Here is a 112,235-nt window from a genome sequence, read left to right on the forward strand (position 1 = left end):
AATAGATACAAACAACACAGAATCAAATCTTTCGGGTGATACATTCAAGTTCTGTATAAAAGTATATGAGACAAATGAATGTTAAGTATAAGTATCAATCAAAACATGTGTCAGGTGATTATAGATAGTGTACATACCATGTATCATGTCCGGGTTAGCTTCAGCATCTTGTTGAGTGAGGTTGTAAGCTCTGCCCTGAATAGGAGGTCTGGTCTGGTTCTGATTTCACGAACACTCTCTCGCGTAGTGTTGGGCAGTTCCACATATGCGGCAGTTATTGTTGAGATGATAGCAAGGTCGGTCCCCATGATCATTGCCACAGTGTTGGCAAGTCTTACCGCATCCTGCTACCAAAGCCTAAGGAGGAGCCTGAGTCACCGGCCTAAATCTCTTGTTCTGCTGAACCGATACAGTGGGTGCTAGTCTGTAGTGTGAAACTGGGGGTATGAAATTCCCCACTACTAGAGGAAAGATGTGAAGGTTCCTCTCCACTAGCTGTGCCATGGCCAGAACAGCTGAGTAGGTGCTAAGCTTAAATACGTACAATGTCTAATCTCATGATGGAGGCCCCACTCGAACTTCTTTGCCTTCCTGCCTTCATCCATCATGATTTTTAGAGAATACGGACCCAACTCTAAGAACCTTCGGGCATACTCCGACACAGTCATATCACACTGGATTAAGTGTGAAAAATCTATTTCCTTCAAATGACAGATGTGCTATGAGAGGTACTCAGCATTGAAGACCATCAAAAACTGTTCCCAAGTGATTGGAACGGGTGGGGTGGCTTGCTTGAGCTGCCACCAGTGACCTGCCTCTCCCACAAATATGTAGGTGGCAAATACAACTTTCTGTTCGGAAATCACCCCAAGAGTTGCAAAAGTCTTCTCTATCTCAACTAACCAATACTCGACCTTTTCGAAAGAGGATGCCCCTGAAAAAGTAGATAGGTTTAGTCTTTTGTACCTTTCAATATAGTCTAGGTTCATCATGGGTGGAACTGGGTCCCGTAGAAGAGGGATTGTATTGTGCTGTGGAGGGACCTAGTGGCCCTATGGTGGTGTCAGATGATACAGTAGAGGCACCGAATTGTATTTTGGTGATGCTGGATGATACGGTGGAGGAGCAGGGTTGTACCGGGGTGGCTCCCTATCTTCTCGTTGTAAGGGTGGCTCAAATTATGATAACAGATGAGGGTAAGGCAACTCCCTCCTTTCCTTCCAGGCTTGCTGAGCAGAGATGAGTCTCTCCAACATCTCAAAGAGTCAGTCAACAGCCTCTCAAAGCGAACCATCCCGGTCTGCTCAATTTAGTGAGGGTCTTCCTCTCCTCATATCCTTATACCTATATTTCATAAAGAATGGTTGAGCGATAGTTTGTATTTGGTATTTTTAAGTCTATATAAGGAATAGTTCAGAGGAACGTGGCTCTGATATCAACTGTAAAGACCCAGAACCTTAAAGAAAATAAATTTATAATTTAAATGCAGAATTGAATAATAGAGTTAAATTTTACATTTCTTATATAACAATTTAGAATACCCAATAAGACTACGGAAATATCCCTTCTAAAATATAAACGATAATTAAAGAAAAACAAATAAATAAGCATCTTATAACAACTTTCACTAGCACTTGAAGGAAGTCCAGGTGGTGAACTACTCACAACGTTCTTATTGATCGGGATCTAGATCTTAGTTTTCTTGATCTGAAATAGTGAGCTACACTATCTCAACAAGAATATCATATTAATTACAGATACAAAAAACTAAAGATTGGTAAAAATAAAAAAAAAACAACTAATGGAGCTCTTACTTTAATTAAATATATTTAACTTAAAGACATTTGTTTAATACTTACTGTTACGAGTTTTTTAAAAAATAACCTATGAAGACCCATATCTATACCACTTTTTATTTTCACGCATAAGAGAACAAGAGAAGATAATTTTCCTTTCTTATTTACTTATTGGTACCCCTTTGGGTCCACATGGATGTCCCCCTACTCGTGAACCCAATATTCAATTTTAACAATTAACTGGCCGTCCCCATACCCAGTCCAGTAATAGGTGTCAAACATTCAATTGCTTTGATACGCCGTCCAGTATGAGGGTGAACTATATTTCTTGAACCTTTCCGATAAAGGACTTTCCAGCCCTGTCCGGCTGAGGTAATATTTACAGTAGATTTTCCTATGTACCAGGCTCATCTGCTCTTTTCTTGGGTACCCAGTATGTCTTTCACATAAAGATTCTCATCAATAAGACAACCAAAAAACGAATACCAATATCTCATATTATATTTACAGATCAATTAGACGACATTTATGCAGATGATATAACTTATCATAATAATGGATCGAGTAATTAGATAATTGAATACACCAGAAAAATCGATAAGACCATAAAAAGTATAAATTAAGAACATGCACAATATGATAACAAACAAGTAGGACAGTACAAGAAAATAAACAATAAATATGACAATTGTGAACTAATCGATATCGCCTCTATTAGTAACCTATAATTATTTTTTAAATTTTTTAAATTTTTACAAAAGCATAAAATTATACATCGTTAAGTTTCAATTTACCGTAACGGATAATAGGGTGAGGAATCCTTATCCGAATCGGTATTTTGAGACGTCGCGCTATATACTACGCCTCCTAACGGGTACAAAATTTCTTAAATTTTTTCTACACAATCCAAAACATTCGTCACGTACCTAAAAATACCTTAAAAATCTAAAATTGGTATTTAAAACGCTTTTCGACCAATTTTAGGGTTCCAACACTGCAGTGCCGCCGTGCTTCAGTGCTGGCTCCACCGCCCACAAAGATGGTTTGCCTCGACCTAACCGGTTTTGGCCGATTGTACATGTATCCCTGCAAAAAATACGTTAGGGGACCTCAGTTGGCTGAAAAATCACAAAAAATCGAACATACTGGCTGGGGGGTCTCCGGGTGCAGTAGCTCCGCCACTCCTCCTTCGTGGTTAGGGTTCTTTCTTTAACTAACCTGTAAAGAAAATGACGGCGAATACAATGATCGAAAAATCATGCGAAACAGGAAGCGAAAAGGGGCTCATCGGAGGAATTTTTAGTTTTAGGCGGTGACAGCTCCGCTGAGCTTTACACGTGATTTTTGGCTCACCCGCTATCCCTCTTTCTCCAATATGGGCATAGGGAGGCTCGAAATCAAATTATGAGCGGATAAGAAAAAATTTTTACATTTTTTGGGGAATTAAATCCCCAAATTCCAAGCGGCGGCAGTCGGCCTTCTTCTCTGGTGCATGGTTCTTCTTCTCTGGCGGGAGCTGGCAGCTAGGCTTTGGGTTTTCCTGCGACTTGAGGTATTTATATCCATCTCGTGTTGATATGGACCGTCCATTCGCGTCAACGTAGAGCGAGGAAGGCCATCCGATCTTTTCCTGTTTATGCTGATTACATGGACGAATCTGAACCGTTCATTCCGATTGATCTCATTGGTCTGCCATTCACACGCGCGGTATCAAACATGGATCTTCAGATCACTGGGCACGCGGATTGCCCACATGACACTGACGTCAGCTTGTTTTGACACGCGGCGTACTCCGATTCATCAGGATTGCTGACGTTGCCTTTTTTTTTTGCACTTTGACTCCCTGTTTTTAATTTTTCTTTCAAAAACACCCATTAAACTCCAATGTTTATCACTTTCTCCCAAAATTGCTTTCAATTACATCCCTACCTATTTTTTTCAATAATTTAACAAAATTAAATTATAATTAATTCTTTATTTATTTTTTAAAATACTGAAATTGATCCCAGACCAAAATTCGAACTCAAGTATTACAACTCTGCCCCTTTTAAGAAGAAATTTGGTCCCTTACATTTGTCACCCTCTCACTTAGTCAAACAGTTGAGGATACTGTCTCTAAAGTCCGATTCTAGCTCCCATGTGGCCTCTTTCTGTGTGTGATTCTGTGATAGGACCTTGACAAAGGAAATTTCTCTGTTGCAGAGTACTCTACTTTTTCGGTCTATAATCCCCACTAGTACCTCCTCATATGATAGATCCTCCTGGAGTGAAGGGCGCTTATGGGACAATATGTGTGAGGAGTCCAAGTTGTACTTGCGTAGCATGGACACATGAAACACATTATGAATCCTGGATAGATCTGGAGGTAGTGCCAGCCTATAGGTGGCCGTACCAATTCTGTCTAATATCTCAAATGGCCTAATGAACTGGAGATTTAATTTTTTCCTCTTGCCAAACATATTGATTCTTTTGAAAGGATTGACATTGAGGAATACTCGATCACCTTTCTCAAATTTCAAATCCCTTCTTCGTGTGCCTGCATAACTCTTTTGCTTGCTCTGAGTCGTTTGAATGTTCTTCTTGATCTTAATTATCTTGGTTGTAGTCTCCTCCACACGATCTGAGCCGAACAATTTTCTAACACTCACCTATTCTCAACAGATCGGCGATCTATATTAGCAGTCATACAATGTCTCGTACGGAGCTATATCGATACTTGCCTGGTAGCTGTTATTATAGGTAAACTCTATTAAAGATAAATGATCATCCCAATGGCCCTTGAAGTTTAAAACACAAGCTCAGAGCATATTTTCCAGTATGTAAATCATCCTTTCTGATTGTCCATCGGTCTGAGGCTGGAATGCAGTACTAAGAGACAATTTCGTTCTCATGACTTACTGAAAACTAGACCAAAATCGAGAAATAAACCTGGAGTCTCTGTCAGATACTATTGTCACTGGCACTCCATGTAACCTGACTATCTCCCGAATATACATTCTTACTAGCTTGTCCAAGAGGTCAGTCATCTTGAATGCTAAGAAGTGAGAATACTTGATAAACTGGTCGACAATTACCCAAATAGCATCATGTCATAAGCGTTCCATAGGCAATCCTGTCACGAAATCTATTATGATATGTTCCCACTTCTACTCCGGGATCGGTAATTGTTAAAGTAGTCCATTTGAGTGTTGATGCTCTACCTTGACATGTTGACATACTAGACACTTAGAAATAAAGTTAGTTACCTCTCTTTTCATCATGTTCTACTAAAATTGGGGTCATATACTTTGATATATTTAATACTTTCGAGATGCATGATGAACTTTGAGTTATGAACCTCTGTCATGATATTCTTTTTTAATTTACTGTCACCTGAAATACACACCCTGTCCTGAAATCTGAGTAACCCATTGGTAGAGACTCGGAATTCTGAATTTACTCCCTATTATGCATTCTTTCTGAGAGCTGTTAGGATGAAATTGGCGGATTGGACTTCCTTTATTCTCTAGATCAATTCATGTTGAAAAGTTAGGTGGGCCAAACATGTAACTCTCTTCAAGTTCTAAAGTTGTATCTGTTGTGTGACCCCTATTACTCTGCATTTCGAAACTATTATGTGAGCTAACATACCTGCACTTTTTCTGTTGAGCACGTCGGCTACCACATTGTCCTTGCTTGAGTGAAATAAAATATTACAATCATAGTCCTTGAGGAGCTCTATCCAACGTCTATGATGCATGTTGAGATCTTTCTGAGTGAATATGTACTTCAAGTTCTTATGGTCGGCATAAATCTCAAAACTCTCTCTATATAAGTAGTGGTGCCAGGTCTTCAAGATGTGGATAATAGCAGCAAGTTCTAAGTCGTTGGTGGGGTAGTTTTTCTCGTGATTCTTCAACAGCCTGGACCCATAAATTTATGACCTTCCCATGCTACATCAGAATACAACACAACCCCAAGTAGGAGGCATCACTATAAATTGCATATTCACTTGTCCCACTTGGTAAAGCCAACACAGGTGTAGTAGTCAACTGCTTCTTGAGTTCTAAAAAGCTCCTTTCATAGTCCTCGTTCAGTTCAAACTTAACGTTTTTCTTCGTGAGCTGGATCAAAGGAGCAGCTAGGTTAGAAAATCCTTCCATAAACTTACGAAAATAACCTACCATTCCTAGAAAACTATGAATCTCCTTGACCGATGTCAATTTCTCTCAACCAAGCACTACCTAAACTTTTTTGGAGTTCACTGACACTTCATTCCTTGATATAATGTGCCCTAAAAAGGTAGTCTGCTCGAGGTAGAATCCACACTTACTCAACTTTGCATGCAACTTCTTTTCTCTAAGAACCTACAAAACTTGAGTCAGGTGGTGAGCGTGTTCCTCCCTACTTTTTGAATAGAATAGGATATCATCGATAAATACAATAACAAACTGATTCAGAAATTGTCTGAAAATTCTATTCATCAAGTCCATAAAAATACCTAGTGCATTGATTAGTCCAAATGGCATGACCAGGAACTCATAGTATCCGTACCTGGTTCTGAAGGCTGTCTTGAGAATGTTCTCTGCTTTGATCTTTACCTGATAGTAACCTGAATACAAGTCTATTTTGGAGAAGACCTGAGCACCCTGCAACTAGTCAAAAAGATCATCGATCTTGGAGAACGGGTACTTGTTCTTGATCGTGACCTTATTCAATCCCTTGTAGTCAATACATAACCTTAACATTCCATTATTTTTTCTTATAAATGTGACTCCAGCACCCCAAGGGATACACTATATCGGATGAACCTACTATTCTGTAATTTATTGATCTATTTTCTCAACTCTTCCATCTCAACACGACTCATGCGGTAAGGGGCAACTAAGATAGGCTGGGTATCTAGTTGAAGATCTATGGTGAACTCAACTTATATGTCCACTGATTGTCCAGGTAGTTCATCAAGAAACACATTCGAGAAGTTTCGAACTACTGAAATCTCTTAAATACAAATTTTTTTCTTAGATTTTCCTAGTGTAGAGAAAATAACCAAGTTAAAGCACTTTATAATTAGAAAATTGCCATGAGGGAATAATATTTAAAATTTTTATTAACTTGTAAATGACTCTTTATTAGGAGGGTTGAATACAAATTTTTTGTGAAAAAAATTTACGGTAGCGTGATACATCATTAACCAATTCATTCTTAAAATTACATCAAAGTCTTCCGTGTCAATCTCTATTAAGTCCACACTCAATTTCTTATCTGTTATGTCTATAATACAAGCTTTGTATAAAACCTCCCTTAGTAGTGTCCTACTACCAAGAGTAGACACAAACAACATATAATCAAGTCTTTTAGGTAATACATTCAAGTTTGGTATAAAAACATGTGAGACAAATGAATGTAAAGCACCAGTATCAATTAAAATATGTGCAAGGTGATTACAGATAGTGTACGTACCATGTATCATATATGGGTTGGCTTCAGCATCCTTATGAGTGAGGTTGTAAGCTTTACCCTAGATAGGAGGTCTGGTTTGGTTCTGATTTCACGGGCACTCTCTCGCATAGTATTGGGTAATCCCACATATGCGGCAAATATTGTTGAGGTGATAGCAGGGTTGGTCCCCATGATCTTTGCCACAATGTTGATAAGTCATACCGCGTCCTGTTACCGGAGCCTGAGTTACTGGCATAGGTCTCTTGTTCTGCTGAACTGGTGCAGTGGGTGTTGGTTTGCGGTGTGAAACTGGGGGTCTGGGATTCTCCACTACTAGAGGAAATATGTGAAAGTTCCTCTTTACTAGCTATGACTTGGCTAGAATAGCTGAGTAAGTACTGAGCTCAAATACGTACAGCTGCTATCTAATCTCAGGACAAAGGCCCCACTCGAACTTCCTTGCCTTCTTGTCTTTATCCATCGTGCTCTCAGGGGAATACCGACCCAACTTTAGGAACCTTCAGGCATACTCCGATATAGTCATATCACCATGGACTATATGTGCAAACTCCATTTCTTTCAGATGTCGGAAGTGCTCTGGGAGATACTCTATATTGAAGGCCATCAGAAACTGTTTCTAAGTGACTTGAACGGGCAGGGTGGCCTGCTTGAGCTGTCACCAGCTACCTATCTCTCCCATAAGCATGTAGGTGGTAAGTACAATTTTATGTTCGGGAACCACCCCAAGAGTCGCAAAAGCCTTCTCTGTCTCAGCTAATCAGTACTCGGCTTCTTCAAAAGGATGCTCATGCAAAAGTATATGAGTTTAGTCTTTTGTATCTTTCAATGTAGCTTGGGTCCATCATGGGTAGAACTGGGTCCCGTGGAAGATGGACTAAATTTGCACTGGGGAGGGATTAGGTGGCCCTGTAGTGGTGTCGGATGATATGGTGGAGGCACCAGATTGTATTGTGCGGTATTGGATGATGAGGTGGAGGCACCAGATTGTACTGTGGTGGTGTCGGATGGTACAGTGGAGGAGTAGGGTTTTACCAGGATAGCTCTGGATCTTCCCACTACAAGGGTGGCTCAAACTATGGCAGCGGGGGATGGTCAGGTAGCTCCCTCCTTTCCTCCCGAGCCTGCTGGGTAGCGACGAGTCTCTCCAACATCTCAAAGAGCTGGTCAACATCTTTTCGAAGTGAACCCTCCTAGGGTGCTCAGTTTAGTGGGGGCCTTCATCTCCTCATCTATTTGTACATGCATTTCATAATGAAGGGTTGAGCGATAATTCGTATTTGATATTTTTTTTAAGTCTTTGTGTAAAGAATAGTTCTGAGGAACGCGGCTCTTATACCAACTGTAGAGGTCCAGAACCTTAAATAGAAATGAATTTAAAGTTTTAAATGTGAAAGTGAATAACAGAGTTTAAGATTTATATTCCTTATACAATAGTTTAGAATAGCCAATAGGGCTATGGGAATGTCCCTATTAAAAGATAACGTTAATTAAAGAAAAGCGAATAAATAAATATCTTAGGATAACTTTCAGTAGTACTTGAAAGGAGTATGGGTGGTGAACTACTCACAACCCTTTTGTTGATCGAGATCTAGATCTTGGTCATCTTAATATGAAATTGTTAATGAAATGGTGAGCTACACTAACTCAGTAAGAATATCACATATACGAAAAACTGAAGATTGGTAAAAATTAAAAAAATAACTAATAGAATCCTTAATTTGATGTAAATCATTTATTCTGTATTTATGTAATGAGTTTTTCTAAAAATAACCTATGGAGACCCATATTCATACCACTTTTTATTTTCACGCATATAATACCAAGGAACGATAACCTTCTATTTTTACCTGCTTATCGGTACCCCTGTAAGTCCATAGGGATGTCCCCCTACTCATAAACTCAATATCCAATTTAACTGGTCGTCCCCATTCCCCATCCGATAATGGATGTCAAACATTCTATCGCCTAGATATCCCGTTCGGTATAAGGGTGAATCATTTATCCTAAACCTTTTTGGTAAGGGACTTTCTAGTCTCGTTCACCTAAGGTAACATTCACGGTAGAGTTACCTATGTACCAGACCCGTCCACCCTTTCCCTGGGTACCCAGTAAGTCTTTCACATAGAGATTTCTATCAACAAAACAATTAACTACGCAAACCACTATCTCATATTTCATTTATAGATCTATTAAACCATGTTCATGCTGATGCAATACAACAAAATAAACCAGATAAATCGATAAGGCTATAGAAAATATAAATTTAGAACATGCACCATATAATAATAAACAAATAGAGCAATATAAGAATATAAACTGGAAATCAGAACAATTGTGAACTAACTGGTTCTGTCTCCACTAGTGACCTGTAATTTTTAGGGTTCTCTAATTTTTCATAAAAATATGAAATTATGCAACATTAAGCCTCAATTTACCGTAATGGAGAATAGTGTGAGGGATCCTTAGCTAGATCGGTGTTTCGGAACATCACACTATCTTTTACGCCTCTTAATAAGTACTGAATTTTCTGAATTTTTTATGCAGAATCCAAAATATTTGTCACGCACCTAAAAATACCCCACAAATCCAAAATCAGTGCCCAAAACTCTTTTTGACCAATTTTGGAGTTCTGGCACGGTGCCGGCTTTGCCGCCCATGATGGCGGTTTGCCTTGCCCTGACCAGTTTTGGCTGGTTTTGGTCAATTTTGGCTGTATTTCTCCAGAAAAATATTTTAGGAGCCTCGGTTGATCATAAAATTACAAAAAATCGAACCTACCAGCGGGGAGAACTTCTAGGTGCGGCGGCTCCGCCGGTCCTCCTTCGTGACTGAGGTTCTTTATTCAGCTAACCTGCACAGAAAATGACGATGAACACAATGATTAAAAAATCACGTAAAACAGGAATCAGGAAGGGGTTCATTGGAGGATTTTGGGGTTTTGGCCGCGGCGGCTCCATCGGGCTTTGCCCGCAATTTTCGGCTCACTTACCGTCCCTCTTGCTATGATTTAGCCACATGGGTGTTCGAAATCGAATTCCGAGCAGGTAGGGAGAATTTTTACATTTTTTGGCGGCCGATGGTGACTTCGATGTGGCAAAAGTCAGCAGTCGATTTCCTTCTTCGGTGCCTAGTTCTTCTTCTCCTGCGGGGTTGACAGCTAGGGTTTGGGCTCCCATGTAACGCGAAGTATTTATACTCATCCTACGTCGATCTTGGTCGTTCATCGCAATTGATCTCGTCCGTCCAATCCCGTGTAAGAAGAAAACGAATCTGGAGCGTTCATCGCAATTTGATCTTGTCTGTCCGATTGCGCCTAAGAGGGAAACAAATCCAGGCTATCCATGCGCGCGAGATCGATTTTGGGTCATCCGATCACAGGGCACACAGATCGCCCGTATGGCCTCCCGCATGTCACCGATGTCAGCGTACCTTGCCAAGCAATGTGCTCCAATTCGTCGGGGCTGCTGACTGGGCGGTTTTACGTGGTCGAACTTTTTCTATTTATATTTTGACCTCCTATTTCTAATTTTTCTTTAAAAAATACCTTTCGAATCCAAATTTTTACCCATTTCTCTCAAAATTATTTTCAATTACATCATTACCTATTTTTTTTCAATAATTTAATGAAATTAAATTATAAATAATTCTTTATTTATTTTTTTTAAAATACTGAAATTGATCCCGGGTCAAAATTCGGGCCTGGGTATTACATTAAAATTCTATTAAGGTAAATAATGAGTATAAATTAAAAAAAAGATATAACAATATTTTGTTTATCAAAGAAAAAAACCTTCTTCTTTCAGAATATTTGTTATTATAATTTTATTAATATTATAATCTACATGGTTTTAGGTTTATTTTTTTATTTGTTGTTACAAATTTTTAAATTTAATCATAAATTTTTTATTTTGACTTTGGATTTTTGAGTGATGAATTAAATGAGTCTTAAGCTACTCGGACTATTTTTCCTGGCCTTTTAGTACCTTGTGACTCTGAAAACACCTCCACTTCCAGCACTCATGTGCTGTGTGTATTGAGGATTGAAAAGAGCTAGCAATGAGCAATGAGGATCAGGGAGAGTTGCATAGAGAGAGGTGAGATAACTACGAGAGTGATAAACTTAGGCTATGGCATTTTATCTTTCTTGTCAGCCTATATCAGGATTAGATTAGAATTAGATCGGTTTGTACTCATATACTGAAGACTAAATCATATTATTTTGGTATGATCTAGTCTAGACCGAATACCTTACTCTAGTATAATTTTTTTGATCGAAGTGAGAGTAGTACACCCTTATAAACTCTTTTTTTTTTTTGTCGATCCGAGCTCATTCATATCCAGAGCTGTCTTGAACGAAAAAAATAGATCAAATTAGATATGAAAAGTTGAATTAAACAAATTAAAAAATACTATCCCTGTTTTATTGAGTATGTTATTTTATTTTTTTAGAAAAGATTATGAATTTGATTCAATTAGCGCATTTTTATGTATTTTTATTTAAAAATTACCTTAAAAATATTTTTTTATTAAAAGATTATATTGTGTGTCATCTAATCAATATACCCACAAAAAATGAGATGACTATGCCCTATGAGCATGAAGACAAACACAGGACACAGCCTTAACATTGGCAACTTATGAAAAACACCCTTGATATTCATTATTTACAATAGGCAAATTTTAAAACTAGAAGACTAAAAAGCTTCCCAAAAAGGGTTCAGAAAAAATGAAACAGGAAAGATTTTTCAAAAACTAACCACTTACATTATATCTCTATTCTTAGGCGGAGGACCCATTAGACTATAGTATAATCTCTCTGTTCCATTCCCTCTTCCAATAACTCTCCACCTCTTTTCCCCCAAGTACTGTTTCGTCTTCTTCTTCCCCATTTTCTCAAACAAGGCAAGAGCTACAACATAATATCAGTCGTTATTGTTGTTCTATTTTAGAATTAGGGAGTTTAAAGCTCGCTCTTCACTGCATTGCCTTGTCTAGCTATACTGTTCTACTGCAATCTCTCATGACAATATCACTGTTTTCGATCAAAATGATGCGGGCGTAAGCTATGGATCTTACAAGTCCCAACTACTTTCAGTCTCCTTCTCTGTTTTCATCTAATGGGGTAAGTAAAGATAATAACTTTTAGTAAAGATAAGAACTTTTAGTTTGATTCTTTTCTGCTCGCAGTTTTCCCCAATTGGGTTCTGGTTCATTTTTGTTGTTAAGGATATACAAGCACCGCCATTCTTGTTGCAGGGTAGTCCGAGCTTCTATGGGAGAAGTGAAGGAAACCCATTTGCTGCAGAAAACTTCCCTGACCCGCTTTGCAAGCTGAATCTTAAAGAGACTTCTGAGTTTGTGAAGTCACTGCCTATGCCGGCGGTTTCAAATGCGGTTCCTGCTCAGAGGAGGAGAGATGGAAACTCAGTTACGCAGAGGAGAATGGAGGCTCCATCTACACCTGGTAGACCAGTTTTCAGTTTTAATGCAGGGAATTTATCCAGAAAAAGTTTCCCTTCAAAGTGGGATGATGCAGAGAAATGGGTAATAAGCAATTCTTGTCATGATTCTCCTGCTCATTCCATCAAACCACCGCCTCAATCATACAAACAATATGATAGCTTTAAGCATAGAATGGAGGTGGTGGTGGCAGAGAAATCACGGGTGACGGAGGAAAAAGTCTCCAAGATTGTCTCAACTTTCCGAGGATCTGTAACTTTGGACCACCGCCATCACAATCCTGCAAGCACTTTTAATGGGGTCTCAGCCTCAAGTGATGTACTTTTAAAAGGTAAAATCTTTATTTGAACTATAATTATCTCACCCCTTTTGACTTTTCTCTCTTCTCCTCAAGTTTGTCTCTTTCTTTTCTCTTCCTGCCTTTTGAAACCCTAATAAAGCATTGAACTTCGCTACCCAGATGTTATTATTCACTGGCTTTTCTTTCTTCTACTCAAACTTTTTCTCTTTCCTCTTTCTTCCTGCCTTTTGAAACCCTAATAAAAACATTGAACTTTTCTATACCCAGATGTTATTATTCACTACTATATATGCTCAAGAACTCTGCTTTTCCTTTCAAGAAGATTCAACTCATATTGAAAATTAGTCTTTCAAGCTAGTTATTTAACTTTGTTAATGGCTGTAGATAAGTTCACAGACGAAGTAGAACCAGTTTTACCCGATTATCAATACTCAGAGCCATCAAAAGAAGGGTTTCTTTTCCGAAACTCAGCCCGGGGAGCCATGAAAGATGCAGGCACTGAGGTACAACACAGAGATATTGGAACAGAGATGACACCTCTTGGCAGCTCCACCACTTCAAGATGCCACACCCCTTTCAAGAGTTCATCGCCTGCACGTCATAACACGCCGGCAAATAGATCTGGTCCATTGGCATTAACTCACCCAACTAGCCCCAACAGCACCATTGACATTGCTCATTTTCAAGAATGCCATTTAGCCAAGCTACAAGTTGGCACTCAGTATGATTCTATCACATCAAATTGGAGCTCAAGGGAAGAGGAAGAAGAAGAAATATCAAAGAGTCTCAGACATTTTGAAACAGGAAGTGGGCGCAGAACAAGTGTTTCAGATTCAAGACTTTCTACTTGGGTTGATGAGGAGAAGACTAAGTGTTGCCTGAGGTATGGTAAATTCTTAAAGGGTACATTTTAATCATGTAAAAATTTTGAGGGTTTAGGCTGTTTTTCTCAGATACCAGAGAGAAGAAGCAAAGATCCAAGCTTGGTTAAATCTTCAAACTGCAAAAGCAGAAGCTCAATCAAGAAAGCTTGAGGTACTCTCTCCGTTTCTCCTTCGCTTGTTTTGTTCCAAGCATTATTAGTTGCAGTTGTTTAAGATTTGTTCATGTTAATGTGGATTGATTTTGGGTGCATCATCGGGAATATTATGTACATATTCTGTAGAATATTATGGGGTGAGAAACCTTATATCGGGTTTACAATTCTATGGGTGATGTAATATCATTTTCCATCATAGTCTAGAGTTGTTAAATTTTTGTTTTTTTTTATTTTGCTCTTTATTTTGTGTAATTTAGTGTTAATTGGAGATTTATTTTCTCTGTCTTTTAACATGGAATTCAATGAAAATTAAAACACTTTTTAGTCAAATTATTTACCAAATCATGTTATAAGTTTCCTTCAATGAGTATCTGGTAGTTGAATCAGCAAGTTATTATGAGTTTCTATTGGTTTGATGTGGACATATGAACAAGGTATATATATAAATATATGTAAATATATGTATATGTATGAAGTGTATATATTATTAGTGTTGACCGTAAATAGATGAAAGATGGATTATTATCGCGCTGGTTGAGCTTTCTCCTCGAGCCACCCGCAGAGGTTGAAGACAGCCTGACCCTTTTGTTTTCTTGACTGGTCCACCATAATTCAATATGTACATATACTTGCATGCTTCAAAAGTGATGATGGTTTCAGTATTTTATGCTACATTCCCACGTGAAAATGATCAGGCGTTTGGAAATTTGTGGGAAATTGGAATATTCACTTCCCTCTGAATTTAATAAAGAAATAAATATAATAATAATTTTTAGGTGAAGATACAGAAGATGAGATCAAACCTAGAAGAGAAGTTGATGAAGAGGATGGCAAATGTTCATAGAAAAGCAGAAGAATGGAGAGCAGCAGCTTGGCAACAACACAAAGCTGGTGATGAACAAGCTCACAAGATGATTCACAGACATAATTATATTATTTCTGGTCACACCTCCTGCGGTTGCTTCCCTTGACAATATATATATATATATATTATATCCCCATTTCTGTATCTCTTTCGGATTACGCATAAAATTGACTTTCTCTGGCTTGATCTCCATTTCCCAATTCAATTTTGCTATTAAAAATTAATCTAAAACTAAAAATTTTATGTGGGTTTTTAGAATCATGTTAAGAAAATATAGAAGAGATAATGGATTATGTAAGTGGGTTTTGGAAAGTAATCAAAATATATTGGCTATGGAGGAGTGTGGCAGCTTTTATGGTGGTGTATAAGTGTTCATCAGAGGAGATTGTTGACTGGCAAAGGATCTAAAGCTAAGATACTGTCTGTGTCTTTATGTCTCTGTTTACCAGTTTAGCTTTGAACTTTTTCTTGCACCATTTTCTGTGTCTCGTCTTTCTGATTCTTCACATCAATACTGCTACTACCTAGTCTTCCCCAGTATCATGTCCTGCATTTTTCTCAGTCTACACTATTGTAATTTATGTTAAAAATTGTTGTTAAAACATGTATTTGATTAAAAATATTTTTAATTAAAAATTATTTAGTGTTATATAGAAATAATTATAACAATTATGTTAATTTAATAAAAAGTAGAAGCTGCATTATATTTATTACTGTGAGTTTTTAAATTATTGTTAAAATTGTTATTGATTAAATTTTTTTTTTAATAAAAAATTATTTTGTATTTAATAAAAATAATTATAGAAATATTATTAATTTAAAAATATAGAAATTGTATATTTAGGCAAAATGATTTTTGAAATTTTAATTATAATTTTTAGTAAAAACTAAAATCATATTATAAAAGTTATACACTAACTTTTGTATCTAAATATACTAAAAGTAAATAATTTATGTTTAATGTTGAATAATCTGATATAATGAAAATATTTTTAATATGTTTAATGTGGTAATTTGTAAAAATTATTTAATATATTTTGCATTTAAATTTTAATGTAATTTAATTTAATTTTTAATTGATTAATTTGTTTAATTTTTAATTTTTTTTGGACTGAAGTTAGATAAATAAGATTAATTTTTTTGAGTTGGGTAAAAAAATGAATATTTACATGTAATTAAGAGAGAGAGAGAGAGAGAGAGAGCAAGTAAAGGATCATGCCATGGCTCTATTAGGCCCATTCAGCTCATTACGTCTAAAGGAAGTCCAGCATAAAGGCCCATTTTCAGCCCATTATGTCTAAAGGAAGTCCAGTGCAAAGGCCCATTTTCACCCCATTATGTCTAAAGAAAACCCAGCGTTTAGGCCCATTTTCACCCCATTATGTCTAAGTTTGACCCATTTGCAGCTCATTATGTCTAAAGGAAGCCTATAGGCCCATTTTCATCCCATTACGTCTACAAGAAGTCCATCGTGCAGCCCAAAACGACCGGGGTTTCACCAAAAAAAAAACGAAACGTACTGTTACCGGCTTTAACATCAACGAAACGTTTCTTTACTTGGCTCGTCTCCCAAGAAAAGAAGCTTGTCGAGAAAAGCAAAAGAGAGAAACTCTAGCAGAGAGTTAGATTACTTGTCTCTTACACACGCACGAAGGTGAATTCTTCATCTTCCCTTTGCTCCTCCAATTAATAGATTTCGTTTTTGTTTCAATTACTGATATTTCTATTTATTTAGGGTTTTATATTCGACATTCAAGACAATAACGATGTTTCTCACCAGGTAAATTAATCTACATTCTCAATTCTCCGCTTCGATTCATCTCCTCTGCTGTACTTATTCATTTCCTTTTCAAATGAACTATATTACTTTTCTGGAGCTCGTAATCCTTTTATTTGCTTTCTGTTGTGATTGATCCGTTAAGGACCGAGTATGACAGAGGTGTCAACACCTTTTCTCCCGAAGGAAGATTATTTCAGGTTGAGTATGCCATTGAGGCCATCAAGGTAACCTAGTCCTTCCCCATTTTCTTCCGAAAATCATGATTTTTTAAGCGTGCTTAACTAACTTGTGAATTTAAACTTGGTTAATTGGTTTTTTTTCTTTTGATTGAATATCTCAGTTGGGTTCAACTGCAATTGGGTTGAAGACAAAAGATGGCGTTGTTCTGGCTGTTGAGAAGCGTATTACTTCACCACTACTGGTTGATTCTCTTGCTTCTATCTCTCTTTTTTATATGTTATTGCGTCATTTGTTAGCAATGCCTTTTAAATTTGTTTGATCACTTGGCTAAGCTAGTATGTAGGTATCTTAGCTATTTTTAGTGCTAAGTTTCTGTTACTTGATAATTTGTTTGGCCTCAACTTATGTAGTTGTATACTGTTTACAGTCGTAGTGATGCAGAGAGGTTTGATTAGCTATGTTGTTTTTCATATATTTGGAAATATGTATTTTTCAAATTTAGAATTGCAGGTCTTATTTCATTAAGATTACGTTCCAGTACTTTTCTTGTATTTTGGACTTTTGATATTTTTATTTTTTGTGATTAAATTTTGGACTTTTGATAATAGTGTGGACAGGAGTCTATTATTTAAAATTTATAATAATATTGAGATTTTATGCAGCATTTAAGAGTTCCGATTAGGTTTCAAGTCCTATAGATTTGTCTGTGATGCATTTGTTTTTACATATGATATCTACCTTTAAAGTCTTATTTCTAAAGGAGGTAGACTATTCCTAATTTGTCTTAGGCCATTTAGCTCTTGCTTCTTACTGCAGCACGACTTACAGTAGAAGTAGTAAACTTTTGGCTACATTGAATAGAAAGTTATTGTATTTGTTCAGCTAGTATTTTCTTCGGCTTTAAGTAAAATCCAGCCAAAAAGTCCAAACAAACATAGCCAGAATTTAATATCAAACAATTTTTAGAATGTTATCTTATGCTATATATATGACGCATGCAATGACATAAGAAGTCTCTATGAAGATTGGACAATGTAGCAGTCTTTGCTTCTGTTTCTGCCCCTAGTAAATATTTACTTATCAGGTTCCCCTTTCCTTGTATGTACGTTAATAGTCAGACATAGTGATGTTGATAAAGCTTATTTTGATGAGCTTTTAGTGTATATATGTTAAAGAACGCGAATTGTATTGTAACAACTCCGGAAACATTTAGGGGAAATAGATAATGATTTAAGTGCGGAAACGAAATAAAAGGTTAAAGTTTGCATCCCTTACATAATAATTTAAAAGTAGTAAACAGTATTACGGAATTCATTTTTTGAAAGAAACATAAGAAATAAGGAAACAAACGGAAAATAACAAATATGTAGCATCTATTCGCAATTTTCTTGCGGATCAGGCTCTGGAACCTAGTTTTCTTGATCTGAAATGGTTAATAAATGATGAGTTATAGTAGCGCAGTAAGGATATCACACTATATCACTGACACAGAAGTAAAAATTGATATAAAATCGAAAACCACTAATGGAGCATTAAATTTAGCAAATTCATTTCTCAATCATAAAATCATTTCTCGTTCACTTACTATAGTGGAATTTATGAAAACAACCTGTAAGAACAATAATATCATATAGATCAACATTTTATACATGATCAGCTATCATAGTACATATTATAAATCCATATCCATTATCAATAAACCCAACAATAATTACCATTCTTTCCACCAGCCTGCTGGTATCCATGGGGGTTCATAGGGATGCCCTCGTTACATATGAACCCTTTCATTTATCATTCTCAATTATGGGCCGTCCCCATACCTCATTCGATATGAGTGCCAATTTACTAAACTTCAATACCTCGTCTGGTATGAGCACCAAATTATCAAGTTTTCATACCCCATCCGGTATGAAACAACGTTTACGGTAGGGTTCCTTATGTACCTGATCTGTCCACCATCTTACAGGATATCCAGTAAAACTGTCGTTTCATCTAATTATTTAATCACATAATTTCTTTACTGTTTAAACCTCATTTTTCCCGATTCAGCAATAAACACGTAAAATAAACCATACATGCGTTTGAAAGCATAAAAGAAATAAATAAGATACCATCATGTAGGTAAACTGTAAAAACAATCAACAACAGTAATAGATAATTTCCGGTTCTTGCTCCATTAGTAATCCGTAATTAATTATGCATGTTTGCTAAAATCGCACAAAATACCATATTATTATTTATTTAAACGTCAGTTCTATGATAGAGAATAGGGTGATGGATCCTTACTCGATTTGACAGCCGAAAAGTTAAACTGTTTACTGCGCTTACGGGCGGTTCTTGGGTTTCTTAAATTTTTTTCTGAGAATCGAAACACATTAATAGTACCTACAAATATTCCAAATAAACCCAAAATCAGTACCAGGGCCTACTCGGTCAATTTTGGAATTCCGGCACGGCGCCGCCGCTGCCCGCAGCGACAATCTGCCTCAGGTTGGCCCGATTTTGTATCGATCCTTGTGAGAAAACACGTTAAAGGGTCTCGGTTGACCGTTAAAAACACGAAAAATCAAAACTCACCGGCGGCAGGGCTCTCCAGTGCGGCGGCTCCTCCGGATCACGTTGCGGTTGGGTGTTTTATTTCGGTCAATCTGTAGACAAGAAAACAGTGATCACAACAGTGGAAACATTACGCAAAACAGGAATCGAGAAGGGTCTCATTAGAGGCGTTTTGTGAAATTACCTACAGCGGTGCCGCCGGGCTCCGCCGGTATTTTTCGGCCAATTGGCCGGTCTTTTTGCTCCGATTTGGCCATGCGTGAGCTTAAAATTTAATTTCGTGCAAAATGGGAAGTTTTTACCTTTTTTGGCGGTTGGAAAGGATTCCGGTGCAGCGGCGGGTGGCGGCAGTCGGCTCCTCAGCGACTAGATTGTCTTCTCCGACGAGGGGTTCTGGCGACTAGGATTAGGGTTTGGTGCGGATGAAGATTATTTATATCCATCGCGTTCGATCTGAACCGTCTGATCGCGATTAAATAGGCAGTGAATTTGGACCATTAATCGCGATCCAATCTGGGCTGTCCATCGCGATTCACTCTGGGTCAGCCGATCGTATTTAAATTTGGCCGTTTGATCACGTTTGGGAGTGAGCACATCCAAGCCGTTCGTGCGTGCGGGAAGGAACTCAGCCGTTCGTTCGCAGGCACGCGGATCGTCCACGTGGTCTCCCACGTCAACATCTTTGCCACTTGGCGCGTCCTGGTTGGTCAAGGCTGCTGACCGGGCGTTTGACGTGGCGAAACTTCTCTAAATTGTATTTTAACTCGTGTTTTTCGATTTTTCTTTCAAAAATACTCCTAAAATTCAATTTTTTACCATTTTTTTCCAAAATTATTTTCAATTTAATCCTCTATCAATTTTATTTATTAATTATATTTATTAATTATTTAATTAAAACAAAAATAAATAAATTTGTGGGTGTTACAACTCTTCCCCCCTTAAAAGAAATTTGGTCTCTCAAATTTGTCTCTCACTCTCAATCAAACAGCTGGGATATTGGACTCTAAAGTGTGATTATAGCTCTCATGTAGCCTCCCTCGGTGTGTGGTTCTGCCATATGACCTTTATAAAAGAAATTTTTCAGTTGCAGAGTAATCTGCTCTTTCGATCCACAATGTCGACTGGTACTTCCTCGTATGACAGATTCTCCCGAAGTGGAAGAGACTCGTGGGCCAAGACATAAGAGGGGTCCGGGTTGTACTTGCGTAGCATGAACACATGAAACAGATTATGAACTTTGGAAAGTTCTGGAGGCAGTGCTAGTTTGTAGGCGGCGGTATCAATTCTGTTTAAGACTTCAAATGATTCAATAAATCGGAGGTTCAGTTTTCCCCTCTTACCGAACCTATTAATTTCTTTGAAATGAGTGACCTTAAGGAACACCCGATCGTCTTTCTCAAATTCCAAATCTCTCCTTCGGGTGTCCGCATAACTTTTCTTCCTACTCTGAGTCATCTGAATGTTCTTCTTGATCTTAACTATTTTGGATGTAGTCTCTTCTACCAGATTTAGACCGAACAGTTTTCTATCGCCTATTTCTTCCCAACAAATTGGCGATCTGCATGGGCGCCCATATAACGTCTCATACGGAGCTATGTCAATACTCGCTTGGTAGCTGTTGTTGTACGCGAACTCTATCAGGGGTAGATGGTCATCTCAATGACCCCCGGAGTCAAGAACACAAGCTTGGAGCATATCCTCAAGTGTACGGATTGTCCTTTCTGACTGTCCATCGGTCTGAGAGTGGAATGCAGTACTAAGCGATAGGTTCGTTCTCATGACTTGCTAAAAGTTATTCCAAAACCGAGAAGTGAACCTGGGGTCCCTGTCGGACACTACTGTCACTGGTACTTCATATAATCTGACTATTTTCCGAATATACATTTTTGCTAATTTGTTCAAGGGATCGGTCATGCTGATGGTCAAGAAGTTGGAAGACTTGGCGAGCCGGTCAACAACTACCCAGATGGCATCATGTCCTAAGCGTGCCTTAGATAATCCTGTCACGAAGTTCATTGTGATATGTTCCCACTTCCATTTCGGGATCGGTAATGGCTGAAGTAGCCCGCCTAGGCCTTGATGTTCTGTCTTGACCTGCTGACATACCAAATACTTAGAAACAATGTCAGCTATATCTCTTTTCATTCTGTTCCACCAAAATCGGGATCGCATACTTTGGTACATTTTAGTGCTTCCGGGATGCATGGCAAACTTTGAGCTATAGGCCTCTGTCATGATGTACCTCTTTAACTCACTGTCATCTGGAATACATACCCTGTCTTGGAATCTGAGCAACCTATCGGCGGAGACTCGAAATTCTGAGCTAACTCTCTGTTCTACATCTCTCTTAAGGGCTACTAGGGTGGAATCGACGGACTGAGCTTCCTTTATTCTCTGGATTAACTCAGGCTGAACGGTCAGGTGACCCAAACATGTGACTCTCCTCAAGTCTTGAAGTTGTACCTATTGCGTGGCCCCAATCTGCCTGCATTCTGAAATCATCAAATGGGTTAATGTACCTGCACTTTTTCTGCTGAGTGCATCAGCTACTACGTTGTCCTTACTTGGATGATACAAGATGTCGCAATCATAGTTCTTAAGAAGTTCTATCCACCTTCTCTGACGCATGTTGAGATCCTTTTGAGTGACTATATGTTTTAAACTCTTGTGATCGGTATAGATCTGAAAGGTTTCCCCATACAAATTTGGTGTCAAGTCTTCAAGGCGTATATAATTGCGGTAAGCTTTAAGTCATTTGTGGGATAGTTTTTCTCATGACTCTTCAACTGTCTGGACCCATAGGCTATGATCTTCTCATACTGCATCAAAATACAACCCAGGTCTAGGTAGGAGGCATCACTGTAAACTGTATATCCTCCCGATCCGCTTGACAGGACCAATATAGATGCAGTAGTGAGCCGCTTCTTTAGCTTTGAAAAACTTTTTTCATAATTCTCGTTCTACTCAAACTTGATATTCTCTTTGTGAGCCGAGTCAGGGGAGCAGCTAAACTAGAAAATTTTTCCACAAACCTATAGTAATAACCCGCCATCCCCAGAAAGTTACGGATCTCCTTAACTGATGTAAATTTTTCCCAGCCGAGCACCGCTTCAACCTTTTCAGGGTTCACTGACACTCCATCCTTTGATATGATGTGTTCCAGGAAGGTGGTCTGCTCAAGTCAGAATTCACACTTACTCAACATTGCATACAACTTCTTTTCTCTGAGAACCTGCAAAACTTGATTTAAGTGGTGAACATGTTCCTCTCTGCTTTTTGAATAAACCAAGATGTCATCGATGAACACAATAACAAAATGATTCAAGAATTGTCTGAAGACCCTATTCATCAAGTCCATGAAGATGGCTGGGGCGTTGGTTAGTCCAAACGACATGACCAAAAACTCGTAGTGTCCGCACTTGGTTCGAAAGGCTATCTTGGGGATGTCTTCTGTCATGATTTTCACCTGATGATAATCTGAACGCATGTCTATTTGGAGAAGACCTGGGCACCCTGCAACTGATCGAAAAGGTCATCAATCTTGGGGAGATGATACTTGTTCTTGATTGTGACTCTGTTCAACCATCTGTAATCAATACATAACCTCAATGTCCCATCTCCCTTTCTAGCAAAGGTGATTTCGGCACCCCAATGGGACACACTATGCCGGATAAACCTACTGTTCTGCAATTCAGTGATCTGTTTCCTCAGTTCCTCCATCTCAATACGGCTCATGTGGTAAGGAGTAACTGAAATTGGTTGGGTGTCTGGCTGGAGGTCTATGGTGAATTCGACTTCCCTGTCCACTGGCAATCTGGGTAATTCATCCGAAAACACATCTGGAAAGTCTCGAATTACCGGAATCTCTTGAATACGAATCTCTTTTTTGGGTTTGCCTAGTTAGAGAAAACAGCAGGGTTAAAGTACTCGACGAATAAGAAAATTTACCATGAAGGAATAAATGTTAAACGATTTTATTAATTTGTAAATGGCTCCTCATTAGGATGATTGAATACAACTTTCTTGCTAAAACAATCTACAGTGGCGTGATACGCCGCTAGTCAATTCATTCCTAAAATTACATCAAAATCCCCCGTGTCTAATTCTACTAGGTTCACACTCAATTTCCTAGATGCTATATTTATGACACAGACCCTGTAGACAACTTCTTCCAATAGTGTCATTCTCCCAGCAGTAGACACAAATAATATAAAATCAAGTTTATCATATAACACATTAAATTTTGATGCAAAAATAGGTGAAACAAATAAATGCGATGCACCAGTATCAATCAAAACATGAGCAAGATAGTTACAGATAGTGTACATATCCTGTACCACGTCCGGGTTGGCTTCCACATCCTGCTGGGTGAGATTGTAAGTTCTATCCTAAATAGGAGGTCTGTCCTGATTCTGGTTCCTTGGACACTTTCTCGCATAATGTTGGGCACTACCACATATGTGACAGGTGTTGTTAGAGCGATAGCAGGGTCTGTTCCCATTATCTCTGCCACAATGTTGACAGATCTTACCGCGTCCTGCCACTAGAGCTTGAGGGGGAGCCTGGATCACTGGCCTGCGCCTCTTGTTTTGTTAAACAGACACAGTAGGTGCTGGTCTGCGGGGTGAAGCTAAGGGTCTGAGGTTCCCTGCTGCCTGAGAGAGGGTGCGGAAATTCCTCTCCACTAGCTGTGCCTTGGCCAGAACGGCCGAATAAGTCTTGAACTCCAGTACAAACAAATATTGTCTGATCTCTGAGCGGAGGCTCCACTTGAACCTTCTAGCCTTCCTACCTTAATTCAACAATGTCTCGGGGAATATCGGTCCAACTCTTAAAACTTGCGGGCATATTCTGATACAGTCATGTTCCCTGAACCAGCTGTACAAACTCCATTTCCTTTAGATGTCGAAGATACTCTAGAATGTATTCTGCACGAAAAGCCGTCAGGAACTGTTCTCAAGTAACTGGAACAGGTAGGGTGGTCTGTTTGAGTTCCCACCAGCGGTTTGCTTCTCCCACTAGCATGTAGGTATCAAGGGTGATTTTCTGTTCGGGAGTCACTCCCAAGGTCTTGAAGACCTTCTCTGTCTCTGTCAAACAGTACTCGGCATCTTCAAAAGAGGATTCCCCCGCAAAAATATATGGGTTTAATCTCTTGTACCTCTCTATGTAGTTTGGGTCAATCATGGGAGGAACTGGGTCCCGTGAAAGAGGGACTGGGCCATGCTGAGGATAGACTGGGGGGCCTTGCGGTGGTACTTGCTGATATGGTGGGGGTACTGGATTGTACTGTGGCGGTGCCGGGTGATACTGTGGTTGGAGCACCTGATCACACTGTGGTGGTGTCGGGTGGTACTGTAGATGAGCAGGGTCATACCGGGGTGGCTCGGGATCCTCTCGCTGCAGGGGTGGCTCAACCTGTGGCAGTGGGGGAGGTCAGGTAGCTCCCTCCTCTCCTCTCGGCCCTGCTGGGCAGCAAGAGTCTCTCCAGCATCTCAAATATCCGGTCAACATTTTTTCTAAGCGAATCATCCCGGACTACTCGGTATAATGGGAGTCTTCATCTCCTCATCTCTCTATACTTGCATTTCACAAGGAATGGTTGAGTGATAATTCATTGTTTTGGTCTCCCTGCGGATTATTGTGTAAGGAATGGGTCCGAGAAACGCGGCTCTGATACTAACTGTAACAACTCCGGAAATATCTAAGGGAAATAGATTATGACTTAAATGCGGAAGCGAAATAAAATGTTAAGGTTTATATTCCTTACACAATAATTTAAAAGTATTAAATAACATTGCGGAATTCATTTTTTGAAAAAAACACAAAAAATAAGGAAACAAACGGAAAATAACAAATATGTAGCATTTACTCGCAATCTTCTTGCGGATCGGGTTTTGGAACCTGATCCTCTTGATCTGAAATGGTTAAATAAATGATGAGCTACATTATCCCAGTAAGGATATCACACTATATCATCGACACCGAAGTAAAGATTTGTATAAAATCGAAAACCACTAATGGAGCATTAAATTTAGTAAATTCATTTATTAATTATAAAATCATTTCTCGTTCACTTATCATAGTGAAATTTATGAAAACAACTTGTAAGAACAATAATATCATACAAACCAATATTTCATACATGATCAGCCATCATAGTACATGGTGAGACAACGTTTACGGTAGGGTTTCCTATGTACTCGGTCTGTCCACCATTTCCTAAGATATCCAGTAAGACTACCGTTTCATCTAATCATTTAATCACACAATTTCTTTATTGTTTAAACTTTATTTTGCTCGATTCAGCAGTAAACACGTAAAATAAACCATACATGCATTCAAATGTATAAAATAAATAAATAAAATACTATCATGCAGGTAAACTGTAAAAACAATCAACAATCGTAGTAGATAATTTCCGGTTCCGGCTCCATTAGCAATCCATAATTAATTATGCATGTTTGCTATTATTTATTTAAACTTTAGTTCTATGATAGAGAATAGGGTGGGGGATCCTTACTCGATTTGACACCTGAAAAGGTAAACTGTTTACTGCGCTTACGGGCGGTTCTTGGGTTCCCTGAATTTTTCTACGGGAATCGAAACACGCTAATAATACCAACAAATGTTCTAAATAAACCCAAAATTAGTCCCATGGCCCACTCGGCCAATTTCAGAATTCCAGCATGGCGACTCTGCCGTGCTCTGGCGACGACACTGCCGCCCGCAGCGGGGATCCACCTCGGGTCGACCGTTTTCGGCCGATTTTGTATCGATCCCTGCGAAAAAACACGTTAAAGGGTTTCGGTTGGCCCAAAAAAATACGAAAAACCGAAATTTACCGGCGGCGGGGCTTTCCGGTACGGTGGCTCCTCCTGCTCACGTTGCGATTAGGTGTTTTGCTTTGATTAACTTGTAAAGAAGAAAACGGTGATCACAACGGTAAAAAAATTACGCGAAACGAGAATCGGGAAGGGACTCATCGATAGTCTTTTGTGAAATTTTCCGCCACCGCGGCGCCGGATTTCACTGGTGTTTTCCGGCCAATTAACCGATCTTTTTGCTCTTATTTGACCATGAATGAGCTTAAAATTGAATTTTGTGCAAAATAAGAAGTTTTTACCTTTTTTGGCAGTTGGAAAGGGTTCCGGTGCGGCGATGGGTGGCGGTGGTTGACTCCCCGACGGCTGGGTCATCTTCTCTGGCGAGGGTTTCTAGCGGCTAGGGTTAGGATTTGGTGCGGATGAGGGTTATTTATATCCATCCGCTTTTGATCTGGGCTGTCCATTGTATTCGATCTGTACCGTCCGATCGCAATTAAATAGGGAGTGAATTTGGGTCGTTCATCGCGATCCAATCTGGGTCGTCCATCGCGATTCACTCTGAACCGTCCAATCGCGTTTGAATCTAGCCATTCGATCGCATTTGGGATGAAGCGCATCCAGGCTGTCCATGCACGCGGGAACGGACCTCAGCCGTTCGATCGCGGGCACGCGGATCGCCCACATGGCCTCCCGCGTCAGAGTCTCTGCCACTTGACGCGTCCTGGTTTGTTAGAGCTGCTGACCGGGTGTCTGATGTGGCGAAACTTCTCTAAATTGCATTTTGACCCCTGTTTTCTAATTTTTCTTTCAAAAATACCTCTAAAACTCAAATTTTCACCTATTTTCTCTAAAATTATTTTCAATTTAATCCTACATCAATTTTATTTTATTTTTATTTTAAATTAAATAAAATAAAATACAATAAAATAAAATAAATTAATAAAAATTATATTTATTAATTATTTAATTAAAACAAAACAAAAAAAAAATTTGTGGGTGTTACACGTATTGTATCTGATAACTTACAGGAATTTATAAATATTAGAACTGTCAAAGAAAAATCTTCCTGGTGTGCAGAGTTGGTCTTCTGCTTGAATCCCGCTTGAGGAACACTGAACTTACTGAAACGAATCTTAATCAAGGACTTGATATCTTACATATACTAGTATATATATGAACAAATTTACGGAGGTGGGCAAGTGCTGTAATAATTAACCTCCTATGCTGCTACTGTGGGAGCAATTTTTGTCCAATCTACCGATACATGGAAGGATAACTAATGAAAATATGCATGGTCGATTTCAGCTTTTTTAGTTGGTTAGATATTTTTTTCCTTTGTTTTTGATATGTTCACTTAACCTCTAGGACCTTTGCAACTTTCTAGGCATCATCTTTTTGGACTCCCTTTCAGGAACCTAGCAGTGTGGAGAAGATCATGGAGATTGACGAGCATATAGGATGTGCTATGAGTGGTCTGATTGCTGATGCACGTACACTCGTGGAACATGCACGAGTTGAGACTCAGGTATACAGTAGCTTCTCTTCTTGCTATTCTTTGACTGGGAGCTACTTTATTGACCTGAAATTTAATTTCATAGAACCATAGATTCTCATATGGTGAGCCAATGAGTGTGGAATCTACAACTCAAGCACTTTGTGATCTTGCTTTGCGATTTGGTGAAGGTGATGAAGAATCCATGGTAATAGCTGCTTACTATTAGATGTTTCTACTGCAACTAAAGCTCAGTTGGCTGAAAGTATATTTCTGCTTGACTCTTCTCTTATTTGAAATTTTTTGTCTTTCTGACTAGTGAATGACATCATTTACTAACCTAAAAGGATACACAAGATGCAAATAACTCGTTCACTAAGAGCCAGCAACAACCTCACTCAAATACAGCTAATCTAGTTGACAGGGCCATATTGTACAGAGACCGTACTATCAATTTCTCTGCAAGGATGATGTCATTTTTGTTTGAAAAGCAGGACAATATAATATTTACTTGGGTTCTCTAAATTACCAGTGTTATATTGTAGTTTCTTTTCCTTTTCTCATGTGCAGTCTCGACCATTTGGAGTGTCTCTTCTCATTGCCGGTCACGATGAGAATGGCCCAAGCCTGTAAGTAGTGCACTTTACATGTTTCTTAACTGGAATTTTCTTTTTTTTAACCAAGGATATGTTAGATAAGAATTTGATTCAAGTTTCTTAGCCATGGTCTGCTCCCAACCAAAAGAACTAGAGGGAAACTGGAAAAGGGTTAGCGTATGTTGTCCCGGGAGGTCTACTGGTTCAAAATAAAATCATTTATGGTCTAACATCCATATAACTGCCTACACTGTTTTGATGCATTTACCAATGTGTAAGCTTTGTTAACTGCAGATAATTTTTTTATTTAGTTAAAATCAATACTTCTGTTATTATATGCTGGTGATTTCTTGCTCCTTAGATCCAAAAATAACTATTGTGCAGATACTACACTGACCCATCTGGTACATTTTGGCAATGCAATGCCAAGGCTATTGGCTCAGGTTCCGAAGGTGCTGATAGCTCTCTGCAAGAGCAATATAACAAGGTATATTTTTATTTCAGAATTCTTCTTTGAACTAGGGCCCGAACATATATTTTACTCTGGGAATGCTCGTTAATCTTGTTAGACTTGAATCTGGAACTGATGAATTTCCACCCCAACAGAGATAATCAACCTATACTCAACCCAGCGCACAGGATTAGAGTTTTTTTTTGTTGAAATTCATTTGGTTATTGCAGGACTTAACTCTTCAAGAAGCTGAGACAATTGCATTGTCCATTTTGAAACAAGTAATGGAAGAAAAGGTGAAAGCTTTTAGCAATATACCATAAGGACTCCATTTGCATGGTATCTTACATGATGTTTTTATTTGACTGTCATCAAATACTCTTGATTCAGGTCACACCCAATAATGTTGATATCGCGAAAGTGGCTCCAAGATACCACCTTTATACTCCTTCAGAAGTGGAGACCGTCATCAACCGACTATGAGAAAGCACTATCATTTCTAGTCGTCTCCGGTTTTGCCTGCATTTGACGGGGAAGGTTACTTTTTTGTTTCTGCTTGTGACTTTTCTTTTATGGAGTTTACTACAATCTGATGTTTGTTGGATAATTTTACATCACTTCATCAATATGAAAAAAATATATTTTGTGCTTCGACTTGATTGCTTGTTAATTTTTTATTACAACTTATATTTGACTTATGAATCTAGTTAGTTTATGACAAGTAGAATATCATTAAGTTGATGACTATCTCGGACAACAAGATTCATTTTCTTGCAACCACCATCTTATTGACGAAAAATGTGCATTCAATATTTTACCTTTACAATGTCAAGTTTTCATGTGTTCTAATTTATGAATTAAGGTAACTCGTTTAGTAGATGAATGTCGAAAAAAAAAACTATTTTTCAAAATGAAAATGTTCTGTTAGTTATATTCGTTTCTTTGGAACTTAGGTAAATGCCCTATCAGTCAGTAAATTCAGATAGAAACAAGAGGCTTCCATACAATATATGAGCCAATTATATAATCTAAGAATTTAATTAATTTTTTTTTTTTTTTAAAAGAGAACGAGGACTGTCTTAAACTAATAACATTTCCAAACATTAAGCTAAAAGTAGAGTAGTCCTTCAAATTATTTAATCAAACTTGAAATTTTATTGTTCACTTCTTTCCACCACAATACAAATAGGAACCCTTTGAGGTAGCCACCTCTTAATCATATATCAATATCAATTATTTCTGATTGTTATACTAAAATAAGTCTAAGAATTTTTATCCATGCAAAAGTCACTCTAAAAATCTGTATTGAATTTATAAACTCCCAAGAGATGATGGAGCCAAAGAATAGAGTTTGGGTTATTCTAGCCCCACAAACAACCCAGAGCACAATCATATGCAATAGGAGATTCTGAAAAGAGAACAGGCATTCGTTAACCTTTAATTATTATTGTCACCATTTCTAAACTTCTATGAACACCAATCAAAGGAACTGCACGAAAATATGCCATCTGTATAAAAAGCATAAATGACTAAACAAAATAGCACAAGCAAAGATTCAGTTTTCAGCATCATGTCCGCATAATAAGGATATTATCTCATCTTCAGCTCTTTCTCAAGATGAGTTTATATGACATCCGGTATAGGCATGATTTATTATATGGGGTTCGACAGAACTTCTGAGCTCTGCTTCTTTGACTAAAGCTAAAAAACAACTGACGAAAATCCTACGCTACACAAGGATTTAACTTTAACTACTTAAAACGTGAACACTTCACGTTTCTGCAAACAATCTTGAGCTCCTTCATCACTCAGCCACGGAACTCATCCATGAAACTCTTGTGGAAGTCTGTCAGACGTGACACAACAGCAGGAATCTTGTCTTCTTGTGGCAGTATGGTGCACCTAAAATGCAAAGTTCCAGGAACCTATGGGAAAACAAATATAAATCAGTAGAACCCCACAATAGTTTTATATCCTCTTTTCTGCCTAATTCTCTCTTCTTCCTTTTGCAATAACAGCATTTAGGATAGTTTACCCAATAAAAGCAGTCTGCAGTTTCGACCCATATAGGTTAACAGACATGCAGGAAGTAGAAAATGGATGATGAATTACCTGCCCAAAGCCAGAGCCAGGAACAACAACGATTCCAGTGGCATTGAGAAGTCGGCGGCAGTAGAATGCGTCTGGGGATGTTTTGGCAGCTTCTGCAGCTTTAATTGCCTTTTCTGGTAGATGAATACGGGGAAAGAGGTACATTGCCCCTTCTGCTTTGTTGCATGTTACACCCTCTAAACTGTTGAATGCGTCTTCCAATGTCTACATCCACGATAGGCGGTTTTTTAATTGTTTCTCATACAAAAAGGAAACGGAGATTTTATAATAATATCATTCAGGTCGTGTTAACATATCTTAGATAAAATTGGAAAAAATGACATTACAAACTATTACATTTTCAATTCATAGAATTTGATACAAGTTGCTCTTTGAAATCCAATTAGCCTGTATTTCTGCTATACTATCCTCCGATAATTATGCATACGCTTTGGAAAAGTACAAATGTAACTATGTAATTTATCATCCCCTGTAAGTCGTGATAACTTGAATTCTCATACCTGGTCTTTTTAATTTATGTTCATCATATATTTTAATTTTTCAGTTTATGATATATGTAAATTGAAAAAAGAAAGCGGAACGTGTGGAACAAACCTTCGCACGCCTTGCCAAGGATGAGAGGATTCCATCCCTCTCTGCACGATATGATTCATATGATTCATCTCCAACCTGCATAAGTATTCATTAATTTAGTTTCTTACCAACTTTAACCAAAAATAACGAGTAAATTTGTCAACTTCTCAAAATAAAAAGTTGTTAAAGCATAACCCAGAAGGCTTGAACACTTGATCATGATTCATTATCCTCTCAGTTCAAAGCCTCGCTGAACACTTCTAAATGCTTAACAAACTGTTGCAAATTATGATTTATTTCTAATTTACCGACAAATACAATTCCAGTTTGCCAAACTTGACTCAAACTAATTATCGGCCATATATCCAAGTCAGAGGAAGAAAATAAACAAAATGTATTTGTTAGACAAAGAAATCTTTACCTTAGGAGGGCTCATTACAAGACTGGCAAGAATTTGGCCAGAAATATTAGAGCATAGATTAACCGATGCCACCTTGTATATTTGTTCCCTTATATCAGGGGTAAACCCGGTGACCTCCATGTAACCTCCTCTTTTTCCGCATTCTCCATAGTAACCTGGAGACAGTGAAAAGATTGCATCAGTGTCATAAAGTTTCTTACTTTTGTGAATAGCACCTTACCATGACAAGTCAAAGTGATAAATATAAAAACCGATTTACCTTTTGAGACCGACTGGAAAGATACTAAGGAAATATCCTTCTCTCCGTATCCCATGGACCGAGCAATCTTCTTAAATGAATGAAATTTCTTCTCAGGAACATAAACATTCTCTTGATAGACCTGTATAGATCATCAGATATTCTTCAAGGTGATCCAGATAACTGACTACTGAGGCTTGAGTTCACAAGCTTATTAAAGTCCAAAACCACCCGAATTCACCTACCTCATCTGCCAAAAGAACAAGACCTTCTTGCCTACAGAACTCCACAATTTCCCGTTGGTTATCTTCTGCAAGAACCTGCAGGCGCAACTCATCAAAAAAAAAAAGATGGAAGTTGAAAAAATGATTAAGATGCTTCTTCTGATTTTTCCACCAACCTGCCCCGTTGGGTTGCCTGGATTTATTACTACCAAAGCCCTAACAGTAACACCCTTTGACCTTGCTGCCTCTAATTGCCTTTTAACCTCGGAAAGTTCCAATCCCCATCCTGTTGCTTCATCAAGATAATAAGGAACCTATAGAAACCCAAAAAAGGAGGGGACTCAATTCTTGAGGATGTTATGAGTAAGTGTGTAATCAATTATATAGATTTTCTGAAGCTTAATGACGTCAAAGTTATCTTGTTAATGCTCTTTTTTGACACACCAGAGTTCCACCATGGAGGGCAATCGAAGCCGAATACAGAGGATACTGAGGAATGGGACAAAGAATTCCATCCGCCTCTGAACTTATCAGCAATTGCATCATCATATGGACCTAAAAGTATTACAAGAGAAAGTAAAACACCCAGTAAGTACTACAAGCCTTGAAGCTCACATTGCATAATCCAGGCTATTCATTAGGATCTGAAGAGCGTGATGCTAAAAGTTACCGCAGGGCTTGCTCCATCAGTTAAGAAAATATCATTAGGATCACAATGAAAACCATCACGAACTTCAATTCCAGCCGCAATTGTGTCCCTTAATCCCTTGATACCCTGAGATACAAAGACAGATCATGAGTCACACAAGTTCTTTCAAGTGTTCCATTAAAATATTTTTTTTTAAAAAAAAAAAAGTGAAAACTGATCATAACCTGGCTGTGACTATAAGCACCAGTTGCTCTTCCAGGAATCTGATCCAGGATTTTCCAAGCTCGTTCAATAGCATCCGCACTGCAACAGATTAAAGAGTGAATTACAAAAGGAGTTTAAATAATCCAAAAATTCTACAAGGAAATACTTTGCACTAAAACAATAAAGCAAGATTCAAAATTTAAGCTTAGGAGTCTCCATAGCATAAAACTTAAACAGACTTTTAATCCAATACCTGAACAAACCCTGGGTTTCACTTCTGTCCAAGATGGCTGGATGGTCACATAGTGCAAGAACCTAAAATAAAGAAAACCAAATTAGACTGCTTCCAATTAACCACTTCCATGACACTCTCTTGAAAGCTAACCTACCTCTCGGAAAAATGTTATTGGCTGCTGACCAAGAGACTGCGGGTTTCCAATGTTGCAGTATAGAATCTGCATAATGTTATCAGAAAACACATTGGATTATAAAAATGACCTTCAAAGTAGCAGGCAGACTTAGAATCATTGAAAGCAAATGAATATGTGAAAGCTATTTAATTTCAACTAACGAGATATACTTGTTCTCACATATTTGCTAATTCATCCAGGATATTTGGTTTCAAAAGACTTTGTTTTTAATTCAAGGGCCATCACATCAATTCAGCAGAAGATTTAGGGAACCATACACACCTTAACTAGCTTGTAAATTCAACATTTTCTATACACAATACACATATATATGTTAAATTGGGTAGAAAACCCTTTGTGCCCTTTGAAGAATTCTTCTTTTCCTCATCAAAAACAAACAATATACATTTGCTAAATCAACAGATAAGGCCATACCTCATCAAAGGGAAGAGCACCTTTCTTAGTCATTAATTCTTCTTGCAACCGCTGTGATAGGAAAATTTATTAAAGTGGAAAACAAAGAATCATCGCTTCCAAATTTAGAACAAAGCCTGTATTATATCACTTTACCTGGGCAATAGAAACAATCTCTCCACGGACAGCATACTCACATTTCAGAACCTGGGAAAAGAAAAAACTAAGCGGTCAGCCAAACGATCTCTGGTCAAAACTGTAAGTAAAGAAGATTGATGAATAAGAAATCAAAACCATAAGAGAAAAGCAAAAGTTTTGATCATCAATGTCAAAGAGAAGAAATAGTCAACTCCTACATTTCAATGGGGTTAAACATCAAGGATTGGATTGATCAAACCAGACATGTTAGCAAATTGAACTCGGCATCCAGTAAAACAACAGTTCAACTATTAGATTTTTTTTAAAAAAAAAAAAACCCATCATTATCATACCCACACGACAAACAAAAAAAAAAAGATTTTTCTTTTGAAAACTTACAAAGATGAAAAAGAAAACCCAAATAAAAAACAAATTGAATAGGGAAATGAGAGTCAAAACAATCTAAAAAGACCCAGCACAAGAAATGAAAAGAAAAATCGATCGAAGCAATATACCTTAGGATTGAGGGAGTCAAGGGTGACGGGAAGAGAGAAATCTGAAGAATCAGATGAATCCATGGATGGCTCGGAAGAGAAGAAACGTGAAGAAGATGAAGAGAGAAAGTAAGTGGGGTTGTTTGGTTGCTGATATCGAGAAGAGGAACGTTCCAAGAGTGTTCTGGCTCTGCCTATCACGAATCTCCGCATGGTTTCGGTGGTCTAAAAGGCTCTATATATATATGTGGGTGTGTATAGATAGATAAATACAGCGACAAAGATGGGTGGTGGGTGTCGTTTTTCCAGGAATTAAAAGCGCTTTCTGACGCAACTCGGAACCGCCTTAGCTCTCTGCCTCTCTAGTTTTCTCAGCACACAGTTTGGGAAATTTTGCTGCGCGTGTTCTGACGAACAATTCAATACTACCACTTCACTTGTCCTTTACCATTCTCCTCTTTATATTTACCTTTTCAAGTGGAATGTTCAAACAGGAAACCCCCAGATCAGATTAAAACGCCAACTAACCACCAGGTGGCTACAAGTATAAAACAGCTTCTCTGCGTAATTATTTGTTTTTTTTATTAATTTTTAAGAAATTATAGAATATTGAATGTTAAATACATTGTTTATTTTTAATAAATTTAATATGTAAATGAATTTGGAAATTTATTCTTCAAGTGTTGTAATATAAATTAATTATTTTAAAATGCATAAAAGTAAATTTAAGGCACGCCAAAGTATTTTTTTTTTATATATAAAAAAAAAAAAGAATTGACCAGGAAATGAAGGAATAATAAAATAAATGAATTTATAATATAATATTCAGTTATGAAATATGTACTCTAATTGTGCCATTTTTCTGGCTTTGTGGTTGACTTCTTCTAACTTAATTTGCTTATATATAATATTCAGTTATTAATGTGCTATTGGCTCCTCACTCTCACTTTTTTTTTTTTTTAATAGTTATATTTTTATATAAATTTTATTAATTCATGTTCGTGTATCATATATTTTTAAATATACTATTTTTTTTTTTTTAATATGATTGGTTTTTAATGGGGAAACCTTTAATATGTTTGTATTTTTTTTTTTAGTGGGATTTATTACCATTTATAACAGATTTGGTAGGTGTAGTGATTATTTTCTTACTATTTTTTACAGTTTGTTTCCTGTGCAAATTTCTCTCTTTAACCTCATGACACCATAATTTATATAATATAAGTTTAAATTCTTTTCTCCATGTCAAAAAAAAAATGAAAAGACTAATTTATAATTAAATAAAAGAAATATATTAGTATTGTGTACCTTTAATTTAATTGCTTCAATAAAAAATTTTTAAAAAAAAAAATTGATTAAAAATGTTTTGTTTTATAATTTGATTAAATGGGCTTCGGCCTTGGCCCGAGCCCAATGGGTCGTCATACCTAAGAATTTTAATGACGTTCAGAAATAAATTTCAGTAAAAATCTTAATTATGAATTGTATTGTCATTTAATTTTTTAAACTTTTTAGTTCTTATTTCTGAAAATTTTTATATACCAATTGTGATTCTATAGAAGTGAAGTTGGGTGGAGTACTTTTATAACTATTCTGAAGAATACTACAAGATCATGGTCAAAACAAAGGACCATAGAAATACAACCCAATTCGATTTTACTGTAAAATACCAAGAAAAGAGAGAACCCCCCCCCAAAAAAAAGAAAAGTTTTCAGATGATTTGGATGCTTTGTATCTTCAAATCAATGTTGCGTCATACAAAACATTAGTTTCCGGCAACCAATCCGCACCCTGGATGAACGTTCCCACAGTGAATTTCCCGGCCTCATTATCCGTTAGAGCAGGCTTATAACCCGCCCATTTAACCCTTTTCTCGACAGCCGAACCCAGGCCAGTGTTTCGGTACTCACCATAGAGGATAGTGCTGGGTGGATCAACATTGGCAACCCATGACATCCACCCAACTGGGTTCAAGATTGATCCGATCTCAGTCTGCATAACAACAGTCGTTGAAAAATCTTTCCAGGGCCTACCAAGATATGTTGGAGCTGTTACTGTATCTAAAGCAGATATTATACACTTGTGAATTGAAATTCCAGTGTTTTGGTTAGGGTCCTTCTTGCCCTGAGCTGTGATGGTGTTGAATTGTCGAGGCATAGGTTGTCGAGGTTGAATGTTGCAGTTCTGGAACACAACGGCTGCATTGCCAAAAATGAAGTCGATAGTGCCAGTAATATCACATTCGCGGTAGAACTGTCTGTTGGAATGTGCATAGAGGGTGTCCTGGAACCCATCAAACGAGCAACGGTGGAACACAGAGAGATCAGAACCTGACCGGAATGCCACTGCTTGGTGTTTGGCTGCACCTGCTTCGTTTATGAATTTTATGTCTCTTGCTATGAATCCTTTTCCTTGCACAGCTGAAAGTAACATAGAAACTATAATTAGAACTTGCTTTATCGTTCTAGCATTTCGGAATTGAAAAAACAATTTAAACTACATGTTTCATTTGCCTTCATGCCTCAGAGACATTCGAAACCAGTTCTATCAGTCGAAAAGTAAAAGAATTGAATAGTTTCTACAAAACTTAAAACAGGTAGCAGGATTCATCTAATGTTTGAAGCGTCTTCATCTTCATGTATATTATCTATCCAACACAGAGATTACAAAGATTAAGCAAACAAGGCAGAGCATATTTCATAAATCACTTATCTATCATACAAAGAACACAGCATTTTCGTAAAATACCCCAAAATATCAATCTAAATTGGTGTTAGATGCTTCATAATGGTTTTAGCACTGCATTTTTTTTAATGGAGTTGTCCTTCCAAATATGCATGCAACACTCGATAAATTACCCACATTTTAAATGGATTGATAAACCACCATTATCTTATAGTTATTGATTTGATTCCATCCGATGGATGAGACAAAAACAGCAATTTGTTCTTATTTAATCCACACCACAACCAGACAAGCCAATCCATAAATGGGTTACAGGCATCTTCGTGAATTATTAAAGGAATGGGACCTCGTGAAAAGGTTGATAAAAAACGAGAGGCTCACACGGTAAAGTTATTACCATATGCCATCATAAAAACAAACATCAGAGTCAATACCCATGCCGAGTAAAGAGCAAAAACTTGATATTTTAGGTAAGATCTATCCTGTCAGGTTCACATGGGGACGCCTTGATGGCGTCTTAATCTCCATTCATTGCACATTACACATCCTTGCTGCCCATGATCTCCTCCTTCTTTCAAGGATGCACATGGCACATGGCACATAGGTGTATCTTGCTGGTATCATATCAAGTGTAAGAAGTTTCTTAATATGATCTTCTTGTTTATTCAGGAGGTTATACCAGTTCCCAGTAGAATTAAAATTCAAAAACAAGATTATTCAAGCTAGATAACTAACATTTCATTGAAAGCAATGCCACCGAAAATCTAAGAAAAATATTCAGTCTTAATATGATCATGAACAAGAATCAAGCTAAACCCAGATGAATAATCCCATAAATGGTCAAAATTAGTAATTAAAAATTAAAACTTTAATTAGAAATTAAAGGACTCACCAACAGTAGCAGTGGCATATGTAGGAGTTCCATCCATGAAATTCAAGCTGCCGGAGATAATAGTCTTGCTGCTACCATCTCCATACATCATCACATGCCACTTATTCTTGTCCAAAATCACATTCTCCACATACTTACCTGCTTTCACATATATCACAAATCTTGATACACTCTTCTTTGGCACGGCGTTTACAGCCTCCTTTACGGTCGTGAAGTTACCAGAACCGTCTTGAGCCACCGTCACATTAGGAACCGGGTTACTTTCCTGCAGCAGCCTCCTATCGCCGTGGCTAACCCAGCTTGGGAATCCTGAATCAGATGACACCTCAAGCCCCATTAACCTCCTATGAATCGGGATGTTGAAATCAGCCAACAAACCCATGATTTTTGAAGCAATTGCCAAACTATTGCTGGAAAATTCAGTGGAGTTTTTCATAATGGACTTGAGTTGTTTGATTTCCTCAGAGTTCTCGTACTTGGAGGAGTTCTGCTTTAGCTCCTCTAATGCGTCTAAACAAGCTTCTTGGTCGGTGACTGAAGTGCTCAACCAAGTCCTGATTCCATCAACCTTTAATGGAGATAACAGCTTCTCTCCTTCATCAACTTTCATGGAAGATATAGAATCATTTAGATGATCTAAAGCATCTTCAAACAGGGTTTCGCATACGTCTAAAGCAGCTCCAAGCCGGGGATCCTTGGCTGCATCCTTGAGCTTAGATGGCAACCCAGTAAGCTTAGATAGTTCATCTAGGGCTACTTGTATAGAGTATCTGAAAATGATTTCTGGGTCGGTTGAGTTTGATGATTCAAGAGAGGAGATGCTGGAGTAGCAGGAATCAGGGTACAGAGTGGCGCTACAAACTGTTTTTAGTGAGGCGGCGGGGGTAAATCCAGAGGACGGTTTTGATTCATTATTTCGCTTATGTACCAGAACTCCTACAACAGCACCGATTATAACAGCTACAAGAACAATGGAGGAGACGATGAGGATGATGAGACGCTTACGCGTTTTTCGGTGGAAGGCTTGTTCTTCAGCTGGATCTACCTTACCGTAGCCTTTAAATGAATTGATGGTATCCATACTTGGGTTTTTAATGGAGCTCGGTTGGTGTTTGGGTGATGGGAAAGTGGAAAAGAAAAGAGATTTAAATGGGGAGGGGAAGAGAGAATCTGGGTTTGGTTTCTTGGGTGCTTCTGCTTACATTTTTATATGATCATGAGATGGGGATGTGAACGCGGAATACGCCAATTGGAAGACGTTTAGTTGAAGTTTTGATGGGTAAATAGATGATAGAATTCTGTGTTTTTGAGTTTTTCTTTTTTTCCTGCAAAACAGCATTATTATTTCTCGCTGTGTTAGCAACTAGCGTGCGTACCCCACCTGCCAACTTTCACTTTCACACACCAGTATCCAATATAAAATGTTTTTTTAAAACATGAAATTTTGTTATAAAAGAAGACCAAGTGTTTCTAAATTTCAATTTAAATATGTAATTCCATCTCTCACATCATCCCATATGGCGGCATGTCCACCCACAATCACTACTTTAATTTTAATTAAATAAATCAGTTTTAAGTAAGATTTTTATTTTATTTTATTTTATAATTTTCGGTCTCATATTATGATTAATTTGGAAGGAGCATCGTTTGGTTCTCTTCCACTTTAGATTTGTTCTGTATGCATCATGATTAAATCCAACCATGTGACAGACAATAAATAAAAAAATGACAAAAATCTCCTCCGCTTTGCCGTTAATTACGCCAATAATCTCTCATTTGACATTTTCAAGTCAAATATTTTTGTATAAAATATTTATTTAAAAAAAACAAAAATTAATTTCATTATACGAAAAATATTACACATTGGTAACAAAAGTTAAAACTCAAACCCATAAGTTATTTCTTCCCCTAAATAGGCCTATGCCGACAATAATTAAAAGCCCATTAAGGCTTTTATTCAGTTTAATTTTGCATAAATATATAAAATTAAACTTAAAATTTACAAACATTTATAGGCCCAGAGAGAATGGGAAACCCGTTGACCCCAACCAACCGGCTCCCCCGATGAACCTTCCCGCCGTGAATGGCTGCGCCTCGCTCGCACTCGTTAGCACCCTGAACCCTTTCCACTTCACCCTCCCGGACGTATTCGCTCCGGCGCCGGTGTTCAAATACTCCGCGTAAAACAACGTGTTCAGCGCGAAATTCCCGCTCCACTCGTGCCACCCCGCAGGTCTAATCACGTTCGTGATCGACGTCTGCATCACCACCGTCCTCGAGTACTGCTTCCACGGCCGACCTAGATATGTGGGGAAGCTGCTTATCACCGGCGCCAGATCCTTCGTGGCGGCGATCCTGCATTTCTGGATAACGATTCCGGTGTTCTGGTTGGGGTCTGTTCGGCCCTGCGCCGTCACCATGTTTTTCTGGCCGGAGTTGGGTTTCCGGGCGTGGATGTCGCAGTCCTGGAAGACGACGGCGGCGTTGCCGAAGATGAAATCGACGGTTCCGGCGACGAGACAATTGACGTAGAACTGGCGGTTGGAGTGGACGTAGAGGGTGTCTTGGTAGGCGAGGAAGTCGCACTGGTAGAAGGCAGAGAAATCAGAGCCGCTGCGGAATGCGACGGCTTGGTGTTTCGACGGACCGGCCGTGTTCTCGAAGGTTATGTCGCGTGCCAGGAAACGTTCGCCGACGGCAGCTGCAATTTTGCCACGTGTTAAACTTAATTTCGAGCAATGCTATTTATTTTCTCAATAAATTTTTAATTTAAGATTGTAACAAATAAATAATAATTTAATTTAATTATTTATCTAAAAATATAATAAATTTAATAAAATTCAACCTAAACTTAATCATTATATTCTCAACTAAAATTAATATTTATTTATTAAATAATGAGTTTGGCGTCGAATACAAGTTCAAGCATACTGACTGACAAGCTAATTAGGTGGGCCATGCCACGTTGAAAAATATGAGGTGGATGAGAAAAATTAAGATTTAAGGAGACAATCAAATAAAAGTACGCGAGAACATGTGCCATTTTTAATATATTTTTTTGGTGGAGTATAAATTAATATGTTTTAATAATTAAATAAGATTTTTTACGTAAGAATAATATAATTAATGAAAAATAAAAATATACAAAACACATACTTACTTAGAAGCTTATAGAAAGGAACAAAAAATGCCCACTTTCTTTACGTATTACCACTGAAAAGTCCATGTCTTGCCATTTCAAGCTAAGAAAAAAGCTTGATTTATAAATAAATATTATCAATAAATAATTAAATAAACTTAATTCTTAGAAGAACTGATGAACATGTATGGACAAAGAGTCTATAAACAGCCATGTGCTCGGTGGCCATTAGAAATCATGTCACTCCAATAATATGCCACAAAGTTTTAATTAATTTAATTCACCTTATTTTCCAGTTATCTTCTTCTTCTCTACTATTTTTTCTAAAGAATCTTTTGCTTTTTTCTTTCCCTTCAAAAAAAAAAAAAAACCGATTGCCCACTTAATATTCTGATTAATATGCAACACAACAAGAAACATCACCACCAAATCATGTAGCCTATATGTATAGATTATGTACGTATATGTATATATATGTGTCTATATTAAGCGAGCTTACCGACGGTGGCAGAGTGGAAAGTGGTGCTGCCATCTTTGACGTTTCTGCTTCCAGTGATGATGGTGCTAGTCCTGCCATCGCCCATGAACATTATATTCGTCTTCTTCTTCGAAACATCCACATTTTCCCTATAAACACCCGCCTTGATTCTTATCACGTACCGGCTCTTACTTTTATCCGGCGCGGCAGCCACCGCAGCTGAGACTGTCTTAAAATCTCCACTTCCATCAGCGGCAACCACCGCGTTCGGAGTCACCGAAGACGACTGCAACAGCCTCCGGTCACCCGCGGATAACCACTCCGGCCACCCTTCTTCGTCCACACCACCCTCCTTCAGCTTCCTGTTCGTACTACCTTGTCTTTTAAGCTCCTCGTTAGCTATGTCAGTGTCCGTCATGTTTTTTATCATGGCAAGAGCGTTACTACACATTTTCTCGACATGAACTTGACCAGCCAGCAACGCTTTGCGGATACGCTTGTCGGCCTCGTCGTGTGAAAACCCGTCGAGGCATGTTTCTTGGTTGGTTATGGCGGAGCTGATTAGGGTTTTTAAGTCATCAGCGTGTTGGGATAATGATTTCTTGTCAGGGTATTCCTCGAGGTCCTCCACTGCTTCATGGAGCTCGTCGAGAGTCTCGTCTATGGTCTCGAGACAGTCATGAAGAGCAGTCTTCTCACGCTCGGTGATATTATCAAGTTCCGAGAGCTTCTTGACTGCGAAGTAGTTGTGTTCGACGGCGGTGGTGGTGAGGTTTAAGGAAGCCTCAATGACATCCTTCTGACTAGTTACTTTCCTTTTGGACTCAGCAATGGCGGAGTAGCATAAATCGGGGTAGAGTGTGGAGGTACAGGCGGATTTGAGTACGGCGTGAGAGTGGGAGTCGAGGACATGACGGGGGGTTTCGGAAGAGTGAAGTCCGGCGACAATGCCGATGACGGCGGAAACGATTAAGAGAGATCCAAAAATGGTGATGAAGAGTTTTTTCTTGCTTGGGTTGGAGGAATAATCCGACATTCTGGCTAAGGTATTTCGGATGCGTGACATGATGAGGAAAGAAAAGTATAAAAGTGAAGAGAAATGAGGAGGCTTGATGGGTGGGAGTGAGGTGTATAATGGGATTTATACATGTCCGGAGCCAGAGGACAGGGGCCCTCCCACGTGGAGATTTTTTTTAACAAATGGTTCGTTGTATTTTGCATTCAATATCATTTGTATAATTATTATAAAGGTTATAGAAAAAGTTTTCTAGGGTAAATAAATTTAATACTATGGGTTCAAATGGGGGGTTCTGTAATAAGTTAAACGTAAATTTTTATCTTAAACTATAAATAGTTATTGCGAACAAATAATTGTTGGATTTAGTTAATGGATTATTTAATAATTAAAAATAAAATTATTTGTCGTGATTTCTGAATATCTTATACTTTATTAAGACAAACCTAATAATATCATTGTTTTGATATTATTATTTGCTAATTCCGTTACGCATTAAAATTTGAAAGGAGTGTCATCACACGTAATTCGAGTGGAGGGAATAATTTGTTATTAAAAATTATTGATATTATTTTCTAGTTATTAATAGTTAATTTTGTTTTTGTTTTATATTTTAAAGTTATAAATTTAAATTTAATTAAAAAATACTTTTTTTTTTTTTTTTTGTTTTTTACAGTATCCAAAACAGTGAAAAAGAAAAAGTACGTTTCTTGATTCTCGAGTGACCATTTGTTACTTTTACTGTTTACGATATTATTAAAAACCACGTGCTTTTATCCACCGTATAATATATATATATATATATATTAGAAAAAGGTAAAATCTCCGATTCTGGAGCACCCACATTACCGCTGGCATGCATATATAAAAATTGAATGTGTGATTAGTCAGGACCCGAACAATGACCGCCAGAAGTATTTAAAAATGGATTAATTAATATTTAATAATGAGTATTTAATTTAATGAATTAATTTAAGTATTTGTTTATTTGGTTGGTATTCAGTTTAGAAAAAAGCATTGGATGCCAACCAGGAGGGCGGGAATGAACTTTTATCTTGCCAAAAGACAGAGAAGAAAAAAATAAAAATAAAGTAGAAAAGTAATCTATATATATATATATGCGAAAGAGCAATGGAGACGCCACTACGTACGACAAAAGGTATCTCAATTTCCAGCCATGCACTTTTAAATTCGTCACCTTTATATTTTTATTTGTTTAAAAAAAAAAAAAGGGAATAAATAGATAATAAAAGGTGCTAAAATTTTGAATAGCCAATCGAGGAAAGTTATTGGTTAGGTGAGTATTATAAATTTACTAATACATAATTAAATTTCAACGAATTGTTTTTTATAATTTATGAAAAGAAAAAGGAAGAATAACTATTTAAGGCTGCTCAACTTTACGCAGAAGAGTTTGGTTGTGGCATATGGCCTGATCTATTAAAAACTATTAATTACGATAGTTAGTTATAATTAAAATTAGGTGGCACAGAAGATTTTTACAACTCAAAAAAAATAAAATAATCCAACCAAAAAAATATTTATATATACTATACTGTATTTAAAAAAAAAAATAAAAAAAAAAATCAGTAATTATTTAAAATATTTTTGAATATATTTTTTTATAAAAATAAAATTGAAAACGCGGTTGTCTAGTACAGCCCATAGAGAATCAAGACAAAACAACATAATGTACGTAGGGTGTAAGTGTCGGATTAAATTAATATTTTATATATATTATACGTAACCGTTGAAAGAAAGGTATAATTGTAAACTTTGCTAATTTTTAATTACGAACAACCTGGCACGTTGAAAATCAATATTATTTTATTAATTACTATATATTTTTATATAAAAATTTATAAATTTAAATTAATATGTGATATCCTCAACTAAATTTTCATACTGCAAGAGATTAGTAGTAAAAATTTGTTGATTTGGAGTAGTTAAAAATTGCTGATGGTTGGTGATTTCCGTGGATAGAGGAAACAAAAGAAAAAGACAATTAGAACTCGAGGAGAAAATACCTGTATGTATACGTGTGTGTACTTATATTTTATGTTTAAATATGTCCACCTCCTACTTAAAACACCTAATTTCTTTTCGTTTCAGTTGGATTTTTAGTTCGACTTCGTCAAGAGTTTCTAGTCATCGTCAATTGGTAGCGTCCATTTGCATCACACATGTCCGTCCCTGTGAATACTAAACTCGAATACAATATGAGTTTAAATATTATATATTTATATTTATAAAAAATAAAAAATATATATATATATATAGTACGTTAAATTTAGATGAATCTAAAAAAATCATAATCCCTTTCGTTTCGTTTCAGTTGGATTTTTAGTTCGACTTCGTCAAGAGTTTCTAGTCATCGTCAATTGGTAGCGGACATTTGCATCACACATGTACTAAACTCTGTTAAATTTAGATGAATCTAAGGCAAATCATATTTATCTAGTAAACTTAAACTCCGTTAGATCTAAAATCATATTTTAACAAAAAACAAATAAAATAAAAATCTTATTAAATGAGATTTGAAGAGATAAAATTAAAGGGGTTCGGCTGCAAAATATTTATTGCTACAAGTGAAAGTTGTAGCAATCAATATTGAGGAGGTAGCTTATGTAGAGATGTTGGTGCCTTCACATTCAATTTTAGTTTCAAGTTTCAACTATCTATTCTTCATCCTCCAACTCATACATATACACAATAAATAGTAGAATTATCTATCGCAAATCATGCTTTAATTTAATACAATTTTCAATCAATCAATCAATTAAAATATAATTATTTGACCAAATTTCGTTTCATGCCTAATGGGTCCATATTTATCATTCTTTTTTTTTTTTTTTTCTCTTTTTCAAAAGAAAAAAGTGTGGTAGCGGTATTCTTTTCTCCTTTTCTTTTTAGGTAATAATGACCCAAACTTTTATGTGTGTATATATATATATGTGTACTATAGAAAAGTAAATACTTTATTTTAAATTTAACAATGTTTTGACATACCCATATCTAATGTAGGGGTTTTACCATACCCATACACTTTAACTTAACCCTAAATTAAAAAAAAAAAAAAAAAAAAAAAAAAAAAGAAAAAGAAGCCACGTCAAGTGGGTAACTTGTTTTATGAACAATCTTGATAATGTTAGGACTCACTTAATCAAGCTTTATGGTGTTCTATAGAATGTCTAAAACTTACTTGACATATTTTACGATTAATCAAATTAAAAAGATGTCTCATCTTAATTTCGAGATACGAGAGAATCATTCGACCTCTTTTCGTATTGACCGCAAGAACAATACTTGTGATGATCGTTGTTGGGCCCATGACATCCTCCTAATAGGCAATTCTATATTCCTCTTGAGTTCCTATATCAAACTCGGGTCTGACCTTAATGGGCCGGCCCACATCAAACATGTCTTCTCCATGCCCAATGAAATTCCCACCAATCCTCTTAAATTCCTTTTATTAAAAAAAAAAAAAAAAAAAAAAGAAAAAGAAAAACGTCCAGTCGGTTAGGCAACGGGTCGGGTTATTTTCGGTTTTTTGTTTTTCCTCCCTTCCAGTTACTAACCCTTTTTTCTTCCTCTGTTACAGGGTTCTTCTCTTTGTGCTTGCGGTTCTCAGTAAGGACTTCAACACGGAAATAAGTACCCAAACAGGAGTAAGTTTATTCTCATAATTTTTTTCTTGTTTGATTTGTTTCAGTTGCTACTTCATCTAGAGTATGCATCTTTAAAGTAATTCTCTTCCCTTCTCTAGTGGAAGAAAAATCGATTTGCTATTATATTTTTTGTGGAGAATTAGAAAAACAGGACTCTCGCAAGTTATTTATTCTTATCATTATTGTTCTTGTTGTTGTTTATGTGTGTTTTTCATAGTTTCATGCAAGCTGAGGCCAAATAGAAGGTGCTACCTGAGCTCCCCTTATGTTTTTATTTTCAATTTCTTTATTAGGACTAACGGTGCAATTTTTTTTAATGGTTTGGTTATTATATATATGTTTTTTTGTATTTAATGCATTGTACTATGTTAACAACCCATGAAAAGTTTTCCCTTGAATTTTAAATTACTTTCTTATTTGGTATCGTATTGCATATCATCTTTTTAGTTTACTTAGTTTGATGGTTTTGCTTTTCTAGATGAAGGATTGATGAACTTAATGTTTGCAGATTTTTTGATGTTTTGTTTCATAAGCAGACAAATTGAAAAGGGTTTCAATGTTAAACTTCTAACTTTATTGACGAATAGACATCACAATGTAGGTGGAATACGGGGGAGGCATATTTGGTGAAGTGCTGGGCTGTGCATGGTTTCTGTTGGTTCGAGAGCTTTACAATCTAACCGGGGATAGCTTAATGGGTGAGGAGGATCATCAATCTTATAATCATGGTGGAAGGAAAAGGGGCAAGGGAAGGAAGGCCAACAGAGAAGGTTTTGGTTTTGATAAGGATAATTCTAACAAAACTGTGTCAGGGCATTCTACCAATGCAACTGTGAAAGGTAAAAATTCCTCCAAATATCATCGCGCTTCAGAGTCACAAACAACCTTTATCAGGTAATGAATTGTTACCCCAGATTTCTAATGATTTTTTGTTAGCCTTGTTTACTTGTCCTGGTTAAAAATTCAAATAGAGCTTACCAGTGTTAGTTGATAATAAATGTTCATTTCAAATGGGTTCGAAAATTGGTTTGTTAATGACTTGGGTTAATTGTGTGTAGAAAGCAGATTGATCCAGAAACTACAAAATACTTTTCTGAAATTGCAAATCTTTTTGAAAGTAATGAGGTTGACTTGGAGGAGCGATCCTTTATGTGTGGCAATGCTCTTGAAGAAGCGAGAGGGAAAGAGCTAGAACTTGCAACTGATTATATCTTAAGCCACACTTTGCAAACTCTGCTTGAGGGTTGTGATGTGGACCACCTTTGTGGTTTCATTAAAAGTTGTGCAAAGGTCTTTCCTACCATTGTTATGGACAGATCTGGTTCTCATGTATCAGAAACAGCTTTGAAGTCATTAGCCATGCATCTGCAGGACTCAGAGGCTTATTCTGTTATTGAAGAGACTGTATCTCTGATATGCAAGGTATCAAATATTTGATGATAGTTAGATTATCTCTCTGGCCCCAGATATATGTGGGAACCAGTCATTTATGCCCTTGTTTATGCTGTGTTAACCAATGGAAACAATCTCTCTGGATTTTTCTTTTTAAGATTTTGATGAATATTACCAATTCTTTTGAGGACTTCTATAATGAAGAATCTAATTATCTACGACGGTTGATCATTTCCAGGTGATTGTAGCCAATCCTGTTGATGTAATGTGTAACTGCTATGGGTCTCATGTTCTTCGGACGCTTCTTTGTCTTTGTAAAGGAGTACCTTTGGATTCCTCCGAACTTCATGGGGCAAAGTCATCAAAAGTACTAGCGACACGGTTGAATCTCAATGTTTCTAGATTGGAGGGGAATGACTCACAACAGTCTCATAAAGGGTTTCCACATTTATTGAGTTTCCTTGTATCAGGGATATTACAATCTGCAAGAAAAGACATTAAGGCTCTACAAGTTGATCAGTATAGCAGTTTGGTTTTGCAGGCATGTTTACCATATGCCATCTAATAAGATTTTGTTTTATCAGCACAGTATAGCATTCGTAACCATGTTACTTAATTATTGATTACTAGTCTGGGCAGATGAAGCTCAAGTCAAAAGCTCATTTCTCAAGTTGAGAACTTAGTAGGAGTTTCTACTTTTATACCTATGTGTATGTAGTTGGACTCTCTCTTAAGTAGTAAGCTATTGATATGAAGCTAAGAAATTTACCCTGCGTGGGGTTTTTTTTATTAGAAAAATTTCTTCGTAGTTGCATTTTCTTTCCTCACTGACTTAGGGACTCGTTCTCTCACACTATCTTTAAAAATAACCATCCCTTGTTAGAGGGAGCTTCTTTGCCTTTCAGTTTTATGATACATATTTATATTTTTTTGTTCATTCTCTCAGTGAGGTACCGGTTTTGAAACGATGTTGCTAAATTATTAGATGGTTAACAATTTATCTTGACAGACAGCGTTGAGGTCATTAGTGGGGCAAGAACACGAGCTATTGCAAATCATTCCGATTCTTCTTGGCTGCAAGAAGGAAACTATGGTGGAGAGCAGCTATATAGAAACAGATGCGGCAGGTGGCATTTTGGACTTGATTAAAGAAAGTGCTTTTAGTCATCTAATGGAGGTAAGTAACTCATCAATGTAGTTGATTTGTCATGTATTTTAATTCTCTTGCTCTCAGTTACAATATAATTTTCCTAACCTGATAATATCTAATTGCATCAGAGTATTCCTTAGTCATGTGCATTTTTTGTGTGAGACATTTTCCTTGGTAACTATTTTTTGATGTGGAAGTCAGAAAACATCGCAAATTATTAGCTCAACAAAAAAATTGTTTGTGTTTTTTGGTTTGTATTTTTCCTGTTACTATAAGGTCAAGTTGCTATAACTTTTTCATTTTTTTGCTGGAAGAAGGAAAAGAAATGCGGACAGGTAATATTGTCAGTGTCACCTTCCATTATCCATTGTAATCCTTTCTGTGCTGTCAATGTCATTGCAGTTGTAAAATTGTTTATTCTCTGGACGTTTATGTTTACCAGAAAATGTGTTGGGTGCTAGGACGAATCTATTTGGTTTTGTGGTGGAATTTCTTCTGCTGCTGTCTTACTTCTCTTGGATAGAATTTTTCTGACTTCTCCTAATTTGCAGGTAATTTTGGAAGTGGCTCCTGAAATCTTGTATGATGACATCTTTAATAAAGTCTTCAAGAATTCATTGTTTGAGCTTTCATCTCATCATTGCGGAAACTTTGTTGTTCAAGCATTAGCTTCGCGAGCAAGAAATCAAGATCAAGTAAGCTTGATATATAGACATGATCCTTTCTATGATTTAGAATGTCTGCCTTCACCCTTGTTTTGCAATGACTGGAATATTTCTCATCTTATCTAATAGATGGAGTTGATATGGAAGGAACTGGGTACAAGATTTAAAGATCTTCTTGAAATGGGGAAATCGGGAGTTATTGCTTCTCTTATTGCTGCTAGCCAAAGACTTAATTCCCATGAGCATAAGGTTTATTTACTCAAATAAGTGCTATATCATCTTCCCTTCTTTTATTTTAAGCTAGTCTAGTGGAATTTACGAACCTTAACCTGAAAATATATGTAGTTCCTGTTCTTTAATCTAATCTTTGTCATTTCCTTTCTTGCTTGTTTGGCAGTGTTGTCAGGCTCTCGCTGCTGCAGTTTGTTCAACAAACGAGCCTCCTAAATGCATTGTTCCTCGAATATTATTTCTTGATAGTTATTTTTGTTCTGAAGACAAGTCTGAGTGGAATTGGTCGAGTGGGCTTAAGATGCATGTCATGGGTTCTCTGATTCTGCAGGAGATTTTTAAATTCCATCGAGTATGCTGCATTTCTTCTATTTTTGTTCGTGGTAGCTCAATTTTTAATATATTTCATCCTTCTAAGAGGATAGATTTTCCTGGTTTTATGTTTGGAAGATTTATTTATTGATTTATTTTGGTTTCTTCAGAGAGAGAAAGAATGAAGTTGCTTCTGACCTACAATGTTCTAAACGAGTTCTCATTCCAATAATAAAATCATTTTCCGGTTTTGTTATCTCCAGACCATTGTCAAGAAAGGATTTCCATTTGATAACCCTAGCTGAATAGGGATGAAGTGTAAAGCCTCATAGAATAATAAAATGATTTATCTGTGAGCTCTATATCTTAACACCTCGACCATCAACTTGTTCATCTAAGTAACCTGTAGGGTAGTACAAGCAATGCAACTTATTCATCCTTTTTTATGGTTTTCTCCATTGTCATTGTACCAATCTATTCTGTAGAGTCCATACAGCTGTCATCTGTGTAAATACTTCTTTTCCGTTGGATAATGTCAGAGGCTCCAAATTTTCAACAAAGTTGATCCATTAAATTATGGTGGCAGAAAATGGAAATATTTAAAATCCGTTTATGATTTGCTGCATAAATGGCAGAAGTGGATTTTTTTCCTGTATCTGCTTTCCTTAAATATCTTGCCAGCTTCAAAAGATAGAAAAGGCCACCTTAATAATTTAAGTACATGGGTTGTGGATTCATGTTGGGAACTTTTCATGTGTTACAACTTAATCTCTATATATACTCGCACCTTCATCAAGGTCTTCAAATTAGATCTACCTGAGGAACTGACATGTTGATGAAACGGGGACAGATTTGGGTGAACAGGTGTTACTTATGCTTGAATGCGAAGAATCCTGCATCCATATCCTTTTGTGGTGTCCTATTGCCTATGAGTTGTGGCGCATGATTTATGTCCTTTTGGGAATTAATTGGGTTATTGCGGTCGGTTAAAGAGAAAATTTGGGCTTGGGAAAGTTTATGTAAAAAGAGAGAATTTGTAAAGCTGATTCCATTGACCATTTTCTGGTTCGTTTGGAAAGAGAGAAATTGTAGGGTTTTTGAGTGTAAAAAGTAGAAAGTTTTAGATTGAGAGATAGATGATTTCACTACTTTGAATTTATTTTGTTAGGGTATGACATTATTAGGGATGAAGATTTTGGGAATGTCATTGACATACTAAAACAGTTGTAAATCTTTTGTATATGAGTGGTGTTTCCTTGGTATCTTATTAATATATTTTCACACTTTTTATTTCAAAAAAAAAAAGGAAAAAAGATCTACCTGAGGAACACAATTTGTTAATTTTGGAATGTTAAAGTCTGAAAAGTTTCCGATTGACCATAATCACTGTTATGTGATTTCTACCATAATTTCAATGTTGTAATATTCTTGGTTGTCTGTTTGACAGGATCATATACAGCCTTACATTACAAGTATTACATCTATGGAAGCTGAACATGTCTATGAAGCAGCAAAAGATGCTGGTGGAGCACGTGTTCTAGAAGCTTTTCTTGGTTCAAACGCTTCTGTAAAACAGAAATGCAGATTAGTTATGAAGTATGTCATGTTATCATATCTTAGTGGTTACTTTTTTTTCATGGATGCTCTTTTCTATGCTTAGATTCATTGGTATTGTTTAGATGGTGGCATTAGTCTTTTCTGTTTCTATTAACTTTTATAAATATGCTAATGAATTTTTAGAAGTTATCTAGGTAATTTGATGTCAATATTACTCTCTGTTTGGTTCATTTCCTATTCAATTTCTAGTAAATTCCTAGTTCTAATTCATATACTATTCTTCATATCTTCATATGCATACTTACGGCGTAACTACTTATGTACGAGTTATCACGAAAGCCAGTCGAATTTTTTGATGTTAGAATTCAACCTTCCACCTTGGAAATAGGAATTGAATTCCTACCATTGAAGAATTCAAAGTAGTAGTGATAGCTTAAACACAACGGATTTTTGTTTAATTATGTGTTTTAAGTCTAATATGAAAATTTGAATTAGGAATTAAATGTTAAACAAACCAAATAAAACCTTCGAGTAACAAACATGCTAAAATTGTCCAAAGGGTTTAGTATTTTGGGTTTATCATTCTGATATGACGATATCATAGGCATTGATGCTATTTTCTTTACCTATGTTATATTGTCTAATAGAATTGATTGTAAATGATTTATTTTACTTGCATCCTATTTTCTTTAACTAGTATTAGATATGATGCACGTACAGAGGGTAACAATAGTGAACTCTCAATAATGAGAAATCTAAGTTACACTTTTTGCTATTTATATGATTCAGGGCTGTACCAGGACTGTAAAATAGTACAGGATTAGTATGTTCCATGTGATACTTCTGTTTTGCTACGGACTGTACCAAATCCTACCAATTATCCACAGTTTCTTCATTCTATTTGAAAATCTTATGTCTTCTTTTTCTGTGATAATTTTTTAGGCTGCGTTCACATTTTGGGGAGCTTTCGCTACACCCTTCTGGTTCATTTACTGTTGAAAGATGCTTCACTGCTAGTAACATTTCACTAAGAGAAGCTATAGCATCTGAATTATTAGCCATCAGAACTGAGCTCTTGAAGACAAAACAAGGCCCTCATCTCCTAAGGAAATTGGATATCGAGGGGTAGGCCATTTGCTTTATACATTGGAATATTGTTTAGTATTCATATGTCTTTGTATCCTTGGATAAATTGTGATATATACACATGTACACATGCGAGGATCTCATATTCATTTTTAATTCTTGTTCTTTCTGCATAAAAAAAACTGTGGAAATATTCATTGGCTTTCTTGCATTTCAATTTAGTTTACACATTCTATTACCTTTTTATGGAGTTTTAGCTTCCTGCATGCTGAGTATGACAAGGTAGATAATATGTGAATCATTTCCTAGTTGGCATTTTGACATGTTACCATTGTTGTCAGTTGTTTCACATTGACAAATTTTGGTTAAATTCTAACAGACTGGCGGCCAAACCTGATCAATGGAGATCAAGACAGGCGGCAAAACAATCAATGTATAAAGAATTTTATGCTGCATTTGGCTCTAGTGAAGCAAAATCATCCAAAAAGGACAGCTTCCTTTCTGATACATCAAAGCAGACGTCACATCAAAATGAATTGAAGAACATGAGATCTGAGATTGATCATGACCTGGGTTTAGTTAACAATCAGAGACCATTCCTGTCTCATGAAAAAATGGGAAAAAAACGACATAGAAAGGATGGGCTGGTAAAAACTTCGAAAAATAAGTTGAAAGTATGAAGGTGTTGATTCTTTCCTTCTCAATTTTGTTATATCTACTACAGCTGCATTAAGCCATAGATTATGACTGGATAGACACGTCTTATGTTGTTTTATTGTGTTTCTTTAGTTTATAAGAAGTTACTGGCATAATTGAATACCTTGGTTGGGGTCGAATATATACATTCCTTGTAGTTCTACAGAAAATCATCATGTATTCTTTTTACATAAAAAGTAACATGTAAGCTTACATTAAGCATAACTCAACAGTTTATGGTGGCAAAATTCATAAACATAATACATGTACTGCAGTGTGTTTGGCCTTTGAAGTAATGCTAGTATGCTACCCTACATTAACAGACAAGTGCTAACAAGAAGGAGAAAAAAAAATAAATTCAGTGTTGCTGGGATCTTGTTATCTTCTGTTTCCTATTTCTTTCACCTCCTAAGGGTGGAGTGTACCTGCCAGGAAACATGGTACTGAAATCAATTACGGGAAAGCAGCTACCGGTGTAGAAATGCATGAAATTGTTGGTGTGAGGAATTACTTGTTCTGGATAGGATTTGAACCACTTGGAGGTATTCTCCTGAAGCTTGAATCAACCTTCTTGAATGGATTCTTGTTGGTTGTCTGTAAATCTCTGATGTGGTGAGAAGATGAATCCATGCTTGGCATTGAAAAAGACGATAACTTCGTTATCGAATGAGCTTCTGCTTGAGCTTTGTTAAGCCATGCTGCTGAAATTATTAATAGTAGCAGAGTGAGGGCAGCCGGTGATAATGAGTATCCTCCCATGGTTATCTGTCTTTAACTGCTGAAATGGAAGGTGTTAATGAGAGATGAATCTTGGGTTATGGCTAGTTTATAGAAACTTGTTGAAAAAATCTGGTTTTGGGATCTCAACCTAGTGTGATCATGTGCTAAACTTTGACTATTACATGTTGTATGTCTGACCTCAAAAGATTTGTTAAGAGTGTGGATAATTTCTTTTGAAGTAGTCATGTGATGAGGCACGCGAGGCTGATATAATTTCTTTTTGGGGGACTAAATGAGGCCAATATTATATTGGTAGGAGGCAGGACAATGTTGGATCTATGAGTTAATCAAGTGCAGATAACAGCTGTTGGTTTAGCAGCTGATAAAGATGACATGTATACACTAAACAGAATGTTGAGTGAAAAACTACAGTAAAATTAGTTTTTATTTTTGTTTAATTAAATATAAAATTTTTATCTTTAAAAAATCTGTCTTTTTATCTTGTGGATTTAGCAAAATCTTACATTTAACAGTTGCTAATCATGGAGTTACTGTGTATCTCGGATATCCTGACTCTTTTATCTCCAGTAAAAGATGTTTTTAGTAAAAAATTATATATTTTACTGATATTTTTAAATACAATAATAATAATAGGTATAATATAATTTATTAACAAATATATAATATAAAATGTAAATTACATAATTTAAATTTATAATCTAATAAAAAATGAAAATACCATTATATAACTAAATAATAATTAAATGGTGTATCTTGTGGGTCTCAAGCTGACCATTGTTTACTGAATATAAACATGTGGGTGATGCTGATTATTGACCACAAGATACTTCAAAGTTTGACCATATGATAGAAATTGAAAGGTTCAAAAATTTTATTAATCATATAATCGGAATCATTACCAATTAACCAAAACATAATTAAACTAGGATTTTAGTTAATATTTTTTAATTTATTTAAAATTTTGATGTAAATATAACGGATTAAAAATTTAATATATATATATATATTTATATAAAACACAATCCCTTCTACTACTACACCCCAAAAAAAGATCCAATCTTTATCAAGAAAAACCTACTATTAATTATTTTTTATACATTTAAAATACCAACCTAATCCCATCCAGGAGAAATAGAAAATATATATTTTTTTCTTTCTTTTCTTTCTTTTTGCCTCTTCCCATCAAATAACCATCACTCTCTCCAATTGGGTTCTTCTGATCTTAATCTTTCTCTTGTTTTTAACGACCAAAAGTAAACGGAAAGGCAGCTGAAGAAGAAGAAGAAGAAGAAGAAGAAGAAGGGAAGAACCCATACAGAGACCAGTAAACCCAGATACAGGTACCCCAATTATTTCACTTTCCTATGTCTTCAAAGATCTGTTTCACTTCAATTTGATCTCTTTGCTATATTTTTTTTTTCTGGGTTTTCTTTATTTTTTGGAACCCGATTGAATCTTTTCATCTTTCTTTTATTCGAGGGATTAGTTCATTGCTTCTACAGTTTTCAATTGATGCAATTAAACTTGAGATGATGTTTAGAGAGAACGATGATGCCCGTCTGGTTGTTCACCGTCTCGGATCGTCTTTTCCGTACAGAAACCTTTAGATTCTTCTCTTAATCAGGAAGATTGCTTAGACCCATAAGAAGTACTGCAGATCAAACGAAAAACATGATGGATATTCCCTTTTATCATAACTATTCGACATATAAATGCATATAATCTCTGAATTAAAACATTTTGGAGTTCCTTTTGAAAGTAGTAGTAGTTTTCATGGACTATATATATTTTTTTTTTGTCAGCCAAGGATTGTAATTTGGAGGTGAAAGAAGTAAGGAAACAGTGAGGGCTCTGAAGTTGTGAGATGGCAGACAAAGGTTGTATCCTGCGCCTTCAGAAGGAATACAAAGCTATCTGCAAAGTATATCTTCTCCTTCTGGAGCTTCTTATTTGTCTTCCATGCATATGTTAATATTCCATTTGTTCATTTGCTAAACTTTCTTCTAAAGCAGAAGCCAGAATTTTTCCATTCTTGTTAGGACAGATATTCTTGGCAAATGTAACTAGTAGTATAGAGCATTTTTAGGTTTTGTTCTGGGCTGTCAGATTATATTCTGAACATATAATATACAGGTTATGTTGATAATTTTTCAATGGATTTGTAGGAACCAGTATCCCAAGTTGTTGCCCGTCCTTTACCAAATGACATTCTCGAATGGCGTAAGTTAATCTTGATCTTTTATATTTTTTTTGGGTGAGATTTTGAAGTATTTATACTATTTGGATAGGATTGAAGTTGGTGAGAAAATGTTTTTCTATTATTTGGAGAATTTGCGGCCATAAAAGTTAGTTCTTTGCTGCTGTGAGAGTCATGGGTTAGCTCCTGAGTCTGATAAAGGTTTATGTAAAAGTTTATAATAAACAATAAACAAAATTTCCTTAATTAACTGTATCGTATGGAGGGTTGCGCCATTATTCAGAGTGGCATTTGTTTGTTGCAAATCTTGTTTACTTGGTTCCTTTAGGTGATATCTGTTACTTCGTATTAGTTGAATGTTTTTCAAATTCATAGAATTCACAAACTTTAGATTTACAGATTATGTGTTGGAGGGAAGTGAAGGAACACCTTTTGCAGGTATATAATTGAGTCTTTTGCTAGCTCGTATAATTATCTGGCCATTTGCGTAACCAATATATCTAATTCTGTTATTTGGAAATTTTATTTCTACTTCTGAAAAGGTGGATTTTACCATGGGAAGATTAAGTTTCCTCCAGAGTATCCGTTTAAACCTCCTGGAATCACGTATGTGCTTTCTTGCTACTTTAACCTTTCATAAAATATTCTGGTTTTGGTGGATTTCTTTTAGTTTCCCATTTTTGTAATCTTAAATGTGATCCTGATGATGAATTAATTTTTTCCTGTAGCATGATCACTCCTAATGGACGATTCATGACTCAGAAGAAGATCTGCTTATCTATGAGTGATTGTAAGATCTTTGAACTATAGTTCATAGAGTACAATTCTTTGCTTTTATCTGATGAATAATGACTGACTGTGGATTTAAATTAATCTTTTAATCTGCAGTTCATCCAGAAAGTTGGAATCCTATGTGGTCTGTATCAAGGTAAGGCAATTTCAAGGTTTAACTTCTCTTGTGATGTTGTTTTCATGTTGCCATTATACATTATGCCTTTGTATAGTAGAAAATGGGCAAAAGAAACCACTGCTGACATTTTCTGTTTTTTTACAAGTGCAGCATACTGACAGGGCTTCTTTCATTTATGGTAAGTCCACTATGGCCCTCCATAACCTTATATCCTCTATCAGTGGTCCAGTTCAGCATACTATTTTTCTGCTTGCTTTGGAAAAATATATAATGATTTTGTGTCTATGAATGCCCCTGTGCTGGCAGAAGAATCTGTGTTGTAATAATTGTTAATTTTCTGACACTTTTTTAGGGTGTCAATGTTGTTCACCTTAAACTCTAGCCTGTTAGCTATTCTGTGACATCTATGCGTTGTTTTGCATCTGTTGATTAGCAGGAGACAACATTTCCTACTTATTTTCGCCCGAGAGGCTGTTTGGTGGGGCTTTTCCAGCTAGGCAGTCTGGTGTTTAAGTAGAAGCCCAATGGCTTCTGGGCTTCTGGATGATGGCCCTGTTAAAGCCAAAATTAGTACCTTTATGAAACAGTCAATAACTGTTCTGGTCTTTATACCAGAACCACAGAGTCTCCAAGGAATAGCACTCCCTTGACAGGAACAGCTACTTTCCACATCTACAATAAACTAACTTCATTCTTATCCTAAACTGTTTAATAATTTCTTAGAAAACCACCCAAATGGTTAATAGCTTAATTGTTTTTATTGCATAAAGCCGTTACCCCAATAATTAAATAAGAACTAAACATAAGTAACCCCAAACTAAAAACCTTAGTGTCACCATTCCCTTGAATATCCCCTTTCTTCTTTTGGCACCAATAAACCAACCCAAATCTCCCTTCTAGTTTCATAAAGGTACTTCCTTCCTCCGAGGGTGCTTGTCCTCAAGCACAAATGTCGGTTGGTGAGAAGACATATAACAATAATTGGCTGCAATTTATGTTGCCCTCTTAGTGGTTGCGATTTCACACTGTGGAATCTCTAGTAAGTGACTCTAACTAAATTGGTGTTTAGTTCCCTGAGCAGTGCTATCATGATACCATTTGGACCTATACTAATTTGGTTCCATTCTACGTGTAGCCTGATCCTCTTGGTACAATTTGTGGAAGGACTCAAATTGATCTTTAGAGGGAACATGATTTGCATTTAACAAATGGCTTTCTTTTCAAATTTTGTGATCCTTGAGATTGGTCTCTCATTATTGCTCTCTGCAGAGAAAAGTTTAAGGAAAAACTTACATTCTTACTGTTTTAGAGATTGTCAGTATAGGCTCACCAGAGAAAACCCTAGAATTTCATAAAGTAAAGAAGTAAACCATATGAAATTTTCCTTGATAAAATAGTCAACTACCATTCCAGTATTATACCAGAGCTACAAAACCTCCTAGCCGTTGACAGGAATAACTACCTCCCGCATTTACAATAAACTACTTCATTTTTACATAGACAACCACCCCAAACAGTTAATAGCTTTACTGTTTTTATTACATGAAACCAGTACGACAATTTAACTAAGAACTAAGCTTAGATAATCGTAAACTAAATAGTAGTGTAATCATTCCCTTGAATCCTCCCTCTTCACGAATAAACCAGCCAAAATCTCCCTTTTGGACTTGTACCAGGTCCTTCTCTGTAACTGTATCCGAGATCTGATTGGCTTGATGCAGAGAGAAGTTATTGCTTGAGCTACCACTTTCTCATCTGGCAGCAAATCTAGCACACCACATTGGCCAGTCATGTAATGTCCACATGCTATGTACCGTGTGGTGGCTGCTAGCTGTGTGCTGGGTGTGTGATGGCCTCTCACATGGTCTTATGCCTGCTAATGATGTGCCAAATGCATTATCTAGGAATTTGAGAGGATATTCATTTAGCATCTTAGAACCATTTTGTAAAAATTAATGATCAAGATATGTTTACATAACACATATCCTATTTTAGAGGATCCAATTCTCCTAACATCGACTAAATTGGTGACTGGAAGCTGATCGAGAAATTGGAAAGAAAAGGTGAAAGATTCTGTGTTGCCTTCTCATTTTTCTACAATCTTAAATTTTCTAAAAATTTATAATTTTTAAAGTTCTTATTCAAATCATGCAATCTTGGTGTCTATGAAAAGGTTAGCATCTGTAGATTATAAATAAAATAGATTGGCAAGAGAAAGTTGACCAAAAAGAAAAAAAGAAGTGGCCAAAACGCTACTACCACACAACACTTATTTGCATGTACTAGGTTTTTCTTTTAGTTTTTATGTCTAAATGTTATACAATAGAGTTCTTTTACCTTCTTGTTATAGGTCTCATTTTTTCCTCTCCTCTCTTCATTCTCTTCTCCACTATTCCAAGACTGTGAATAACTTAATGGCTCTGTATAGCTATAGAAAAATCCTATTCTTCTCTTTATTATAATTTAACCAACTTCTTTTTAAAATAATAATTCTTGCCCAAAATAATACTTATATATATTAGTGTAGGACCGGGTTTTACAGGCATGCCTGGAAAATCATCAGCCTTTGTCATTATTTTATTTCTATATCACTTTTTAAATTTTTTTATTGAATCCTTTTTGGCAGTTTTATATCTAAGTTTTACCATAAAACCAAAAGCTCATTTTACCTATGCATCTGTATTTTTACCAAAACTCATGCTACAATAATTTCTCCAACAGATGCATGCGATAAGAAGTTATATTGCAGAAACAAGTAGGCGTAGAATTTGCTTTAGGTTTTTCTGAAACTTTTAGTAGTAATAATGTGTTTGCCATGCGTCTTTAGAATTTCTTTTCTGATTTTGTTCTTTCCCATAATCTGTGGCCTTTTTAATTGTTAGCTATAAATTTTGTTTGTTTTACATAAGATTATCACATACGTCCCTGGATATGTTAATACTGAACTTAGCAACTTTTCATGGTATTTATTTCTTGTAAGTTAGAGCTTCAGTCATGAGATGTTACTTTCTCTAGAATCCTGAGTGTAGTTGTTGGTCAAACAGGAAAGAGTTAACTATCCCATCCGTAACACCCTTTTATTGTTATCTATGGAACATTTACGAATTCCAATACTGACTTCATATATGTATTTTCTTATGCAGATGGAAAGAAGTCCTACTACTGGCAGTGTGAACACTACTGCCGCAGAGAAGCAGCGTCTGGCAAAGGTGTCGCTTGCCTTCAATTGTAAGAAGTAAGTTCATTGCGTTGTATACATATAATGTTTTTTTTTTGTATATAGGGCTTATTGGGTAATTATTTGCTGCCTTTTCATCAATAACTAGTCAACATGTGGATCAATAGACGTGAGCCCTGAGTTTGTGCATCTTAATTTTATGTATTTATACACAGTTCATCTGGGGTTGTATATGCTGTGAGCTGGTTTTTGATAAAGTTTTGTCTTTTGAGAATATCCCCAACAATTTTTGCAGCGAATTGACTCAACTAGTGTCTGGCTCCTGTTATTTTATTAGTAGAGAAGTAATTATGTAGTAGAGGTCTTGAGTTCAAATCCCTTTCAACTATGGTTTTTTATCTCAAAGAAAAAAGTGGAGAAGTAATTATGACACAGAATCTTGCACTGTTTCTTCTCTTCTCGGTCTAAGTTCTTGCCAAATGAATCTCATTTTTTCTTTTGATGGCAGCCCAACATTTAGAAAATTGTTTCCTGAGTATGTTGAGAAGTATAACCAGCAGCAGCAGCTTTCCGAGCAGTCTGTGCCAGAGCAGTTGCCACCAAAGTTATCTAAAAATGAAAATTCCAGACTGAAGATGGAAAAACTCGGTCACTCGTCAAGCGAAGATATGAAAGGTGTAAATACTTTGAAGGACACAAAAGGAAACAGGAAACACTCATTCCCAGCCTGGATGATGTTGTTGCTGGTTTCCATCTTTGGCATTGTAATGGCATTGCCTTTGCTTCAACTTTGATGTGTAGGTCAGAGAAGAGACAGTGTATGTAGGATTTAGATGAAATACGGGCTTATGCTGATTGAAAGTAAGGTTCAAAACACTCATTTTCTCGCGGACGCGAAGGTAATTTGTATAGAAAGTTGGTGAGAAGTTGGATCTCTTAGCCGATGTTCTGTGGTTAATGTTGATCATGATAGGTAGCTGTTGAACAATAATTATTTTTGTGATAATGAGTTTGTTTTCTGTCTGGCACAGCTTGTGGCTATAGTTTTTTCTTGTCTTTTTTAATCTCCATGACAAGGAAAGTGGAGACACTGGAGAATATAAATGTAGCTTTATCTGTTCTCTCTAGATTGGCAGAGCAATGCTATACTTGTTAGATTAATGTTAGTTTAAGGTAAACTTTTGGGTTATGTAGGCATATTAAAAACATAAAGAGAACTGAAACAGGTAATTTTCCTTTTGTTTAATTATTAAAAAGCACTTAGTCCCGTGATTTTTACCTTTTTTTTTTCCTAATAAATAGGTTAATAGTAATTATTGTAATTATTGAAATATATAAATTTTAACTATAAAATATATTTAAAAGTAGAATTTAAAATATTTATTTATTAAATTTAATGGTTTAAAATATGAAATCATTCTTGTTTATCATTTGAAAGGATTCCCTCGGCTCTCCAACCCTGTTTCTGTATGTGATTTATATTATCATAATAATTAGCTATTTTAAGTTTGTTTATTTGAATAGTTATTAAAATATAGTTTTTATTTAAACATTTTTTTTATAGAAATTTTTATATTTTAATAATTAAGTGTTATTTATATCAAATAGTAATACAATCAACTTTCTAATAAGAAAATAATACAATTAATCAGTTTAAAATGCTTTTCATTTCTTGATATTGATGTCTTTTCACTTCAATTTCAACAAAATCTTTTTTCTTTTTTTGTGTGTGGAAAGAATGGTTAAGTTTTAAGAAAGCATGGGGTCAAGCTTTTGACTTCATTTTTAGAGATAAAGAACATCATGATGCTTTTTCTCCATTGATGTTTCCTGTTTTCTCTTTCAAAGCCTTTTTCTTTTTGGGTTAGAATTTACATACACTCAATCTTTTGGTTCTTGACAACCTCTCTCTTTCTGTATACTAGTAATGTATGAATTACTACTATAATTTTAGAATTAAGTCATTAAGAACTTCACTTCACCAACTACCAAGATGATTTTATTTCTAAAATTCATAGAGTTTCAGTCTGATGGGTTTTCTGTTTGGTAGTTGTCTTATGCCTTTTTTGTGGTATTAGATGAAATTATTGAGATGGGTACAGCCTATAATACTTTTTCCTTTTACCCCTCTTTAACCCACCTATATTTACATATATATAATGAATGTATTGCCAATGAGCCTTCTAAGATGTAACACCCCTGCCCTCTGTAACCTTCAGGAAGCAATGGGGAAGTCTCCATTACACTCCAAACATGAGGAAATTGATTATGGGGGTTCTCCATTTGATCCCCAAATGGATTTTTCACAGGTATGTAATCTCCTGTTACGTACAATTCATGTTTTGTATAGGATAATTTCAGCTGCTGCTCTTTTTTTCTGGTTTGATCAGTTCTTGAAAGAAGCAAGACAACATGGGAGAGAAGTAAATCTCAAAGCAACAACTTCAGGTGCAGAAGAAGTTAAAAAAAGTAAGAAATCATGGAAAACTTCTCTTTTCTTCTGGTGGAAAGCTGAGAAAAAGATCAAGACTAGCATGGAACCTGCAAATAGTAGTCATCACAGTTCAAAATTGACAGGTCATCGTCATGTTTCTGGTCCAGTTTTTGAAAGTGAAAGAGCTGTGCATCTCCAACGACAAACATCTGGGCCGCTGACCAATCTTTTCAACAACAATAGAGGAACAGAAAATCAGATACCATATATGTCTCTTCACCACCTTAACAACCACAGTCCTGTCAAGGTCTATGGACCTGTTTATTTGGTAACCTAGTTTATCAGTCACCAAAACTTTACAGCGTCTCGGATGCATTATTTTTCCAGTAATACTACGTAGTAATTCAGTAATATTGTGTAATTATATGTCATTGTCGTATACAGTATCATTTGCTTGCTTCATTCTATTATGAGATTCTTATGTTATTTTCAAAATCAAAACTTTATTCCCAAAGATGTTGGAGTTACCATAATAGCAGTAGGCAATTTCATACTTGATTGGAAAACATGGACAGCAGCTTGATACCAGAACCCATCTCTGAAATTGTGTAGTTTAAAGATCTTTTGGAAGTTAATGTAAGCAGTCTGTCATCTTTCAGGGTCTGAATCTGAAAAAAATGATATTAGAATTCTCCGTTTCTTTTATGACAAAATGTTCTGCCCAGTGAAATGAACTAAGAATCCTCAGCAATGATGATCAAGGTTTCCACAATAATGATCAAGGTTTTAATCAGTGGATGATTTTTTTTATTTGAGTAAAAAATATATATCTCTTAATTAAATAATACATATACACTAATTATAATACAATATAAATAAATTTTAAATAAAAATATATACGAAAGTACAATCTGACTCAAATAAACAACTTCGTATAGAAGAAAAATCTGACATACAACGAAGAACAGACAACTTGAGCATTTGGCAAAAGAAAACAAAAAAGAATATCTCAATCTGGTCATTACAAAAAAATGCACGGATTGAAACTATCCTCACTGCCATTGGTTATATTTAGATAATCACTATCTTTATCAAAAGAATTATTAAATAAGATCAGAGGAATCTGAACATATAATGAAAGGAGTATTAATAACATCCTCCAAAATGCATGATCTTTTCATGGAAATTCAATCTTGACATGATAGATGTGCTTCATCCATTTCAAAGCAGCATCTTCAATGACGCAATCTTCAGTATCTATTTCTTGTAGAATCCCACATAAAAGCAAATTAATTTCCAAAGTACCAGAAAACAGAAATTTAATCATCAAAAAGAGAATATCACTATAGTTGATGGCATGTCAATAAGATCTTCGGAACGGGATCAGCATTACTTCAAAAAAGACGTTAAAGAAAAAAACACCAATAGCAACCTTAGAGAGATAGCTCTAAAAGTTAAGTATTCTAAATGTGTGCTCTTTTCACTTTCTTTCGTTTCTGCTCCAACAGACATAACTTCCATAAAATAAGGACCGGAGATTCAGGTGATTAGAAAGGTAGCTAATGTAAGAGCACCATAATTTTAAAGAAAGCAAGAACATGGGTTGAAATTTAAGATAATGCCAAGGCTGATATATTTTCCTTGTGGGTGCTTCCGAGAATTGTTAGTATGATGATGATTTTTTCTGTTGCTAAATTTTCTGATAAGTAAGATTTGAAACACAAGAAAAAAATTAAAGAACAGGACAATTTGTAAGCAGTTGGATTAGTAATTCTGCAAAACATGAACTATCATTGGATCAAGAATGTCACAAATTACATCTTTGGAGAGGAAGATGAACTGATCTATCTATCCCATTGAGACAGAGAAGCCTATTTCTTCTGAACTCAAGTATATACCCAATTTCAGCAATGGTAAATAATCTGTTCACATTAAGAGAGTTACAGTACCTTGTGCATTAGACTGTATTCATCACATCCCAACTCTCTCATCTCCACTAAGCAAAAGAGAGGAAGCAAGGTCCTATCCATTTCCAGATGGAGATATCGGCAACTCCAACTTCTCATACATATATATATATATATATATATACTAGAAGACTTCAATTTGATGATCTTTAACAAAGCCAACAAGTGCCGAGATAAAAACAAATCTTCAGGCATCTAAGTCAGCTTTCCAAAGCCAGTAAACCACCTTATCTTACTACCTCAAACTTCAACAGAACTACTAGAACTACCATTAGGAACCACCCTTTTATCCCTGCTCAAAAGCCTCTTCAAAGACCTTAACCTTGTGGGCATTGGCGACTTGGATTCCTCTTCAGCAAACCTCATTGGAGAGGATGAGGATACACTCTCACTCATACTTGTTGGAATATCAATTACCAGCAGCCTACTAGTACTAGGACTAGGCGACCAAGGTGACTGCGAAGCTAAAGATGAAGAAGTAGTAGTAGCAGTGTCTTCAAATGAAGCTACCCCGGTGCTAACCTGAGTCTGGTTACCCCAAAACAAGATGTTTGTAGGAAAGTTTGGAGCTTCCATTGAATACCCAGAAGCCAAACTTTCATATGGAGACAGAACATGACCAGCAGTATCATCTGCCACGGATCCGACCCGAACCGAATCGACCCGATCAGGAGCAGCTACCATGTTTCGGCAAAGAGGGCAAGTGGAATGAGACTGGAACCACATGTCAATGCAGTCAACATGGAAGCCATGGTTACATTTGGTTAGCAATCTAGCTTTGTCTCCCTCAACAAGCTCCGATAAGCAAACCGCACACTCCAACCCATCTTTGAAATCTTGCGGCCTAAAAACTACCACGGGGAGTGAACGGAGAATGGAGGGGTCAAGGCCGGCAGTGCGCAAGGGGTCTTGGCCGGGAGCAAAAACGAAACGGCGTCGTTGGCGCCGAGTAGCAGGAGGAGGAACAGGAGGTTGTTCAGTTCGCCACCAGTACCATTTCGCATAGACATGGAGGATAAGAACGAAGACAACCACCAAGAAAAGGAGAATAATTGCTACCACCATGATCTTCCCCGTAATCTCCACTGTCTTGGGATTCCCAAATACTGATCTACTACCAGACCCATCCATACCTGTTCTTGGTTCCCAATTCGTTAGTAGATCAGACAACTCAGACAACACAAGATAATGTTTAATTCGAGAAAACGAAAGGAATCCAGAGAAGTTAAGCGAAGCTGAGCAAAAATGCAGATGGGGTTCACAAAGGGGAAATCAGAATCAAGAATTAGAGATACAAACAGAAGAAGAGCAAATGAGGTTCTGGTGAATAGTTGGTGGGGTTAGTTACGTTTCTTTTAAATGGGATTTTTTAAGGAGATGGAGGAAAGGAAGACGAGAGAGAATTCAAAGAAGGAATCACGAAGAAACCGTCCAAAATTGAAGCATTGAAGACTTTTTGGAAGAGAAGAGGAGTGGAGACTGTTGACGGAAGTAGAAAAGAAGACGACGCTAATCGGGTCCAAAAGCTGACGAACACACAGGAACGTTGAATAGAAAACGGTGTCGTTCACCTTATGTAGGTAAGGTAGTTTTGATTCCCATGCGGCCTAGCTATCGAGTTGGTAATATAGAAATGGGTCCCCCTCTCTAAATTCACTCCCGTAATATTACATTCCATAAATTATTCCTATTTGAAAATCACATTTTTCGTAAAAAAAAAAATATTAATAGAAAAATTAAAAATATATAATAAACAAATATAATAATAACAAACGACTATATCTAATATTATTTTAAGTACTTTAAAATATAAAATATGTGTATTTTGTTAAGTTCTCTTTCTCTTAAAAATATTTTTACTAGTTAAATTTAATTTTAGATTTATTGAAATAAGTATTATCAGTTAATTAGGATCAATTTATAATAAATTTTATGTTCTCAGAAAATTTATAATTTAGTTCATAATTTTTTAATTATAATTTAGTTTCAGATATTTCTATTTATTTCAAATATTTGGTTTTTTTTTAATTTTTTAGATCAAAATTTTAAAAAATAATTGTAATCAGTTAATTAAATTAATAATAATATTATATATTTTTTATTGTTTTAATTTATTAATTATAAAAATCTTTTATGAGTTAGTTTTCAAAGTAATAATTACTTTAATTTTTCCGTTATAATTAAAAAATTAAACATTTAAAATAAATAAAAATTATTTAAAACTAAATCATAATAAAAAAATAAAAATTGAATCAAAATTAATTTAGTAATTTATTCTAAAAATGTAACAACCCGTGAACTCCAAATGTGATAAATTATAAATTTAGTGCACAAGTGAAATAATAAATTTGGGTTTATATTCCTTACACAATACTAAAAGCAACAAATAGGACTTACGAGAATATTCATTTTAAAAGAACAACTAATAACCAAAGAAATAAATTAAAAGTAAACAAACGGATGTCCTACTCGCAACCCTCTTGTGGATGGGGTTCTGGATCCTGATTTTTTTGATATGAAATGGTTAATGAAAGAGTAAGCTACACTAACTCAGTAAGAATATCACGCTACTCACCGACACAGACATGAAGGTTGATATAAATCACAAAAATAACTAATGAAGCTCTTAATTTAAGTAAATTCATTTATCATAAATAAAATCATTTAACGCATACATACCGTAGCGAGATTTCCAAAAACAACCTATAGAGTCAATAATATAACACATATCATAATTTCATATACAATCAGTCGGAACTACAACTTCCTCTTTTTTCGGTCTACTCATATCCATGGAGGTGCATAGGGATGTCCCCACTACACGTGAACTATTTTTTAATATTTTCAATTAACGAGCCATTCCCATACCCTGTCCGGTATGAGCACAAGAAGATATTATCCCTCAATACTCTGTCCGGTATGAGGGTGAAACGGACCATCCACATACTCTTTCCGGTATGAGCACCAAATTACCAAACATCAACACCTCGTCCGGTATGAGGCAACGTTCACGGTAGGGTTCCCTATGTACTTGATATGTCCACCATCTCTCAAGATATCGAGTAAGGTTGTCGTTCATCCATCCATTTAATCAAATAATTTTTCGTTTACATTTAATTTCCAGTTTTCTATTTCAATCGTATTAACATAAAACAGGCAAAACATGCATCAAAGGAATACAATCACATCATCATACCAATTCCAGTGTATTATCATGCATTCTTAAAATTATTTTTAATTTCATCTTCCATTTAATTTTCTTCATTTTCACATTAAATAAGAATTAAAAAAATTAAAAAATTATAATTATTCATTAATTTTAATTACAATAAAAATTAATTAGGGCATTACAACTCTCCCCCCTTACAAGAAATTTTATTCCTTAAATTTTTCTATCTCTCACTCAATCAAACAGTCGGAAATATTGGGCTCTAAAGTCTGATTTTAGCTTCCATGTGGACTCTTCCGATGTGTGATTCTACCATAGGACCTTAATAAATGAAATTTTTTGGTTGCGGAGTACTTTACTCTTTCGATTCATAATACCGACCAGTACTTCCTCGTAGGACAGATCCTCCTGGAGTGAAAGAGACTTGTGGGCCAAGACATGAGAGGGGTCCAGGATGTACTTGCGTAGCATGGACACATGAAACATATTATAGATCCTGAAAAATTCTGGAGACAGTGTCAGTCTATAGGAGGTGGTGGTGCCAGTTCGGTCTAAAATTTTAAATGCCTCAATAAACGGGGGTGTTTAGTTTCTCCCTCTTGCCAAACCTACTGATTTTCTTAAAATGAGGGACCTTAAGAAACACCCGATCACCTTTCTTAAATTCTAAATCTCTTCTCCGAGTATTTGCATAACTCTTCTGTCTGCTCTGAGTCGTCTGAATGTTTTTCCTAATCTTAACTATTTTGGTTGTTGTCTCCTCTACGAGATTTGGGCCGAACAGTTTCCTGTCACTCACTTCTTCCCAACATATTGGCGATCTACATGGGTGGCCATACAACGCCTCGTACGGAGCAATGCCAATACTTGCTTGGTAGCTGTTGTTGTAGGCGAACTCTATCAGGGATATATGATCATTCTAATGGCCCCTGAAGTCAAGAACACAAGCTTGGATCATATCCTTAAGTGTGCGGATCGTCCTTTCTAACTGTTCATTGATCTGAGGGTGGAATGCAGTACTAAAGGACAGTTTCGTTCCCATGGCTTACTAAAAACTAGACCAGAACTAAGAAGTGAATTTCGGATCCCTGTCGGATACTACTGTCACTCACACTCCATGTAATCTGACTATCTTTCGGATATACATTCTTGCTAACTTGTCCAAGGGGTCGGTCATCTAGATGATTAAGAAGTAGGAAGACTTAGTAAGTCGGTCAATAATTACCCAGATGACATCATGTCCTGAGCGAACCTTAGACAATTCTGTCACGATATTCATTGTAATATGTTTTCACTTCTACTCCGAAATTGGTAATGGCTAAAGTAGCCCGTCTGGGCATTGATGTTCTGTCTTGACCTGCTGACATACCAAACACTTAGAAACAAAGTCGACCACATCTTTTTTCATCCCGTTCTACCGAAATCGGGTCGCATATTTTGATACATCTTAGTACTTTTAGGATGTATGTCAAACTTTGAACTATGGGCCTCTGTCATGATGTCATTTTTCAATTCACTGTCACTTGGAACACACACCCTATCCTGAAATCTAAGCAGCCCATCGGCAGAGACTCAAAATTCTGAATTAACTCTCTGTTCTGCATCTTTCTTGAGGGCTGTTAGGGTGGAATCGGCAGACTGAGCTTCTTTTATTCTCTATATTAACTCAGGTTGAATGGTCAGGTGGGCCAAACATGTGACTCTCTTCAGATCCTAAAGTTGTACCTGTTGTGTGGCACCTATTACCCTGCATTCTAAAACCATCAAGTGAGCTAATATACCTGCACGTTTTCTACTGAGTGTGTCGGCTACCACGTTGCCCTTACCCAAGTGATATAAGATATTACAATCATAGTCCTTGAGGAGTATTATCCATCTTCTTAGACGCATGTTGAAATCTTTTTGAGTGAATATATGTTTCAATCTTTTATGGTCGGTATAGATCTGAAATATCTCTCCATACAAGTAATGGCACCAAGTCTTTAAGGTGTGGATAATTGTGGCAAGATATAAATTATGGGTGGGGTAGTTTTTCTCATGACTATTCAACTGTCCAGACTCATAGGCTATGACCTTCCCATATTGCATCAGAACACAACCCAACCCTAGGTAGGAGGCATCACTATAAACTATATATCCACCCGATCCGCTCGGCAAGGCCAACACAGGTGTAATAGTCAATCGTTTCTTTAGTTCTGAAAAACTTCTTTCACAGTCCTCGTTCCATTCAAACTTGACATTCTTCTTTGTGAGCCGAGTCAGAGGAGCAGCTAGACTAGAAAATCCTTCCACAAATCTGCGGTAATAACCTGTCATCCCTAGAAAGCTACGAATTTTTTTCACCAATGTCAACTTTTCTCAATCGAACACTGCTTCAACTTTTTCAAGGTTCAATGACACTCCATCCTTTGATATGATGTGCCCTATGAAGGTAGTCTGCTTAAGATAGAACCCACACTTACTCAACTTTGCATACAACTTATTCTCTCTAAGAACCTGCAAACCTGAGTCAGATAGTGAACGTGTTCCTCCCTACTTTTTGAATAAGCTAAGATATCATTGATGAATACAATGATGAACTGATCTAGGAATTATCTGAAAATTTTGTTCATCAAATCTATGAAGATGGCTGGTACGTTGGTTAGTCCAAATGATATAACTAAGAACTCATAGTGTCTGTACCTAGTTTGAAAGATTATTTTGAGAATGTCTTCTGCCCTGATAGTTATCTAATGGTAATCTGAATGCAGATATATCTTGAAAAAGACTTGGGCACCCTATAACTGATTAAAAAGGTCATCGATCCTGGGGAAGGAGTACTTGTTCTTGATTATGACCCTGTTCAGACCTCTAAAATCATTATATAACTTCAACGTCCTATCTTCCTTTCTTGCAAATGTGACTCCAGTACCCCAAGGGGATACACTATGTCGAATAAATTCACTGTCCTGTAATTCATTGATCTGTTTTCTTAACTCCTTCATCTCAATACGAGTCATGCGGTAAGGAGGAACCGAAATAAGCTGGGTGTCTGACTGAAGGTCTATAGTGAATTTGACTTCTCTGTCCACTGGCAGTGCTGGTAGTTCATCCGGAAATATATCCAGAAATTTTCGGACTACCAAAATCTCTTGAATATAAATTTTTTTCTTGGGTTTGCCTAATTAAAGAAACAGTCAGGTTAAAGCATTTGATAATAGAAAAATTTGCCATGAGGGAACAAATGTTAAATTTTTTATTAATTTGTAAATAACTCCTCATTAAGAGACTTGAATACAACCTTCTTATAAAAATAATCTACAGTGGTGTAATACGCTGCTAGTCAGTTCATTCATAAAATTACATCAAAGTACCCTAAGTCAATTTCTATTAGGTCCACACTCAATTTCTTATCTACTATATATATGACACAGGCTTTATATATAACCTCCCCCAGTAGTGTCCTATTTCTAGGAGTAGACACAAATAATACATAATCAAGTGTTTCATGTAATACATTTAATTTTGATGCAAAAACATGTGAAACAAATGAATGTGAGGTACCAGTATCAATCAAAACATGTGCAAGATGATTATAGATAGTGTGCGTACCCTGTACCACGTTTGGGTTGGCTTCTGCATCTTACTAAGTGAGGTTGTAAGTCCTGCCCTAGATAGGAGGTCTGGCCTGGTTCTGGCTCATCGGGCACTCTCTTGCATAATGCTGGACACTACCACATATGCGGTAGGTGTTGTTGAGGCGATAGCAAGGTCAGTCCCTATGATCCTTGCCACAGTGCTGATAGGTCCTACTGCGTCCTGTTGTTGGAATCTGAGGGAGAGCTTGAGTCATTAGTCTTCGTCTCTTGTTTTGTTGAGCATGTGCAATAGGTGCTAGTCTGCGGTGTGGAGCCGAGGGCCTAAGATTCCCCACTACTAGAGGAAAAATATGAAAGTTCCTCTACACTAACTGTGCCTTGGCTAGAACAGCTGAGTAAGTGTTGCGCTCGAACACATACAATGGTTGTCTGATCTCAAGACGGAGACCCCACTCAAATTTTTTTACCTTCCAGCCTTCATTCATCATGTTCTCAGGGGAATACTGGCCCAACTCTAGGAACTTTCGAGCATATTTTGATACAATCATGTCCCCCTGGATCAGGTGTGCAAACTCTATTTTCTTCAGATATTAGAGATGCTCTGAAAGGTACTCTGTATGAAAGGTCGTCAAGAATTATTCTCAAGTGACTGGAACGAGCAGGGTGGCCTGCTTGAATTGCCACCAGCGGCCTGCTTCTCCCACCAGTATGTAGGTAGTAAGGATGACCCTTTATCCGGGAATCACCCCAAGAGTCGTGAAGGCCTTCTTTGTCTCAGCTAACCAGTACTCGACCTCTTTAAAGGAGGATCCTCCTACAAAAGTATATAAATTTAGTCTTTTATATCTCTCAATGTAGTATGGATCCATCATAGGAGGAACTAGATCCGTGGAAGATGGACTGAACTATGCTAAAGATAGACTAGATGACCCTATGTTGGTACTGAATGATAACATGGAGGCATCGAATTGTACTGTGGTGGTGCCGGGTGATACAGTTGGGGCACCGGGCCATATTGTAATGGTGCCAGATGGTACTATGGCTGGGACACCGGATCATATTGTGGTGGTACCGGGTGATATTGTGGAGGAGCAGGGTCATACCGGGATGGCTCGGGATCCTCTCGCTACAGGGGTGACTCAATCTGTGGCGGTGGAGGAGGGTCAGGTAGCTCCCCCATTTCCTCCTGGGTCTGCTGGGCAGCGATAAGTCTCTCCAGCATCTCAAATAACTGGTCAACATCCTCTCGAAGCGAACCCTCCCAAGTTGCTCGGTTTAGTGGGGGTCTTCCTATCATCATCTATCTGTACCTGCATTTCACAAAGAATGGTTGAGTGATAATTCATTGTTTTTGGTGTTTTCTAAGGATTTTGTGTAAGGAATGGTTCCGAAGAACGCGGCTCTGATACCAACTGTAACAGTCCGTGAACTCCAAATGCGATAAATTATAAATTTAGTACAGAAGCGAAATAATAAATTTGTGTTTACATTCCTTACACAATACTAAAAGTATAAAATAAGCTTACGGGAATAATCCTTCTAAAAGAATAACTAATAACCAAAGAAACAAATTAAAAGTAAACAAATGGATGTCCTATTCACAACCCTTTTGTGGATCGGGCTTTGGATCTAGTTCTCTTGATCTGAAATGGTTAATGAAAGAGTGAGCTACATTAGCCCAGTAAGAATATCACGCTACTCACTGATACATAAATGAAGGTTGGTAGAAATAATAAAAATAACTAATGGGGCTCTTAATTTAAGTAAATTCGTTTATCATAAATAAAATCATTTACCGCATACTTACCGTATCGGGATTTCCAAAAATAACCTATAAATTCAGTAACATAACATATATCATAATTTCATATGCAATCAGTCGGAACAACAACTTCTCATTTTTTCAGCCTACTAATATCCATGGGGCCCGTATGGATGACTCCACTACGCGTGAATCCTTTTTTAACATTTTCAATTAATGGGTCGTTCCCATACCCCGTCCGGTATGAGCGCCAAAAGATACTATCCCTCAATACCCCGTCCGATATGAGGGTGAAACGGGCCGTCCACATACTTCATCCGGTATGAGCACCAAATTACCAAATTTCGATACCCCATTCGGTATGAGGCAAAGTTTACGGTAGGGTTCCATATGTACCCGGTCCGTCCACCATCTCTTAGAATATCCAGTAAGGCTGCTGTTCATCCATCCATTTAATCAAATAATTTTTCATTTACCTTTAATTTTCAGTTTCCCAATTCAATTGTAATCACATAAAACAGGAAAAACATACATTAAAGGAATACAATTGCATTATCATATCAATTCTAGTGTATTATCATGCATTTGAAAATTGTAAAGTTAGGCAATCAGTTAACCACAGCAAACAATAGTAAATAACTGGTTCCGTCTCCATTAGTAATCTGTAATTAATTATGAATATTTTTTTAAGTTTCACAAAATACCACATTATTTAAAATTAAACTTAAATTCAATAACATGGAATGAGGTGATAGATTCTTACTCAAACTGATGTCCAAAATGCTAACTTTTGACTGCACCTACTGGCGGTCCTCGGGTTTCTTGAATTTTTCTTTAGAGATTAAAACGCGCTTCAAGTACCTAGAAATATTCCAAAAAAATCCAAAATTAGTGTTAGAAACCTTTTTTGGCCAATTCTAGAATTTCAGCTGCCGTGCTCCAGCGGCAGCATCGCCGTCCGCGATGGCAATTTGTCTTGGGTCGGCTGTTTTCAACTGTTTTCGATCGAATTTGGCCGGTTTTGTACCAATTCCTTCGATAAAACACGTTAAGGAGCCTCGGTTAGCCAAAAAAGTCGAAAAAATCGAAACTTACCAACGACAATGTTCTTCAATGCGACGGCTTCGCCAGCTCACCTTCGCGATTGGGTGTTTTATTTTGGTCAACATGTAGAGAAGGAAATAGTGATTACGATAGTGAAAAAATTACGCATAACGGGAATCGATAAGGGTATCATCGGAGGCGATTTTTGCATTTTTCCGCCGCGGTGCCCCCAGGCTTTACCCGCGATTTTCGGCCAATTCGCCAATCCTTTATCTCCGATTTGGTCATAGAGATGTTTAAAATTGAATTTTGAGTAAAGGAGAATTTTTTTACCTCTTTTGGCAGTTGGAAGTGGCCCCAGCGCGGCGGTGGCGGTGATCGGCTTCCTTCCCAGCGACTAGGTCTTTTTCTCCGACGGGGGGGAGGGGGAATCTAGTAGCTAGGGTTAGGGTTTGGTGTGAAGATGGTTATTTATATCATTCTCCTTTTAATCTGAGTTGTCTATCGCGATCTGATCTGGATTGTCCGATCGCGTTTAAATAGGAAGTGGATTTGGACCGTTCATCGCGTTTACATCTGATCGTTTGATCGCGTCTGGGGAGGGAATAGATTCGGATCGTCCGTGCGCGCGGGAACGAATCTTGATCGTTCGATCACGAGCACGCGAATCGCCAGCATGGCCTCCCGTGTGGCACCACGTTAGCATCTCTTGCCACGCGGCGCGCTTCGGTTCGTCGGGACTACTGACTACGCGTCCTATGCGGCACAATTTTTTTAAATTACATTTTGACCTCCAGTTTCTGATTTTTCTTTCAAAAATATCCCCAGAACTCAAATTTTCACATTTTTTTTCAAAATTATTTTTAATTTCATCATCCATTTAATTTTTTTCATTTTTACATTAAATAAGAATTTAAAAAAATTAAGAAATTATATTTATTCATTAATTTTAATTACAAAAATTAATTAGTGTATTACAAAAAAGAACTATAAATAAAAGTTAAAATATAAAAATGAAAATAATTATTTTATGTTACTATTTATGGAAAGAAATTGACTTGACAGCGCGTCAAACGTTAGTCTTACCCGAAATCTGCAATTAATTTCAATTCAACTATGACCCGACCCAGTCAATTGTTGGTGAAAAACCATAATCCACTTCATAAAAACCTAATTTTATTTTCAAAATATCATTGAAATTATTTTGGCTTTTAATTTAAACAGATTTAAAATCTACCGACCTTATATATTTTAGTTATTTAATTCCATACATATAATGTATAAGTAAATTATTTTTATATATTTAAACTGGCTAATACAGTTTATTTGCAATGTATTTACATTTAGTAATTATTATTATTGCTATAGAATCATGTTTGCTGTCAAAGTTAATCAAGATTAAAGTGTTGGATTGTTAATAATTTTGCAGGATTTTCTCAGTGTTTTCTTTCTTTTTTTTTTCAGAAAAAATATTTGTCTATAAATGTTGTTAAATTATGTTTAAACAAAAATCTCTTAGTGTAGGATTCCTTAATAATCGATATTAATTTGACTAATCCAATTAATTATTTATTCTTAATTAATTAATATTTTAGTTGAATAATTCATATATCATTTTATTTATAAAAAATTTATGTCTGAATATATATTTTTATTATAATATAATTGATATTTATGTATAATTGATTAATATATAATTTTGTATTAAAAAATATGTTCATCTTTTAATTCAATCAAACACTAATTCCTTTTTCACACTTTTCATGACCATAACTCCTTTCAACTTTCTTTTTTTAATATTGAAAATTGAATTTTATAGGGTTCTCAAGTTTTATATATATATATATATATATATATGTACATTTTTCTATAAAAAAAAAATGATGAATTTAGAATTATTTGCATCCTCATCATTATAAACGTCATTGATGTTGTCCTGTTATAAAAGCAGACAACAAAACCCTTAAATGTGAATAGGGAAAGTTTTCTTTTTTTTTTTTGCATGTTCTTCTTCTATCACCCCTTATTGCCAATTGATTTGCACGCTACAATCAGATTTATTTCTTAAAAAAAAAATAATAACTCAAATAACCAAAATAAGAACTCACTAATGGAGATCTACATCCCATGCTCAATAAAGTAATAAATACAATGGCTTATCAACACTAGTTTTGCTCCAAGTATGGCAGTATTAACCAAAATTTTCATCAGTAACAGATGCTATTTCTTCTCCATGGTTACATGCTACACATTCATGAAATATAGCTAAACTACATATATAAAAAAAAAATGAACCCTATGGGAGAACTGCAATCAACACCCTCTTGAATCAAAATATGCCAGGTAATTACCTAATGCCTTCTGGTTCAGCAGCTTCTGGAGGCTAACATGGAAGTTACATAAAATCAACTATGTTTTCTGAACATATCCTAAGCTCCTTCTGTTACTTCGACAAGTCTCCCACGAACCCATTTCCTCGTTATTGTCAATGGCCTCTCTCCTTCCATCAGTTGAAGTTTGGCACCATTTGGAAGAGGATCGTTCACACATTTGGTATTTCCATTTGTTTCCAATTGACGAACCTTGGCTCCATTAAGTAGAGGACTCTTTTCGGGGTTAATATTTCCATATGGTTCCAATTGACCAAGTTTCTTTGCAGAAGCAGACTGCACTATCATATCATCTAAGTTAAATGTCGATAAACCATAACTAGAGCCTCGAGGAGAAAGTTCCTTCTCACCGTTCACCATACCCTGCAAGGTTAAATTAGTAAAATCCAAACCCTCGATTTCATTTAGTGAAAGGATTTGGCTCCCGTTCACCTCTCTATGGTCTCCCTCGTCGGAATCTCTTTTATCTACTCCTGTTTCTTTCTGAACCTGGCTAACCAGATCAGCTGAGGCTGTGGAAGGGTATTCTCCATTCACATAGGATGTGATCTGCCCATTTTCTATTGACTCTATTGATTGGATTGCCTCATCTATAAGCTTTCTGGTTTCCATGAGGGATGTCTGAGCAATAGGACTCTTCATTGCAGCAAGTTCAAGAGACTTTGCAGCTTTCTGGGCTTCAGTAATTAACAGCCTGCAGAATGTCATGCAATAGAATGAGCTCATCAGAGAATGAATATCCTCACCAATTAGGGGAAATAAATTGCAATCAATCGGAAGAATTTCCTTTTTAGGCAAACAGCCTATAATAAATGGCTGAAGAAGACCAAGTTCATTCTTCTTCAAGTGAACAGCATGTTTAATCTGATTAATAATCAATTTAAGAGCCCAATGTTAACTTTCTCTTCATATTCTATGTAGTGTTTGTTGAATATAAGCAGAAATATTTTACCTTGCTCGTTCAATGGCTTCAAGTTTCTTGGTTTCTGCAGCTGTTCTTTCTGATCTGATGTTCTTTATCATCTCTAATTTCGAATTTGCCAAAGGATCCTTATATGAGGGTCCATTGCGTCTCCGCCTCAAATGCTGAATTTGCCTTTTACTTTCAACCCTGGAAGAACTTCTAACATCACTAGTATTTTTCTTTTTGCTGTTGTTCCTTGTGGATTCTGTAGCTTCACTTGGCCTTCTCCGTGGCTTTCTTTCAGCTCCAGCAGGTGTTCCATGATATTTTGCCAAACCAGCACAAACTCTGTTACGGTATGCCTATTGGGAGAAGAATGAAAAAGAAATTATGTCAACACACGGTAAACCTATGTTCACTTCACAACCCAGCCAAGAAGTTTTATTGGTATTTGGTACCAGTATATAAAAACGAAACAGGTTGATTTTAAACAAACTATGGCCAAACAAGAAGGCATTCGAAACGGTCTATTTACACCAAAAACAAAACTAAGAAGCTAGGTGCAAATATGCTATTACTGCATCATTTTTTCCAGGTCATACAGCATCAAGAAACCAAGTACAGATTTATTTTCAGGTTTGCAAAACAATTCACGAATTAAACATGACTATCACAATTAAGTTCAACTTGGGGTTTTGGCTTGGGACAGCATCTCCAGCAAATGTTTAATCAGCCCACTGCCTGCAAAGCAGGTTAGGAATTTAACATGGTGGTTGTGTACCGACTCTACTCAGGCTCTACATAGCCACCTATCCAATCACTTTATTAATGGACTCACTCCATCCCTTTCAGGTCCCTCCAGCTAGTACCAAGTTAGACAATTTATAAAGTCCAGATTAGAGAAGTAGTAAAGTTTGCTAAATGCAGAAAATATAATTCGTGGGAGCACTTGACAAATTAATTCAAACACTTACTGGGTCAGCCCATTTGGCAGCAATTGCCTCGGCAATTTTCCTTCTTTGCTCAGCAGACTTTGGTGCTCTCTTGCTACCTTTTGGTCTAGGCATAGCTTTTCTTTGTTCGACGCTTTCCAACCACTCCTGCTTTAGTTGTTCATCCAAGATCTCATAAGAATCCCATTGTAGCTCTTCTTCCCCAATATAACCTCTTCTAGCAGCCGCTGCAATCAAGTTCTGCCACTCAAAGCAACAAGTTTCCTGCACCATTAGCTTCTCCTTACGTTTCTCCCACCCCATCCGTACTCCCTTTCCAATTTTCGCTCTTGTCTCCTCACTAAAAAATAATTAAGAAAGTGAAATAATAAGAAGAATAACAAAATAAAGAAAAAAAAATTGGCTGAATGGCAGCTAAAGAATTGAATTTGTAAATCTCAAAGATTTTAATTTAAAATTAGTTACTTCAAATAATAAGTTCTGCCAACAAAAGCAAGACAACTGTAATTGTAAAACCAAACCCAACAAGGGTACAGTACCAACCTCTGAGCATGTCCAAGGTTGACCAACTTCATCTTGACCTGCATCACCGGGTGCTATTTAGAGAATTAAACATATTGATGCAATTTAGTTTTCTCTATATTTGTATATACTTACACAATATGCATGCCTGCTCACATGCACACTTGGAAGAAGCATTTCACCTTCTCCCTTAGATAGTCTTTATGTCAATATTACCCCCTAAAATACTCTATTTCCCTGATTTGCTTGAGAGAAAGTGCATATAAATGCGTCTGGATGGGAAGGGCTTGAAACAAAATTTATCCTTTTCATTCTCAAATTTTTAAATGGTGAAAAAAGCATAATTCAGTTTTATATCTCTAATAAAGATATCCTGAACAGAACTAACATTGCAGTAAAGACAAGGAAAGGTAAATGCTAGATACCAAGTCTTGTTCCAACCACTTATCAATGTCATACTGAATTCATCGTGCAAATAAAAAAATTGACTCTCGCATAAAGATACAAAACTATGGGAATTTGCACCTATTGGCACAGACTTAGGTGTCGTACAGAACAATAACAAAATACAGAAGGCATATGGATTGGGGAAAAAACTGCAATTCAGAGAATTGAGGGTCTAAAAAATTTATAGTAGCTGATTTGTTTTAGGTTTTCTTGCTTGCTAAATAAAACTTATAAATAAAGTAGGAAAATCAACACGATTCAGTGAATGTCAAAAAAAAAAAAAGAAGTGCACTCCTTGTCAATTTATTGGACCAACTCTAAGCATTGGAGGGTCACTCCAAGGAAATTTGTAAATTATTCTTACATGACATCACCTTAGGATTCTGCATTGCAAGCTTTGTTCTCTCTCTTATCCGCTGAAGTGTCTCTGCTCATGAACCAAAGTTTGTGGCAATGTTAAAACATGCTTGCCAATCAAAATTGGAACAGCCAAAAACATGTATAGAATATTTGGTTACCGGGACTGTGCTTCTTGCCCTTATTCCAAGGCGTATTCCCTTTATTTGCTTTAGAAATTCTCATCCTTCTTAACCGTTCTTTCTCATCCACTTCCCCCGAGTTCTCACCAGAAATCTCATGCTGATCTTCTGAGGGACTTGAACTGACACCAACCTGCATATTAGGTTTCTCATCTTCCTGCTGAACTGAACACCTGGGTTCAAGTGTGGCAACAGCAGCAACAAGGAGTTTACCTCTTCGAATATGAGGATACCCCACAGAAATGTTAACATATTTAGGTAATTGCGACGACTTCCATGGATTTGGTAAAGCTTTACAATGAATAAGGGATTGAGCCCTCAGTTGAACTATATTTTGCAAGGAAGGCTGAAAGGTAGCAATATCTGGCCCAGAAAAAAGAAAAAAAAAACACTATAAGACCTCTATAAGCTATTAGAAAAATTCGGCATCAATTTAGATAAGAAATTATGAAATCCAGGGGAAAACCATAAGCAGAAACATAAACCCAACTAGCCTACCTACTTAAAAGCAACTGGAACTGAAAATAAGGAACAAAAGCCACAAACGAATCATGAGATTAGGCTTTGTTGATATAACTTGATTTTGGAAATATTTTATGTATATCAAGGGGAATATTTTGTGTATATCCTGAAACATATTACGTGCACATCATGGAGAATATACAGGAGGAAAACCCTAATACTTTGTCTATATAAAGATTTATACCGCTATAGTGATGTACTCTCATTTTATAATAGTGGAAAGTTTGTTCTGGTTTTACCCTTTAACCTATACATACTTGCCAAACCATGTCAATACTCTTTATTTTGTGTGATTTTGTGCATATTGGAAATTTATTTGTCATCAGGCTCAAATTTGCAGCGGAAACAGAAGGGCAATTTCCATGTCAAAAGACATGTCTAGTTTAGCAAACCCAGAAAAGCAAACCCACAGAGAAATACAACTGACAACCAGGCAAAAAATTAAGCATTAACATTTTCTTGCAAAACCCATGAAGCTTTAAGCTTAGAAACACCAAATGAACCCCGAGAAAAATCTCGAGCAGCATATAGTTTCAAAATCCAAGCTTCAAAAGAAAACTAAAGTGGGTGTGGCGAAAGAAAGAGAAGGGCAATAAGGGTACCTAGCAAAGGCATGGGAGCTCATTCAGTCCAAGAAGAACTCCAACCCAGGAACCGATTCTTTTCCCTTTATCTTCTTGTAACCATCAGCACAAAAAAGGATGCAAGTCAAGCATGAAAATTGTGGAGAGACGCCTGTCCCCCTAACACCTCCAGTGGTGATAACTGAAATCTGAATGCAGAGTAAAAACCGAAGGCGTTGAAGGGAGAGGAGGAAGCAGAGAGAGAACCAGCCACACAGAAAGGAGGGAAGTGGATGGTTTTGTTTGCTGATATCTACAGAGGAGATGGATAGTGAAAGAAAAGCCCATCTCAAATTCTATCTTCCTGTTCCCTCCTTTGTGATCCACGAGATCTTCACCCGAGTGTCTTCGTGGGCTGGGTTTTCTTGGAAACACTCATCCCCTCATGGCATGCTTGCACTCTCAATCCCAACGGCTCTAAATTTTATCTTCATTAATCATTGTATTCTATTTAAAAATTATGTTATTAATTTAAACTTTAACCGAACTAAGTTTGGTGGATACCCTCGTGCAATCTCAATCAAAATGGTTCTAAATTCTAACTATTCTATTTAAAAATCAAGTGTTTAATTTTATCCACTAATCAAACCGGTTCTCAAATTCTATATATTAATTTTTATATTTCATTTAAAAATTATGTATTCAATTCAAATTTTAAAATAATGTCTATGTAAACTGAATTTCATAAATACCCTCATACTTCGTGAATTTTATGAATACCCTTACGTGCTCTCAATCAAAATGATTCTAAATTCTATCTAGTAAGCTTTTATATTATATTAAAAATTTACATATTTAAAAATTACAAGTTCAATTCAATTTAGATTTTAACTGAATGTCCTCATAAATTAAATTTTATAAATACCCTCGTGCTTGATAGGTTAAATTCCATGAATACTCTCATACGCTTGGTCTTAATTCACTTTCATGCATAATAGTTATAAATTTTAATATTTTTTTATTCTGCTTTAAAATTAAATTTTTATAGTATATTTAACTACATAGAACCTAAAATTTAACTCATCATGTTATCAAATCCAATATAATTTTTTATTTATTAGAACATCTTATATGAATTCAAAATTAAAAAATTATTATCTCTTTTTAATTTCTGTTCAATTCATTACTTGTATACATTTGAAACGAATAACAAATTAATGATCATCATGTTTTGATGAGTTATAGGAGGATGTGTCATGAGTGTGAGATTGGTCACGAACTTTCTCCTTCACTTGTTTCCGCTTCTCTCATTTCCCTTTCTTGATCTCTCATCAACTATATGTGTAATGGCTCGGAATTCAAAGGAAATAAATTTATATTTTAAATACATAAGTAAATAATAATGTTAGGGTTTACATTTATTACACAGTAATTTGAAATGTCCAATATGGGTACGAGAATGTCCCTTCTACATTGAATCATAAAAAAACAAACGATAATTAAAACAATTAAATAGATATCCTAGATGTTAACCTTCACTAGCAATTGAAGGGATTTCGAAAGGTGAACTACTTACAACTCTCTTATTGATCGGAATCTCAATATTGGTCTTCTTGATCTGAAATGGTTAATAAAATGGTGAGCTACACTAACCTAGTAAGAATATCACACTAATCGCTAATACGAAAAACTAAAAGTTAGTAAAAATTATAAAACAACTAATAGAGTCTTTGATTTAAGTAAATACATTTAATTCTAAAACGTTTTATTCCATACTTACTGTTACGAATTTTTCAAAAAACAACCTATGAAGACAAATAACCAAGTGACACTTTTAATTTCGTGTATAAGATCAGTAATTCTTTTTTTAAACCTATTTACTGGGACCCTAGGGGGTTCATAGGGATATCCTTCTACTGTGGACCTAATATCAAGATTTAACAATCAACTCTACCGTTTTCATACTCCGTCCGGTAATGGGTGCCAAAAATACCATCATCTCGATACCCCATCCGGTATGAGAGTAAACCATATCTCTCAAAATGCTTCTAGTATGGGACTTCTCAGTCCCGTTCGACTGAGGTAATGTCTGTGGTAGGATTTTCTATGTACCGGGTTCGTCCACCCTATCCCATGATACCTAATAAGCTTTTATTTATATAGATTATCATCATCCAAATAACCACCAATGCATACCAACGTCTCATTTCATATTCACATAGCCAAATAACCAAATAACTAGAATACCGAAAAATGGAGGAGGAACCAAATAACCAAATAATCAAGAAGACTATAAAAATTATCAATTTAAATACGCATAATATAATAGTAAATAATTTAGGTAGTATAGGGAAATAAATAAGAAATTAAGACAAATATGAACTAACCAGTTCCGGCTCCACTAGTGACTTGTAATTATTTTTAGAATATTTGTTATCCATCATTAAGTCTCAATTTGTCGTAACAGAGAATAGAATGAGGGATCCTTACTCGGATCGGTGTTTCGAAATGTCATACTATCTACTACGCCTCCTAACGGGTCATAAATTTTCTGAATTTTTTTTACGAGAAGTAAAATATTCATCACGTACCTAAAAATACCCTAAAAACCTAAAATCAGTACTGAAAATCCTTTCCGGCCAATTTTAGAGTTCTGGCACGATGGCACTGTTGTTCTCCAGCGCCGGCTCCGCTACCCATAGCTGTGGTTCACCTTAGCCTGGTCAATTTTGGCCAGTTTTAGCTGATTTTACACATATCCCTATAAAAAAACACATTAGGGGGCCTCAATTGGCCAGAAAAATGAAAAAAACTGAACCTACCAGTGAGGGGGTCTCCAAGTACGGTAACTCCACCGATTTTTCTTCATGGCTGGGGTTTCTTCTTCGACTAACCTCCACAAAAAGATAGTGAACACAATTGTCAAAAAATTGTGTGAAACAGGAAATGAGAAGAGGCTCATCGGAGGAGTTTTAGGATTTTTATCGCGGCAGTTCCACTGAGCTTTGCCCGCAAATTTCAGTTCACATATCGTCCCTTTTACTCCGATATGGCCACAGGGAGATTTGGAATAGAATTTCGAGCGATAAAAGGAAAATTTTATATTTTTTAGCGGTTGACGGTAGATCTAGTGCGATGGCGGACGAGAATCGGTCTCCTTCTCCGACAAGAAAATGTGCAGCTAGGGTTAAGGTTCCCTAAGATACGATGTTTAAATACCCATCCTGCGTCAATCTGGGCTGTCAGTTCGTGTCGATTTGGAGCGAGGAGAGTCGTTCGATCGTTGCTTGTTTAAGCCGATTACGTGGTCGAATATGGACCGTTCATCGCAATTGATCTTGTCTGTCCGATCGCGTTTAAAAAGAGAATGCATCTGAGCCATCCGTGCACATGGGATGTGATCGGGACCGTCGGATCACCAGACACACAGATCGCATGCGTGGCACCGATGTCAGCATGTTTTATCATGCGGCGTGCTCTGGTTCACTATGTTTGTTGATTGGGCCATTCCACGTGGCTGAATTTTTATTTTTTATGATTTAGCCTCCTATTTTTAAATTTTTTTTCAAAAACACCCATAAGATTTAAAATTTCGCTCCTTTTTTCTAAATTATTTTCAATTTCGTCCATAATTTATTTTTCTAAAAAAATTCAATAAAAATAAATTAAAATAAACTTGAATTAGTTATTTATATAATTCTTTTATAATAAAAAAGAAAATTCTAAGCTAATTTTCGCTCCAGCGTATTACAACTTGGCCCTCTTAGAAAAATTTGATTCCTCAAATTTATCACTATCTCACTTAGTCGAACAACTAGGGGTACTAGGCTCTAAAGTCTTATTCCAGTTTCTAAGTGGCATTTCCTTGTGTATGATTCTACCATAGGACTTTGACGAAAAGAATTTCTCGATTGTGAAATACTCTACTCTTCTAGTTTATAATGCATATCAGTACCTCCTCATATGATAGATCCTCTTTGAGTGAAAGGGGCTCATGGACAAGATGTATGAGGGATCCGGGTTATACTTGCATAACATAAATATGTGAAACACATTATGAACTTTGGACAGCTCTAGAGGTAGTGACAGTTTATAGGCGGACGTATCAATCAAATGACCCAATGAACCAGAGATTTAATTTTTTGTCTCTTGTCAAATCTACTAATTCTCTTGAAATGAGTGACCTTAAAAAGCACCCAATCACCTTTCTCAAATTCTAAATTCCTCCTCTGGGTGTCCGTATAACTCTTCTGTTTGCTCTGAGCTGTCTGAATGTTCTTCATGATCTTAACTATCTTGGCAGTAGTCTCCTTCACAAGGTCTAGACCAAATACTTTTCTATCACTCATCTCTTTTCAACAAATCATGACCTACAGGATCATCCATATAATGCCTCATACGGGGCCATGCCCATGCTTGCTTGATAGTTGTTATTGTAGACAAACTTTATCAAAAGTAAGTAATCATCCCAATGTCCTTTAAAGTCTAGAACACAAGTTCGGAGTATATCCTCCAATGTGTGAATTGTCCTCTCTGATTATCCATCAGTTTGAAGATATAATGCGATACTAAGAAATAGTTTCGTCCCCGTAGCTTGTTAAAAACTAGACCAAAATCAAGAAGTGAACTTGTGATCTCTGTCGGATACCACTGTCACTGAAACTCTATATAACCTAACTATCTACCAAATATATATTCTTACTAGTTTATCCAAGGGGTCGATCATCTTAATAGCCAAGAAGTGAGAAGACTTGGTGAGTCGGTCGATAATTACCAAAATAGTATTATGTTCTGAACGTGCCTTAGGCAACCCTGTCACGAAGTCCATTGTGATATATCTAAACTTTCACTCTGGGATCGGTAATGACTGAAGTAACCCACCTGAGCATCAATGCTCTACCTTAACATGTTGACATACCAGGCACTTGGAGACAAAGTCGGCTATTTCTATTTTCATCCCGCTCCATCAAAACTAGGGTCGCATACTTTGATACATTTTAGTATTTTCAGGATGTATGACGAACTTTGAGCTATGAGTCTATGTTATGATGTCCTTTTTCAGTTTACCTTCATATGAAACGCACACCCTGTCCTGAAGTCTGAACAACTCATCAACAGAGACTCAAAAATTTGGATTTACTTCTTGTTCTGCATCCTTCCTGAGAGCTGTTAGGATGGAATCAGTTGATTGAATTTCTTTTATTCTCTGGATTAATTCAGGTTGGACAGTTAGGTGGGTTAAGCATATAACTCTTTTCAAGTTTTGAAGTCGTATATGTTGCACAACTCTTATTATTCTACATTCAGAAACCATTAAGTGAGCCAATATGCCTGCACTTTTTCTGTTGAGCACTTCGACTACCACATTGCCCTTGCTCGAGTGATACAAAATATTGCAATCGTAGTCCTTCAGGAGCTTTATCCAACGTCTCTTATGCATGTTGACATCTTTTTGAATGAATATATGCTTCAACCTCTTATGCTCAGTATAAGTTTCAAAAGTCTCCTCATACAAGTAGTGATGTCAAGTTTTTACGGAGTGGATAATGGCAGCAAGTTCCAAGTCGTGGTTGGGGTAATTCATCTCATGACTCTTTAACTGCCTGGATCCATAGGCTATGCCATTCTCATGTTGCATTAAAACACAACCCAACCCCAAGTAGGAGGCATCACTATATACTGTATATTCCCCTGTCCCACTCAACAAAGTCAACACGGGTGTAGTAGTCAACTGCTTCTTTAGTTTTGTAAAGCTCCTTTCGCAATCCTCGTTCCCTTAAAACTTAACATTCTTCTTTATGAGTCGGGTCAAATGAGTAGCTAGACTAAAAAATCATTCCATAAACCTGCGGTAAACTTGTCATTCCCAAAAAACTACGAATCTCCTTAACCGATGTCAATTTCTCCCAACTGAGTACTGTCTCAATTTTTTCGGGGTTCACTTATACTCAATTCCTTGATATGATGTACCTTAGGAAGGTCGTCTACTCGAGTCAAAATCCACACTTGCTCGATTTTGCATACAATTTCTTTTTCCTGAGAACCTGCAAAACTTGAGTCATGTGGTGGGCGTATTTCTCTCTGCTCTTTGAATAAATCAGGATATCATCGATAAATATAATGACGAACTGATCCATAAATTATATGAAAACTTCGTTCATCAAGTCCATAAAAATAGCTGATACATCAGTTAATCCAAATGGTATGACCAGGAACTCATAGTATCCGTACCTAGTTCTAAAGGCTGTCTAGGGAATGTACTCTGCCCTGATCTTTATCTACTGATAACTCAAACGCAAATATATTTTGGAGAAGACTTGGTCACCCTACAACCAGTAAAAAATGTCATTAATTCTGGGGATGGGGTACTTGTTATTGATCGTGACTCTGTTCAATTCCCTGTAGTCAATACATAATTTTAACGTTTCATCCATTTTCCTTGCAAATGTGACTCCAGCACCCCAATGAGACACATTATATCGGATGAACCTACTATCCTGTAATTCATTAATATATTTTTTTAGTTCTTTCATCTTAACACGACTCATGCGATAAGGGATAACCGAGATAAGTCGGGTGTCAGACTAAAGATCTATGGTGAACTAACTTCTCTATTCACTAGCAGTTCGGGTAGTTCATCATGAAATACATCCAGAAAGTTTTAGACTACCGGGATCTCTTGAATACAAACTTCTTTCTTAGATTTGTCTATGTAGAGAAGATAATCGAGTTAAAGCGCTATGTAATAAAGAAATTTTTATGAAGAAATAATATTTAAAACTTTTATTTACTTATAAATGACTTTTCGTTAGGATAGTTGAATACAAGTTTCTTGTAAAAATAATCTACGATGGCGTAATACGCCGCTAACCAGCTCATTCCTAAGATTACATTAAAGTTTTCCATATTAATCTATATCAGGTCAATACTCAGTTTTCTATCTATTATGTCTATAATACAAGCTTTGTATATAACTTTTCTAGTAGTGTCCTACTTCTAGGAATAGACACAAATAACATAGAATCAAGTCTCTTAGGTAATACATTCAAGTTTTGTGCAAAAATATGTGAAACAAGACGAATATGAAGTACCAGTATCAATCAAAACATGTACAAGGTGATCACAGATAGTGTACATATCTTATATCACATCTTGATTGGGTTCAGCATCCTGTTGGGTGAGGTTGTAAGCTTTGTCCTATATATGAGGTCTGATCTGATTCTTATTTTGTAAACACTTTCTCGCGTAGTGTTGGGCACTCCCACATATATGATAGGTATTGTTGAGATGATAACATGGTCAGTCTCCATGATCCTTGCCACAGTGCTGGTAAGTCCTACCGCGCCCTGTTGTCGGAGCCTGAAGAGGAGTATGAGTCACTGGCCTAGACCTCTTCTTATGTTGAACTAGTATAGTGGGTGCTACTTTGCAGTATGAGACTAGAGGTTTGAAATTTTCCACTGTTGGAGGGAAGATACGAAGGTTCCTCTCTACTATCTGTGCCTTGGCCAAGACGCTTGAGCAGGTGTTGAGCTTAAATATGTATAACTACTATCTGATCTCAGGACAAAGGCCTCATTCGAACTTTCTTGTCTTCCTGCCTTCATCCATCATACTCTCGGGGAAGTACTGGTCCAACTCTAAGAATTTTCGTGCATACTCTAACACAGTCATATCACCCAGGACTAGGTATGCAAACTCCATTTCTTTCAAATGTCGAAGGTGCTTTAGAAGGTACTCTGCATTGAAGGCCATCAGGAACTGTTCACAAGTGACTAGAATGGGCAGGGTGGCCTGCTTGAGCTTCCACCAGTGATTTACCTCTTCCATGAGCATGTAGATGGCAAGTACAACATTTTGTTCCAGAACCACTCCAAGAGTCGTGAAGGCCTTCTTTGTCTCAGCTAACCAATACTTGGTCTTTTCAAAAGAGAATACCCTTATAAAGGTAAATAAGTTTAATTTTTTGTACCTTTCAATGTAGCATGAGTTCATCATGGGTGGAATTAGGTTCTATGAAAGAGGGACTGAATTGTGTTGTGAAGGAACCAGGTGGCCTTGTGGCGGTGCTAGATGATACGGTGGAGGAGCAGGGTGGCTCAAATTGTGGGAGCATGGGAAGGTCAGGTAACTTCCTCCTTTTCTCCCGGACTTGTTGAGTACAGATGAGTCTCTCTAGCATCTCAAACGTCAGTCAACATCCTCTCAAAGCGAACCATCCTGGGCTGCTCGATTTAGTGGAGATCTTCCTCTCCTCATATACTTGTACCTGTATTTCACAAGGAAGGGTCGGGCGATAATTTGTATTTGGTATTTTTAAGTCTTTGTGTAAGGAATGGTTCCGAGAAGTGCAGCTCTGATACCAATTGTAATGGCCCAAAACTCAAAGGAAATAAATTTATATTTTAAATGCGGAATCGAATAATAATGTTAGTTTTTATATTCCTTATATAATAATTTGTAATATCCAATAGGGCTACAGGAATGTCCCTTCTATATTGGTTCATAAAAATGACAAATGGTAATTAAAACAATTAAATAGATATCATAGGGATTAACCTTCACTAACACTTGAAGGGAGTACGGGAGGTGAACTACTCACAACCTTCTTGCTAATTGGGATCTGGATCTTGGTTTTTTTGATATGAAATTGTTAATAAAAGAGTGAATTATACTAGCACAGTAAGAATATCATACTAATCACTGACACGGAAAATCGAAGGTTAGTAAAAATCATAAAACAACTAATGGAGCCATTGATTTAAGTAAATACATTTAAATCTAAAACGTTTTATTCCATACTTACCATTACAGGTTTTAAAAAAAATAACCTATGAAGACAAATAACTAAGTGTCACTTTTAATTTCGTTCATAAGATCAGTAATTCTTTCTTCATAAGAATATCCCTTTATTCATGGACCTAGTATCAAGATTTGATAATTAACCTGACCGTCCCCATATCCCGTCCGGTAATGGACGGCAAAAATACCATCACTTTGATATCCCGTCCAACATGAGGGCAAACTATATCTCCCAAAATCCTTTTGGTATGGGACTTTTCAGTCCCATCCGACTAAGATAATGTCCACGTTAGGTTTTCCTATGTACCGGTTCGTCCATCATTTCCTAGGATACCCAATAAGTTTTTATTTATATGGATTCTCATTATCCAAATAACTACCAACACATACTAATATCTCATTTCATATTGACATATTAATTTAAACGACACTTAAGTAAGTGATATAGTTTAACATAGTTGAATAACCAAATAACCAGAATACCGAATAAACAATGTAGGAGGAACCAAATAACTAAAAAATCGAAAAAACCTTAAAAATTATCAATTTAAATACGTACAATATAATAGTAAGCAATTTAGATAGTACAAAGAAATAAATAGAAAATTAAGACAAATATGAACTAATCAGTTCCGGCTCCACCAATGACCTGTGATTATTTTTAGAATTTTTTTAATTTTTACAAAACATATAATTATCCATCATTAAACCTCAATTTGCCGTAACATAGAATAGGGTGAGGGATCCTCACTTGCATCAGTGTTTCGAAATGCCATACTATTTACTATGCCTCCTAACGGATTTCCGGTTTCTTTAATTTTTTCTGCGGGAATCACATACCTAAAAATACCTCAAAAACTAAAAATCGGTGTTGAAAACCCTTTCTAACCAATTTTAGGGGTTCGGCACGGCAGCGTTGCCGTGCTCCAGCGCCGGCTCTGCTGCCCACGGCGGTGATTCGCCTCAACTTGACCAGTTTTGACCAGTTTTAGTTGGTTTTACATGTATCCCTGCAAAAAAATACGTTAGGGGGACTTGGTTTAAAAAAAAAAACTGAAAAACTGAACTTACTAGCGAGGAGTCTCTGGGTGTGGCAGTTCCGCTGGTTCTCCTTCGCGATTGAGATTTTTTTTTCGACTAATCTGCACAGAAAATGATGGTGAACACAATAGTAAAAAAAATTGTGTGAAATAGGAAACATGAAGGAGCTTATTACAGGGGTTTTAGGATTTTTGGCCGCGGTGGCTCCCCCAGGCTTTACTTGCAATTTTTGACTCACATGTCATCTCTTTTGCTTTGATATGGCTGCAGGGAGAGTTGGAATCAAATTCTGAGTGGGAAGGAGAAAATTTTACCTTTTTTGGCGGTTGGTGGTCGACGGTGGCTCCGGTACGATAGCGGTCGGGAGTCGGTCTCTTTCTCCGGTGCCTGATTTTTCTTTTTTGGCGAGGAAAAGTGTGGCTAGGGCTAGGGTTCACTGAGACGCGATGCTTAAAGACTCATCTCGCGTTGATCTGAACCATCCGTTCGTGTCGATGTAGAGCGAGGAGAGTTGTCCGATCGTTGCCTGTTTAGGCCGACTGCATGGTCGAATTTGGGTCGTTCATTGCGATTAATCTCGTTTGTCCGATCGCGCATAAAGAGAGAATGCATCTAAGTTGTCTGTGCATGCGGGACGTGATCGGGACTGTCGGATCGTCAGGCACGCGGATCGCCCATGTGGCACTGATGTTAGTGTGTTTTGCCACGCGGCGTGCTCTGGTTCGTCGTGACTGCTGATGGGACCATCCCACGTGGCCAAATTCTTTTTTTTTTTTGCGATTTAGCCCATTGTTTTCAATTTTTCTTTTAAAAATAATCTGATTCAAAATTTCACCTATTTTTTTCAAAATAGTTTTCAATTTCGTCAATAATCTATTTTTTTAAAAAAATTTAATAAAAATAAATTAAAATAAATTTGAATTAATTATTTATATAATTTTTTTATAATAAAAAAGAAAATATTGGGCTGATTTTTAGTCTCGGGTAGTACAATATATATATATATTCACAATTAGAACCAGTTCAATAATCAATATATGTATATGTGTGTAGATGCACATTTATCTTGTTGGTAACGGGTGCCTTGGTGCCATGTACAACAGCTCTGTTGGATGCTTCACTTACCACTGCCTGTATATTACTATACTGGCTTCTGTAAACTAATTTTCTTCTAATTTCCTACATTTCTTTCCAAGCATTCAACACCATCTCCATCTCCATTCTTTTAATGCATTGTATACATATATATACATATATAACGCCTTATATTAATAGAAAGTAAAACTAGTCAACATGTACAATCAGCAGCTAAAAAAGTCAAACTCTCTAGTCAGCATTACAGTTAGAAAGTTGTTGTAATTAGTTAAAGCAGTTTGGTTAACTAGTTAGTTAATTTTTATTTGTATAACTAATCAGAATTAGATATTGTATATAAATACTCAATCCATCTCATTAAATGCAGAACAATTCATTCTTCTTTCCTAATATGGTGCTCTTATCTTTCCTTATTCTTCCTCTCTCAATTAATATGCATGAGAAATATCTCAATGTTGAAGTAATTTCAGAGCTTAATATACTATCAGAGTTGGATTGAGTCTTCTAATTCGTTAATTTTATGCAACTTCCTCGAGAAATAGGAAGAAACAAAATGAGAAAAATTTTAGGTCTGCAGTTTGTCAAGATTCGAACGGAAGATGAAAGAATCCAGGATTTTCACTCATCCGTGCTTGTCATTTAGCATGAATACTTCATCTGCTACATTAAATTCGCCAATAATGGAGGAGATGTATGTTAATCCATACTACCTGCATCCAAGTGAAGATCATTCTCTCCAACTCACTTCTGTAATCCTTATAGGTTAAAATTTATATTCTTAGTCTCGGGCGATAAAAAAAGCATTTATTTCCAAAAATAAGTTGAAATTCATAGATAAAACGATTCAAGTCCCGAATAGAACTGATCCGATATATGGATCTTGGGAAAGGTGCAACACAACCATCCTTTCCTGGATAATGAAGACTCTGTCACCCACAATTGGACATGGTGTAATCTCCATTTATCTTGGAAAAGACCTTTGGAGGGACTTGCATGATCGATTTTCACAAGGAGATTTGGTTAGAATTTCGAACTTACAAGAAGAAATCCAAAATCTGAAACAAGAAAATCACTCTATAAGAAAGTATTTCACATAAATGAAGATTCTGTGGGAGGAGTTAATAAACTTACGTCCAATAATTAGCCGCATATGTCAAGTGCAACGTACCTACAATGTTATTCCTTCCATTAGGAAATATCAAGAAGAAGATCAGATTATTAGGTTTTTAAAGGGACTGAACGAAACATTCAATGTAGTTTAACCCAAATCTTGATGATGGATCCTTTACCAAGCATCAACAAAGTTTTTGCCCTAGCTATTCAACATGAGAGTGCTGTAGATGCTGGGACACCCTCATATCCATATGAGTCAAACATTTTATATACAAACAGAGGAGAAGGTAGTGCTCAACAAATAAGGAATACATATATAACTACATATGAAAATTCAGATGGAATTACAAACAAAAAATTCACTAATCCTGGAAGGAAAAATACAAAAAGACCTACATGTACACACTGTGATCTTACTAGACATATAGTGGATAAGTGTTATAAAAGGCACGGGTATCCACCTAGTTACAAGCCAAAGTAAAGAAACTCCAGTATTAATAAAGTAAGCTCATACCCATCTGAGTTGGAAGCAGAAAGAAGCAGCAATAATAATAGTTCCCATGCTAAATTCAATACTCAGTGCAATATCTCAGAAGCACAACCTCGTTCATTTACAAAGGAACAGTATAATAGAATTTTGACCATGATTCAGCCTACAATACTACAATCATTCTACATATCAATAGCTTCTCAACTAATTTCAATCTATCCACATAACCAAGTAAACTTTTACCTATTATATTACATTTAATTACAACAAAAATTGTGACTGGATCATTGATTCTAGGGCTAGTGACCATATTAGAAGTTCAATTGAATTCTTTTCTTGTTTTCGACCTATAAAAGGCACAAATATTAAATTGTCAAATGCACAAACAATACGTGGGACTCATGCTTGAGATGTACACCTACAGTTACCTTACATAATGCAATCAAATTGTTTTAATTAATTACAACAACTTTCTAATTCTAGAGAATTTGACTTTTCTTTTTGTTGATTGTACTTGTTGACTTATTTTATTTTTTATTATATATACATATATATATATATATATATCGCCTTGTACATTATGCATAATGGGAACCTTTGCGTTCTCCACCTGGCTATATACAATGACCTGTAAGCCATGCAACTCTCTCGTGTGACAAATTAGTAATAAGATATTTTTTTTATTATAATTTAAGTCGAATTTGACAATTATATATACTTACCATCTTGATTTTAGATTTTTTTTTTAAAAAAGAGGAGAACCCACAATTAAATATTAAAATAAAAATCCATCCAATATCAAATCACAATATTAACCAAAACCACAAATAAATAATAAAAAGTTTATTAGTTAAAATTTTTATGCATTATTTAAATATTGTGAATTTAAATAAATAAATTTATTTATTTAATAAATATGTTATAAATTATCGATGATAAAATTATAATATATAATGTAAGATTAAAGAAATTAGTTTATTAATATATTAATAAAATTATATTAATTAAATTAAATTAATTATATTTTAATAAAAAATATTTTATAATAATTAAATTTTTTTAAATAAAATAAACACGATGGTTTATAAATAAAATTTTTAAAAATAAATAAATAAATAAATAACAAGTATAAATCATTTGCGAACATATTTCATTCTTGTCACTCTATAGCTCTTGCTAAACCAATGTCCTTAAAACGGCATCGTTCCTCTCAAAAACAACCGCACTAGCGGCAAAAGATTCCCCACCAACAAGGATACCCCACGTCATCAATCGGGCCGACCCGACAGCCTGTAGCTTAAACAAACACCGATATGGTGGGCCGGTACCAGGTCGTTTTCCTCCACCGACTGGCTATCGATATTCCTTCCACCTCGCGCTTCCTTTCTCTCGCCGCTCTTGGCTTTCAATCCCAACCAATATAATCAACTGCAACTCCATTTTCGTCTTTGTCAATTTTTTTTTTCTTTTCTTGCGTTGCCATTTTTGTTACTCTCAATTAACACGGTAACTTGACTGGAGCACGCAGTCTCGGAATGGATAGAGATTCTTCTGATGAAGACGACGATCGACAGAACCTAATCCACCAAAATGACACCAAGCGCGACCACCACAACCATATGAATACCAACACCGCCGCAAGGAGCCCGCGATCCGCCTTCAACGTCGAGGATATCGAATCTCAAATCCGACGCCGTTTCAAGTTCAACCTCAACAAGCGATACATCTTCGCCATCTCCCTCCCTCTTTTCATTGTTATCCTCTATTTGTCCACCGACATCCGCGGCATCTTCTCCACCAACCTATCCGCCTTCAAGCTCAACCCTCCCGATGGCCGGGTCGAGGAAGCCGAGCTTCGAGCCTTGTACCTCCTGAGACAGCAACAGCTTTCCCTCTCCTCTCTCTGGAATACCACAACCCGTACTATCAACAATATCCAATCTAATTCTTCTATTAGTAACGCCAATATTAGTAGTATTAGTAATAATTACAGTTCTTCGAGTTTTGCCTCAATAGCGTCGATAGAGAATGTTAAGTCCGAGGTGCTCAAGCAGATCTCAATGAACAAAGAAATCCAGCAGATTCTCCTGTCGCCGCATCGGACAGGGAATTTTTCCGAAAATGGGAACGATCCGACGGGTTTTGGCGGCTCTAGTTTGTATGATAGGTGTAGGAAAGTGGATCAGAAGCTCTCAGAAAGGAGAACGATTGAGTGGAAGCCGAGATCAAACAAGTTCTTGTTTGCAATTTGCCTGTCGGGGCAAATGAGCAATCACTTGATTTGCCTGGAGAAGCACATGTTTTTCGCTGCTCTTTTGGGTCGTGTCTTGGTGATGCCGAGCTCAAAGTTCGACTACCAGTACAACAAAGTGTTAGACATCGATCACATTAACAGTTGCTTGGGGAGGAAAGTCGTCATTTCTTTTGAAGAGTTCATGGAAATGAAAAAGAACCATGGCCACATTGATAAATTCATGTGCTACTTCTCATTGCCACAGCCGTGTTATGTCGATGAAGAGCACTTGAAGAAGTTAAAGGGTCTGGGGGTTTCCATCCCAGGGAAGCTTGAGACCGCTTGGGTTGAGGATATCAAGAAGCCTAGCAGGAAGACGGTCCAAGATGTGGAGGCCAAGTTTAAGTCTGATGATGATGTTATCACGATTGGGGACGTGTTCTACGCGGATGTGGAGCGCGAGTGGGTAATGCAGCCCGGTGGTCCCATTGCTCACGAGTGCAAGACTTTGATTGAACCTAGTCGGTTCATTCTGCTTACGGCGCAGCGATTCATTCAGACCTTCTTAGGGACGAATTACATTGCTCTTCATTTCCGGAGACATGGGTTCTTGAAGTTCTGGTACGTTTTGCATATGCCTTTTTTTTAAAAAAAAAAAAAAACAATTTTCTTTCTTTGTTTTACTTTAGCAGCTTGAAGGTTCGGTTATAGGATCAGGTTAAATTTAGTGCAAGTGTGTGTTTTCCAGTAGTTTGGGAACTTAAAATAAGTTAGAACGTGGTATCGGGTTCAAGGTGGTAATGCTGTGATTATACGTACTGCAGTTTTAACTTTCAATTGCTTTTCTTTTTGGAGGCATTAATTCGTTATACTGCACCAATGGGGATTAGGAAAGAAGACCAAGTAATTGTTGTTTGCAGTGGATAGGTGGGTACGGCTTGGTCCTTAACTTGAGATCATGTTGCAATGAAGATTCGCTGCTTTGTGGCGTTTTAGCTTAAAGATTACCTTCTTGCAAGCAGAATACAAAGTTAGGAATTTTCAAGAAACTTTCAAATTTAAAATTGAAACAAATTGTCATCATTACTTATTGAGGAAAAGTTGGTTCGTCAGACATCAAGGTGACGTGCCTCATCTTATAAACCATTGTGAGTACTTAAAAACTTTGGTAATTCAAACAGTAGGTACCCAAAGACAAGCTTTTATAACCATTAGGATTCAAGAGGACCTGTCTCCTTCCATTAGACAAAGAAAGAAGAATTAGGTTCTATTAAGTTCTTATGCTTCTCTGTCTACAACTCATTCATCTGATTTTACAAGGTAAAGTTCTTGCCCATTGAAGAGCGTGACCAATAAAGTACAAGTATTGGGATTAAGTCGAGCTATCTTTAATCTTCTGTTAGGGAGTTTCTTTCACTTTGAAAGCTCCTGTGTTTTTTCCTCCATCCAAGAGTTCCAAAATAGTTTGCAATTTGAGCCACAAGTATTTTCCATTTATAATTGCTTGCGTTCCCTCCCAAGCCCTGACTTCTCCCAAGATACATCATGCCACCATGCACTGCATTCTTTATCCCATCAACTGCAAGATTAGACTCCAAATTTGCTGTCCATGTGAACCACCAGTCCGCAACAGTAAGATCATTCTACCAAAAGTTTCCCAAGTGTCTTAAGAGACTGACTTTCCTTTACACTGGAAACTTAGCTCTCTTCATAAGGTTATCAATGGTGAAGATTCTCTCCACATTGTTCCCAAGCCAAAAAGAGACTTTTTGGTGCTCGTATTTCGGAAATTGGTTTTCTATGGGAGAGAATCCACCCCGACAGCCCTATGACATGTTATAAGCACAGTATGTAATATCTTCACCTTGAAACTTATAATCATGTGATGGATAAGATATCCCTTTAGTTAATACAGACACTTCTGGTCTATGTCTTCACCTTTATTTACCACGTTATAGCTGCTTATGATTTGAGATTATATATAGAAAATAGGTTGTTGCATTGGGAGATAGTTACTAGCAGGCATATAAAGGGAGGTAAAAAATTGCCTATGACGTCATATAAGTTTCAATAAATACTTAACTTTTTTAAATAGATTGAAAGGACAGAAAAGGAAAGGAAAGGAAATGAGTTCTTGGTAAAGAAAACGAGGGGAAAAATATTTCTGTTGGTTGGATAATTAACTAATAAATGAAAAAGCCAAAGCAAGAAAATAATTATTGTAATATTTTATTTCATTTAGCTTTATAACGGAAATGAAAGGATTAGTTATAAAAAATAACAAGTTGGGTGGTTAAGAATAAAATAAAATATTTCCTTTAGAATCTGTGTCATTTCCTTTGCCTCATTTCTTCCAATTTATGGGAATGGAAAAATTAGAGTTATGAGGGAAAATGAGCGATGCTCATCATCTCTCTCCGTCTTTCTTTTATTATTATTATTTTTAATGCAACCAAGTTAAAGGATTGTGAGAATTCTATCATTTCCCTCCACATTCCTGAGTTCAAACATAGTGGTAGAGATATTTGGGAATGCAGGTTTAGACATCTGGGCTCTTCTTTTAGGGGTCAGAACTTAGAGCATATATGGAAGAACAGTTATCTTTTGGATTGGTTAGGCGATTGGGGTTGGAATTTTGTTTATATCCAACAAATTTATCAGAAGTAGAAAGATAATTTATTTATAAGTATAATCACTGATTTTTACTTTTGTCGTGCAACCTTTTTGTTTATTTAGATTGTATCCTGCTTGTCACTTGTCGAATGAGGATGTACTTTTGACTTGAAATATCAATTATAGACTTTGTTTGTGATGGTTTCAAAAGCAGCATTCTAGCAAATACTTTGTCACTATTTGAACATTTAGTGGATCGCTAGAGGATACTTTGCAGTTTTAGCTTGTAGGTGCATTTGCTTTCCTGGGTAGCTAACCTGCATTAGCTATTGTTGATAGTTGCACCTCTCTATCACTTACTTGGTTGCCTGGATATTAAAATGAATCATAATTCTTGTCAGTTATTCCAAAGAAAGGACGATTTCAAATTATATTTTCAGACAATAGTAGTTGTCCACGGAATTGCATGACTTAAGTGGGTTTTGGGTCTTGCTGCTTTTGAGAATTGCACCTTTTTAGTGGTCTTGTGTCTAGTGTATTTCCATGTGCCGCTTGCTGTTAGTTTCTGATATTGTAGTTTCCTGAATTATGTTTTTTTTTTCTAACTTTGCCAGTAATGCCAAAAAGCCAAGTTGCTTTTATCCCATTCCTCAAGCTGCAGACTGCATCACTCGACTGGTTGAAAGGAGTAATGCACTGGTTATATACCTTTCCACTGATGCTGCAGAAAGTGAAACTGATTTGCTTCAATCTCTAATTATGTTGAATGGGAAGACTGTGCCACTAGTTAAGCGACCGCCTCGTAACTCAGCTGAAAAATGGGATGCTTTGTTATATCGACATGGTCTTGAGGGTGACTCTCAGGTGAGATTTTAACTGTGGCTTCAATTTTTTGCTTTATGTACTGCTTCATGCTCATTCTTTTTGGACTTGGAGAAGGATTCTCACTTGCATGATTTCTTCATCCAATGTTGTTTTTTCACTTCTGCATTAAGAAGAAAGGCTGAGTATCCATTGCGGTACATATGAAGCTCCCAACTATAGGAGATGTATATACACACACAACATAGGCATGAGTGAAGGTAGAGGCAAGAACAAAGAAAGAATTCCTTACATAGTTGAGCAACATGCTACATCAAGCAACTTCTGAATTTCTGTCCAAGAACTCAATCTAGAAACCAGTGGTTTTCTTTTATATACTGGGTTAAACAAAGGCTAAAAATTATAAGACTATCTCCTTCCTTTCACCAGAAGTTTTCTGTGAAATATAATTACCAAAAGCAAGTCATCAACCTAAGTGAATTAATGAAAGCAGAACTACTTCTGAGACTGTGAGTTTGTCTCTTAGAGAGAATTGCTTGGCAAGATTAATCACGATGAAGTCTATGATGTATCACTTGCTGTTAACTCCTCTTTATGAAAACAATGCAGATACTGTAGGTGAACTCGGAAATTTCATGAATTGTATATGAATAGCATTTTACTAAAAATTTCCTAGTTCCTGTCCTCATTCCCAATTAATTTAGTAGTAAACTTTTGGAATCTTTTGACTTTGTTCTTTTTAACATTGTAAAGTGTTGAACACATCTTTAGGTCTTAATGAGGCTTACATAGCATGGATAGCCAAAAGGTTTTTTCTCTTTTTTAATTATACATACAAGTGTATTGGCTAAAAAGTCTGCATTAACACACACATCTTGTTTTGTCTTTCCTTATCTTGAAGGTGGAAGCAATGCTGGATAAGACAATCAGTGCTATGTCTAGTGTTTTCATTGGAGCTTCCGGATCCACTTTCACAGAGGACATCTTGCGGCTTAGGAAGGATTGGGGAACATCTTCAGTTTGTGATGAGTACCTATGCCAAGGTGAAGAGCCAAATTTCATAGCGGATGACGAATAATAGCATTGAGGTACTCACTCAGTTGTTTACAGAGAGTTTATTAACTTGTATTATTGTGTATTATAATAGCATTTGCATTCTCTTGTTCATCAGTTCGATAATTGCAATGTTCTCCATTTACTTTAACGTGAGTTACTGCCCTAGTAGCGTAAGCTCCATCCACCATGTGTTTTTTTTTTTTTTTTTTTTTTTGTATCATTTGCTGGTGGTTGATGATATAAAACAGTCGAGGCTGTTGTAACATCAGTTGGTGGGGGCTTTATTCATAGATGTCTAAAGAAAAGGAATTAGAATTTTTTTAGATGCTTGCTTGTAAATATCTTTCGATAAAATAAAGATTTATTTTTTATGAACTGTCTATTATATGGAGGATCCATGTATAAAATACTATTTGCTTACTGGGAGTGTTTTTGGCGAATTTAAACCCTTCATAGAAGAAACTGTGTTATGCTTTGAGGGTGAAGAGAAGGTGATTACATGATATTGACTGTTATTTTTTATTATTAAAATATTGATATTATTATATTCAATTTTTAATCAATTTAACCGCGACAAATGAAATATGATTCATCAACGTATTATCTCGAATTCGACATAAATCCCATAAAAAGTTCTATTGATTTCATCGTCTCTTACAATTTAATATACTTTAACTAGCAATTGCAGGAATGTTCTAAAAAACTAAGCAGAGCTTTATTTTTTGTCTAGGAAGCATTGCCCGAATTGGGAGTAAATTTAGATTCAAGATCATGTCATTAGAAAAATCTATAATCTTTAAACTGCATATAAATATACTAAGTCCAAATCAATAATAATTGAGACATCAAAAGAACCAAAGTACTCATATTTGGTGCTTTATGAAAAATGCCACAAAATTGTAGTAATCATGGGATAAATTTAGCAATTCTTTTGTCGGATTCCATAATAGTCCACGGGTGGGAACTTCATCTCTACAATGACAAAATATACTGAGGCATTTCATGCTTACAATTCGATTTAATTTTGTTGGAATTCAAAAAATGTTGTTAAACTTGGTTAAAAGAGTATACTACAAAACAAAGTATGACTCTGCACTACGAGGGGCAAAACATTTTTAAGTTTAGGAGTTAAAAATTTGGTTCAAGTTAAGGAATAGAAGTTTCGGTTCAGTGTAGTGAGAATCTTTAAATTTCAACTTAGTTTGCGTAGAGGAGGAGCATGAAGTTCGTTTAGGCCGAATAAAAAGGTTGTTGGTTCAGATGAAGATGCAAGAAAGAAGCTTAAGGTTCAAACAAGAAGAAGAAACTAAAGAAAAAAAATATAAGAGATTATACTGAGTTTAAAAAAGCGGATGAACTTTTTTTTTTTTTTTTTTTTTGTAAGTAAAAACGATACGTAAATTAATTATTAAAAATAAGTAACGTTTTCCATTTATTGAGGAACCAAAATAAATGTAATTTAAAATATTTTATCAAATTAAATTAAAGTCTTTAATTTAATTTAATTTTTATTCCGAACAAAATATATATTTTTATTTTTATTATTCCAATAATTTAATTTTATAAAAATTAAAATTATAAAATTTACTTACATTAGAAAAATAAAATTGATTAATTTCTATAATTTAATTTTATAATCATTATTTTACTTTACATTTACAATAAATAAATAAATAAGAAATAGATTTATCTTGCTGGTACTCTCGAGAATATGATCATCCACGTGATTTTACCGTCAAACACGAAAAAATAATAGTAAGAAAAAAGAAAAACAGAATTTAATTTTATTTATTTAGATAGGGAAAGAAAGGGAAACCCATCACATTCCCACTCTTCTTCTCTCTCTCTCTCTCTCTCTCTCTCTCTCTCATTCTTCCATCTCTTCTTCTACAACTTCTCAAGCCCTCTCTTTTATTTACTCAAGTCTTTGTATTCTACATGCACTAACCATTTAACCATTTTTAAGCCTCGTTTCTCGGTAGAAAAAGATTCTCTCTGCCCCTTTTTTTTGGACGACTTTGAATATACACGGCTGATCCTTTTCAATTACCCAAACGGGAGAATCAGTCCTGCTGTACCAGATACTTCTTCTTCTTCTTTCTTCTTTACGATGCCACTTGTTTGCTGCTTTTTATGTAGTTTTTAGAAGGGAAGGAAGAAACTATGAAGGCAAAATTGGTGGTGTTCCCAATCAGAGGGAGGAGTTGGTGCTTCAGCAGATCCATAGATCAGGCTACTTCTCAATCTGCCTCTGTTAATGTCCCCTCCACGGTTACTGACCTATGGAAGAAGATTTCCTCTGATTCTAAGCCCATTAATGCCAATGCTGAGCTACTCGTGGATTTCATCTCCAACAAGGTGCTCCACATGTCTACATTTGTTCATAAATGTCTTACCTTTTTCATTCATCAATCAGAAAAAAGGATCCCCCCCCCTTTCATTATTCAAAATGTTGATGTGGAATTTATTATTTTTCATTTTTCTGGATGGTAGATGAATAACGCATGGATGGGTCTGGAGAACGCGCCTGAGGGGACTTTGAAGAATAAGATTCATGGGTGGGTGGATATCTCTATTATATTCTTTCAATGGTCTTAAAATTTGTGTGTTATTTAGGATAGGAATTTCTAGGTCAGTCTTAGTTTTATTTTTCTCTTTAAAATGATTCCAGTTGTTTTTTATTAATGTAGGTTGGGATTGCGGCTTCTGGCACGGGTTAAGCCTTCTGAGATTTTCTTGAAATCTATATCTAAGGAGGTTACTAATGTCCAAGTTACTTACCCGTCAAGGTTTTCATTTAGTTTTGTAATTGTAACCTTTTATATGCATTTATGATGTATGGTTGTGTGACTGCAATGCTCTTGGCTTTATTGATCAGATTGAGCACTTTAATGTTATGGTTGTCTTACAAGAGGCCCTACATTCGTCTTCTTCCAGTTTATCTTGCAATTTTGACTTCGATTATATCTGTACTGATGTTTTACATTAGAGATATTTTCATTAGATGCCTTATCACCCTGGTTTCTTAACATAATAGATGATGTGCTTTCCAGGGATTAATAGCATGGTACATTGTATTTTTTTCTAAAAAAACATGCTACCATAACTTTTTGTTTGGCCCCATGTTAGCTCTTTGTGAAAGCACAGAAACTTTGATGGTGTTTCCGCATAGGTCGTTATTTACTGTAGAGGCAGACTTGGATGAACTTATTTTATATTTAACTGTCTCCCATGCATTATTAAGTAAATCTTTTCTAGAAGAGTCCTCTTTATATCTGTAGAAATCTTTGCACTAGACCACTAACATAAGTCTATAATTCTGGCATAAGATTTCATGTCATTCTGGGTCTTTGTTTCAAATTTGGGCATCTTAATGATAATGTTTGACAAATTTGCAGTTTAAATGCACGGCTTGTTCGACGAAGATTGAGGCACACTGCCATGAGGTAACTAACTCATCAATTTGAGCTAATACTTAACTTGCTTTCCTAAAGTAGTTTTGCACGTATCTGAGTTCTGTATTGCTGTTTTTCTTTGAAGAATAAGGGCTAGACTTACTTGTAAGGACGTAGATTAGAGAAATGAAACCAAATACTTTGGTATTTGCTTTACTTTCTCTTGAATCACATAAAGATCCTTACAGTGAAGACTCTGTACTGGAACTACTTGAAAGCTTTAATTGCCTGATGGATTTTTTTTTTATCTTTTAAAGCTTCAGTGCTGTGAATTTTTTTTCTGTATTCCATTTTTAAGTAGATTTTATTTCTATACATTATGTCATTCTAACAAGAAACTGCTGTCTGAACATCAGGGGAGCAATTATTCATAGGAAATATCTTTACGGTTCTGTTTCATTACTCCCGTTGACATCTGCATTGACTGTACGTATGTGTTGCCTTAGAGGTTTTGTTCTGTTTATTCTTATGCTTTCTTTAAAATCTTACTTGTCTTCTTTCATATAGGTTTTACCTCTTCCTAATGTACCATTCTTTTGGGTCCTATTTCGTACTTACTCACACTGGCGAGCTCTCCAGGTGTGTCTGGTGTTCTTGAGCTTTTTAAATTTAAGTATTGTGAAAGTTGTGAATCATTTTTGGATCTATTTTTGTAGCCAGTGTGTATGACAAACATTCCATTTTCATACTTCTAGAAAATTAATTCGGTGTATAATGAAAATTTTGATTCTCGACAACATCCAGGCCTGCACTGCCTGGACTTTCTTTTAGTCATTCAAGTCTAGGTAAATATGAACTCTTTGCCTGCATGTCTAGAGTTATTATCTCACAACTCCCATATTTTGTTTGTGTATCAAATAACTAGTTTTCTTTTTAGTTAAATCAATTAGTCTTCTAGGTTATAAACCATTCTTTGATTGAATAAATTACACCCGCCCTTCCCTCCTAGGGTATAGGTCCGAGCCCTAGGTTGTTTGCCTCTTGTCATTGAGCAAGCAATTAAAAAAAAAGCCCTTTAAGTTTTGTTAGAAATAATTGTCTTGTATTTTCATTGAATAATACGTCTCTATATACAAGTTTTAGGAATAAAAAAAAAAGAAAGCTAAACTTAATTACAAATAGAGTATTTTATTTTAATACTTTTTAACCTAGTTTAACCCCATTTATATATAAAATACATTTTTTAGCGCACTCTCGCAAGCTGGGGAATAGATGTTACCCATCTCTAGCTTAGTAATGATAGTCTAAAATGCTGAATTACTCAAATATTTAATCAACACATTTGTAAGTTGTAACTTGGTGGGCACGTAAGGAGTACATATCAAACCACTATCTAACTTCTTCTTGATAACATACTTATCAACTTCAATTGTTTTGTCTTATCATACTGTACAAGATTGTGAACAATGTTGTGACAGTAAAGATGCATTAGGCCTTTCTACTTGACTATTAGATCTTCTAGGAGTTTTTTTAACTATAATAACTCACATATCTCTTGTACTATTATTCGAAATTTTGAGTCTGTGCTTGATTTTGCAATTATATTTTATTTTTTACTCCTCCAATGACCACATTACTCCCAAGGAAGGTACAATGATCTATAGTAGAATTTTTGTCCTCCATTGATCCTGTATAGCCTGCATTAGTGTAAGTTTTGAGGATTAACTTGTCATTCCTTTTAAACATTATGCCTTTCCCTGGTGTTCCTTTTAGGTAGTGTAATACTCTATAGGCTGTCGATAAATGTACCTCTTTAGGGTTATACATGAACTGACTTATCATACTCATTGTATAGGTAATGTTAAGTCTTGTATGTGATGGGCAAATCAATCTCCAAATTAGTCTTTGGTTCATCTCTTTATCTATTTGTGTGTTCTCTTTAGTTGGTTCCAACTTATGATTGGGGGTCAATAGGTATATTAACTGGTTTACATACTAGTATACTTGTATCTTTCAACAAATCATTTACGTATTTCCGCCATGAGATGAAAAATCCTGATTTTAAATGAATTACCTTCGATTCTCAGGAAGTACTTAACTTTTCCCAATTCTTGGATTTCAAACTTTTTGGCCGGGTAGCGCTTAAGCCTATGTTTTTCTTCTTCATTCTTGTATCTCTCCGTGCAAGAATGCATTTTTAACATCAAAATTATTATAATTGCTAGTTAAAGTAGGCAGTTTGAAATAGAAAAACTCAGATTGTATTCATTTTGCAACTGGCACAAATATCTCTCGATAGTCTATATCATAAGTTTGGGTATACTTTTGGCTACTAGTCTTGTTTTGTAGTTTTTAGTTGTTCCATTAGCCTTAGATCTTATGGTGAACACCCACTTGTATCCCACAGCCTTCTTTCCTTTAGATAAGTCCACTATGTCCCATATCTGGTTATTTTCTATTGTTTGTATTTTAACAATTATGTTATTTTTCATTTTTCACAAGATAATATTTTAAATACAATGTTAGAAGTAAACTTAGTATTAAGACTCATGAGAAAATTTTTGTGGGGTTGTGAACACTTGTCAAAGCACGTAAATTGTATAATTGAATACAATTGATATTTGGTTAGGGTTTTTGGATTGCAATTGGTACATTAAAATCAGGTTGGCTAGGGTTATCGGAACTTACTTATGTTCCAGAACTTGTTTCTGATGCTTGACCCTGCCTTAGCTCATAATCTAGATTCTTCCTCATTGAGTACACCTGAGTAAATCTTGGATTATGTAAGGCTTTTTGCGTAGGTTGAGTGGGAGGGTTTCCTTCTGGTGGTGTAGGTGGCAAAGCTGGTTTGGGAGGTAATTGTGGAAAGTTGAGGTCCATTGAAAGACCTATACCTTTATCTTCTAATATAGACTCCCCATGAAAATAAGGTTGGGTGAAATCGGATTATCTCGCAACAAAGGTAACATTTGCAACATATAAAATTTTTGTGTAGACGGATGATAGTACGCGTACCTCTTTTAAGGAGTATCCCACAGACATGTTTTTTAAAGTTTTAGGATCAAATTTCCCTCTTCAATGGGTATAGATATGAACAAATATGACACATCCAAATATCTGAGGGATTAGATGGTTTGTGATGTTGGGTTCTAGGTAAAATTTGGAAAGGGCTTCCAAAGAGATTTTAAAATCAAGGATACTTGAGGGAAATGTAGTAATAAGGGCTGTTTTGCTCCAATACTGTTTAGGAGCGTGTTTTTAGGATGGGAAGGTTTGGGTAGTAGCAAGAAGGTGATTATTCTTTCGTTCTACCTCCCTATTTTGTTGTGGAGTGTGAACACATGATGATTTATGAATAATTCCTTCTTTGTTGAAAAGGAAGATAGTGTATGATGAAAAAAGTCTTTTGCATTATCAGTACAAAACCTTTTTATGTGAGTTCCAAACTGAGTTTTGATTGTTTTGCAAAATTAAGGGGTTATGTGACTCACATCATATTTTGCCTTAAGTAAAAAAAATCGCATGACTCTAGTGCAATTATCAATGAATGACAGAGACCATCAAAACCCATATACATTAGAAGATTCGGCAGGTCTGGCAAAATTACTATGGATTAATAAAAGAAGAAATTTGTATTTTTTATTGTTACTGGAAATGTTACATGCTTATATTTAGCAAATTTGTACACGTCACAATATAAATTTCTATCAATAGAGTATTTAAATCAAGAAAAAAACTTTTGAAATGGAAAAGGAAAAATGACCAAGTTGCTTGGTGGTAGAGCATATCGTAATGGCGGAGAGAGATAGTGCAGGTACATCGAAGTAGAGTATAATTCATTCCGGGTTTCAGTATGTACAATAATCTTCCCCGAATTATGATCCTAAAAATCACAATGAGAAGAAAAAAAGTTATTTTGCAGTTCAGGTCCCTAATTAATTTAGTGATTGACATAAGATTAGTATAAAGTTTAGGGACATGTAACACATTTTCAAAAACTAGATTAGAGCTAATCTTAATGGTATCAGTTCCTGTAATGGTGTTTAGAGACCCATTCACAGTAACAATTTCCTACTACTTGGGCATGGAAAATGTGTGTAAAAGTGCCTTGAGAAATTAATCATAATATCGTTGGCCCCTGAGTTTATAATCCAGGATTTCTCAAATAGTGGATCTAAGAGATTTAAACTACGTGAATGAGAAAACATACGTGAATGTGCTAACAGACCTTTACTTTTGGACTTCTCTAGGTCCTCAAGTCTGTTTCTTAGCCATTCAATTTCAATTTTCGATTAACTTGGGTCAGTGGATTTCTCTTCATCCTGGAGATTAACTACATGGACTTGTCTGTAAAGCTTCTGTTGGGAGTTCTTGTACCCTCATTTTGGCTGTAGGTAATGTGCTTCCTGTGGTGTTTCTAACATTTTTTTTTGGTGCGTTGAAACTTCTTACAAAAGGTACACCACAAATTGTCCTTATTCTCTTTGTGTTTTCATTATTACTTGGCTCTTTTCCTTGTTGATGTGGTTTGGAGTATTTATTTGCTATTGTTGAATTGTCAGTAGTGTGGGATTCTAGCATAATTTCTCTCTTGCTTTCTTCAATACTAATCAGGGATACTACCTGATTCAAAGATGACATCTCTTCTTTTCCTAGGATCTGAATTCTTACCTGATCATATTCTTCGTTTGAGTTCTGCCACGAATTGATATGTTTTTTCTTTTTCCAACATCTTCTTCAGGGTAGTGGCATCTTTGCTACTTTCCATAGTGAAGTAATGATATTGATTAAGCTCCTGCCACCAGTTTTTTAATAGGTTGGCATATTTTGTGATCACTTCGTTCCCTATTTAAAGCTAACCAAGTTTTTATAATCAGATCATAGATTAGGGCTGCTTCTTTTACTTTAGAATAAATTTTTACTGACTAGGTCCTTTACTTCTCTTATATTAGGTAAGAACATAATAATATTACTTATCTCTGGTGTCATTGAGTTTTAGAGGCAAGTCATCATAAATTGAACCCTCTTCATCCCATGGATCAAAGTTTGGGTCTCTGGTTTTGATCCAGTGACTAGAATGCGACTGATTTTTCTTCTTTCTTTTAGAATGATCTGAGTCAATTGTGACGAATTCAAGGGGGTTTTTCCCATTGAAATGATAAGCAGCCTCGATGAGCTGGAATTCTCCATTAATTTGTGCAGAATTTCCCATGTAAGAAATTTTGCAAGTGATTTGAGATGTAGTATTTGATATAATTTAGGTTTTAGGGCAATTAACATCAATTAAGTAAACCAAAAAATAAGGGTTTTACCGGCTGGAGTGGCTGTGGCATGGCTGGGCAGTGGTGGCTGATCAAACTGCAGCTGGACAGTGGTGGCTGTATGACAGGGGTGTCGCTGGAGACAGGTGCGGCTAGGGGGCGAGGAAGCACCTGGGCAGCAGACACAGCTAGAGGGTCTGCGCAGCTGCAGGTGGCTGATCCTGCGGCTGCTGGTCATGTTGCTGCTGGTGGTGGCGCCAATGCTGGTGCGCGGCTACTGGTGGCAGCTGCCTGGCTTCTTTCGGGTTATAAAGCCTGGTGGTGGCTGGTGTTCCGACAGGCTATGAAGGTCACCCTTTAGAATTTTATTTTTTTCTGGCAGTGAAGGTCAAATAGAACTTTTAAGAGAGTTCTGGTTTTTAAATCTGGAGCTTTGATACTGTGTCATGAATAATTATGTTATATTCTCATTAAATAATACGTGTACTTTTTTTTAAATACATCCCTATATATAATAGCTACAATTAATCACAAAGATTGTATTTTACTTTAATATCTTTTAACCTAATTTAGCCGTATTTATACATAAAGTACATTGTTTAACAGTGTTTGAAATGCATCAAAACAAAACCTTGATTGAGCTTTGATATGTGTATTTAAGAGTGTATGACCAGTAGAAGAGAAGATAGAGTTGCCTAAATGACTGAAATGCACTTGACAAAAGACTTGCTCTCTCCAAGATAACAAAAGTTGTAATATTATCAAACTCATTTGTGCATCTGCTGGTCATTCATCTTTTATTGCACTGTTTGTGGCTTCTTTTGTGTATTGTGTTGATTTGAGTTCATCATCTGGTATATCAGTGTGGTTGGTGTTGTATTGGCTTGAATATATCATCTGGTATATCAGTGTTATTGGCCTTGTAGGGAATTTTTCATAAAGTTTTAATATACTTCCGTATCAGAGAGAGTTTAGTAAAAGCAATAGTCCAATGATTAAACCTAGAAGCAGGAATCAGAGAGACTTCCAAAAGAATGCATATATTGAAAAGGAGCACCAGTGTTAGCATATAATCTCACATGGATCTTGTCAGACAAAACATTTATTAAGCAAAATCCAAAGAACTAGTTTCAGACCAGTTATCATTTTTAGATGTTATTTGCTTAAATTCATGGTTCTGCAGTTTCCTCATGATTTCCGTGTCTTTATATTGATGTTTCAGGGAAGTGAGAAGCTCGTACAGCTACTTTCACATGAATTACAGGCTCAAAACTCGAAAACTTCCAACGGGAATGAGAGTGTCAATCAGCATGATGACTCTGAGCACGGAATCAACAATTCTCAAGTTTCCATATGTGTAAGTTCAATATGATTCAATTCACATGATGTTTGTTTTAATTTTTCCCTATGTGTAAGTTTCATATGATGTCAATTGACAAAGAATACGAACATTAGGAAAGAATTTTAGTAAATGAATTACTTCAAAGAAAGAAAACAATAACGAACACTAGTAATGGGCTCTTGTTCATTTGAAAGTCTGTACTACAATTTTGATTTCTCATACATTTTGTGAGTTATCGTTACAATCCTATCCATTAGAGCTATAATTAGTCTGACAATGTTTTAAGTTACTGAAATAAGGATTCATTTTCTTTTTCCCCTAAAGGTGTTGCAGCCATCAAAAGAACTTGAAAAACTGACTCGTCATGGGGCGGAAAATGGTGGCCTTAGCGAATGCGCTATTTCAAAAATCTGCAAGACCTTTCATCTGAACAAGATTGAGGTTTTAAAGTACAGGGATTCACTGTAATTGCAACTTTTTCACTTTCAATGTAACATAGACAGGTTTTTTCCGGAGGAAATGAAACAAGTTTCTACACGAAGTCACTGTGACTTTTGTTTTTGTTCATCGTTAGGTCATTAAACACGGATTTTGGTATATGTTTAATGAATCAACTGTAAAGATGGTGCTAAGCCAGTTTTTATTTAAAAAGAAGATGGTCCTAACCAGGTGCCATTAGACTACACTTGGAACTGAATATTACTGGGAGAAACTGTGGTTGCTATCACATGAAGTGAAGAAACTGTAGTTGGGATCTTCAGCCAAAGCCGGGGTTAATACTACTGCAAATGAATTGTTTGTCTTGTTTTCACTACCCTACGAAGGAAAAGGAGAGTTGAGTCTTAGCCATTCTTTGTGATCTATACTTGTCTGTCTTGTTGAGCACCTAGTGCCCTAAATGTTGGATGTTGATATTCAAATACTCAATTAAGCTATACAAATTTTGTCTGACTACCATACCTTTGTTCGTCTCTAAGGTATCTGTAGTAAACTTTTTCTCTTTTGATACCTTGCTCTTAACTTTAAAGTTATACAGTCATAAAATACTGCTAAATGATTTATTTCTGTGGATTTGTACAGATAGAAGATAGGAAATTTTCATTTTGTTTTTTGGTCTTTTGATGCTTCATAAACGTGATAGCAAAATTTTCAAGTTCGTTAATACTTCATAATATATTGAAGTTGATTAATAAGAAAACTTCTGTAAATAAAGATATGATAATACTTGATCTTTTGAGTCGCGATTGAAATATCAAAATTCTTCATATCTAAAGAGAAGTTAAAACATGTGTTAATCATCTGATTTTAATAGGTTTTATCAAATTATTGTCTCACTTGTTCCAACTTAACACTTATAATACGACTTGGGTTTATCTGATGCAATATTAGTTATACTTGTGTCATTTTTTATTTTAGAATAATAATAATTAATTGACAAGGAATTGAAGAAGGTAATTGTATGATTTTTTTAAAACATGAGAAAATTAGTGTGTATTTTTAAATATATCCAAAATTTTACCCAGT

At 36.1% G+C, this 112,235-nt stretch overlaps 13 protein-coding genes across 20 annotated transcripts; 7 read left to right on the forward strand and 6 right to left on the reverse strand.

The window, feature by feature from the left end:
- The first annotated feature begins 11,975 nt into the window (after nt 1-11,975).
- LOC110818320 (Remorin family protein) lies at nt 11,976-15,095 on the forward strand. 2 transcript variants are annotated; one of them, XM_088218360.1, is made up of 5 exons: nt 11,976-12,360; nt 12,495-13,029; nt 13,384-13,882; nt 13,939-14,034; nt 14,815-15,049. In XM_088218360.1, exons 1-4 carry the CDS (start codon nt 12,304-12,306, stop codon nt 13,988-13,990), a joined length of 1,143 nt encoding a protein of 380 aa, XP_088074486.1. In that variant the 5' UTR covers nt 11,976-12,303; the 3' UTR covers nt 13,991-14,034; nt 14,815-15,049. The 2 variants fall into 2 exon arrangements, with proteins under 2 accessions (XP_088074486.1, XP_021902834.1); XM_022047142.2 differs by having other exon boundaries at nt 11,979-12,360; nt 13,953-14,034; nt 14,815-15,095.
- Nucleotides 15,096-16,408: 1,313 nt separating this feature from the next.
- On the forward strand, nt 16,409-29,436 carry PAE1 (20S proteasome alpha subunit E1). The gene is made up of 10 exons (XM_088218361.1): nt 16,409-16,557; nt 16,639-16,683; nt 16,826-16,907; nt 17,024-17,104; nt 27,658-27,771; nt 27,845-27,946; nt 28,309-28,367; nt 28,719-28,821; nt 29,016-29,081; nt 29,176-29,436. The coding sequence occupies exons 2-10, from the start codon at nt 16,670-16,672 to the stop codon at nt 29,266-29,268; spliced, it is 714 nt and encodes a 237-aa protein (XP_088074487.1). The 5' UTR covers nt 16,409-16,557; nt 16,639-16,669; the 3' UTR covers nt 29,269-29,436.
- Nucleotides 29,437-30,275: 839 nt separating this feature from the next.
- ALAAT2 (alanine aminotransferase 2) lies at nt 30,276-35,107 on the reverse strand. The gene is made up of 15 exons (XM_022047234.2): nt 34,684-35,107; nt 34,187-34,237; nt 34,052-34,102; nt 33,596-33,661; nt 33,460-33,521; nt 33,227-33,305; nt 33,024-33,128; nt 32,798-32,908; nt 32,530-32,667; nt 32,375-32,449; nt 32,151-32,271; nt 31,892-32,046; nt 31,492-31,566; nt 30,898-31,101; nt 30,276-30,710 (listed from the first exon to the last, which is right to left on the reverse strand). The coding sequence occupies exons 1-15, from the start codon at nt 34,873-34,875 to the stop codon at nt 30,594-30,596; spliced, it is 1,602 nt and encodes a 533-aa protein (XP_021902926.1). The 5' UTR covers nt 34,876-35,107; the 3' UTR covers nt 30,276-30,593.
- A 1,106-nt stretch (nt 35,108-36,213) lies between these two features.
- PME1 (pectin methylesterase 1) lies at nt 36,214-39,469 on the reverse strand. Its single transcript, XM_022047287.2, has 2 exons — nt 38,240-39,469; nt 36,214-37,082 (listed from the first exon to the last, which is right to left on the reverse strand). The coding sequence occupies exons 1-2, from the start codon at nt 39,318-39,320 to the stop codon at nt 36,400-36,402; spliced, it is 1,764 nt and encodes a 587-aa protein (XP_021902979.1). The 5' UTR covers nt 39,321-39,469; the 3' UTR covers nt 36,214-36,399.
- A 582-nt stretch (nt 39,470-40,051) lies between these two features.
- Nucleotides 40,052-42,984, reverse strand: PME2 (pectin methylesterase 2). The gene is made up of 2 exons (XM_022047289.2): nt 41,878-42,984; nt 40,052-40,940 (listed from the first exon to the last, which is right to left on the reverse strand). Exons 1-2 carry the CDS (start codon nt 42,920-42,922, stop codon nt 40,249-40,251), a joined length of 1,737 nt encoding a protein of 578 aa, XP_021902981.1. The 5' UTR covers nt 42,923-42,984; the 3' UTR covers nt 40,052-40,248.
- A 3,399-nt stretch (nt 42,985-46,383) lies between these two features.
- PUM23 (pumilio 23) lies at nt 46,384-53,920 on the forward strand. 2 transcript variants are annotated; one of them, XM_088218362.1, is made up of 11 exons: nt 46,384-46,539; nt 47,141-47,433; nt 47,598-47,961; nt 48,170-48,476; nt 48,945-49,108; nt 49,633-49,776; nt 49,876-49,995; nt 50,144-50,329; nt 51,737-51,885; nt 52,789-52,971; nt 53,312-53,920. In XM_088218362.1, exons 2-11 carry the CDS (start codon nt 47,234-47,236, stop codon nt 53,610-53,612), a joined length of 2,118 nt encoding a protein of 705 aa, XP_088074488.1. In that variant the 5' UTR covers nt 46,384-46,539; nt 47,141-47,233; the 3' UTR covers nt 53,613-53,920. The 2 variants fall into 2 exon arrangements, with proteins under 2 accessions (XP_088074488.1, XP_088074489.1); XM_088218363.1 differs by having other exon boundaries at nt 46,391-46,539; nt 47,127-47,433.
- Nucleotides 53,921-55,489: 1,569 nt separating this feature from the next.
- Nucleotides 55,490-61,781, forward strand: UBC34 (ubiquitin-conjugating enzyme 34). 2 transcript variants are annotated; one of them, XM_088218364.1, is made up of 11 exons: nt 55,490-55,709; nt 55,856-56,017; nt 56,172-56,290; nt 56,535-56,589; nt 56,966-57,004; nt 57,109-57,172; nt 57,295-57,356; nt 57,455-57,494; nt 57,627-57,654; nt 60,620-60,711; nt 61,163-61,781. In XM_088218364.1, the coding sequence occupies exons 3-11, from the start codon at nt 56,234-56,236 to the stop codon at nt 61,446-61,448; spliced, it is 723 nt and encodes a 240-aa protein (XP_088074490.1). In that variant the 5' UTR covers nt 55,490-55,709; nt 55,856-56,017; nt 56,172-56,233; the 3' UTR covers nt 61,449-61,781. The 2 variants fall into 2 exon arrangements, with proteins under 2 accessions (XP_088074490.1, XP_021902877.1); XM_022047185.2 differs by lacking the exon at nt 55,856-56,017 and having other exon boundaries at nt 55,492-55,709.
- A 510-nt stretch (nt 61,782-62,291) lies between these two features.
- LOC110818403 (uncharacterized) lies at nt 62,292-63,558 on the forward strand. 3 transcript variants are annotated; one of them, XM_088218365.1, is made up of 3 exons: nt 62,292-62,750; nt 62,874-62,963; nt 63,045-63,558. In XM_088218365.1, the coding sequence occupies exons 1-3, from the start codon at nt 62,733-62,735 to the stop codon at nt 63,423-63,425; spliced, it is 489 nt and encodes a 162-aa protein (XP_088074491.1). In that variant the 5' UTR covers nt 62,292-62,732; the 3' UTR covers nt 63,426-63,558. The 3 variants fall into 3 exon arrangements, with proteins under 3 accessions (XP_088074491.1, XP_088074492.1, XP_021902978.1); XM_088218366.1 differs by lacking the exon at nt 62,292-62,750 and having other exon boundaries at nt 62,757-62,963; nt 63,045-63,123; nt 63,232-63,558; XM_022047286.2 differs by lacking the exon at nt 62,292-62,750 and having other exon boundaries at nt 62,757-62,963.
- A 1,301-nt stretch (nt 63,559-64,859) lies between these two features.
- LOC110818385 (RING-H2 finger protein ATL3) lies at nt 64,860-66,585 on the reverse strand. Its single transcript, XM_022047253.2, has one exon. The coding sequence runs from the start codon at nt 66,184-66,186 to the stop codon at nt 65,296-65,298; it is 891 nt and encodes a 296-aa protein (XP_021902945.1). The 5' UTR covers nt 66,187-66,585; the 3' UTR covers nt 64,860-65,295.
- A 10,111-nt stretch (nt 66,586-76,696) lies between these two features.
- On the reverse strand, nt 76,697-81,753 carry LOC110818369 (muscle M-line assembly protein). 2 transcript variants are annotated; one of them, XM_022047233.2, is made up of 8 exons: nt 81,488-81,751; nt 80,577-80,726; nt 80,343-80,496; nt 80,199-80,251; nt 79,399-79,436; nt 78,877-79,195; nt 77,951-78,264; nt 76,697-77,692 (listed from the first exon to the last, which is right to left on the reverse strand). In XM_022047233.2, the coding sequence occupies exons 2-8, from the start codon at nt 80,613-80,615 to the stop codon at nt 77,038-77,040; spliced, it is 1,572 nt and encodes a 523-aa protein (XP_021902925.1). In that variant the 5' UTR covers nt 80,616-80,726; nt 81,488-81,751; the 3' UTR covers nt 76,697-77,037. The 2 variants fall into 2 exon arrangements, with proteins under 2 accessions (XP_021902925.1, XP_021902924.1); XM_022047232.2 differs by having other exon boundaries at nt 80,343-80,726; nt 81,488-81,753.
- A 7,270-nt stretch (nt 81,754-89,023) lies between these two features.
- LOC148266478 (uncharacterized) lies at nt 89,024-89,446 on the reverse strand. Its single transcript, XM_088219110.1, has one exon. It carries the CDS (start codon nt 89,444-89,446, stop codon nt 89,024-89,026), a length of 423 nt encoding a protein of 140 aa, XP_088075236.1.
- A 5,867-nt stretch (nt 89,447-95,313) lies between these two features.
- On the forward strand, nt 95,314-101,084 carry LOC110818367 (O-fucosyltransferase 36-like). The gene is made up of 3 exons (XM_022047229.2): nt 95,314-96,843; nt 99,450-99,699; nt 100,559-101,084. Exons 1-3 carry the CDS (start codon nt 95,525-95,527, stop codon nt 100,733-100,735), a joined length of 1,746 nt encoding a protein of 581 aa, XP_021902921.2. The 5' UTR covers nt 95,314-95,524; the 3' UTR covers nt 100,736-101,084.
- A 1,501-nt stretch (nt 101,085-102,585) lies between these two features.
- On the forward strand, nt 102,586-111,394 carry LOC110818480 (K+-H+ exchange-like protein). Of its 2 annotated transcripts, none has more exons than XM_022047380.2 (8): nt 102,586-103,071; nt 103,207-103,271; nt 103,404-103,502; nt 104,112-104,159; nt 104,525-104,594; nt 104,676-104,747; nt 110,592-110,726; nt 111,036-111,394. In XM_022047380.2, exons 1-8 carry the CDS (start codon nt 102,877-102,879, stop codon nt 111,177-111,179), a joined length of 828 nt encoding a protein of 275 aa, XP_021903072.1. In that variant the 5' UTR covers nt 102,586-102,876; the 3' UTR covers nt 111,180-111,394. The 2 variants fall into 2 exon arrangements, with proteins under 2 accessions (XP_021903072.1, XP_021903073.1); XM_022047381.2 differs by having other exon boundaries at nt 111,045-111,394.
- Nucleotides 111,395-112,235: the final 841 nt, after the last annotated feature.

The sequence above is a fragment of the Carica papaya genome, chromosome 4 (assembly GCF_054855325.1).
Source record: "Carica papaya isolate Zhongbai chromosome 4, ASM5485532v1, whole genome shotgun sequence".
NCBI lineage: Eukaryota > Viridiplantae > Streptophyta > Magnoliopsida > Brassicales > Caricaceae > Carica > Carica papaya.

What these genes read in the sequence shown, in the direction of transcription:
- LOC110818320 (XM_022047142.2), top strand. Translation starts at nt 12,304, where the DNA reads ATGGATCTTACAAGTCCCAACTACTTTCAGTCTCCTTCTCTGTTTTCA. An exon ending in AAGTGATGTACTTTTAAAAG is followed by an intron (nt 13,030 to 13,383) that starts GTAAAATCTTTA and finishes TAATGGCTGTAG; the next exon opens with ATAAGTTCACAGACGAAGTA. An exon ending in AAGACTAAGTGTTGCCTGAG is followed by an intron (nt 13,883 to 13,952) that starts GTATGGTAAATT and finishes TGTTTTTCTCAG; the next exon opens with ATACCAGAGAGAAGAAGCAA.
- PAE1 (XM_088218361.1), top strand. An exon ending in ATGCCATTGAGGCCATCAAG is followed by an intron (nt 16,908 to 17,023) that starts GTAACCTAGTCC and finishes TGAATATCTCAG; the next exon opens with TTGGGTTCAACTGCAATTGG. An exon ending in TGCAAGAGCAATATAACAAG is followed by an intron (nt 28,822 to 29,015) that starts GTATATTTTTAT and finishes TGGTTATTGCAG; the next exon opens with GACTTAACTCTTCAAGAAGC.
- ALAAT2 (XM_022047234.2), bottom strand. Translation starts at nt 34,875, where the DNA reads ATGCGGAGATTCGTGATAGGCAGAGCCAGAACACTCTTGGAACGTTCC. An exon ending in GTGCTTATAGTCACAGCCAG is followed by an intron (nt 33,129 to 33,226) that starts GTTATGATCAGT and finishes TTTGTATCTCAG; the next exon opens with GGTATCAAGGGATTAAGGGA. An exon ending in CAGGCAACCCAACGGGGCAG is followed by an intron (nt 32,450 to 32,529) that starts GTTGGTGGAAAA and finishes TTGCGCCTGCAG; the next exon opens with GTTCTTGCAGAAGATAACCA.
- PME1 (XM_022047287.2), bottom strand. Translation starts at nt 39,320, where the DNA reads ATGGATACCATCAATTCATTTAAAGGCTACGGTAAGGTAGATCCAGCT. An exon ending in ATATGCCACTGCTACTGTTG is followed by an intron (nt 37,083 to 38,239) that starts GTGAGTCCTTTA and finishes TGTTACTTTCAG; the next exon opens with CTGTGCAAGGAAAAGGATTC.
- PME2 (XM_022047289.2), bottom strand. Translation starts at nt 42,922, where the DNA reads ATGTCACGCATCCGAAATACCTTAGCCAGAATGTCGGATTATTCCTCC. An exon ending in TTTCCACTCTGCCACCGTCG is followed by an intron (nt 40,941 to 41,877) that starts GTAAGCTCGCTT and finishes GCAAAATTGCAG; the next exon opens with CTGCCGTCGGCGAACGTTTC.
- PUM23 (XM_088218362.1), top strand. Translation starts at nt 47,234, where the DNA reads ATGGGTGAGGAGGATCATCAATCTTATAATCATGGTGGAAGGAAAAGG. An exon ending in CTTTTAGTCATCTAATGGAG is followed by an intron (nt 49,109 to 49,632) that starts GTAAGTAACTCA and finishes CCTAATTTGCAG; the next exon opens with GTAATTTTGGAAGTGGCTCC. An exon ending in AAATGCAGATTAGTTATGAA is followed by an intron (nt 51,886 to 52,788) that starts GTATGTCATGTT and finishes ATAATTTTTTAG; the next exon opens with GCTGCGTTCACATTTTGGGG.
- UBC34 (XM_088218364.1), top strand. Translation starts at nt 56,234, where the DNA reads ATGGCAGACAAAGGTTGTATCCTGCGCCTTCAGAAGGAATACAAAGCT. An exon ending in AATACAAAGCTATCTGCAAA is followed by an intron (nt 56,291 to 56,534) that starts GTATATCTTCTC and finishes ATGGATTTGTAG; the next exon opens with GAACCAGTATCCCAAGTTGT. An exon ending in CTTGCCTTCAATTGTAAGAA is followed by an intron (nt 60,712 to 61,162) that starts GTAAGTTCATTG and finishes TTTTGATGGCAG; the next exon opens with CCCAACATTTAGAAAATTGT.
- LOC110818403 (XM_022047286.2), top strand. Translation starts at nt 62,814, where the DNA reads ATGAATGTATTGCCAATGAGCCTTCTAAGATGTAACACCCCTGCCCTC. An exon ending in CCCAAATGGATTTTTCACAG is followed by an intron (nt 62,964 to 63,044) that starts GTATGTAATCTC and finishes TGGTTTGATCAG; the next exon opens with TTCTTGAAAGAAGCAAGACA.
- LOC110818385 (XM_022047253.2), bottom strand. Translation starts at nt 66,186, where the DNA reads ATGGATGGGTCTGGTAGTAGATCAGTATTTGGGAATCCCAAGACAGTG.
- LOC110818369 (XM_022047232.2), bottom strand. An exon ending in TTGCAATGCAGAATCCTAAG is followed by an intron (nt 79,437 to 80,198) that starts GTGATGTCATGT and finishes CCGGTGATGCAG; the next exon opens with GTCAAGATGAAGTTGGTCAA. An exon ending in AACCTTGGACATGCTCAGAG is followed by an intron (nt 79,196 to 79,398) that starts GTTGGTACTGTA and finishes ATTATTTTTTAG; the next exon opens with TGAGGAGACAAGAGCGAAAA.
- LOC148266478 (XM_088219110.1), bottom strand. Translation starts at nt 89,446, where the DNA reads ATGATGAACTCATGCTACATTGAAAGGTACAAAAAATTAAACTTATTT.
- LOC110818367 (XM_022047229.2), top strand. Translation starts at nt 95,525, where the DNA reads ATGGATAGAGATTCTTCTGATGAAGACGACGATCGACAGAACCTAATC. An exon ending in CATGGGTTCTTGAAGTTCTG is followed by an intron (nt 96,844 to 99,449) that starts GTACGTTTTGCA and finishes TAACTTTGCCAG; the next exon opens with TAATGCCAAAAAGCCAAGTT. An exon ending in GTCTTGAGGGTGACTCTCAG is followed by an intron (nt 99,700 to 100,558) that starts GTGAGATTTTAA and finishes CTTATCTTGAAG; the next exon opens with GTGGAAGCAATGCTGGATAA.
- LOC110818480 (XM_022047380.2), top strand. Translation starts at nt 102,877, where the DNA reads ATGAAGGCAAAATTGGTGGTGTTCCCAATCAGAGGGAGGAGTTGGTGC. An exon ending in TGGATTTCATCTCCAACAAG is followed by an intron (nt 103,072 to 103,206) that starts GTGCTCCACATG and finishes TCTGGATGGTAG; the next exon opens with ATGAATAACGCATGGATGGG. An exon ending in TTGAAGAATAAGATTCATGG is followed by an intron (nt 103,272 to 103,403) that starts GTGGGTGGATAT and finishes TTATTAATGTAG; the next exon opens with GTTGGGATTGCGGCTTCTGG.